The sequence below is a fragment of the Bubalus bubalis genome, chromosome 13, assembly GCF_019923935.1.
Source record: "Bubalus bubalis isolate 160015118507 breed Murrah chromosome 13, NDDB_SH_1, whole genome shotgun sequence".
NCBI classification, from domain to species: Eukaryota; Metazoa; Chordata; class Mammalia; order Artiodactyla; family Bovidae; genus Bubalus; species Bubalus bubalis.
In genome coordinates, this window is record NC_059169.1 from 58,819,634 (window position 1) to 58,963,812 (window position 144,179).

Below are 144,179 nucleotides of genomic sequence, written 5' to 3' on the forward strand. Positions count from 1 at the left end.
AAGATTCATGTGCCTGATTAAAGAGCTTGAACTTTAAAACACAGTCAGTGGGGATTCCTGGGAAGAATTTTGAGCAAAAAAGTGAGGTTATTAACTCTTTCGTAAGAAAATAATGAGAAGCCGCGTGGGGATGGGCGAGGGAGCACCCGAGAGGTGCAGGTTGTTAGAAGGCCTGGGGGTGGGCAGAGGCTGGTGGGGGTGAGAGCTGAAGTGCAAGGGCATGGCCACGTTGGTATTCACAGGTACCTCCCAACCGAGCATGCCCACTTCTGGTGTTTACTTTCTCAGTGAAGGGCAACCACAGTTGCCTATCTATCTAGTCGTGCAAGCCAGAACCCTAGGGGCCATCAGCAGCTCCCGAGATAGAGAGTGTCATGCGCCCTCACTTTCCTGGGGCGGGGTCTGATTCCCTGTCACACTGTCTTTGCCCTCTGCCACTTGGCGTCCCTGGGCTGAGAGTGTATGAGCAGACTCTTTTCAGGCCTCGTCTCACCAGAGTCTTGAAATGTGCTTGTGTGTTTTGGCTTGGCCTCTTGTCCTTCTGTTGTCCACCATGGAAGAGCTTGCCCCAGGTAACTGCAGCTTCTAGAATGAGAAACACATGCATCGGGACTTCCCTGGCGGTCCAGTGGCTAAAACTACGCACTCTCAGTGAGAAGGCCTGGGTTCGATCCCTGGTCAGGGAACTAGGTCTCACATGCTGCAACTAAGGATCCTGCATATGATACTAAGACCCAATCAGTTAAGTTCAGTCTCCCAGTCATGTTCAACTCTTTGCAACATTATGGACTGCAGCACGCCAGGCTTCCCTGTCCATCACCAACTCCCGGAGTTTGCTCAAACTCATGTGCGTTGAGTCGGTGATGCCATCCAACCATCTCATCCTCTGCCATCCCCTTCTCCTCCCACCTTCTATCTTTTAATACAGCCAAATAAATAAATTTAAAAATTCTATTTAAAAACAAAGGAAATACATGGATCCCAACCAACCTGAGACGTATAACAAGAAAAAGAAATGATTACTGTAACCACGGAGAATTTGGGTTACCCAATATTACAGTGGAAACCACTGATAACTGTTTGTTATTTCACTACAGTGCAAACCTAATCAGTATAATTATCTTGTACTTCCCTATCTATTCCTCCATTTAGTGCCGTCAGTTTACCTCAGTAATATCTCTGGAACCTAATCATATCTGTCTGTCTGCAAGACCACCATTATCTTAGCTCAAGCTCTGGCCCCTTTTTCGCCTGGACCTTGGCAAAGCCTCCTGCGGGGTCACACCCCTCTGGCTCTGGCCCCTTGGCATAGAGCTCTCCACCCTGCAGCTAATATGACCTTTGAAAAAGACCAGCCTCATTTTAAAGAGTCTCGCCAATATCTTGGCCCAGCTGACGCTTTGATTCTCACTCTGCTATGACAAAGGACACCTTATCCATGGTGCCCCTGTCCCCATTGGGGCACACCCAGGTTACCATTTCACCATGACCTCTTGGGGGGCAGAACTGACACATATCAGGAGGCTTTGAACCAAGAGGGACAGTCTGTTTGGGCTGAACAAGGGTGAAGTCCCTTTTGCTGGGCTTAGGATGTGGGGAGAGCACGCAGAGAGAAAGATAGTCCCTCAGCCCAGGAAGCCCCCAGCCGTGAGCTCTCCCAGGGTATAGACAGGCTGCCACGTGGGCCAGGGTCCCACCTGGCACTTCTGGGGCAGAGGGTGGACGGTCCCTCCACACCCTCCTCTCTGTACAGTTCCCGCAGGCCAGCAAGTCCCTCTGGCTTCGTGCTCAGGCTCCCCCTGTCCGCCCCCTCCCCCCGCCCCACATACAGTCCGGGTTAAGCTCTGTTCACTGCGGATGAACTTCAGCCCCTGACGTTCAGCCCCTGGGACGTTGCCTTTTGATTTCCTGGATGCTCTGCGCTTACAAATCAGAGCTCCCGCTCTCACAGCTTTTATCTCTGGAGCAGAAGCCAGTGGCCAAACCTTGACCCCGTCTTTTGTCTTTGTCGTTCAGGAGAGCAGAGCCTGCATCCTCCCCTAGGAAGAGCCGTGCTGGTTTAGGAGCTCAAAGAAGAAAGGCACAGTAAGACATGAACAGATGTGAAACACATCCTAGCCTGATAACATCACTGTCCGTCTCCACTTAGACTACTCAATGGCTTCCTGCTGATCTTAAGATAAGAATGAAATCTTCATCATGGCCCCAGAGAGCCTGAATGGTCTGGCTTCCGGCTTCCCCTCCAACTAATCGTCCCCTCCAGCCTCTCCAGCCCGCTTTCCAGGCCTCGAAGGAGCCACACTCCCTCCTCTGTAGAGTTCTCCTTCGTCTGGAAAGCCCCTCTAGCCATCCTTCCCCCACCCTTCCATCCCCCAACCCCCTACCCCTCCAACCCCTCCCCTCCCCTGCCTACCAGGCAAGAGCCTCTGATAAACTCCCATAGCCTCTCTCCCTTTGAGGAATTCCTTTCACTTGTTGGGTTATTTGTCCACCATCTCTCTCTCCCCTGAGACTGTAAGCTGTGAGAGAATTAGTATGTTGTTGTCTTTTTCATCATGAGTTTTTCTTTAGTGAATGAACGAGTGAATGGGATAGATGGATAAATGGATGGATGCAGGGGTGGTAGTTACTGGTTAAAGGCAATCTCATATCTCTGGGTCCTAATCCAATTTGGTTCATCAGAGAACAGACCCAGCCTGATGAATGGTTGGAACATTCGCTGCCTGTTTGGGTTTGAAATAGAAAATTCAAGTCCTCCTAAATCACTTGGTCCCACCCACAGGACATTTTCTTGCTTATGGTTTTTCTTTTGTGCTGGTCCTTAAGATCTTTTACTAAAATTCCGATCAGTCCTCTAGGGCTATATTTCAGGCAGCCGAATTCATAGCTGAGCCCTGGAGATGAGAGGAGAAGGAGGATGGGGAAGCCAGAGAAATGAGAGGTGGGGAAAGGGGACAGACGACCAGGGAGACTCTAAGAGTCAGCTTCTCAGATTTGCCAAAATCCCATCCTCTTACTTTAAAGCTTCACGACCCCGCGAAAAGTCATATTGCTGTTTTGAATTTTGCCCCAAGTGACAAGGGTACAAAAACAAACAGGGGAAATTCCTTTCAAGGTAACTGGAAGCACATTTATCTATTTTTCACTATTAGAGAAATGTTGTCAGTCACGTGCCTGGCCCTGGGCAGGGCACTAGAAATAGAGAATGAACAGAACAGACCATGTTTTTACCACATAGGATAGTGGGGACTTCCCACAAGGTCTTTTAGAGAAAAAGATATGTGTTCATCGGGCCCACCCAGACTCCCCTGGCTTGAAACTGCCTGGAAGCAGTGGGGCGGGGGTGGGGATCAGGGGACAGTTGGGGACCATATTGTTGAGAATCACAGAAAGCATCGAAAGGGAAAGGAAAGAATATTCTCCTTTCCCATCTTCTAAAATTTTTGGTGCCAGGACGTGGGAAGATGAGGGGAGAGGGGGAGGCTGGAAGTTCCAACTGGGAAGTCCGGTTGGAAGCCGGACTCCAGGAAGTGCCATCGTTGTGGCTGGAGTCACTCTGATGGCCTGAAGCCAGCCTGTAGTTTGAAGCTTTGCTACAAATAGAGAAAACATGTCTAGTCTGCAGAGGAGAGTTTAACTGACTGGAGGTGGGACAGTCAGTTAAATCTGCTGCATCTTATTTCATTTCTCTTGTTTCCCTTTGTTCCTGGTTTTCCATTTCTACCCTTCTCCAGTTATGTAAGAGCTGCCTCTTGTAGCATCCTACCCTTAATGAAATCCCTTCTATTCCTTTTCTTATATTACACATTCTTCCACCACCCACCCCCACCAGGCCATTACAGACGGCACGTACAAAATACAGCGATTCTGCAATTTCAATAAAAGCCATGTAATCGCTTCCTAAAGCACCGCTATGCTTTGAAAAATCAATATTCCTCTATTGGCAATTTCCCATAATGTGGTTAGTTTAACAAAATAAAATTTGAAAAATCAAAACGTTGTGAGAACAACTGCATTCTTCCAAGTTCTCTTTAATCTCCTACCCTCCAGTGTTTCTTTCATGTCCTCCTACCTCACTGCTGTCGAAAGGAGAAAGTCAAGGAGAGCTGACCTTGGACCGTTTCAGAAGAAAAAGTATATTAGTCAGGGTCGCTTGGCTGTAAGTGATAGAAACTCACCGGGAGTTTAGCCCAAATGGGAAAGGTGTGGAGGGAGGGGGTGGGCTTGTTAGCAGAGGGAGGGGAGAGGGGCCTGGCAACAAAGTGAGCAGACGTCTCCCCATTGAGACCCAAAGCAAGTAGTCCCTTCGCACACCCACCCTCAGCTGGGCATTTATGAGGGTGGTGGGATGAAGCTGGAGGAAGATGCTCTCCTGTTTGGAGAAGGTTTGGGCTCAGGGGTTGAAGGTGGTTAATTGGGGGAAATCACCATCTTTTTGCCCCAGGGTTCTTCGGGGTCCCATTCTGGACTCCCCCACTTGGCAAACAGGAAGAGGTTGCAGCAGACCTGTCTACAAGAACTGCATCCACTTTCTCACCAGCAGAGCTCCCAGCCGCCGGTCTCTACCCTGGAGCTGTGCATGCCTTGATCACCCCACCTCCATATGCCAACACCAGGGCACTCTACTGGACACTCCTGACCTTTCTTCTTCTTCCTTTTAATTTGGCTGCATCAGGTCTTAATTGCGGCATGTGTGATCTAGTTCCCTGACCACAGATCTAACCCAGGCCCCCTGCATTGGGACCCCCGAGTCTTAGCCACTGGACCACCAGGGAAGTCCCGCCTGTCTTCCTTCTTGAGACACTAGTCCCTGGGCATCTCCAGTTGGCCCGTCCCTGTTTTCTCCTCCTGCACTGGCCTCTCCTTTATGCTCTTCTGCTGGCTCTGCCTTCCCCGTTGGTCCCCCAGATGTCAGATCTGCTCAAGGCTGGGTCCTGGGCCCTCTTCTAGTCTCTGTGTCCTCTCGTGAAGCAGTTCCATTGGTGAACATTCCCACTTAGATGTGCCCTGGGTGTGTCAAACTCAACACGCAGAACAGAGCCCTAGAAGCACCTCCTTCAGTTGAGTCTGATCCTCTCCTACTACTCGTAAGAGGCACCATTCCCCACCCGCACCCTGTCACCTCTGGTTACTGGATTCCGTTCATGACTCCTTGCGTTTCCACTCTCCACTGTGGAACCGAATCTGTTGTTGTTTAGTTGCTAAGTCGTGTCCAACTCTTTTGTGACCCCATGGACCGTAGCCTGCCAGGCTCCTCTGTCCTTGGGATTCTCCACGCGAGAACACTGGAGTGGGTTGCAATTTTCTCCTCCAGGGGATCTTCCTGACCCAGGGATCAAACCCAAGTCTCCTGCATTGACAGGTGGATTCTTTACCTTCTGAATAGGGAAGCCCCTTAGCTTGTAATTACCTCCTTGCAACTCCTTTAAGAAAAACAAAGATGAGGGAGAGCTTTTTCCGTAGCTGCAAAATTTTCAATAAAAATAAGCTTACTCTTAAACCATGGTACCATTGAACCCCCCCCTTTTTTTTGAAGTTGAGCTCTGATAAAAAGGTCAAATAAACTTGCTTTATTTTTCATTACTTACCATGAAATAGTCTTCATTCTACATAGCTTTTGCTTACTTTTCAAGCACTTCACTTTTAATAAGGTTGTCTAAAAGTTTTATGTTTGCATGATAAAATACAACCATTATAAAAGTTTTCCTTAGTATTTGCATTAAGTTTATAATTTCTCTGATGAGCAAATATTTGTTTTCACTCTTTTTTTTTAACTTGGTAAATTTTATACTCATAAAAATATCTGTGAAAGAGAACGGCAGTACTTCAAGATAAATCTAAAGAGATGCTGATGTGACCACGTTGTTATTCTGAACCAGGACACGTGCATTGCGTCTCAGTCACTATAATAACCGCATGGCTGAGTAGCTCTGCTTACTATTGATATTTTTCAGTTGAGGACACTAGGGCTTAAGGAAGTTACAGAAATCCCCTAAGATCCCACAGCTAGAGAGTGTAAAGTAGGAACCAAGAACTGAGCCTATGTGGGTCTGACACCAAAGCCCATTCCACTCAGCCTCCCAACCCCATGGCAGAAACCACCAGAAACTGTGCTTTGGCAATAACTCAGCTCCCGGCTTTCTAAGAGAAAGAGGTGAAGGCACTAAGTGGGGTTGTGAAGTGCTAGAACTGGGATGGAATTTCAGAACCACGCCCAGGGCTGCAGAGGGCAAAAACTGGTCCCGGCAAGTGAGCTGGCTGCCCTGCGGTGGCACCCCACCTTCTGCATGTGCTCCTAGCCGAACGCACCCTGGAGAAGGGTTTTTATTCTCTTTCTAGTTCTTGCCTCCAAGAAGGGTTAACCCATTAGGAGAGAGGGGACCCGCATCTATGAAAACACTTACACAGGCTTTTCTCAAGTTTCAATTCCTGTAAATACCAAAAATCCTGTAAGAGTTTAATTGCCAGTGTTTCATGTATTAACTTGGATGAGAAATACTCCTGCTATTGCTGTTAATGCTACCACTGATATTACTCTACTGGTTAGGTGTTCTGATAGATCTAACTCCATTGTCTTCTACTGCAGCTTCCCAGTGGACCTGTCATCTCCCAGGGTGTGATGGAGCTTTGGAGAGAGGTTTGTGAGTGTTGATGACAATTTACAATAAGGAAGTTTTATTAAATTAAAAAAATTTTAAAAAAAAAGGAAGTTTTACTGCTTTTTATGGCTTCCCAAGTGGCTCACTGGTAAAGAATCCGTCTGCAAATGCAGGAGATGTAAGTTCAATCCCTGGGTTGGGAAGATGCCCTGGAGGAGGAAATGCAATCTACTCCAGTATTCTTGCCTGGAGAATCCCATGGACAGAGGAGCCTGGCTGGCTACAGTTCATGGGGTCTCAAATAGTTGGCACAACTGAACACACACACACACACTTGCTTTTTATGTTCAGAATTACAAAGTTCACATTTGTAACTGGTACTGTAATATTTGAACACATTATCTTTAAATTATCACTGTTATTTAGTTAAAGTTGGATATTCTAACTATAAACCAATAGGTACTTTACGTTAACTTACATCAGGACTTTCTGTACACTGTTTGCCTCAAACTGATTTTTAAATAAAATTCATAGATTTCTTTTCAAAGGACAGAGCACACATGTGTGCATGACCCAATTGCTGCTGGGTAGCTCCAGAGATATTTTTTAACCAGCACACATCTGTTCAGATTATTGTGTTTGCTTTCATTTTGGATTTCAAATACAAGCTATTTGCTGCTAAATTGAATGGGTAAAATGTACAAATAATAATTGACAAAGCATTCATAGCTATAGTCGAAGTGAAAATCCTTTGGAAACGAAATAAAACAATTGGATGCACCAAAACTATTGTGAAACAGTTAAATCTCTCAAAGGTATTGGAGGGGCTGTCACATCTGGTATGTTGCTCTGTGTCTGAAATAAATTTCATCAGCTTTTCTTTGCCCAAGGGTTGATTTTAGCTCAAAACATTTTGGATCCATACAAGTTGCAATAAAATGCAAATGGTCATCGAGCCTCATACAGTCCCAGGGCTGCAGCTAAAGGCTAAAGCGGAGTCCATCCCACCAGGCCTTAACAGGCAACATTCAATTGACATTTTAAGGAATTTAATTGCTATGAAATCGGAAATCTTTTCTGGTTTGGGTGTAAGTTCTATGTACTGAAATAGGTACATTGTCCTATTGGAGTTTCTTTTTTCCATTGAAACCATCACAATAAGGAATATGCCAAATTGCTTCAGTCGTTTCCGACTCTGTGCGACCCCATAGACAGCAGCCCACCAGGCTCCCCCGTCCCTGGGATTCTCCAGGCAAGAACACTGGAGTGGATTGCCATTTCCTTCTCCAGTGCCTGAAAGTGAAAAGTGAAAGGGAAGTCACTTAATCATGTCCGACTCTTGGCAACCCCATGGACTGTAGCCTACCAGGCTCCTCCGTCCATGGGATTTTCCAGGCAGGAGTACTGGAGTGGGTTGCCATTGCCTTCTCCGAATAAGGAATATGGCTCTGCTGAATTCTTAAGAAAGTTCGAACTCTAGTTATTTTTGCATTTTTCTTTTTTTTTTTTTTGGCCCACAGAGCAGCATGCAAAACTTCCCTGACCAAGGATGGAACTTGTGCCCCTGTGTTGGAAGCAAAGTTTTAACCACTGGATCACCAAGGAAGTCCTTCAAAGGCATGACAGTTTATTCACTCATGACCGTTCCTATTCTCTGCACAAGTTTAAAGACACTGGACTATTGAAACTACCAATTGGACTGGAAGTACTATTTTTTTTTTTAATAAAAACTTTACTAACAAACTATTTAAAAGTATATCAATAAGGAATATGGTAAAATACAGAAAGATCTCAGAACCATACAATTAAGTAAAAAAAAAAAAAGCTGCAAAGTAATATGTAAAATACCATAATGTTTATAAAAAGACTCCTTTAGCTCATACACTCATGTACATACACCCATCAGATTGTAATACAGGCTACATGGGGCAAGGAGACGCGGATAGGATAGAAAAGGGAGGTGTGAGTATTATTTTCTTGTTTATTTTGGGCATGCTACGTGGCTTGTGAGATCTTAGTGCCCCCACCAGGGATCGAACCCATGACCCCTGCAGTCGAACCTCAGGGTCTTAACCACTGGACCTCCAGGGAAGTCCCTGTGTGTGCTATTTTGAAAACATTAAGAAGCAAAACCAACTGAACACCAACAAGTGAACAAGCAAACCCCGAGGATTGTAAATGACTAACTGTGTGTTGGAGAAGGAAATGGCAACCCATTCCAGTGTTCTTGCCTGGAGAATCCCAGGGACGGCAGAGCCTGGTGGGCTGCCGTCTATGGGGTCGCACAGAGTCGGACATGACTGAAGCAACTTAGCAGCAGCAGCAGCAGCAACAACTGTGTGTTAGACTTCCCTGGTGGCTCAGCTGGTGAAGAATCGGCCTGCAGTGCAGGAAACCCTGGTCTGGTCCCTGGGTTGGGGAGATCCCCTGGAGGAGGAAATGGCTACCCACCATAGTCTTCTGGCCTGAAGAATCCCATGGACAGAGGAGCCTGGCGGGCAGCAGTCCATGGGGTCGCAAGGAGTTGGACACGCCTGAGGGACTGAGCACAGCACAACAGTGTGTGTTAGTTTGCTAGGACCATCACAACAGCATACCAGAGACTGGGGGGCTTAAACAACAGAGATGTATTTTGTTTTCCCACAGTTCTGGAGGCAGGAAGTCCAAGTTGAGGTGTTGGTAGGGTTGGTTCCCTGAGGCTCCCCTTCCCTGGCTTGCAAACCACACCTTCTCCTTTTGTCTTCAAACGGCTTTTTTCTCTGTGTGGGGTTGGATCCCAGGCATCTCTCCCCATCTGCCCCATCCCCTCTTCTTATAAGGACACCTGCCATCTTGGATTCGGGTCCCACCCTGAAGACTTCATTCTAGCTTTAATTACGTTTGTTGGTTGACTCTCTCTCTCTGTACAGTCACTGGGGATTAGGGCTTCAGCATAGGAATCTGGGGGCAGACACAAGTCAGCCACAATTCAGTATTTTTATTTTATTATTTTGCTTTATCTTACGTTATGGGAATTACTAAACACAGCACAATTTTAATAAACCACGTTTGGAGAACACGTTTTCGTGAACATCTGAACACCAATAACAGACTTAATTGGGTGAATTTTCTAAACCATTTAAACTAAAATTATGGTCTGACCATGGATCCTTCAAAATTTGAAGTATTTTTATTTTAAATTCTAGACCAGATGGCTTATGTGCCACAATATGTTCATTTTAACAACCATATGCTTTTACACTATAGAAAGGCTAAGGATACACTAAAGATGACTTTATAAGTGGATTCAGGGGCATCCCTGGTGGCTCAGTGGTTAAAAAAAAAAAAAATCAGCCTGCTGATGTAGGAGACATGGGTTTGATCCCTGATCTGGGAAGATCCCACGTGCCAAGGAGCAGCTAAGCCCTTGTGCCACAACTCCTGAAGCCCGCATGTGCCGAGAGCCCGTGCCCCACAACCAGAGAAGCCACTGCAAGGAGAAGGCCACACACCACAACCAGAGAGGAGCCCCCGCTCACCACAACCAGAGAGGACCCGCACACACCGCAACCAGAGAGGAGCCCCCGCTCACCACAACCAGAGAGGACCCGCACACACCACAACCAGAGAGGAGCCCCCGCTCACCACAACCAGAGAGGAGCCCGCACACACCGCAACCAGAGAGGAGCCCCCGCTCACCACAACCAGAGAGGACCCGCACACACCGCAACCAGAGAGGAGCCCCCGCTCACCACAACCAGAGAGGAGCCCGCACACACCGCAACCAGAGAGGAGCCCCCGCTCACCACAACCAGAGAGGAGCCCCTGCTCACCACAACCAGAGAGGAGCCCGCACACACCGCAACCAGAGAGGAGCCACCGCTCACCACAACTGGAGAAAGCCCGCATGCAGCAACGAAGACCCAGCATGGCCAGAAACAAGTAGAGTTATTAAAAAAAAAAAAGTGTATTCTGTTGAAATCTCCTTCATCAGACTGGGATGCATTTTAAAGGTAGTGCTCAGTAGTCAAAGGTCATTTCTCTGAGGCGCCCTCCTTTACGCTCCCTCGGAAGGTGACTGATCCTTCCGAGGTCCTGCTGATGGGCTGCAGCCCACTTGCAGGAGGCTCTACTAGACGTATTCCAGCCTGGATCATGGCAAAGACTGCGTATTCACCTGTCTTTCCATCTCCCAGCATTTAGCAAAGGTGTCCCCCCAACAGGTGTCCCCACAGATTCATGAGTGGAAGCTCTAACTGCTGGTACCTCAGCACACGACCTTACTTGAAACAGGTCATCATGGATGTAACTGGTTCAGGTGAGGTCCCACTGGAATGGGGGGTGGAGCAAGTCCTTGATCCACTATGACGGGTGTCCTACACAGATATGCAGACACCTTACAAAGATGGACAGATGCTGAGACTCTGTTACAAGCCACAGGACATCAGAGATAGTGCGTAACCTTGGGGAAGCCAGGACGGAAGTGTGGAACAGTTATCCCCTCCAGCCAAGCCCAATGACAACTTGGTCTCAGACTTTTGGCCTCCATGATACCGTCTCAGTGTTTAGGGCATCCAGCTTGTGGTACTTTGTTAGGGAACTTCTAGGAAGCTGATACTGTGAGGATCAATGAACAGAGTGAAAAGGAGCCCTAATAGAGTGTAGCCAGGGCCTTCCCTGGTGGCCCAGGGGTAAAGACTCTGTGCTCTTTTCGGGGCAGGAATAGAGATGCAGATGTAGAGAATGGGCTTGTGGACCAGGGGGAGGAGGAGTGGGGACAAATTGAGCGAGTAGCATTGACACTGGGCTTCCCAGGTGGCTCAGTGGTTAAGAATCTGCCTGCAATGCAGGAGACACAGGGGGGTTGGGTTTAATCCCTGGGTTGGGAAGATCCCCTGGAGAAGAAAGGGAATGGTTGCCCAGTCCAGTATTCTTACTTGGAGAATCCCATGGACGGAGGAGCCTGGTGGGCTACGGTCCATGGGGTCACAAAGAGTTGGACGTGGCTAAGGTGACTGAGCACAGCATAGCATTGGCATCTACACACTGCCATATATAGAATGGATAGCTAGCGGGAAGCTGCTGCAAGTTCAGCTCGTGCTCTGTGATGACCCAGAAGGGTGGGATGGGGGTGGGGAGGTGGAAGGCTCCAGAGGGAGGAGATATATGTGCACCTGTGGCTGATTCACTTTGTTACACAGCAAAAACTAATGGACATTGTAAAGCAACTATGTTCCAATAATAATATAAAATAAATGTCCTCTATGGAACAACAAACAGAAACCCTCTGTGCTCCCAATACAGGGTGCCTGGTCAGGGAACTAGCTCCTGCCTGCTGCAGCCAAGGCTCAGCACAGCCAAATTAAACAACAACAAAAAGAAGTGTACCCAGTACAGCAGAAACTAACACAAGATTGTAAATCAACTAATACTTCAATAAAATTAAAAAGAAAAAACATTGCATCCAGACAACAGGCATCACTGGGCCACGTGGTTCTCCGTCCTATAAATTACTTCTTGGACTTCAGTCTGTTCAGTTTCTTGTCCCCTCTCCGCTGTGTCTCCTCCTGACAAGACTGCACAAGGCTCTTAAGCGACCGGAAGGAGACCTGTTTTCCCGTGCTGCACACACAGTCCCCCATCTGTCTCAGATGCAGCAAATATTTCTTGAGAACTGCCAAAGTCGTCATTTGCCCGGAGGAAATCACACCCAAAACAAGGGCTCAGATGAGAAGGAATGAGCTTTCTAACCCAAATTCACCAGCACAAACTTATTTGCAGACTCATATTTTTAACCAGCCCAGCCTCTGTTCCCGGGCCAGGCACAAACTGTTGCCATGTTGGTTTCTGGCTCCCACACTTGTTTACGATCTTGGAGACCGTCCTCAACTGTTTACAGAGATGGCTGCCTTTCTTCCTTGGGAACTCGTCTTGGAGATCCCCACAGCCGTTTTGGGGAACTGAGACAGAGAACCAATTTGCATTCGTGGCTCATGCATTTACCCCCTCCTGTCCCACGCCAGGTCCTGACTGTCCTCCTGTTTGCAATTCAGGTGTCCTGGCCTCTGGGGGCCAGGCTCCACAGAGCCCCTATCTTCTTGTTTATTTCTTTGTTCAGTACGGATACCCAGCCTACCTCCCAATGTGTTCAGAAGCAAGAAACGGCTGGGATGGGTCCATTAAAAAAAAAAAAGAAGAAGAAGCAAGAGAGTTCACATCTTTTGAACTTTTACATGTGTGGGTTTTTGCATGGATATTAGCTCAGCAATCATCCAACCACTGGGACTGGGTATTCTATCCCTGTTCACACGGAGAAATGATGTGTAGAGGAGTGAAACTGTGCCCACACTCGTCAGACTGATTTATGGTGGGCCTGAATCCAAAAGCACATCTGTTGACTGATGGTGGGCCTTGTGTTTTTCCATATCACCTACAGGGCTTATGTAGAGACTGGGCAGCTGTGTAGACAGTAAATGGAAAAGGAGGCTAAGGGTATAAACAGCTGCCAGTGGGTGTAAAACAGAGCTAAGAGTTTTCGAGCACCAAGGAACGGATTGCTGGCTCTCGTCTGATAACTAGGTCAACACAATTCATGAAGAAGACACTTTTTTGAGAAATTTGCTGCAAAGAACTTCTGTCATTATGGGGTCAACCCAGTGATGTCTAAGGTCTTCCACCAGTCAGGAACTGTTGAATCCCCTCCCTTGGAAACTGAGGCTGTGCTGGTGTAGGTTTGGTTGTGGGACGTGTCCAGGTGTGTGGGCAGCATGGGGAGGTGAGTGGCATCTAGAAGCAGGGCCTGGACACCTGGACTCCAAGGAGCTGCTGGGCCAGAGTCAGAAAGAATGGGCCGGTGCTGGGCTTCCAGGACACATGAGGCTGGGCCCAGGGGTGTGTGTGTGTGTGTGTGTGTATGGAACCAGTGCGCAAAGAGGTCAAGCAGGTGGAAACTGGGTAAGTCTGCAGTCATTCCAACATAAAGGCAATCCACTTCTGCGCTTCCTTTTTTTTTTTTCTCCTGGATATTCCTCTTCTTTTAATTGGAGGATCATTGCTTTGCAGTGTTGTGTCAGTTTCTGCTGTACAACCACATGCATCAGCTATGCATATACATACGTCCCCTTACCCTTGGACCTCCCTCCCTCCCCGGTCCCATCCCCTAGGTCATCACAGGGCCCCGCGCTGAGCTCCCTGTGCTCCTCTCCCACCTCTCATCCCCTAGGTCGTCACAGGGCCCTGAGCTGAGCTCCCTGTGCTCCTCTCCCGCATCCCATCGCCTAGGTTATCCCAGGGCACCGTGCTGAGCTCCCTGTGCCCCTCTCCCCCCTCCCATCCCCTAGGTCATCACAGGGCCCCTCGCTGAGCTCCCTGTGCTCCTCTCCTGCATCCCATCCCCTAGGTCGTCACAGGGCACCTTGCTGAGCTCCCTGTGCTCCTCTCCCACATCCCATCCCCTAGGTCATCACAGGGCACCCTGCTGAGTTCCCTGTGCTGTGCAGAAGCTTCCTACCAGCTGTTTCACACACAGTCATGTATACATGTCAGTGCTACTCTCTCGATTAGACCCACTCTCTCCTTCTCTCGTTTTGTCCATGTATCCATTCTCTATTTGTGCCCTCTAGATAGGTTCACCTGTACCAATTTTTTTAAGATTCCACATGTATGTGCTAATATACCGTATTTTTTTTTCTCTTTCTGACCTACTTCATTCTGTAATATCCAGATCACCTTCTTGTGTGTGATGGACTTCCGGTAAAACCAAAGTGAAAAACACTTTTCATCTCTTCACCTTTAGGATTCTTTGAATTCTTTATAAAAAAGTATTTTTTAAAAGTACAAAAGCAGTTTGGTAATTCATAATTTATTACAGTAGAAAGGCTAGAGGGCCCAAGTGTCTTCTATGGGGTGTGGATGTGGGTGATCTCACTGCTCCAACCCCCTGCAGGAAAAGTCCAGATTTCAGAATTGGGGGGGTTGCTGCTGAGTTTCCCCACATTGCGCTCCTGGCTGGTTTTTCAAGGCTCAACTTTCTCATTTCCTCCCCCTCAAAGTCAGGGACTCGGTGTTCTAGACATACTGTGTGCATGCTCAGTTGCTTAGTCGTGTCCAAGTCTTTGCCACCCCCTGGACTGTAGCCCAACTAGGCTCCTTGGTCCATGGGATTCTCCAGGCAAGAATAATGGAGTGGGTTGCCATGCCCTCCTCCAGGGGATCTTCCCGACTCAGGTTTCAAACCCGCATCTCTTGCATTGGCAGGCGGACTCTACCACTAAGCCACCTCGGGGCTACTCACAGTTTCCTGGCCAGCTCACCCCACTCTTGTGTCTGGGCCTTTGCATTTCCATTTGACCGCATCACTGCCCCCCCCCAGTCCCGACCTTTCTCTCTGACCCTCCACCATGCTCCTTTTCCTGGGTAAGGCCTACTCACATTTCCAGGGGAAAAAATTATTTTTTTTTATTATGATAAAATATATGTAAGACAGAATTTACCATATTAAGTATTTTTAAGTGTGCAGTCGGGGCATTACATACATTCATCATATTGTGCAAACATCACTGCCATTCATCTCCAGAACACTTTTGTCTTCCCAAACTGAAACTGAGTCTCTATCTCCCCAGCCCTGCCTTCCCCGACTCCTGGTCACCTCTATTCTACTTTCTGTCTCTGTGAATTTGCCTATTCAAGGTACTTTGACTAAGTGGAATCATTATTTGTCATTTTGTGATTTCTTATTTCACTTACAATAGTATCTTCAAGGCTCCTCCATGTTGTAGCACGTGTCAGAATTGCCATGCTTTTAAAGGTTCTGTTGTCTGACAATACCACATTTTGCTTCTCTAGTCACCTGCTTCGGAGAAGGCAATGGCAACCCACTCCAGTGTTCTTGCCTGGAGAACCCCAGGGACGGGGGAGCCTGGTAGGCTGCCATCTATGGGGTCGCACAGAGTCGGACACGACTGAAGCGACTTAGCAGCGGCAGCAGTCACCTGACTGAGTGGTTGCCATCTTTTGGATACTGTGAATAATCTTGCTATGAACACTGACCTGCAAATCCTTCTCGTTTTTATGATTCCCCTTGGACACTGTCTACTCCCCAAACCAGTTTTGATTCCCTACCATTCAGGTAACCTTCCCCCTTTGCCCACCAAATTTCTAATTTTGTTTTTTTTCTCATTCCTATTGTCCTGGGGTGAAAACAGTCAGTAAAGCATGTAGGTTTTGCCTCAGTCTCTACTCTCTAGGGACCTCAGCTCAGAAATATATACAGTTAAGTCCCCTACATATGAACCTTTAACTTTCAAACTTTTAAAGCCTGGAAATCCCCAGAACAGAGGAACCTGTTGGCCGAGTCCAGCGGGTTGCAAAGACACAACTTAGTGACTGAACAACAACACTGTATGGAGTACAGTAGTTCAGTATCTTTATTCCAAGCCTTGGCAGGATGTCTGGAAGTAGTGATGGAGCTGGCACTGCTAAGAAGTGCCAACTGGAATCCTGCACTGCTCTACTTCTCAAGGTACTGTACAGTCTAAAATGTTTGTTTTTTATGTATTATTTGTGTGAAAAGTACTATGAACATATTACAGTACAATACTACACAGCCGGTTGTGTTAGTTGGGTGCCCAAGATAACTTTTTGGACTTACGGACAAATTGGATTTACAAACACGTTCTCGGAATGGAGGGCTTTCCTTGTGGTTCAGCTGGTATAGAATCCACCTGCAATGCAGGAGACCTGGGTTCGATCCCTAGGTTAGGAAGATCCCTTGGAGAAGGGAAAGGCTACCCATTCCAGTATTCTGGCCTGGAGAATTCCATGGACTGTATAGTCCATGGGATCGAAAAGAGTCGGACACAACTGAGCAACTTTCACTTTCTTGGAATGGAACTCGTTTGTATGTAAGGGACTTACTGTACTAAGGGATGGTCACATTTCAGCTAAAATGTGATGGTAGTTCTTTGGAGACATTGAGGATTAAGGAAGTCTTAGTAATTATCTAGGGGTCCCAAGACCATCCTCACTGGTAAGAAAGGCCACACTGGAGGGGAGGAGGAAGGGGTGGGTGCCTAGAAATGAATGAGGGGTGTGGTGGGGGGTGGTAAGAGAATAACCCTGATGCAGAGGACAGAAAGGAACAGAGAAATTCAGGAGTGAGTCAGATTTAGCTCCTGTTCACTAATCCATTCTTGCACCCAACGCGTGACTCTCCTCTGCATCCTCCCTGCACGAAAGGGCCTTTGTTCCTTCCTACAGCCTCTGCTTGAACACTTCCTATAACAGCAGTCTCACTACTCGAAAAGAGCTGCTTTCATTTCTGCACTTCAGAACCAAACGGAATCAAAATCTGCCTACTTGCAATTTCTGCCCCTGAGTTCTGTTCTGACCACTGCAGCGGCTCACGAGGTACCATGCCTTTCCTGCATTACAGACCTTCAAACATGTGAAAGGTTATCTGCTTCTGTTTTTTCTTTGGGGGGTTTAATAGCTCACTGGTGACATCATTTCCAGCTCCTTCGGTACCCTGGTCACCTTTGGACACCCTCAGGTGTGTCACTGAAACTTCAAACGTGGGGCCCAGCACAGAACCCAGATACAACGCCCCAGGAGGGGGTCTGGGGCAATGGTGGGAGGTGGGCAGGGGGGCGGTACTGCTCAGCCAGCGTGCACAACGGCTCCTACAATCCTGCCCAGTATGTCCATTCAGCTTTGGTGACTTGAACCCAAGGCGGCCAAGTTCCTCATTTCCATCTCCAGCCTCTCACCCCTTTTCCATTTCCACTCCATTTGTTGTAGTCTTTCCACTGTTTTCCTGTGTTATTGGTATTTAAGTGGTTCAGTTTCTGGCCATCTGCAAGGTGACCATTCGGAGCCACAAGTGTTCAGGTTTCATTCAGCTGATGTGAGAAGCCTGGGCATTAATATGATAATGTAAAAAATTAAAAAACTCCCCAGGTGGTCCCAGCATGCAACCAGGGTTGACACCCAGCAGCGTATTGCTGCCCTGTCCTTTTTGAACACAGTAAACGTGTACTTCTTATTTCCTCTCCATCCAGCTCATTCCAAGCGAACATCATTCTCCGAGGTGTTAAGACATTTACTATACGCACCCTTGATTTACGTGGCCAAGCTCCCGGTCTGCTCGTGCTAAGTTATGAGGCTGGAGAGCTGACTTGTTGCCTCGACGACCTTCTCAATGTCTTTTTTCCTTCCTCATCACAGTAACTTGTGACTATATGGTCATATTTACTTGTGAGATCTGCATGCTGAACTTTCATTTTTTCTCTCCTTTTCCTAATCTACTTCTACGGGACATCTAGAACCACGCGGGTGCCTGGCCTCTACTTCCAACAGAAGGCCCTTTGACAGGGTTGCAGGTTGGTCAGGTAAGTTCTTTGCCCAATCAGTGCTCTATTTATCTTAAAATAATCCTTACAACCCTACAAAATAGGTATTATTCTTAATCTACACATGAAACAACCAAAACCCAAAGGTTAAGGAACTGGACCCTGAAGCCCTGCGGTTTTCCTGCATAGTATCCTGTGTTCTGAGGGCTGAGGGGCAGGGGTAGTCAGGACGGAGATGTGTTAAAAATCAAATTTTTAAAAATGCCTGAGAAGCAGTGGTAGAAAGCAGCACGCTGATTAGTGGAGCTCTGTTAAGAAACCCCACCTCCCACCCGCGAGAGAAAAGCATGGTGCGTGATCAAGAAGCAGGGACTATGAGAGGAGCCAGGCTCCAGAATGCCAGAAAATCCACCTTATTGAGCAGATAGCTGAGAATGAAATAAATCCCTCTCTTTTATCATCACGTGGAACATGTGGCCAGACCAAAGAGCAGCATGGATTAAACCTGGAGGTTACAGCCCTGTAACCTCTACATCCTGCTCCCTCTACTGTTCCCCTCTACATCCTGCTCCCTCGTTACTTAAAATGAGGTTTCTTCTACTACAATGTAGACTCCCTGTCCATCAAAATAAGATGTCTGTAGAAAATACAAATCAGATACTGAATGTCTGAATGTACAGTAACTACACTCTAGAATTAAGTCTCTACCTGAGACACTCGGTTTTCAAAACAAATTACTTCTAGATCTACATTAAGAAATATGTATTGTTCTTTTTGGCCGCACCAGGTGGCGTGAGAGATCTCCCAACCAGGGATGGGACCCCGGACCGCTGCAGTGGAAGCACAGTGTCCTAGCCACTGGACTTCCAGGGAAGCCCTCACTTCCTGCTTTTAATTGGTGGAATCAAAGGAGAGACTGGCACTCCCCTTTTCACAGCATTAATTTACAATGCCTACTGTGTATTCCTTTAAAGTTGTCATCTTGAAAAAGAGGCAGAATTATAAAAAATATCACAAGACATTTGATGTCACTGTCAAGAGTCACAAAATAACTTAATAAATGAAATGTTCTCATGTCCTAGTACTGGATTAAACTTTACCAAGACTTAGATGTTGACTTGATTTTGTCCATGAGCTCTTTCAGAAGTCAGCTCTCCAGTCACCCAGTCCGTGAAAGGGCTTCATGTATCAAGAGTCTTCTGAAGAAAAGCGCGCCAGGAGGCCGGCTGCGACAGACTGAGGGAGCCACTGCCAATACCCACTGCCACGGCCAAGAGGCCCGCTCTGCCAGGACAGGGAAACTGCCGAGGAGACGGCCAGCAGCCTGTGCTTTGGTTTCAACCACAAGTATAGGCTATGCGTGCTCCTTCAAGCCCTCCTCCCACCCCCAATCACCTGGTTTGGCTCACCAGTGACTATATCACAAAATAATAATGGGAAAAAAAAACTAAAGAAATGCCTGTGACAGTTAGCAATAAGGACAGTGTGAAGGCGTACTCCATCTTACTTGATCACTTTCTCTTTGGTTTAGGTAACACAGAAGAATAAAAGGGCTGACACAATACTGCTTTTACTGAAGAATGTAATGAAATAAACTGAAGGAAAAAAAGAGGAAAATAGTGGAGACACAAAATTTTTACACCAAAATTATGAACATTAGTCATTTAAAAGAAGAGAAATATTCTACAACAGATGAAGAAAGTTTTAATTTCTTTTCACATTAAACATCATATACCACAATCAGCTAACAGAAATTACTGTAACATTGGTCAAGATGACATAAAACTAAGGATAAATGCCTGTTATGAGGAAACCTCATTTAATGTCAGTGATGATGTCAGATACTATACTTTTCCATGATAAGATATAATTTATCTTGAATAGAAAGTAAATAAGTCAGATCAAGGAGACATGCTGAGGTTTTAATAAAGAAGAAAAGCTTTGCCTTTCCCAGAACGCTTAAAATCCAGGACAATTTAGGTAAAAGACAGGAATTAAATACCAAGTGCTAGGAGGGCCTCAGGCCCGTAACTCAGGCTGTGTTCACAGGACTGGACCTCTGCAGCCCTCGCCTTTCCGTGCGCGAACTACTGTTTCTGGCAGAGGGATCTTCACTGGGATGTGGCATCAATTTTAACCGTCAAACAGTCCAAAGAACTATTTTAAAAAGGGACAGTTGAGTATTTTCATGTATACACTATTAAGGCATCTAAATTTTTGGTGTTTTCAGTATATAATTTTACTGCTATATTTTTTTTTTTTCATTTTGCACAACAATGATATTAGGTATTAAGTGACACATTTCTTTCTCTACTAATGATCCAGTTTATCCATTTTGCAAACTCCAAGTCTTGTGAAGGGAAATTTATAACGTGGTAACACATAGAAAAATACATAGAAAACCAACAGGGAATGTGGTTAGCCATCATAAAATTTCAATCATAATTTACTGATAGTCTTTAACTTTGGAAAAACAGAATAATTAGAATTAAAATAGTATTAAAAATAATTACCAGTAGTTTATATTAGGAAAGAATAGAGCCATAAATGGCTTAATTGCCCAATTAAGTAACTAGATTCTTTAGTCAACACTAACAGAATTCACATTTGAGCCAGTCAACAAAGCATATAAATATTTAACATCTCTTGAATAGAGCATCTTAGTGATAACAGAGACTACCTACTGCTACCCATTGTCATGACTGTGCACAAATTAACCAGGTTAAATATCAGATACACTGGGAATCCTCCCAAAACTAACAATAGAATATTCAACAAATTTTCTTAAAGATTCAGAAATAAAAATTGAACAATTATAACATGGATGAGACAGTACTTAAACAACTATCAACCTAATCAAAGACCTTTAAAATTACCACCAAAATGCACTATGATATTTTTTTATTTAGTGTGCAGAAAGAATCTATAAGTACAGGTTGCAGAAAGAAAATGTTTAGTACTATTTACATTCATTTTAAAACTCTGCTCTATACAAATTTAATTCTGATCAGTATGAACAATATTTTTGTAGATCTACTGCATATAAAGCCTTTTCATCAAAGCATTAACAATGAATAAAATAACCTGATTACCTTTCAACGAAGCTGACTGAAGCCATTTACACTCACTGCTTAGAAGGGCCGTGGACACTCGTCTCAGTACAGAACATTATGTCAGCCTGCAACTTCATTTTTATAAAGGCTAGAGTTATTTATATGGAATATTGTTCTATATACTACACGCCAATCTATATTTAAGTTCTACAGTTAGGTATTTTATGAGGTTTTTATTAAATATATTCTACACATATTCGCAATTTCACCCAGGAAGAATTTCTTCCCAGTGAAAAAATATAAAATCTTTTATATTTTTTTACAGGTTTAGATGAAACTAGCTCATGCTTTAGTGCTGTGCAAATTGTTTTTAGCATATCAATTTTTAAATTATCGGTACAAAACAAAAGAATGGCATCCTTAATCAAGTATGCCTTGAAAATCAGCTTTCGATTTTAATACAATTGCAAGCACTAATACCCAAGGCAAACTACATAAAGAAACAAAATTAGTCCTATGGAGAATTTTTAATTTTAAGAATTCATCTGAGCTCTCATTAATGAGTAAGTATGACACGGGACACAGAGATGAGCAATAATTACGGAAAATTGAATTTGCTGATATTCAAATACATAAAAGTGGTGAATCCATGAGGTTTTCTAATATTTCTGTGCAATCATGGAAATCTACGAGTGACTGGAACCCCCCCGCGTTAAGGCTAAGACGCGCGCCCGCCCTCTTGTGCTGTGTGAACAAGCCCCCGTCAGTCTGCCTGGAGTGCGCGTGTGAAGGAAAGACACCTAGCGTCACGAGCCTCTGCTGAGCGCCTCCAGCAACAGGCACACTGTGTCTTTTCATCTGTCGCAGTGAGAACAGCGCGCTTGGGGCAGGATTCTGTGCCAGTGCAGCCGCCACGGCTGCCTTCGGTAGAATTCACCCAACATTTTAGGTTCTTTTCCATTTTTTCCTCTCAAGTTGGCCCAGCAATTAACTTCATTAATTGCTGAGTGTCTTCCAGTGTGGATTTACACATATGAGTATTTCTAGGTACCATAAACCATGTTATAAATTCTGCTGATGAAGAAAATAATTGACAATCATTTTTAGTGCAAAATTGTATTTGGAACACTTGATTTGTTAGTTCTGGTGATGAAAACTTTTGTGGCAGCAAAATGGTTTCTGCTATGAAAAATCACTTGTTAACTTTTCCCCTGGAGATTGACTTGCATTCAAAAATCAATTTATATTTTAAAACTGCTTAACATAAACAAAACTACTAGAAATAAAAAGTCATAGTGAAAAATGTCCTTGGTTCTTTTTACTTTCATGAGAGAAGATGACAGTTTTCACGTGGTGGTTGAGGTCCATGGGTCTACAGGCAGACTCTTCCTGAAGGTTCTGAAGCGATGCCGAGTCGCCCCTGGCCCGGCAGCACGCAAGACAAAGACCACGCCACACCGCGCCTGGCAGACAGCTTACAGGATGACACAACAGTTACTCTCTCCAGTCTTTTCACGATTCCTCTGACCTAGGGAAAGTGAAGAGAAGCCTTGTTTATAAAGATGCTTGGGGGAAGCAGAGGGATTCCAGCATAATAAGAAACAGATTTTTTTTTTTTTTTGCTTAATGTTGGCATTTTTTAAAATTAAAAGGCTATAATAAATACCCTTTTAGTTTTAGCCTGTCTCCAAAATGCCTGGTTATCCGCTTAGCGAGCTCTGACTATAAACTATGAAAACATCCTTTCCCCAGAATATCCAAGAGAACTGGAACCATTTGTGAATGCCTGCATCTGTGGTGCAAGGCAGAAAGCTCCCAGCACACAGCTCACCTTGGGAGTTTGGCTCTGGCAAGGTCTCTCTGGCCACCAAATGCATCACTGTTGTTTTGCCAAAAGGAAGCTTTAATGCTGTGTGAAAAGAAGACAGTTTGTTACATATACATCAACGTGTTGGAATCACTCACCAGAATTGAGACCACTTTAAAAATTGACTGCTTTCTGTATGACTTCCTCAACAGATAGCACTTCTTACCGGATACAGCATTTCTTACATAATGAAGTTAGGTTAATATTATCAGAAGCAATTTTTATAATTCAGAAATTATTTAGCTATGACTATTAGTTTGACATATAAAAACATACTGTGTAAGGAAGGGGAAAGAGAAAATACATAATTGCTTAACCTAATTTTATTTAGTCACCTAATAAAATTCCTGCATCAAAGAGGTCACCACAATGTAGAAATAGAAGAAATGACATATTAATGATTTTAAACATAATAATAATACATAATTTTATTATTTTCAACCTTATATTCTTCAATTAGAAAACAATTTTCTTTAAAAGGTTACTTTAAACGAATCACTGTTTGGCATTATTAGTAATCACTGTTTTCTAATCAAGCCTTTAAAAGGTTTTTCTCATTTATAAGTAACAATTTTTATTATGAAATATTTCAGAAAGAGTAATATAACGCACCCATGTATCTATGAACCAGTTACACAAAGTAAATCCCTTTGTCTTTCTGTGTATAAAATGAGAAGGAGACAGTGGAGCTACGGCCTGGAGTTGTTTCTGCAGCTGCAACGTTCTAGTTCTGAGTTTCAATCTATCCCCTCACTTGGAATTGAAGGCAGGCTCAGATCAGTACCCAACAAGCTCAGCCCTCCTGCCACCCGCTGTTTAAATCTTCTCTATAGGATGATGGTTAAGAAGAGCCCTAATAATCTTCAATATTCCTAATATTTCATATGATCAAGGTGACTTTCCATCTTATTTAATGCTAGCCAGCAGCCATGAAATTAAAAGACGCTTACTCCTTGGAAGGAAAGTTATGACTAACCTAGATACCATATTGAAAAACAGAGACATTACTTTGCCAACAAAGGTTCATCTAGTCAAGGCTATGGTTTTTCCTGTGGTCATGTATGGATGTGAGAGTTGGACTGTGAAGAAGGCTGAGCGCCAAAGAATTGATGCTTTTGAACTGTGGTGTTGGAGAAGACTCTTGAGAGTCCCTTGGACTGCAAGGAGATCCAACCAGTCCGTCCTAAAGGAGATCAGTCTTGGGTGTTCTTTGGAAGGACTGATGCTAAAGCTGAAACTCCAATACTTTGGCTATTTCATGCCAAGAGCTGACTCATTGGAAAAGACTCTGATGCTGGGAGGGATTGGGGGCAAGAGGAGAAGGGGACGACAGAGGATGAGATGGCTGGATGGCATCACTGACTCGATGGACATGAGTTTGAGTGAACTCCAGCAGTTGGTGATGGACAGGGAGGCCTGGCGTGCTGCGATTCATGGGGTTGCAAAGAGTTGGACACGACTGAGTGACTGAACTGAACTGAACTGAACTGAGCCACTATTTGGTCTATTCTAAGTTGAAGTGAAGCCTAACGGCCCCAAATACACAGTAGGCTGAAACAAGAGTGCCCTTACTAGATAACCTCCTGGGCCTGCTTTAACACTGAAATGCAAACAAAATTTTATATTACCAAACATTTCACTAAATGTATTGGGAAAGCCTGAATGAATTTGCAACGTCCACACACCAAGCTGTGGACCACTCTCACACCACTTCCTGACCACAGGCAGCCAGCCCTGCATTAAGAGCACATCCTGCCACTCACTCACTGTGAGATGGGTTCTGAGTGCCATCTGCCTCCTCCTGATGCCTCAGTTTCCCCCACCCAAACTGGGAGACAAATTCGAGCGCCCGCCCCTTACCACTGTATTGATTAAAAGAAACAATCCAGGGAAGTGCCTACCACAGGGCTCGGCCCAAAGAAGCACCCCATAAATTTTACTGCAATCACCATTATCATCTTTCTGAGCAGCAAGAAAAATGGGTCTCAGAGAACAGGTGTGCAAACTGAGATGCAAATGTGGAGAAACACTGTGGTCAGGCCTAGGAAGCTGCTGAGGGGCTTACCCATTTAGGCTACACATCTGACTAATGGGAACAGTTACTGTTCTTCTGCATCTGAATTTTAACTTGAAAGAGCAGACACCGACACTAATGGCATCAGAGGAGAAAAAGGAAGGGGGATACGAGACCTGAGACGCCCTCTCTCCTTCACTGTGGGGGCTCTGCCTTCTGCTGCGGCAGTGCACAGCAGCCAGGACACAGGTCCCCACGCTTCACACAGGAGCCACCGGGGGCGACACAGCCCTAGCAGGCAGGGAGACGGGGAGGGGGACTGGGTGCGCAGAAATCTGCATTTAAAGGAAGATACCGACACCCACAGGGTGGCAGGGTTACAGTACAGAGCAACCCTCGAGCCGTGTAGAGCACGCCCAGGCCTGCTCCACGCTGGCCATTCAACGGTATGACGCTGTGCACCGTCTCCTCAGTACTCACATTCAAGAATATAGGAGACAAAGAAAAACAGTAACCAAAGCCCCTCAAGGGGTGAATGTCATTACCCAGATTTACTGATCAACTTAGAGGATCCAGGTTATATTCTCATATTGTCTAAATCACAAGACCAGAGAGATGGTTGGTTTTAAAAAGATTGACAGCAACATAGAAATAATGTAAGTCAATCTATTAATCGTTCAAAAACAAATTCCAAAAAACAATCAATGATTTGATTTTAACACAAATTCTATGATCTTTAACATGAAGTTGGAGCTTTAGGGCCACAACAGAGAGGTAATTAAATTAAGTAGGTGAGAAAATGCTCACACAGGTCAACACTTAAAGGGAAGTGGAGTCTCAAGACGCACTCGTGGAGTCAATAGGTTAATTCAGGCCATGTCTCCCAGTGACATTCCAAGAGTTACTTGAGGCACAGATAATCAAAAGAAAGGCTAAAATACGGTCCCATTTTCAATGAATGTGAAATACAGCCAAGGACAACACTTGTAATTACATACTGAAACGTTCTATCTATCTGTCATAATAATCATTTGCATTCATCTACTCCAGCCCTCGTCACACAGCATTTTAACAGTGAATTTTATCTGCTTCTACTATCTAATACCAGAGTACCTTGAAGGAAGAGATTCTATCTTTTTCAGTCCTGTACCTTTAAGTGTTTAGCACTATTGTCACGTAAGAAATAAATAGATGCTGAATGAATGAGTGAATGAATGAAAATAGCCTATCTTTAAGGAGAATCAGATTAAACATTTCAATTGTTAGGTTTAGAGAAAAAAACTCATGACTATATGTATACAAAGATACATTAAAGTAGATCACTTCCTCTGCCTACAAATTTCTATTGTTAATTATCACAATATATTTGAAATACCTGTACTTAAAAACAAATTCTGCTCATGGTAGAAAATGCATCCCCGTGCGGGGGCACTACTGAGCCACGTCTCTTCATTCACACGTGAAGAGCAGCGAAAACTGACACAGTGTGTAATGCGTGCAAGCGCTGCTCTGAGGCCCTATGGCCATTCTACCTTACTGACGAGGGAACCACACTAGGACAGAGAGCAGCAAGTGGCCGGAGCACGGTCACGGAGCCAGTGCGCAGCGCAGCTAAGCTCCGACATGGACAACCTGGCTCTAAGGTCTGCTCTTCCAGTCGCTATATGTCACCGTTTCTCTAACATGACTCACTCACCGGTACTTCTGCATGATTAGCAATTCCATCAATTATAGTCAAAATGAAAACATCCCTTCAATATTATATCTGAAAATCCACCATCATAAACTTTGCCAAGTTTGTGTGTCTGGATTTAACTTAAAAATATGACATCTAAATTATATTGCTATGCTATGCTAAGTCACTTCAGTCGTGTCCGACTCTGTGTGACCCCATAGACGGCAGCCCACCAGGCTCCCCCGTCCCTGGGATTCTCCAGGCAAGAACACTGGAGTGGGTTGCCATTTCCTTCTCCAATGCATGAAGGTGAAAAGTGAACGTGAAGTCGCTCAGTCGTGTCCGACTCTTAGCGACCCCATGGATTGCAGCCTAACAGGCTCCTCCGTCCATGGGATTTTCCAGGCAAGCGTACTGGAGTGGGGTGCCATTATATTACCCAGAAGTAAAATTACACTACATTTATAAAATAATAAGTGTGGATTCCCATCTCTAATGGCTTAAGAGTTTATTTTACAAGGTGGTAAACACTTAAGCATAGAGCTGAAATTAGAATGCAAAATGTAAAAATGTAGACATACCAAAAACTAGGCAAAATTCATAGAGTTTGAAATTGTATGTTTTTAGCAAAACCAGACATAAGCATCTAAACAAACAAATGATGCTGCTGCAACACAGGCACTAAGTCCCATTACAAAGGTGGCCATTACCTCCTAATGTGACATTTCCGTGCAGAAATCTTCCTTGATAAATAAGGCGTAGAATATTTGGACTGCTGACCTGCTCTTCTTCCCAGTCTGAAAAGAACCAGGGAATTGTTAGGTGCATTTCAACATAAAATTAAGGTATTACCGCATTGTTCTAAAATTCTGATCCCATTCAGATGAAGAGTATCAGAGAGGACACCTGGAGCTTCCTGCTAACTGGAATAATCACGACTCTCGCAAGCACTGTTCTCACTGCTTCTCACTATACAGCAGGAACTGCTTAAGGTTAGTCTTTGCTTCTTAAAAAACACCAAAATGTGCCAGAACACAGTCCTGAAGTTTAAAAACTAAAACAAATGAGTTGGGGAAAGTCTAATCCTAGTTAAAAAGAAGTCAGTTGAAAATTAATTTTGATTATCAAAATAACAAAACATCGCAATATTCCGGTATCTGTACCTGTTAAAACATGTATTTGAGGCTGGAAACAGTAGGTTTAACAAAGATTTTTAAAAGCGTTAGTATATTGGTAAAGAGCATAACAACAACAAAAAATTATACCTCAGTAACTAGAAAATAAAAATTTTAAAAAGCAGAACAGTGTCTACTTTTTCATAATGTGGATAACTTTATTGCTTTTTTAAAGCCAATTGATAAACACTACAGAAGATACAATTTTAGTTCAGTTTACCCAAAATTCTCAGAATGAACTTGAAAAGCAACAGATATCACAAGGTACCATATATACAAGTATGAAATCTAGGATAATGTGCAAAGACAATGGAAAGACAACTGGTGTGTAGGATGGATAACAGAATACTTCAGTTTAGAGAATACCTTACCTTATTATGGTAAAATACGGAATACGATTCTGTCAAAACAGTAGTTTGAGGACACTGTATCATGACAAAGTATGGGGTTAGTAATTTTCACTACCTTGTAGATATAGAATTTGAAGTTGTGACTTTGATAGAGATTTGAAAATTCCATCATCACCTTTCTTAAGAATTCTAGCATCATGTGTGTGTTTCCTACAGAAGTTCCTGCTTTCATGAGATAACTGTCAACACAAAAACTAGTTTAAAAGACTCTCAAGAGCAAGTGACAGAAGATAAAGGAGGTGAGTGGAGGGTCTCCCTTTTGCCTTGTTTTGACTGTTCAAGATGATGAAGTGCGTTTGATACCACCAGTGCCTGTGGGTGACTCAGCATGGCCGGAAAGAAGAGACGAGCCCCTGCCCCGCCCCCAGCCTTTCCCGCATCCGTCCCCCTTCAGTGCCCTCTGACTCCCATGGTCCCAGGCCCCTCTCCTCCAGAAGGAAGATCGAGTTGTTAACACTTTGGTATGGATTACTTTGAATTCATCACACCCAAGATTATTGTGAATAGAATATTTCCTTTAGCATTGTTCATTTGGTCAATAAATTTGGAAAACTCAGCAGTGGCCACAGGACTGGAAAAGGTCAATTTTCACTCGAATCCCCAAAAAGGGCAATACCAAAGAATGTTCAAACTATCGCACAATTGCACTCATTTCACATGCTAGCAAGGTAATGCTCAAAATCCTTCAAGTTAGGTTTCAACAATAGGTGAACTGAGAACTCCCAGATGTACAAGCTGGATTTAGAAATGGCAGAGGAGCAGGAGATCAAACTGCCAACATCCACTGGATCAGAGAAGAAGCAAGAGATTCCAGAAAAACATCTATTTCTGCTTCACTGACTATGCTAAAGCCTTTAACTCTGTCAATCACAACAAACTATGGAAAATTCTTAAAGGGATGGGAATACCAGACCACCTTACCTGCCTCCTGAGAAACCTGTATGCAGGTCAAGAAGCAACAGTTAGAACCTGGACATGGAACAACAGATTGGTTCCAAATTGGGAAAGGATTTTACGTCAAGGCTATATACTGCCACCCTGCTTATTTAATTTATATGCAGAGTACATCATGTAAAATGCTGGGCTCGATGAAGCACAAGCTGGAATCAAGAATGCCAGGAGAAATGTAACTAAGATCATGGCATCCACTCCCATAACTTCATGGCAAATAGATGGGGAAACAATAGAAACAATGACAGACTTTATTTTCTCGGGCTCCAAAATCACTGCAGACGGTGACTGCAGCCATGAAATAAAAAGACACTTGCTCCTCGGAAGAAAAGCTATGACAATCCTAGACAGCATATTAAAAAGGAGAGGCATCACTTTGCTGACAAAGGTCCATATAGTTAAAAACCTATGGTTTTTCCAGTAGTCATATACGGATGTGAGAGTTGGACTATGAAGATGCTGAGCATCAAAGAATTGATGCTTTTGAACTTTGGATTTGGAGAAGACTCTTGAAAGTCCCTCGGACTGAAAGGAGATCCAACCAGTCCATTCTAAAGGAAATCAGTCCTGACTATTCATTGGAAGGACTGATGCTGAAGCTGAAGCTTCAATACTTTGGCACCTGATGCAAAAAGCCAATTCACTGGAAAAGACCCTAATGCTGGGAAAGATTGAGGGCAGGAGAAGGAGGAGGCAACAGAGGATGAGATGGTCAGATAGCATCAATGAATCAATGGACATGAGTTTGAGCAAACTGGGAGATAGTGAAGGACAGGGAAGCTCGGCACGCTGCAGTCCATGGGGTCTCAGAGTTGGACACAACTTAGCCACTAAACAAACAACATCACTCTCAGACATTTGAAAATGCTTTTCACAGTCTTACTTATCTATCTGCCTGGCTGTGAAGACAATCCAGTATTCTAAGTTTAGTTACTTCAGCTCTTCTGAAATTCCTTCTTACCTATGACCTTTAGCTCCAGTCTCTTTCTGATTCAGGAGCTAGTATTGACTTGTTCCTTGGTTATCAGCAAGAAGAAAGACCCAGTCATTTCAAAGTATTTGTCTAAAGCAGTATTTCTTAAACTCAGGTCTATGAATCCTTAAGACAGGTTCTTTGGGTCTGAAAGTCCCAAAGAATCATCAAGAGTTTTTAGACTGTCTTTTCATTTTAATGATAACCTGGATGAGATTATCTAGATAATTCAAAGTATTACCTTACAACCAAGTACAGCCTTGGGACTTTAGTGCTCATGTATGCGTTTAAGCTTATGACTGTACTGGTACCAAGCAGTACTTCTTTAATTGTCAAGAGGTTAACAAGAAAAGAACAAAGGTCGACTTAATACATAAATGACATGTTCCTGTCAGTGAAGGCTGAATGACAATTTGGTACACTGTGTGCATGAAGGGTCTGTGGTAAATCCACACATAACTGGGTTATCTACAGCCAGCGGGAGAGGAGGCACGCCATTCTCCACAGTACCATATTCATGGGGCAAGCAGTGAGTGAGTGTTAGCAAAAATATGCCACGTGGCACATTAAAGTTGTTAATTTGAACATTACTGGTTTTAGAGCTATATTTGCATTTTCTTTGTAGATCTGTTTTAGTTTTATGGTTGTATAGAAGTTAATAAGGATTAAAGAGTTTCTTCTAAAAGAGCTTCATATAACATTATTTTAGGTTGAGCACTACTGATCTAATTGATTCATTTTGTATACACTGTGTTCTTTGTTAATACAAGTCTTGTGCTTTAAGAAGTACAAACTGTTTTGGTTAGCTCCTCTGTCCATGGGATTCTCCAGGCCAGAATACTGGAGTGGGTAGCCTTTCCCTTCTCCAGGGGATCTTCCCAACCCAGGGATCGAATCCAGGTCTCCCACATTGCAGGTGGATTCTTTACTGTCCGAGCCACCAGGGAAGTCCAGTAAAATTAGTGAAATCAGCACAAACAGTCGTATCACTAGGTACACGCAATTAAGAGGATTAAACTGATTTGGGTTAGCTTCATAGGAAGAATATAAGCGGAAGACTCGTTTGAGGATGGTATGAGTCTTATTACATGGAAAAAAAACAGAGAAAGGATCTCTCTCTCTTTCTCACACACACACACATAAATGCACACACTCCAAAATTCTGTCATGGATATTGGCTTGAAAATGCAAAGCATAAATGGATTTTATACCTTCTTGACCTTGTAGTAGTTCAGAAAACACAGGAAGTGACATGAATGAAATATTCACTTTCTGTCAAATGCCACCTAAGCAGGTTGTGTACAGAATAGACCAAAAATTTAAAAAATGTGTTATAATTTGTTAAAGATAGTTTTTCTTTGTTTTTACTTTGTGCTTTGGTGTAAAGAGAGTTACTGATATGAAAGTGTGTGTGTGTGTGTGTGTGTGTGTGTGTGTGTGTGTTAGCTACCTTGTGTTTTCCTTTAAAAAAAAATTTTCTTTTACATTAAAACAGCTTTAAGGCCACACAGCGACCTGATGCCCAGGCTCCTTTACCATTCTGCAGTGAGGGAGCTGAAATGCCAAACCCAGCAGGGATGCAGCAGCCCCTTCAACTTTAAGCCTTGTACCATCAATCATTTGCTTGTTTTCTTACATTTTACTTACAACTTTTTCAAAATGTCTGTGAAACAAGGCAGGGCACAAAGAATCAACATTATTCATTCTCAAGAGAAAACCACTACTCACCCATAGGCCAGTTGTCATACACGTGCTTTGCGATGTCAGAAGCAGAATCATTAGGAGAAAATAGGAACTCTTTCGTTTTCCCGCTCACCAAGATGAGGCGCAAGTTTATCTGAAAGAAGACAATGATTCTTTTAAAGTCTTAACATTTTTAAAGTAAAATAACAACTTTTCATTTCAGTCACATTCTCAATTAGTAATAATGCCATTTTCTGTTTTTTATTTACTTAAATTCTGATAAGATTCTTTTTAAAGGTCTAGAATTTGAGACATGATTTTCATTATTTAATACGTGTGTATGTGTGTGTGTGAGAGGATATATTTACCATATAAATGAACAAAGGGAAAGCAAAATTCATTATGCTTTTATAATGTTCATTGTAATTGTTCGGCAGTTTTCCACTGAACAGCTAATACAAGTTGTTACCCTGCAGATCACATCACTAAATACGAAAAAAAATTCAGTTGCTAATATGCTTCTTAGAAAAAAGGAAGAGAAAAAATAAACTATATGCAACTTTTTATCCTATAAAAATCATTCAAACCTAAACAAATTAACCAGAAACTATAATTTTGAAGAACTTCATTAGAGTTAATTGGAAGAGTCAATAACAGTAGTTCCTTTAATCCCAATGACATGATCATCCACTTTGGTGGAGCTCTGTGTAACAAAGAACACAGGTGCACCCTCAGTGGAACACCTAAGATGGACAGTAGAATTAACATTTTTGAGAGCCACTGGATTTACATTTCCAAGTCAATACAGATTTGCTTATACCATTCTTAATATAGTTTCCAAAATGTTCACTTAAAATTTTTCTTTGTCCATAATTCACACTTTTTTTCAACCACAATATTCATTCATCTCCCTTAAATATAGGTGAGGTTTTCTATACCTATAAGGCCTGTTATATGAGAGGAAATAACACCTTCCTAAAAAAGAAGGGTACAGCCAGAGCCCAGTTTCTCTACACACAGAGCACAGAGACTGCCAGTGCACCAGGTCACCCAAGCTCTCCTCCTCAGTTACTAACATCTTTTTATTATTATTTAAAAAAAAAAAAAAACAGTAAATGTGTAAGATGACAAAGTCTACAACGAATAAACTGGAATCTACTGCAGCACCACCAAGATACCAGGTCACTCATTTACTATCTGCCACCACCATGGCCACTGCTATTCCCAGTACCTCAAAATCACCACCTTGAAAATGTACTGATAATTATAAAATATCTCCTCAAGCAAAATGTTATACACACCCAACTCTGCATTCAACAGGATGTAACTGGATTTCACAGCAGATAGAGTAGAATCAGGTTCCATATTAGAAACCGTATTCTAACTGCTATGTACCCTATTATCTCAATTTTTAAAGTATTTCAAAAGATAAAAGAAACAGAAGTCTATATTTCAGGTGAAAAGCCCTTTTGATATGACCTGTGAGAATTTTTTGCTGTCTTTCCTAAATAAAATTAAATTATACCAAAGAACTTAATACAGGAAGAGGTCTGATGAAACAACACTGTTGGAAAGAAGTAATTTGATCCAGGAACCTTAAGTTCCATTAGAATAAAATTCAAGGAAGAATTTACAATAATGATTCAGTTGTAAGAAAGCACCACCTTCTTTCTTTCCCACAACAAATAAGTAATGAGTGACTGCTAAAGCAAGGAGCCTACCGTCTACATAATAGAGTGTGAGTTTTAGTTCTCACTCATACATAACTATTCAACACTGTCTCTTTATGTGTGAATATGGGTAAATATCTATTTGCTCTGAACTTACAAGGAATCTTTTAATAGCTTCAAACTACTGCAGAAGGGCCCTTCAGCCATTAATGCCCAAGAAATTATGCCCTTCAAAATGGGTCAGCCACATGTCTGCTTCACTCAGAAAGAAATATAATTAAATCCAGGCTTCCTAAGAGTTATGCAAATGATAGGAACCTACTATTTCCTGGGATCAACTTTTAAGTTAAAAATTAATTTCTACTGAGCTTTTATTCAAGTTATAATATTTTAAAATAACGAAGAAAATAGAAGAGTACTTGACCATTACTTTCCACAAAGGTTACACTGGCACATACTTTGAATTTTCCCTAATATCCATCAGCAAGAAAATGGACAAATAAATGATAGTGCATCCTCATCATGGAAGGTTCCTACAATCGTTAAATGACATGAGATACAGACCTATATGACTTGATGTGGAAAGACATCCACAATGTATTAAACAAAAAATAATACACACACCTCCACCTCATGAATACATAATGCTAACTGCATTCATGCTGCGAAGTTCTTGGCTTTTCCTATTTTAAACCTGATACAATCACTGTCACTAAAAAGCTCTTTCACATTTCAAAATCAACAGTCTAACAAATTTATGTCTATCAAGATGATCAGAATGTTGAAAACTTTTGGCCTGTAGATGTGTCTGACACAGTTAATTTTTGTTTTAAACGTTTACAGGTGGACATTAACTTTTCAGTTTGACACATATACTCTCAATTTACTCACACTGGTCTGCTTTATACACTTATACCTGGATGGCCACAGAAATTAAGTTTATAATTCTTGGTACAGTTTGAAAGTGGCTTTGAGCTACAAATTGAGAAACAAAAGAGTAAATCTTGAAGCAATCATCCAAACATCTAGCTATATAGGTTGGTCAGTAGCTAATTGTTCTTATAGTACAGTTAGGATTTCCTCAGCGGGTAAAGAGGGCAATGCAGGAGACAAAGGAGATGTAGGTTTGATCCCTGGGTTATAACGGAAGATCCTCTGCAGAAGAAAATGACAACCCACTCCAGTGTTCTTGCCTGAAAACTCCCATGGACAGAGGAACCTGGTGGGCTACAGTCCATGGAGTCGCAAAGAGTCGAATACCACTGAGCAACTAAGCAAGCACAGTATAGGTAGAATCTATCATGCTCATTCAGATTAAATGTCAATTACAGCTCCTCTCAGTAAACGTATAGCAGTCCCTACAAATGTGAGCTAGTTTCTTTAGAAAGATTAAGTATTAATTATTTAAATACTTTTTAATGAAAGACCTTTTTTCTTCTTTGAAGCCAAGGTAAGTCAATCTATAATTTACCTTAAAAGAATCTCTGCTTGTGGGGTACTGGTATTCTCAACACATCAACAGTGGGTTACAAACAACACTCTTATTTACAGCTTAAAATGTGATATACTCATATACACACTCATCTAAAAACAAAACTGTTCATCAGGACTCTGAATGACTTGGTAGGAGATGGAGTTCTTATTACGGAATAATATACCCAAGGGATGGCACTTAGACCATCCAAATGAATGATACATATTTTATAATTACTTTGGAGGCAAAACAAATCAAAACAAGACTATCAGTGAAGCAGAACTACCATGATCATTTCCTGTAAAGCCAATGGAAACAAAAGAAGCTCTTTCATGCATGTAATTTCAAGTTAGTTTGTTTGTTTTAAGATTTTCGGTCAAATTGATTGTGATTCCTATTTGTTGGATTATATCAATTATATAATTATATCAATTATATCAATTCCAGTGGGAAAGAGGTTAGACTTTCTTTGCAAATCACTTTTTAAAAGTTCTCAATTTATCTCAAGGGGATTATATCGAGTTAAAAAAAAAAAAGTAAATTCAAAAGATGACATGGTATATATGATTCCATTTATACAATATTTTTGAAATTACTAAGTAAGAGATGGAGAGAAGTGGTGGCTGGGTTCTAGGAAGAGGGGAAGAGAGAGAGCGGCTGTGTCTATAAAGGGACGTACAGGGATCCTCGGGGTGGAACTGAAACGTGTGCCGCTGGGTAAGCGGCCTGTGACTCTGCACAGAACTACATCCACACAGACACTAACGAGGGCATGCGAAATGGAGAGCTTCGAATAAAGCCTGCGGATTTCATCAGCGTCCACTCCCTGAGGCTACCGAACCACTTATAAGATGCTAGCTATCATTAGGGAAAACTAGGTGAAGGGTGTATGGGATTTCCTTGTATTATTTCTTACCATCCCATGTAAATCCATAATTATCTCAAAAAGATTATTTTAAAAAATTAAGAGCTTGACTTCCTAAAAATGTATATGGTGGTTTATGTTTGTCTTTACTTATCTTTCTTATTTTTATCTGAAGGTGAACAGTGCTTTTTAAAAAATAATCCTGTATCAAAATAGCTACTTCATCTAGAGTAAAAATACAAACTACCAGTGACTTAAGGTATGAGGCTGAAAAGAGATAAGCGTATTTTTTTTTCTAGACCTATGGACTTAAATGGCATGTTTTGAATTTCTGTTAACTGTATGTTAAAGAAAAATGGAACGAAGGAGGAATATGTTCATGTTTCTACACAGGACTGATTAAAAACAAATTATTCAAATAACTGCGGTGCTTAGATATGATAATTACATAAACTTTCTTTTAGTTGTTCATTTATTCAGACATTTTCTGAAACAGATACAGTGCTTGGTGCCTGATTACAAAATATTTAACATGAAACTTGTGGAGATTTCATACCCTGGAAGCTAGGAGACATACAAACAACTGATTGTGGAGGAGGGGGTGGCTACAAAGTGCTCAACAAGAATTTGCTAAATGAATATAAAAGAGAAAAGAAAGCAGAACCTGTGAGTTGGAGATTCCAGAGTAGGGTGTGTAATGTACAGTGGCCAGAAGTAAAACTGCGACTACCCACGCACCTAGTTGGTACTCAGTCTAGTGGACTCTGATGCTACCACCCACCTCTCAGAGTCCTGGGAATGACAGGAGGGATGTTAGCAAGCGGGAGGCTGAGAGCTGAACCCAGGGCACCACCACCAATACCCGCTGGGTGCCGCCCTGCTCAAGTGGCCGGTGGCCCAGGCAAACTCCTCAGCAAGGTCTCCATGATTATCCTCTGTCACCCCAACCCCTCCTGCCCCACCATGCCCCAGTCGCATGGACCTTCTTTCAGGGCCTCAAGCTGCCAAGCTCTCTGCCTCAAGGCCTGTATCCAGGTTGTTCCTCCTGGCTGAAATGCGCGCTGCCCCACTCCAATCCACACACACTCTGGGCTCACATGCTTGAGAGGGGATGGCATAAAAAAATTCTCCTGCACCTAGTCACCCTGGATGAAGTGATAAAACTACATTTTCAAACAAAGAGCAGGAGAAGAATTTCAAAATATAACTGAAGAAGCCAAGAAAGCATTCCTACTTTTTTATTGGAATGAAGGAGTACTCCTAATTGTGAAGAAGTTGTAAGGCATTCATGAAAACAGATTTTACCTTCTAAGAAAATACACCTGGATTCTTATCTCTGAATTTACTTGTATTATGTACTCATAAACTAACGTACACTGAGATTTACTAAATGGATTAAACCTATGGGATCTTTACCTTCTTTTTAACACTTAAAATGATGAAAATGATGTAGATTCCAATGTACATGAACTATTAAATCTGTAGCAGTAAAAACTCAATAAGAAAGTAAGTGAAAGAAAGAAAGTAAAGTCGCTCAGTCATGCCCAACTCTTTGCGACCCCATGGACAGTAGCCTGCACCAAGCTCCTCCGTCCATGGGATTTTCAAGGCAAGAGTACTGGAGTGGGTTGCCATTTCCTTCTCCAGGGAATGTTCCCAACCCAGGGATCGAACCCAGGTCTCTCACATTGTAGACAGATGCTTTACTGTCTGAGCCACCAACATCTACTCTGAAAAATAGGTAAAGGAGAGGTCAAAGAGTCCTCTAGCTTAAGTTCCCAAGTAAAATTATCAGGGAACACAAGCCCTGCCACAGACCACAGTGATAAAAGAAAAACAGTTGCCCTGAACAGGGGAAAAAATAACAAGGCATTTTAAAAATCATCCTATTCTTTACAATATGTTTGTCAGTCAATTGATTATTCAAAAGTGATAGCCAGCTCTCCTGTCCAAGAAGAACTCATTCTGGGCAGCCATGAAGACAACGATTGTCCCCGGCCGCCTGGATCCGCAAGCTTATTCAGCTCGCAGACGGCTCGCGTCGACCTGTGACTAGGGATCCCGTCACTCAGTGGTGCCCCAGAGAGCCATGACCTCATGTGCTCCTGACAGTGAGGTTCTCATTTATAACTAGACATCTCTGGAACACTCATGAATTCTTACTTGAATATAACTGCTTTATTACTTATTATTTATTAAATTTTAAAGTCACAATAAATGATTTTACTTAGGATTCGTGTGGCAAATTACTTTGCTGCGAAACTCCACAAAAGGAGCAGAAAATGGAAAAGGCAAACATGATAAATGCGTCTACATCAGTACATAATGTTCAGTACAACTGCCAGTAAAACAGCACAGAGGTCTGCATCTATGCAGGACATGCCACCTGAGCTAAGAATGTCTATTGCTTTTTAACATAATCACGGAGTGCTCCTCATTAGGGGTGAATGCATCAAGGCTATTCATTTAGAAAAACACAAGACCTGTGTGTTACTGAAGTTGTTACTGAATATAAATCCAGCATCATCAAAACATTTAGCATTACAATACAGAAAGCAAATGCAATAGCAGCAGATGGCTTCAATTAGATTGTAAACGCAACAGCAGAAATCACAAAGCCTTGGATTGCAGGAGACCCTGGTTCAATTCCTGGGTCAGAAGATCCTCTGGAGAAGGGACAGGCTACCCACTCCAGTGTTCTTGGGCTTCCCTTGTGGCTCAGCTGGTAAAGAATCCGCCTGCAATGCAGGAGACCTGGGTTCGATTCCTGGGTTGGGAAGACCTCTGGAGAAGGGAAAGGCTACCCACTCCAATATTCTGGCCTGGAGAATTCCATGGATCGTACAGTCCATGAGATTGCAAAGAGCTGGATACAACTGAGCGACTTTCACTTTTCTTTCTTTGGATTCCTTCTATGTCTTTACTTCCTTCTACTTCCTCCCACCATCAGCCAGTTTGTTTGTTTTTTGTTGTGTGTTTTTTTTTACAGATTAGGTATCTGTGGCAGCATTACGTATTACACATCCTAATGAAGGCATGCTACAAGTACTGAACCAACTAATCATGCTCCCTAAAGTGCGTCAATAAAATCATCAGGGGGCCATTAGAGAGGAAGAGAGAGAGACCATGATCAGGACTTTGTCTCTAAGAAGCCACAGCAACACTGAAGAGGTAACCTGACAGTCCAAGTGCTTACTAACAATCCTTATTCCAAAGTTTCAAAGCCCTCTGAATTGTCTACAATCGCTCTACACACTTTTCAGTCTTTAAACTGCTATTATTTTGGTAATTTAAATCTGAATAAGGTAACCCGAGCATATACAATTAGAAAATATGTGGAAAAAAAAAACTTCTAAGCAGTCTTGCTATGCTGCAGCACAGCTACTGTACAACACACCTGTATATATGAATTACTTCTCAAATGAGAATTTAGCAAAGAATTCACAACTCTGTAAGACTCAAACTACTCATCAAACTACCATTCTGGTCATTTTTGTCGTGCTTGATGTTATTGATGGTGGTGACAACAAAAAGACTTACTGACTACTTAGCATGTGTCAGACACTGTGCTAACCACTATTGCATAAGGCAGATAGCATCTTTACTTTCCAGATGAGCCAACTGAGGCTTAACTGAGGATAAGCATCCTGCCAGAGTTAAGAGGGAGATTTCTCCACTTCATTGCACAGCTGGAGGCTGCTTATCAGCCTGACCGCTCACCGCTCATCCCGGACACCGTGCCAGCACTTCACTGTTCTGGGAGCTAGGTTTGTTAGTTGTAACACAACTACTACCGACATGTTTCATACTGCAGAGTTCACAAAATTTATATAAAGTCTCTGGATACTCACACCACCCTCATTTTCTCACCTACCCAGGGTCACGTGCCTGGTGGCTAGACAAGGGCTTACATCCAGAGAATACCCTTACTACTCAGAATCTACTTTAAAGCTCAAATGAGACAGTATGTGAAAGTATTCTGTAAACTCTAAAACTTTCTGCAAAAACATAAAATAGCATATTATTATCCATGTTCCCTGATTAGGGAGGAAGTGATTGTATTCAATGATATCTCGAGTTCCATTTAGATGTAAAACTGCAAGTTAGAGGAGTTTTTAAGTTTTCCTTTGCCATTAGAAGCTAATTTTAAAAAACAGATTCCCACCAGAGGACTATTAACATTTTTTACACAGTATGATGACGCTCTACAAAATTTTTCTTTTTCTCAAAATAATGTTAAGAATCTCTCCATGATATTAACCACGCATTCAGCCGGAAAAAAAAAAAGTACCTGCTATGCACAAACTGCGTATGAAAAGAAGCAAACGGGCAAAAGATCACCTGTGAGAAAGGGCCATGAAACAACCAAGACTCTGGAACAGGGAGCTTTGGGGGCTTCACTGAAGGCCTCGCTGAGGACCTAAAACAGGAGCTGGAGATGCCAAGAGTGGGCAGCATGACACTCTGGGCAGTGGACCAGCACGTATGAGGACTTCAAGGAACAAAAGGAAGAACCTGACAAGTGCAGGGACAGACTAGCAACTGAGGAAGGGTGGCACAGATGAGGCTGAAGAGCTCGCAAGGGCTGGATCCGTTCACACAACCTGGGAGGCGTCTGAGTGTTCACCGCGAACTGTGAGACCGTTTAAAAGTTTTAAACAGCGAGGCTCATGATTCAAATTCCACTGAAGATCGCCTTGACTGCTGTACGGATAAAGCGGCTGATGAGATAAGATGAGAGCCCAGACTGAGCCCCGAAGAAAAGTTAACACTTTCAAAGCAAATCAAGAGCTGGCAAAGGAAACTGAGAGGAGGGAGCTAAGAACACAACACAAAATAGCTGTGCATGAGGGGCCGCGCAAGCCAGGAGAAGAAAGTGTCAAGGGAAGACCAGGTGCGCTCCTATTTTAAGTTCTGCTGAGAGGCCAAGTACAATGAAGACAGAAAAGCATTTTCTGGATTTATATCCTAGAGATCACTAATGACCTAGAACAGTTCCGGGGCATGCAGCCCATTCTGTGCACAACCTTTGTAAATATTTAATGACTACTTAATTTCCCACTAAGTGAAAATACAGCCATTTTTTCCTATAAAAATGAGTTTCCTACATAGGAATTAGCTATTTTTTAATTCAATTAAAGAACATGAATTACCTTATTTGAACTAACATTGCTTATAATACAAACTAGGAGGGAGAACTCTCAACACAGGAAAGGAGCTGCAGAAAGGACACACAGGGACACAGAGCCCCTCTGTCTCAAAGGCTGGCTCCTGCGCTGGCGCTGCATGTGCCCTCACCACTAAGACTGATGAGTTGCCAGCCTCCACAATCAGGGCCTGTCGGGCCACTCAAAACGCCAGCACCATGCATGCCTGGGCCCTTGACAACTCCAGTCAATGGGACAGAGGTTACAGTACCTGGGGAGGAAGGCCCTTCTCAAATAAATCACTGCTCAGGAAAAGCCTTTTGCCTTTCCATCTTTTCACCACCTGGAACATAAGGTGATATCCGGAGTTACCTTTAGACCACCAGATGGAAATCCACAGGTGAAAGAGAGAAGAGCAGAGAGACAGGAGGAGCCTGGTCCCTTGAGAGCCGCCTCAGGCCACTGCACTAACCCTAAATGGTCACCATCCAGATTTCTTGCTGCAGGAAGCATGTAAACCCCTCACTTTTTTTTATGCCACTAAGTACAATTCTGCAGTGACGTAACAGTTAAACACAATGCTAACAGATTCGTGCAATGTTCATTTCTTTCCTTCCTCATAAAGAGTGTAAGAAGCAACCTTTAACACAAGAGGACATCAGAACTATAGCAAACTTCATTGCACTAGGAGTGGCCACGTATCTAGCACACAGAAGACTGTCCCAGGCGGCCCAGTGGTAAAGAATGCACCCACCAATGCAGCCAATTCAGGTTTAAGCCCTAGGTTGGGAAGATTCCCTGGAGATGTAAATGGCAACCCACTCTAGTACTCTTGCCTGGGAAACCCCATGGACAGAGGAGCCTGGTGGGCTACAGCCCACGGAGTTGCAAAGAGTCAGACATGACTGAGTGACTAATTCTTTCTTGCTTTAGAAAAATTATGAATTAAAACACCCAAAACCTGGGAAATGTTTTGCCTAATTCTTTATACAAAATTGACCCTGCTTTTTGAAAACTGACCCTTACGAAACTGTATTTGTTTCAATATGGAAATGGTATAAAAATTAGTCTATCCTTCCATTAATTAATGTTGAGCAAATAAATATTTTTAAAATACTACTATTAGTTCCCAAGCTACATGAACTGACCCAACCCAGGGCAAAACAAAACAGCAACTGAAATGTCAATCCAGGGTAACCCAGCACTACAGCAGAAACCCTGTGCCATCCATCACACAGAGCCAACAAGCACCAACACAGACTTACAGGCCCGAGCACAGCAGCCTAGAAGGAGGCTCTATCCTACACTGAGAGGTCAGGGGAGTTCATCTGGTGGAGTGTGGATAGGGGAAGCACCTCTTAAATACACCTGCTTCAAACTTCGGAGATCCTCTCATTTGGACACTACAGAGCCATAAATGCACATACTTTGAGAAATCATCATGAATTGCCAATCTGCCATGGATCAAAGGAATCAAGGATATTAACGTTAGAATTACTTTACCAAGTTAGAAATTTCCTGAATAAATTTGGGAGGCCCAGAAACCAAGGAATATATTTAACCCACTGCAATAAAAACATCTTCATTTTATTCTCAGTTTTCTGAATACTATTTAATCCCCAAATATGTACTACCTTCTCAACTCAGAACCCCAAAACAAAAATTCAGATGACATTACTGGCATTTTGTGGAAAGTCTCAGGAAGTTGTGCTTCCTGAATTGCACAGAGATCTAAGTTACTAGGTGAGTTCCATACCAGGGCAAACAACTGGCTTTATCATTCACAAGCTGATTAAATGATTCCAATCCACAGAGAGAAGCACTCAGCGGAAGGTGTGTGAAAAACTCGCTTAAGGCAATAGGGGAAATCCATATAGTCCTTTCTTAACTTTGTTTTCTGGGACCAACTCGTGAACAGTTGCATGATCCATATATGTCTAAGGGAGATAAGCTTATCGTCTTCCAATATACATCAAGTAACCAGTCTCTGCAGGGCGCCATTATAAATATCCTTTATCAAACAACGATGCCTTTAGGATCTATTAGGTAGATGCTCAGGGACGTTTCCCCCCAAACTTTCAGGATGCTTGCTAGGAATTCTGCCACTTTTTAGGATTTTTTTTAAGCCAGCAGACTCTCTGAATTAGAAGAAATAATCTAGAGTTCCCTGGTGGCCTAGTGGTTAGAATTCTAGGCTTTCACTGTCATGGCTGTGGGTTCAATCGCTGGTTGGGGAACTGAGATCCCACAAGCCACGTGACGCAGCCAAAAAAATTTAAAAAATAAAGAAAAAAATCTATTAAGTAAAACACTAGGAATGAAAGCATTTTGTTAACTTTATGAAAAGCACTCCATAAGTATACTGCAATTTTATCAGTATTATTTAATTATGTCAATGTTAGTTATTATGTTACTATGTATAGAGTTCCTTCTTTCCCTCAGTTAAAGCACTGAAGGTATTGAAGAAACTAATTATGAAATATAATCACGGAATTTAGGGAATTTACTTTTAGAACCAACTAACAGTATAGAGATTTTATCACAGAAGTTGCTTGTGGTGGCTATCCAGAGAGTCTCTCTCTTGCTACAGGCTGAGATAATCAGTTTTAAACTGTGTCTAAAATAAGAGCAACTATGCCATCAAAGCTGACCTCTGGAAATCTTATAACCAAACTCAATTTGGTTATAAAATTTGCTGTTTGGAGGCCTTCATTGTTATTTTCTTGGTCTTAGCTAAACTCTACACAGCAGAGATAGAGACAGCGGTCTATTGCTGTATAGACCGCTATACAGACAGGTAAATTAGGAGTTATCTATCCCATGCTGTGTTATATCCTGACTCAAGATACGGAACACAAACTATATTAGGGGCACGTAATAAACCTCAAGAGCAAGGCAATACCATGGCAATGCTGCCATGTTATGTCCTCTTTATCCCTGGACATTTTGTTCTGCTGCTGCTGCTAAGTCGCTTCAGTCGTGTCCGACTCTGTGTGACCCGAGACGGCAGCCCACCAGGCTCCCCTGTCCCTGGGATTCTCCAGGCAAGAACACTGGAGTGGGTTGCCATTTCCTTCTCCATTGCATGAAAGTGAAAAGTGAAAGTGAAGTCGCTCAGTCGCGACTGACTCGAGGCAACCCCATGGACTATAGCCCACCAGGCTCCTCCATCCATGGGATTTTCTAGGCAAGAGTACTGGAGTGGCTTGCCATTGCCTTCTCCACATTTTGTTCTGAGGACTGTTCAATTCCTAGCTACAGTGCAAAATGCTAAACCACTTCAATTTTTAAAATCAGACGTAGAAGGTGGATATACAAATTTAATTTGTCTGTTTTATTCTTTCTAGAATAAAAGAACAAAAGCATTTTCTAGTTTAGGGTTTGAATGTCAATGTGGGGAAAGGCTACTACTAAACAGCTCAGTATGCTATAATGTTAAGAATAAAACTAAAAATTACAATAAATTTCAGTTCCTCTTTTATTCTATCTCCTGTTTGACAGATTTGTAGAGGCAGCAGAAACTCTGAATTTTTAAAAATCTGATTTAAGTAATTCAGGCTTGCTCTTGGGATTTACGTTTCAGTCCCCTCCCCACCCTTGGGGGTGGGGGTATGTGTTGAGAAGGACAGTTTCAGTAATGGTAATAAGAGACTGGGTCTCTCAGGGGAGGAACAGGGAAAGGGCCATAAACAAAATTGTTTAAATGTATTAGAAAGGACAGGGTTTCCAGAGGCTTTTGATATTTTAATGTAAACCTGTGATCCAACTCTATAAGCAGAAAGTAATCATAGGAGAAAAAACATCTCCAAACCAACAGAAGATCATCAAGTTTGTTAAAAGGGATATTCAAGTGCAAATCCACAGGTACGGATAAACTTGCACATGGGGCCAATCCCTACTCAGACCTACTCAGACCTAGAACTAGGTCAGGGTTTTGAGACAAGAGCAGGTAGCTGGGTGAATGGCAACCAAATGCCTTCTCTGTAAGCCAGGGATGCCAGTGAAACTTGGATTCGGAGTTTTTAAACTTCTGCTTTTATTCAGTTCAAGGATTATAGAAAAATAACTTCTAGCGTGAACTGTTTGCAAATGTTTATTTTTAGCTCTCCATTCACCCTTAACTGCATAAAGGATCGAAAAACAAAAGGCGGCAACAGCAGCAAAACAAAACTAAAAAATAAAAAAACAGCCATACTTTACCTCCAGCTCAGATACCCTCCAAACTTTCTAATTCATGATGAAATCTAAATTTAGACAAAGGAAAAAAGATTCTATCCTATACATCCTCTTCAGTCAGGAAGAGAAAGTTAATAGTATCTGAGAACCACAGGAATTCAGAGACACTTAACATCAATTATTTAAATAACTACTAACCTATCACAGAGCAAAGGAAAAAAGAGAACAAACTTTAGTTCTTAGTTCACTGACCAGAGGTACAAGCACAATTTTCTTCCTTTTCCTTGCAATAAAAAAGGAAGATAGCAACCTAATGATTTCCCACATTAACACCAATCAATCAACTGAAATATATTTCTCTGTCCAGGAACTATTTTTACATCTTTAGGCAATTTTCTTAGATTTCAAAGATTGTTATTTATTGAAAATGTTCTTAAGTCACATAATCTGTGTAAGTGCAATTATGCTCAAAATCTGTGGTCAATGTTTAAGTTTGTATATTCTGACAGCAAAGTCAGAACATTTTCTACTTCTTTTGAGAGGTAAGAGAAAAGCTGAGAATGCTAAGAATATTGCTACAGCAGGATTAGAAAAGAAAGTTACGACACTATGACTTCTTCAGGTCTCAATGTTCATAAGACAAAAAAAAACCACTTTAATGTTAAACAGCCTTTGAAACGTTAAATTTTTCAGCACCTTCAGTTCAAAACTAAAAGTGGCATAAATACTTGTCTTTATATGCTCTGTATCTGTAAGGCTGATAATGTTAGGTAATTATCGCTACTTTTGAAGCTGTAATGATTATTGTGGTTTAAAAAATCATTCTCATGTATATTTCATTCACACATACCAAATGTCATATGTAATATGATCTGTTTCAAAATCATTCAGGAAGAGCAAGTAAACACGACTGACCAGGAGCTAATAATTGTTGAAACTGCAATGTGGATACATGGGGATTTATTATACTTATCTCTCCACTTCTGTCTGCAATTTTTCATAAAACTTAAAATAAGTATTTACAAAATCCCACCTAAGGGACTCTTAATGTTGTAATTTAAAGAAGCTGAGTCAAAATGTAAAGCTGGTCATTTAACTTTGGGACAGAAAATGAGAAACTATCATAGCATAAGACGGAAGAGAAAGGCCAAGTAAGGTGTTTTGTTGCATCTATATCAGAAATCTTGGAATAACAGTTATAGACTTAACAAGAAATGCAGCCACCAGGGAATAAAATATTCCACCAAATCCAAGAACTAAGAAGGATGTTATAACAGTACTTTTACGAATCTGGAAGAAGTTAACCTACCTATTCAGATAGTTAGAATACTTAATAAAGCAGCTATATACTTTGTCCAATCCATCCCAGATAATCAATTTATAATAATGAATTAATTAAACAACTAGAGCATCGCAAATTATATCAATTTCTTTCTTCTGAGCAGTTTTTCAAAGTAAAAACTTTTCCATCAGAAAGATAACTGTAGTGTTTTAAAGTGAAAGTCTTTTAGTCATGTCCAACTCTTTGGGACCCCATGGACTGTAGCCTGCCAGGCTCCTCTGTCCATGGATTTCTCCAGGTCAGAAGACTGGAGTGGGTAGCTGTTCCCTTCTCCAGGGGATCTTCCCAACCCAGGGATCAAACCCAGATCTCCCACGTTGCAGGCGGATTCTTTACTGTCTGAGCCACCAGGCAAGCCCAAGAACACTGGAATGAGTAGCCTATCTCTTCTGCAGTGGATCTTCCCGATCCAGAAATTGAACTGGGGTCTCCTGCATTGCAGGTGGATTCTTTACCAGCTGAGCTATCAGGGAAGCCCTTTCACTAGAAAAGACACCATTAAAAAAAAAGAGAGAAAGAGGCAAGTTGGAAAACAATCTGATTAGCAATTTGGAGAGAAACAATCTAGAAAGAATCCAAGGACCACCCTCTCACAAAGAATTAATGAACAACACTCACTAATGTTAAAGGTTGACTAAAAGAACGGAGATCTCCATCACAGGGAATAAATTAAGGGTAATAATCCCTTTTCCCCTCCCGTTTTTCTACAGACAACTGCAAGGATAAAATTTCAACCACTTAGAAATGTGGAAGATTCTACAAAGCTTAACAGAATGATTTATGTTGTTTGCATACGTCGAACAATGCCTCCTAACTTATGGTACCCCCAACACTCAGCATTTTCTTTTCTGGAAAGAAGCTTCTCTAATGAAGATAGTAAGTGGTATGTTAGTGACCCTGCAGAAAAGATGTACTGGAGATAGGCAGAATCTCACTGAGAGGTCCTCAGACTTTTTATAGTGAGAGAGAATGATTTCTAGGTTTAGACTACTCCCAGATTCCTTGCAGTCTTACAGTTTATTTTACATTCATGGTTCCTATATCTGAAATGGTATTAGAAATTTAAGAAGATTAAATTCAAGTTGTTTTTTCCTTGAGTTATCTTCCACTCTTCGTTCTTTCAATCAATCTAAAGAATCGGATACAGACACTGTCCAAATCAACATGCTAAGTTACAACCATGATATAAACAATAAACTCAACTGCATAATAAAGACATTAAAGATTACCCCTTTACCTGGCTTGCTAATATTTGTTAAATAAATGCTACCTTTTTTGTGTGTACACAAAATGAACTGGCTCATTTCTAATACACACAGTAGTACTGAAGAATACAGTCTACCTTCCCAGAATTCCCTGATAGCTCAGTAAAGAATCTGCCTGCAATGCAGGAGACCCTGGTTCAATTTCTGGGTCAGGAAGATCCGCTGGAGAAGGGATAGGCTACCCACTCCAGTATTCTTAGGCTTCCCTTGTGGTTCAGCTGGTAAAGAATTTGCCTGCAATGTGGGAAACCTGGGTTTGATCCCTGAGTTGGGAAGATCCCCTGGAGAAGGGAAAGGCTACCCACTCCAGTATTCCGACCTGGAGAATTCCATGGACTGTATAGTCCATGGGGTTGCAGAGTTGGACACGACTGAGTGACTTTCACTTTTCCCAGAATTCCAGAGATGTTACACTCATAGCATAGGCTCTCAAAACAGAATACCTAGATCTGAATCCTGGTTCCATCAGTCACCAAGATATTGCTTAATTTCTCATGTTTCAGTCTCCTTATTTGTAAAATGGGGATAGTAATGACTCCTAGCTCACAGCATTGTAGGGGAATTCTACTGAATGAATGTGTGTGGAGCACGTGGGATAGGGCCCGTTTGGACACTGAATACTAGGATAAACAGTATTTACATAGAAAATAACAGAAACGACCCAAGAAGGCTAATCAACCTAGGCTCCAAAAGGACTGTGTTAATGAGACTGAAATCTAAGCAAAGTTCCAATACATCTGATGTTACTTTTGATTTTTTAAAAAACCTATTATTTGTAGTATCTGATTTATTACACTCAGTTCATCAGAGAAAAAGAAAATACCTCTGAGGTATAAAACTGCAACACAAATCAGGACTGAACTTGTGTTTATTATTTATAACTATACTATGCCATTTCACAGCAGTCATGGTTCTTGGGTAAACTAAACAAATTGCTTAGGAAGCTATTCTGCCAAAGTGTCTTGGTAGGGCTAATTTTGCTGTTTAGTCGCTCCGTCATGTCTGACTCTTCGCAACCCCATTGACTATAGCCTGCCAGGTCCCTCTGTCCATGGGATTTCCCAGGAGAGAATACTGGAGTGGGCTGCCAATTCCTTCTCCAAGGTCTAACTTTAAAACTCTTAAAACAAAGTAAGAGATGGTGTTATTATTGTTTTGCAGATATTAAATTTTACTTTGAACTGGGAGATTCAATCCTTTCCAAAAAGATCATGCTTATTTCTTTGGATGGATTTTCTACCATTTTCTATTGTGTATCTTTTATTCATTGAACATGTATTCCACAGATAGCAAAGTTTAGTATGCCGGTAAAAAACTTTTAGTTGCTCTGTATTTCTCTACTACAAGGCCATAATAAAAACTATGACTTTCTTCAAACTTACTTTCAGTTTATATTAGTATTGTGTACTGATTTTGTAAAGAAATACATGTTATGAATTTACTGTACATAAATCCCCAAAAGAGAGCTGCTCTTGAGAGAGCGGCTCTCAAGGAATTTAAATGAAATTCAGAATGTTTTATAAATAGTTGCCAGGTGACTGCAACTGGTCCTCTACAGTCTTATTAAATTACTTAAATTAGAAGATCTAGAAATCTAATCTCATTTAGGACTGCTGAGAAATAGTGTTGATGTTCTTAATTTTGATATAATTAATATCATCACTGGAATACATTACCTTGGTGGAATACATGTGGCAAACAAAATAGCTTATAAACTAGCAGAGCCCGAACTCAGTAAGTCAATAATCTTACACAAATGTGAATTCTGAAGAGCAAACAAAAAAAGTATATATTTTGTAATGTACAGTTATTTGTACTTGAAAATTTGTAAAGTACAGTTAGAGACTCATTTTTATTTATTTTTGACAGATGACTGGAGAATAAATAAAATTTAAAGTATAAGGTTCTTTAAAAAAATCATAAACATATATACATATATATATGTTATTATCTTTATGTATATATTTCCAAACCTAGAAACAGGATAAAGCAAAGTACTAGTTGGAGAAGGGAAAAGCTTAAAACAACAGTTGAGAGCTTTTTTAAGAGCAGAAAGACATTAAGCATTCCTACAAATCTCAAATATTATTCAATAAACTCAAATGCTTCCTTCTTTGATTCTACTGAAATAAAATATTCTGATTTAAGTGAATTTTTGTTTTGCTTTCACTTTAGGGGAATTACTGAATTAAAATTAGCAAAGTGTTTCTAGTCATTGGTGCTCCATATTAGGCTCCACAGAATCCCCAAAGATGATGACTGCATTTTAAAAAGCAAAAAATACACCTAGTGTTCCCAGCAGCACTATTCACAATAGCCAAGACACGGAAATGACCTGCAAGTCTATCACCAGAGGAATGGATAAAGACGATGTGGTGTATGTATATGTGTGCAGGGAATTCACAGTAGACTGCGATGGCCACTTGAGCTATTCCAGGAAGACTTCAGTATACAGCTAGCGGTTCTACTTGAGATTTCAGATATGACTTGCGAAAATAAAAATATAATAATAAGCTTACATCTGCACTCTGCAGTATAAACAACCTAAGAATGAGCCCATCTCCACTTCAGAATAAAGATATTTAGGGAGAATGTTTCCCAGTTTTCTGTTTTCATTGGCAGTCTGTCCTAAATCCCACAGGAGTGAGGCAGGCAGGGCTCTGGGAAGTCTGAGAGCGCTCTGCCTGCTTCCTTGGCCAGCTGGGAGTCTGGCAGAACCACGGAGAGGCTAGATGTCTCAGTCTCTTCATAAACCTATCTTTCTCTGGGTGTAAAGAGTTAAACGCGAAACACCTCTTAGTTAACCCTGCATCAGAGCACGAACTCAGTGGCTGCTACTGAACCAACAGGTAACAGAGAGACTGACCTGGGCAGGATTAAAAAGGATCAACTTCAGAGCAGAAAGCAAGTATTATTAACGCTTGTCCAGATTATATATAATAGCAAAGCAAAATATTTTGACACAGAAGGTTGAGAAAAGGTAGATATGGACACAGAAACTGAAAAACTGCAGTGACTTCAAAAAAGTGGACATGCTGAATTCTTCTATGTCTAGCACAATATGGAAGAAAACTCTATGAATTATAATGAAAACAATGTTTTGACTATAGTAAAATATCTGACAATGAGTTAAGATCCATGCAACCTTTACCAAATTACATAAGGACTTTAATTGGTCCTTATCCAATCACCCCTGCAATCTCTGCTGTTGCCCACAGCTATTCTTGCTTGGGTTTCTCCTTGGATGGCTTTCCTGAGAGTCAAACTTTAAAAAACATTTTTTCACCATAACTCCGTTCCTTTTCTCATTTAAAAAATTATCCTACCTGTAACTAGAGGCACTATACTTTTGGGCTGCTCTCTCATCTCTTCATGAATTCATGTCATGTCATATAGGTATTTTTTCTTCAATTTAATGCCCACACTAATTTATATTTTTAGCCTTCTCTCTTCTTTTCTGAGGGCTATTCCACATTCTTACTTCTTATTCCACGTTAGAAAAGGTCAAAGATGACTTCCAGGCCCCTCTACCATTTGCTCTTTCTAAAAGAATTCCATTAGCTTGATTACATGTCTTTCTATGTCATGTAGACCAAAATCCAAAAAGTTAAAAGAAAGTTGATGACAGTGTACACAATGACAGCAGCAAGAAGTGCCGACAGTGAGAGAACAAAAATTACAAAACGTAAAAGCGAAAGCTGAGCAGTTTGGGACCATCTGAAATACAAGCCAAAAAAAATTTACAGAGCTCTTTGGTCCAGTGAGAGAAATAATTATGTAAAGTATATAACCGCACTGTCCAATACCACCTGTAACTATTCATATTTAAATTCATTAAATAAAATTTAAAATTCCATTCTTTAGTCACACACCACTTTCCAAGTGCTCAACAGCCACGTGCAGCCAGTGGCTACTCGACTGGACAGCACAGATACAGAATATCACGATCACTGCAGAACGTTCTACTGGCCAAAGCTGCAGTGCTGGCTCAACATTCACCTGGTGTTCTCTATACAACCGGCGCAGTGCTATGATAGGAACAGGGGCACAGAGGGAGGAGGAAGGTAAGGCTTCTCTCTGCCCTCAGAGAGTACACAGTCTGTCTAGTGGACAAAACAAAAATATTTACACGTGCTAGAGTAGAGGTAATACCGTGGATGAGAGGAGGACTGATTGGGAGGCCCAGCCCTCAGAATTCCAGACTAATCAGCTGGGACTGCAATCCTTTCATCTTAAGTTTCCTGTGGACCGGACCTAGTCCCCCGGCTGTTATGATGGTACAACAGGTAACGCTGAGACTCATCACTACCTAGCAATTCTGGGCTCACTGGAACCAGAGACGCTGAAACCTGAACAGGATGTGTGTTGGCTCTGTCCCTCTGAGGACACTTGCTGGTGCTTCACCTTGCTGGCAACCCAGAAGGAAAAGGCCGTGCTGCCATTCATTTTCCCCTTGGTCCTTCCTAGGGAAACAGCTGTGCCTCCACTGTCCCTTTGGTTTGGAACTCCTACCATGTGCTATACTTAGAATGACCAAGCGCCTGACCAAGTAGTTAAGGCATTACCAAGGAATCAACACTGCCACGAAGCACAAGTCTTCAGTGGGGGGAGGTGCCCCAAAGCAGAAAGGGCAGGCTAAGCAAGGATGAGAGAAGCAGGAACGGTGACTGAGGGTCTGTGGGCCAGCAGAGGGTTCACTATAGCCCCACACAGGGCACACACAGCGGGCAACTGCAGCAGATGAAGCTAGATGGGAGCCAGGCTGCCAAGAGCCCTAATGCTACCACCTAAGGAGCGGGGCGTGGACTGGCCAACCGTAATTAAGTAGAAGAGCTAAACAACGAGATCTCTGTAATGAGATCTGTGTTTTCAAAAGACAAACCTGGGGAAAGGGTGAAAGGCAGATAAACAGAAGCAGATAAAGGGGGATGATATCTGGATGAAAACATGGCTGGAGGCAGTGGAGATAAAGAACAGGAAATTCATTCAAAAGACACTGTGTGTGTGTGCTGACATCAGAGAAAACTAACCGGCTCTGACTACTGACAGGGTCTATCTGGCACACCGGCAGGCGATAAATGCTTGCTGCACAAACTAGTGAGGAAGATACTGATCACGCAGATGACACAGAAGGGCAGGGAACAAAAACTATGAGAAACACAAAAATTTAAGGGAAAGACTGACAATGAGAGAAACTGAAAAGGAACAAAGAAATCAAACAAGGACATATTCCTTCTGCCTGGCATGTGATCCCCCAAGACACTAGATGGCCCGCAATTTCCTCAGATCCCTTCCCAATGGTCTCCCCGATCACCCTCTGTAAACTGGGCAACACAGCAACTGTCCCTCAGCACTCTCCAAACCCTCTCCCTTATTCTTCCCTGGAGAAAAAAATGCCGCTACCTCACACACTATGTATTTTACTTTTCATTGTGTTTAATGTCTATCTCCCTACTACTTAAATGTAAGCTTCACTCACTGCTGCACACCAGAGCCTAAAAACGTGCCTGGCATAAGCACATGCTCAACAAATACTTGCTGATTAACTGAATAACAGAAAGAAATAAACAGAGCAGGACTATTATCCATAGACAAGTAGGTATGGAAGTAAACTGACAGCTAACATGAAGTTATATCGATTATATTGAGTGCTAAAGGTAAAAATCTATGTAATAGTCCTTTAAGTACAAAAGGCTCAAACACCATTTTCTTCAAATATATGTTTTTATATATATCAAATATATGCATTTAATAGTAACACAGGCTTTCTATTTAGTCACAAAATAATGAGAGAGATTTTACGGCTTGAAAAATCACTCATAATACTTGGAAGCCACACTGCAAATCTACCACTTCAAGTATTTAAATCTTATTAATACTTCTTCAACTTCCATTACAAATTTCTAATTTCCTTTCTGAAATTTTGGTTATTTTAAAATGTTAAGCAAATGCAAGAAGCTAAAGTTGAAATACCAGAATATAAGTATAATCACAGTCATTGGCTTTAAGATATAATGAAGATGATATTAAAATGGTGAAAAGTTAGAAATGCAAATATATCCAAGAACACAAAATGGGCCCACCTAGCTGGCTGGCTTCAGGAAAGTGACAAAATATCATTAATTCTCATCTTCCTCATCAATAAAATGCAGCTAACACAAGCACCTACCTACCTGGTAAACTTGTTCTGAGAGTTTTTTTTTTTTTTGAGGATTAAGTCTGTTTCAAGTCATTAGCTTAACACAGTGCCTACAATATAATTATTTCTTAAGCCCACAAATACTTATGAAAAACCTACTATATAAAAGGCATCATACTTACTGGCCACAGTGGCCAATGAAAGAGATATACCTACCTAACAGAATTGTCGACAATTAAAACAAATCTAAAGACAAACCAATGAATTACCAAGTGTGACAAGTGCTACAGAGGGAGCCCGTGGGGTTCTGAGTCAGAAATCGAGGGATGAGGGAACTCAATTTTAGATGTGAGCAGGAAGAGTGCCTCTGAGGACAGGAAGCAAGACGGCATTGCCCACAGCTGTAGGGCACAGAGGACACTGAGGAGGATTTCCGGCTCAGCCCAGGTGTGGGAAAGAACCTGTGACCCGTCTGAGAGGACCCAGGATAACTGAAGCACAGGAAGTCAAAGGAGATAAGATTACAGAGACAGGCAAGAGCCAGATGATGCAGGACTCCAAAGGGCCACTTTAAGGATCTGTGATTTTATTCTATGGGAATTTATTCTTCAATGGAAAGCTGCTGAAGTTTTCTGTTTGTTTTTTTTCAGAAGGAAAGATGATCCAATTTATGTCTCACAAAAATCACTTAAGCTATTTTTGGAAAGTGTATCACAGGGGAACATAAACAGAAGCAGAACAATTAGTTCCAAGACTAATGCCATGTCCGGGAGAGAGCAATGGTACTTGGCAATGCGGTGGTGGCATGGAGAAGAGAAGGAGTTGATGAATTCCAGGCGCAGTTTGAGATGGATTGAATTTGGGGGATGAGGGAAAGAAGAGATCAGAGATGACTCCTAGATGTCTGACTTAAGCAACTGCCTGGCCGATGGTGCCATGGTAAGTAACACAGTTAAGTACTGAATTAATTTTAGCTACTCATAGCTACTATCAGGATAGAAAAGAGAGAGGGAAAAAAAACTTGGTAATCCTAGAGCCAAAAGGGAGGGAGGGGAACTAAAGCACACACAGAAAGGGCAATTAGGTCAAGCCATGAGGAAGAGAGATATCAGACCAAATTCCCCACTGAAAGCAACTACAAAAGTGACCTCAGATACCAAACAAACAAACTGAGCTACCTGAAGGTACAGCCCGTTTTCCCCTTGAGGCATCTGCCAGTTACCAGTACAGGGCATCCAGGCCAGGCAGAACAGGAGCCGGGAGCTTGTGGCAGTCCCGCAGGGCTGCGAAGGCAGAAATAGGACTTCAGTGCTACACCAGAGGAGCCAGGATTGAGGATTCCAGATAAAAAGGAACTGCAAAGAAGGAGCCCAACATCCTGCTCAGTGTTTGCCCTCCAGGAATGTGCTGAATCATAAACAACAGGGACTGAAATGCAGAAAAGCTCCTCAAAAAGATGTTGGGAAGAGGCTAAAAAAGCTAAGCAGAGCTTTTATCAGTCATCATATTTAAAATTCAGGGCCTGCCAAGGAAGAAGCATCTTGGTAAACACTTCAAACTTTTAAATAAGACCTCAAAAGAGCTATGTGTTAGAAGCCTATTTGAATTTCCTGATTACCCCGAATTCAGGCTTATTTCTTATTAATCACTAATGAATCAAAGTGATCAATGTTTACCTAACTACCTCCCAGAGAATATTAATATTTTTTATGTTAAGAAAGATAATATCATTCAGACCCACTATAATGTTTCATGACAATGTTATTAAAACATTACCAGGCATATTGGGAAAAAGGATCAAATGATCAAAAGCCAGACAACAGAAATGGGCTCATGGGTGATAGGGATTAGTATCACAGTTATCAGACAGAAACATTGCAACAATGTTTATATACTCAAGAAAAATAAGTAAAACATTGTGAGAATTTGAATCTGTATAAGTTTTAGAACTGAAAATACAAAAACTGAAATTAAGAACTTAATAATTGGGTATAACTGTATACTGGATAGAGAAGATAAGGGAACTTGAAGACAGTTCAGCAAAAATATCCAAATAGATACACAGAGTGGGAAAAAGAATGAAAACTGAAATGACCTAACACACATGCATTTGTAGTCCCAGAAAGAAAGAACTGAATACAAACAGTACTTGAAGAACTCCAGCTTACGGAGAAGGTGCGGAGAATAAGGAACCCTCCTACACTGTTGGTGGGAGTGTAAGTTGGTGTAGCCACTGTGGAAAACATTATTGAAGTTTCTCAAAACAGAATTACCATACAATCCAGCAATCCCACTTCTGGGCCTATAACTGAACAAAACTCTGATTCAAAAAGATCTATGTACCCCTATGTTCACAGCTTTACTGACTATGCCAAAGCCTTTGACTGTGTGGATCACAACAAACTGTGGAAAATTCTTCAAGAGATGGGAATACCAGACCACCTTACCTGCCTCCTGAGAAATCTGTATTCAGGTCAGGAAGCAACAGTTAGAACTGGACATGGAACAACAGACTGGTTCCAAATAGGAAAAGGAGTACATCAAGGCTGTATATTGTCACCCTGCTTATTTAACTTATATGCAGAGTACATCATGAGAAACGCTGGACTGGAAGAAGCACAAGCTGGAGTCAAGATTGTCAGGAGAAATATCAATAGCCTCAGATATGCAGATGACACCACCCTTATGGCAGAAAGTGAAGCGGAACTCAAAAGCCTCTTGATGGAACTGAAAGAGGAGAGTGAAAAAGTTGGCTTAAAACTCAACGTTCAGAAAACTAAGATCATGGCATCTGGTCCCATCACTTCATAGCAAACAGATGGGGAAACACTGGAAACAGTGACAGACCTGGGTTCCAAAATCACTGCAGATGGTGAGTGCAGCTTGCTCCTTAGAAGAAAAGTTATGACCAACCTAGACAGCTTATTAAAAAGCAGAGACATTATTTTGACAACAAAAGTCCGTCTAGTCAAAGCTATGGTTTTTCCAGTAGTCATGTATGGATGTGAGAGTTGGATTATAAAGAAAGCTGAGCGCTGAAGAATTGATGCTTTTTAACTGTGGTGTTGGAGAAGACTCTTGAGAGTCTTCTCAAGGAGGTGCAATCAGTCCATACTAAAGGAAATTAGTCCTGAATATTCATTGGAAGGACTGATGCTGAAGCTGAGACTCCAATACTTTGGCCACCTGATGTGAAGAACTGACTCATTTGAAACGACCCTGATGCTGGGAAAGATTGAAGGCGGGAGGAGAAGGGGACAACAGAGGATGAGAAGGTTGGATGGCATCACGGACTCAACGGACATGAGTTTGAGTAAGCTCCGGGAGCTGGTGATGGACAGGGAGGCCTGGTGTGCTGCAGTCCATGGGGTCGCAAAGAGTCGGACACGACTGAGCAACGGAACTGAAGTGAACTAAACGTTCAGAGCAGCACTTTTCACAATAGCCAAGACATGGAAACAACCGAAATGTCCATCAACAGATGAATGGATAAAGAAGATATGGTACATATATACAATTGAATACAATTGGGCCATAAAAAAGAACAAAATAATGCCATTTGCAGCAACATGGATGCAACTAGAGATTTTCACACTAAGTGAAGGAAGTCAGAAAAAGAACGACAAATACCGTATTGATACCATTAGTATACGGAATCTAAGACATGCCACAAATGAACCCATCTATGGAACAGAAACAGAATCAAGCACAGAGACTAGACTAGCAGTTGTCAAGGGGAAAGGGGTGGGAGAGGCTTGGATGGAGAGTTAGAGATCAGCAGATGCAAACAGGTATATATAGAAAGGACAAACAACAAGTTCCTACTGTATAGTACAGGGAATTACATTCAATATTCTGTGAAAAAGCATAATGGAAAATATGAAAAAGAATGTATACACAAGTATCAATGTAACTGAGTCACTCTGCTATAAAGCAGTAATTAACACATTTTAATTCAATTATATTTCAATAAAAAATAAAAAAAAAAAGAATTCCAGCTTAGAAAATTCACAAAATGACAAAAATAGCAAGCCATAGACTTAAAATGCTCTACAAATTCCATGCATAAAGAATACAATAAAAGCTATGCATAAGCGCACGATAGTAAAACTGCTAAAAGCCAAAGACAAAGATAAAATCTTGAAAATAGCCCAAACACATTAAGTTCAACAGAAGCTAAACAGAAAAACACATTAACTTCAAAGGAAAAATAGTAAGACCACAAGTTGACTTAATAAAAACAGTGGGAGCCAGAAATTATAAAATAACCTAAAGGTGCTAAAGGAAGAGACTCTTTAAAGATGAAGGTAAATAAATACACTTCCAGGCAAACAAAACTAGTTATTACTAGAAGACCTGCACGACATGAAATCTGACTCTGTGAAAGTCAATAGAGAGCAAGCAGCAGCACAAATTACCGACAATCAGATTTTAAAAGCACATTTCATTACAGATACTACAAACATCAAAAAGATAATAGAGATATTATAAAAAAAGAAAAAAAATCTGAAGCCACATTGAAAAATTTAGATAAAATAGATAAATGCCTTGAAAAGCAAAATTTGTCAAAACTGACAAAAAAGTAATAGAAAACATGTATAGTCCCACATGAATTGAAGAAACAGAATCAATAATCCTCAACCTTCCCCCCACGAAAACTCCAAATTCCATCACCAGTGAACTCCTCCCAACATTAATGGATGCAATAAAATCAATTTTCACAAACTCAGAGAATAAAAAACATTTCTCAGGTCATTTTATGAAGTCAGAATAACCTTGACAGCTAAATGTGTCAAAGACTTTACAAGAAATTAAAAATCACTAGTCAATCTTCTTCATGAACAAAACTGAAACAATGTAAATGAAATATATTGTAGCATATTAAGAAGATAATTCAAAATGAAAAAGTTAGGTTTATCCAGAAAATCAAGGATGCTTTAAAATTAGTAAAACGTGTATCCCTACCTCACCACAGTTGTTAACACATATCTAAACACACAGCCGCTACATTCTTAAGAATTTTATCCTAAGAAAATAATCAGACAAGGCACAGAGACATACTCTAAGACAGGCATTACAATATTGTTTTTAATAGCTTTTAAATGCTTTATGAATATGGAATAGCTAAACAATTTTTGTACGTCATTCAGAATCAGTTCAAAATTATAACATGGCTCTATGCTTATTTGTATGGATAGTTGTTAATGGTATATGACTAAATGAAAAAATCAGGAGCATTTCTATGGCAAAAACACTAATTTTATAAGAGAGTAAACAAAATCAAACATCTGTCTTGAGAGAGCATTTTGTCTAGACATAATGAATTGCCATGTTAATTTATGTTCATAAACACGATATAATGCCTAACTTAAGATAATTTTCCTCAACAGAAAGAACATTTTCTTTTGAAAACCTAGTTATAGAAGACTGCCCATATATATATTTTATTTAGACCATAAAAAAATGCTGCTAGACTTTAATCAATTAACAAAGAATCTGCATCATACATAAGCAGATACTAGTAGGAAGACAAACACAAAATACCCTGAAAGCACTAAATCAACCTATGTGTCTGTCACATATATAATGCAACCACTTCAGGGTTGTTGCCTAGAGAATCCCAGGGACGGGCGAGCCTGGTGGGCTGCCGTCTATGGGTTGCACAGAGTCAGACACAATTGAAGCGACTTAGCAGCAGCAGCAGTCTTTGAATTCAAAGTGGTAAGTTTATAGGAAAAAAATTCTATTGTATAATATATATACAAGAGGACTCAAAGCTCCAACAAGTTTAAAGAAAATTCCCTTGAATTTAAGCAGTGAGTAAGAAAAGTGTGTTACTTGCTGCTGAGTAGTGTCCTACTCTTTTTGATCCCACAGACTTTAGCCTACCAGGCTCCTCTGTCCATGGAATTCTCCAGGCAAGAACACTGGAGTGGGTTGCCATTTCCTTCTCCCAGATGATCTTTCCAACCCAGGGATTGAACCTGGGTCTCCTGCATTGCAGGTGGATTCTTTACCATCTGAGTCACCAGGGAAAAACCCACCTGCATTAAAATCACTCCAACCCATAGGTTACACAGCATTTTGCAAAGATACCTGGAGCAAGGTGTTGGGAGGGGATCCAGGTATTCTGCTGAACAGAGGGCCTGAGGGGTGAGCACTGTCTGCTCAGGTACACAGGGGAAAGGCTTAGGGTGTTTATCATATTGCCATGAAACCCAAATTCCTACCCTCGCTCTGTATTTTCCTAGCTATGTGATTCCAAAGAAGACCCTTACCCTCTCTGAACCTAGGCTGAGAGAAAGTAAAAACAGCTCTGCCGATAATCACTCTGTGACAGAGACAGACAAGGCCCGCAGAAGACCAACAGGTAATGAACTCTCCCAGGGCTGCACTAGGGCTCCACAATGACTGACAGCTCCTCCAGCCCGCTTCCTTTTTCCTGCCTCCTAAACAAAGACCACTGGAAGATCCAATTACTAACCCACTTCCACTCTGTGTCTGCAGCATTCTACTGAGCTAGTCTCCTCTTCCCCGGCTCCCTCATCAGCATCATGAGGCAAACCCCAGTGAGAACCTCTGCGATACCCTCTTCTGTGACTGCGTGGCTACAGCAAGTCAGTAAATTTGACTTGTTCCACTACAGATGTATTCTTGGTGCCCTTCACCAGGGGGGTAACAGCCGCTTCTTTTTCTACTTACCAACCTATTTCTCCAGGGTCACTGAAAGGATGAAACTAAATGTTATCCTGTCAAATGCCAAGCATCTGCCTGGAAAACAGCTAGGACACAACAAATATTAGCATCTCTCCCCTCGGAGCTCAAAATAAAGCTCCTCGTGTAATTTTATTTTTTAAATTATCTAGTTCATCCCTGCAAAAATCTACATCTCTCCAAAACTCAGCCAGGAAATAAGCCCCTCAAGTAAACAGAACTCTGAACAACCAAAATAGACATGACCAAATGAAATAAAAGACGATGTACTTTCCCATAAGAATGCCTGAAAATCCCACTTGGACGTCATTTACTCATTTTTAACACACTTGGTCCTAATAAACTTTGGAAATCTGATTTCTATACCCACAGCAAATTAGAATCAGCAACTATGAAGTTAGAGAGGGACAGTTAGGCATACTGACCACAGAAAAATACTCAACAAGGCGGGAGACGGGAACACTGTATCAAACAGAACTGAAAATACTTAGAAATCTGAAGTCATCTTACAGCTTCTAAAGTTTGACTGAACATCCCAACCATAAAATACTTCAGCATACAATGCCAATATATATAATATATTCATTTATAAACCATACATTTTCTGCAAATCATAAAACACACTAAAAATTAAAATTTATTGTTTTAATTTTAATTAACTATCTTAAACATTGTTTTGATCACGCAACCACTAAAAATACTATTACTCTTAACATTAAGAGCACTGTTACTGAATATGACTATTTTTTGATCAGCATCTAAGATATACATCTTTAGTAAAATAAAAATGTGTTGTTCAGTTTTGAGTTCTACAACTCTTTGAGGTACTTTAACAGTGAACCTCTGCTCCCCATTTCCATTCAAAGTATCAAAGATTCTCTTAAAAAGTACCTAGGGCTTCCCTGGTGGTTCAGTGGTAAAGAATCTGCTTGCCAACGCAGCAGACGCTGGTTTCATCCCTGGTCCAGGAAGAACCCACAAGTCACAGGGCGGCTAAGCCCATGCGCCACAACTATTGAGCCTGTGCTCTAGAGCCCGGAAGCTGCAATTGCTGAAGCCCGTGAACCCTAGAGCCCACGCTCTGCAACAAGAGAAGCCAACAAGCAGCCTGTGCACCACAACCAGAGAGCAGCCCCTGCTCACTGCAACTGGAGAAAAGCCTGAGCAGCAAGGAGGGCCCAGCACAGCCAAAAATAAATAAATAAATTTTAAAGTACCTATATAAAAGACTGTCATAAAAAACTGCAAGAACCTTGAGAAACTCGATAGTCCTGCTGTCTCTACATGACAAAATTCTCATCCTGTCCCTCAGGAAAATGTTCATTAGAATGTGGACCTAGAGAAGCCTGGAGGTTTTCTCAGACCCAATCCATGTATTAATAAAAAAAAAGTTCAATTTCTCCTTCTTTTTTGGAGCACAAAATAAGCTAGAAGTTCTAATATTTTTATTCTCAAATTGACTTGCCTCATCTCACTTTGTCAATTACTAGTAGTCAATGGGCACAAAGCTTCAAAAGCTGTATTAGATGCTGAGCTAAGACAGCTGTAGTTTACAGAATAATGATAGTACGTTACAAAGAAACAGTCAATGAACTTCACTGAACTGAATCAATATTATTCAAATGATGGCTAAGTCACCAAAAGTAAGTTAAATTATGTGTCTCACATTACATGTAAGCAAACAGGACAGTAATCCAAAATAGACTGGGATATTCCCCAAAATAACCATCATGTATTCAAAAAATTTACTGATTCAGAATAATGTATTACCCAGGGTCTCCAGTTACCATGAATTCTAGTCACTTTCAATTTTCCCCTCCAGAAAGAGAGGAATTCTTAAAGAGCACATTGAAGTTCAGTCTCCTAAAATGTACTTACTATTTCATGCTACGAAAACTAGTAGAGCCATCAGTGCTTTATCCACTAATTTAAAGTAACTTCAAAACTTACACTAAAAATACATTTTTCATATTCAAAGTAGTATCAGATATCACAGACGTCATGCTTAACACCATTATTATTAGTCGTAGTAGTACGGGACAATATTTATGTTTCCCATAAATAACAGAAAGAGTAATGCCTTACGAGTCAAGAAAATAATTGAACAGTTTTTAAATGTTTTAGAAATTACGGTAGATATAATAAACACAAGACATATATATTCATGTAAATTTGACATCATGTTGGGTGAACTCCGGGAGTTGGTGATGGACAAAGAGGCCTGGCGTGCTGCGATTCATGGGGTCACAAAAAGTCGGACACGACTGAGTGACTGAACTGAACTGAAGAATGTGAAATAGAAAATGGTTCACAGGAAGGAAAGATCAGTGTGGACCAGAATGGACTAAAAACCAGTTTCACAAGAGAGGGACATGAGCTGGAGTAGGATTCAGAGCTGGAAAGGAAAAGTCATTCAAAATGGAGGGAAATAATGTGTTATTTGTTTTCTCAATAAAACTGTCTAACTCAAGATACCAAATTTTAAGACACATTCAAAGTAAAACAATTTAGAGAAATATACCATAAGAGACATGTTATTTAATACGTTGTTCATCAAGTCACCTACATATGCGTGTGTGTGTGTATATATATTAGCATACAGATATTAATATATAAATGGTACTTATCCACCCTTAACCTTCATAAAACCTCCAACTCATATTAGGAACAAGAGCTCCAGCAAGAGAAAGAAAAATTTAAAAGAGCTGTAAGTAAAGAGAAAAATTTAAGGCATTGGATCTTAATATAACTTTTTCTCCAAAGTTAAAACTTTTCTATTCTCTAAACCTCTTTCAAGCATGACATTTTCCCCCTGGTATACTCTGTATCTGTTATTAAACTTAGAAAAGTGATAAAACTTCACTTTGAAAAGAAATTCATTTGAATAATTTCCTGTCCACTAGAGGGCTCCAATATTTCTTTCACAAATGGAAAAGATATGACATTACAATAAAAATAATCATTAAGCACTGAAAAAAATCAAATTATCATTAGCTCACTTTATCCCAGACTAAACATAGTTACATCTGCTACAATTTCACATTCATAGCTTAAAAAGGTACAGGATTCTTTATTACCTAAAATGCTTCAAATAACCAAAACTGCTTTGCCATTATTCTTACATTGTCAATGTCTCTCTTACAAAGGGTTTTCAATTTTATAGATATCATAAAGTATAATTTCAGTCCAAAGCTCCAAACAGTAGTTCCAATTTTTATATAATAAATTTTATAAATATATTAATTTACATCTTGAAAACTTTCCAAATCCAGAAAATGAAATTACCAGCTTATCTAACCAGCCTTAGGCTTTATTACTGAAAGACTAAACATTTTCTTTCAGAAAGCCTAAATCATTAACATAATTCATGCTACAAGTATAAACAATGAATACAGCCACATCATGAGCTATGATTTGGGCCGAGGGGGAAAATCAATCACTTAAAAACAATGTATTATAATGACACTGGGTTCAGGACAGGATATTTTCAGATTTTTCTCACAAATTAGTTATTACACTGAAATGTCAGTAAATCTCAATTCAAACTCAATCACCTTTAGCAAAGAAAAAGCCAACATTTTAAGTAAATACAGTTATACCATTTATAGGACATCTTTACAGAATGTTAATTGAAAAAGTATACTGCAAATTATTTTTTGTAAAGAATATAGCAAATCCATTCACTAGGGGTACCATTCGTACCCTGCCCTAAAAGACTGACTTGCTACATTTGGATTCTAAGGAAAAGAGACCCCTTATGGTACACAAAAAAATATACTGAATGTTTAAAAATAAATTTTCAATGTCAGTAACAAAATAAGTCATGCTAAAAAAAATTGATTTAAAAAAGTGAGTCACAATAATTTCTATAAGGAGACTTTACCAAAAACATCAACTGCTTTAGCAATTATTAGAACTCAAGAGTGAACTATCTCTGTTGAAACCATGACAGGGTTTATTATAATTTCACTGCCCCACCTCTTCTCCAAAATAGGATTTTCCTATACAGGTGACAAGCATCATTAACAGGTGAAAAAGCGTAACATTTGTTTCTAAATAGCACACACTGTCACCAATGAGAAACTTAAAATGCTTACTGCATCTAGCAAATGTATGTATTCATACTTGCAAGAATATGCATCCCAATCAATTTAGAATTATGCTGCAAGGGAAATATCAGATTGTGGAGAGGTGGGGCTGAGAAGGCCGATGCTTTTCAAGAGTAGTGACATTTTCCACACTTTAAGTCAGAATGTAAGTGCAGACTGTCAATTATTGATAATGAAAACTTTAACAAACATGAAGTATTGAGTCCACAACTTCTAACCAGTATTTATCATGTTATATTTCAAAAAGCTGTAATTCTAGGTACATATCAAAGGAAGACACTTCTTAAACAAAAATGCAATGTGAGTAATAGCAAATGACGGTTTAAAAGGTTTTAATGCTGGAAAAAAACCCTCAAGGCCTCCAGTGAGTTTAATGGCTAAAAAATGAAACATAAAAATTATTCAGAATCATCTAATCTGAGCTGTACCCTAGACACATTCTGAAACAGCATCACCAAGGAATTATATGTTTATTACATAATACTGCTTTGCCCTTGCCTATCACCTTTAATCAAGGGATCTCAAAGCACCACAGAATCATCACGGCCTTAAAATACAGTCTAAAACAGAAATAGTTGTATTTGATAACTAGAGCTATTAATACAACCTTGCCATCCCTTCCCGGCACCCTGATCCAAACACTAGCTTCCAAACCTCCTCTGACTTGGAAACGGTATTCTCCAAATCACCTCAATTTGTGAGTGAAGCTACGCACATTCAGCTCCTTCTCGTCACTGGGCCTAAATAAAGAAAGTTGTTGCACTGTTTTAATCTCACAGATCTATTGCACGACAACTTCTGTGACAGATATATAGTACATAAGGTGATCATACTGCACACTGTGCATGATGATATAAGATGGAGGTTTTAGCCAGACAGCAAGTCTTTGCTGGAGGGTACGAGCCCATAGAGGATCCATCGGGGAAAGTGCGTTTTCCTGCTCCATCCAGAGACCTATCCAGGCAACTTCATCAACAGGGTGAAGGAAATCCAGTCTGGTTAAGCTTAAGCCGGCAGGAGACTATGCTCCAGTGTGCAGCCCAGGAGGGAAAGGAAAACTAAAAGGACAATAATGCTCGAGTTTTAAGATTCAGGAAGGAGAGTGTTGGGTTGCTCTGTGGCCACCCAAGAGACAGAACATAGTGGTTCCTTTGCATTTAAACAGCGCACTGAAAGGGAAATCAAACACAAGCAAAATGTCTTTAAACCAAGGTCAAAATATGCCATTTAGAGCCATTTAATTTAATTTTACGGCCCGTAAATGGGGTTCACTCTAACTGAAACATCTGACATTTTAAAATTTAATCCTCAGCAAAGTTCAATTTTGTTTTTTCACTGAAACATACAAACGCTCAAATGTTAACTTCGAATATATGAGCATAACTATGTTAACTTCAATTCTTTCATAAAGGAGATTATTCCCCTTCCTGTTAATTGCATTACGTTTGTCCCCAGGACAGACAGCAAAGAGTAATTTCACCTCACACAAACCCACCTTCCCAGCGCGGTAAGCCTACACAGTTCCTGTTAATCAACAGTCTCATAAGCTTAACCTACTTTATGAACAAAAAGAAAAGCGTCAATAAACAAGAGTACTTTGGTTTCCAGTTCTTATCATTCCAGGATCAAGGTTCAATCAATAATGTGTTTTATTAGCCTTTAAAAGTCCAGTGATGTCATACTACTAAATATTTGGTACTAAAAGTCCTGGAATATTCATTAAAAGTACCAAAATACAGTCAGCCTGGATTTGTGAACATTCCAAAACGTCTATTTCTGTGCCGTGCTTATTCTCCCAAACGTTTCGAAAAGCTCACAGCAAATCCTGGCCGAGATAAGACGTCCCCACTTCTTGGAAATACCGGCTTGCACCTACTGCATTCATGACCAGTGTCACAGGGCAAGATTCCCGATTTCCTGCCCACCTCTGTATCTAGCAGGGACACCCGGCCTCAGCTCTGCCGTTTTCAGAAGCTTTCATACACAAGTGTTCAGAGGCTTCTAGCAAAGCGGAAGAGATTTTTCTCCACTTCAAGGCACCTTGCTACATGTTCCCAACTTCTCCATTGTCTTTAACCATTTAGAAAACGCAACCAAGTGAGAAGATCCGTATTCAACGCAGCGCTTTCAACGAGAGCGACAACAGACCCTCCAACTTCTTCCACAATCTCCCGGGACCGTGGCTTCCCCACCCCCACCCCGCAAACCTTCACCCTACGCCTGCATCCTTTCTGATTAAACGAGATTGGAAACCACAATTAAATCAAAGGCTGTCGTTAACTCTTAATCCTTCACTTACCATATCCGCCGGGACATTACTGGACATCTTGCCGTTTGACATATACCCAGATGTTTACGCAAAGAAAAAAAAAAAATTTTTTAAGACAACAACAAATTAAAAAGAGTCTTCTGTTAGTCTTCAAGCTAACAGAAATCAATCTTCAAGATCTTGATTGGTTCGAGATGTGCTCTCCAAAAATAATTTTTAAAAATAAAATAATAAGTTCTTTCCGATCCGAAGTGCCGGCCTGGCCGGGCGCAGAGGAACAATCGCCGGCAGAGCTGTAGCCGGAGCGGAGCAACTCCCGGGTCGCCGAAGTCAGCAGCAGCGGCAGCAGCAGCCCCAGGACCGGCTGCGCCAGGTGGACCGAGCCGAGTGACACACGGACATGGAGCGGGGTGGGAGGGGGTTAAATCGCCTTCCTCCTTTCCCAGCCCCGCCGTGATTCACACTCGCTCCCGAGTCGAGTCCTCATGAAGCGGGAGGATGACCAGGCGCCGCGGCACACAGAGAACTTATGTGGCTACACATGGACTCGTCCCCGGCGGCCGGAGCGGGGAAACGGCTCTCAACTCGCGCGGCCGGGGCCGCGGAAACCCGCGCTCAAGGGCATTTAACTCGTTGGCAGCCGAAGTGCTAGCCCGGGCCGGCGAGCCCGGGCGGGGAGCGGTGGCGGGGGGGGGGCGGAGCGCGGGGCGCTCGGCCGGCCAGGAGCGAGACCCCCACGGCCCGTTGGGACTCAGGCCGCGGGCGCCTCCGGGCAGCCGCGGGGCTCGGGGCGCATCGTCTCCGGCTTCCCAGCGCTCCTCTCCTGCCTCCTCCGCCTGTGCCTCCCCCCCACCGTCTCCGCCTTCCGCTCCCCTCCCCGGCCTCGCGAGCTCCCCGCGACGCCGACTTCGGCCGGACCCCGGAAGAGGCCGGGTCCTTCCTCTCCTCAGCCCGGGAACCGTTTCCTCTCAGAGCTCCCTCTGCCTCCTCCTCCTCCACTTTTCAGTCCCCGACGCCGCAGCCGCCTCCTGTCATCACCCCTCAAGCCAACATGGCGGCGGCGGCGGCAGCTGCCGGAGCGCGAGCCGGGGACCCGCGGAAAGCACGGCCCCCCCTCCCCACCCGCCTTCCTCGCAACCACCGCCTCCGCCTTCCTCGCAACCACCGCCTCCGCCTTCCTCACCCCCCTCCCACCTTTCCGCGAACACCGAGTGCGTCACTACGGAGACCACCCTGGAGCATCACGGGAAATGTAGTCTATGCGGTGGGGGTGGGGGTGGGGAGCGGGACACCAAACGCGTTCTAGTCGGACTCCTAGGCCACGCCCCTCTTAGCAACAGTTGCTAGGAGAGGAAAGCTTGCTTTAGCCGGGCGACTGCCCAGGAGTTTAGGGAAACACCCGCTGCCAGGAGGGCTGTGATCCTGCGAATTATTGGGGGTGGGGGGTGGAAAATGATTCTGCACAGAGAAATTCCCTCATGCACAAAATACTCTCAGATTTAAAACATGGTTTACCTCCAAGCAGAATCATTCATTTTAATGACAGCGCGCTCTCCACATCCTGCAATCTCAAAGCATTTCGTATAGTGATTTCATCTAGGTCTCTCCTCAACAATACATTTGGAGGATCAGAAGCGATCATTGATTTCCAATACTGTCATAGAAGTTCAGCAAGAGTAAGGATATTATTAAGCAGGGAGAATGTTTGAACATGTGTTTCTTGACGACCCAGGGCCATAAAACTACAATCCAGTTAATTGAAATTACCCAAAACTACATTCAAGACAATAGTGTATGAACCAAAAACTGTGTTAGACACAATAGTGTATGATGCAAAATATCTGTCAGGAAACAGCTACATACTCCAAACCACATGGGGTGACACAAGTTTACCAGGCTAGCCCTGAAATCCCACTTAACTCAAAATGTGATTGAAAACTTATACACCAGCAGTGATTACAAAAAACAGAAAATAATACCATCGGTGAGAGACTTAGATGAAGAATATGTCTTCCCCAGATTTAGGAACAAAATGCAGAGACCGCAAATGTCTGTCTGACTCATATCTCTCTCAGTGCTCCGAGTGTTTTAGGAAAGGCCATCTCAATATACCTATATAAAAATGTCAACAGACTTAAGAGTCTGAAAGCCACCTCTCCAACCTCCAGTTCTGTGACCTCATCTGTGAAACAGTCTTGCCTACCTTCCAGGGGTCAAGTAGGGGCAGTTGTGAGGATGAGTCCATGCATGGGAAATAAATCACTTTGTAAATAATATGCATCGTTTGATGTGAAATGTTACTACTTATTCATTCAGCAAACCCTCCAGGCCCTTGGCGAGGTACCGGAAGCTTAAAAGATGACTAATCCAGGCAGTGTCCTCCATTGGCTAGGAGCCTGTGTCATTCCCCCAGCAATCTCTCCAGTCAGGTGTGTCTATCATGATGGAAACTCTCAGGAAGTTTAGAGTACCTACCTGTCCAATAGATTGGCTGGAGAAATTCCAAACACTCCTGGGGGTGTACATCATCCTGGGGTGAGTTAGGGTGGTAACCAGGGAGAAGGAGGGTAGGTCAAATTCCCAGAAAGACCAAAGGACAGAAGACAAAAGAGACCCAAACCTTGCCTGAAGTAGGTTTCAGGACTTGATCTAGATATGTCTAAGTCAGTAGCTGCGTGAGTCTCCCTGGCCTCATTCCCCATGTATAGCAACCTCAGCACCCTCTCCACCAGCCCTCCAGGAAATAAGGACTGCCGAAAATGCTTCAAGGAGCTCACCAAGTTCGTCCTCCACCCCACTCCAAATCCCAACTTTTGTCCAGCTGCTGCCCTGCCCAAGGCTCTGCTCAGTCTGAAAGTAATTGAAAGACAAGAAAGACAAGAGAGCAGGATGTATAGAAGCCTCAACCCACTTCCTCTGCTCTTTCCCAATAATCATACAATGACAAGAGAGGTAATGACCTCCGCCGCCAGCCCAAAACCTTGGCATCTCTGACACATGGTGCTCTGTTTGCTGCCACAGCAAAACGCAACATCTTTCAAAAGTAAAGTCCCCGCACCTGGCTGTGTTTCTAATCATTCTTCTAAGAGGCTGCGACATTATTCTCTATAAAATTCATTATAGCTCTTCCCTAATAGTGTTAAGGCATAAGGAAGCATGACCGGACACCACTACAGATTTTTGCACTCTCCTGTCTTTACTCTGTACTTCCCGATTCAGGTGGATAAGATGAGAGGCTGGAGAAAGAGTCCCTGGATCCACAGTGAAAAAGGGTAGCATCTTTTTGATACCTTCAATCCACTGTCAGCAACAATCTAAAGGAAGTGAATGACACAGCATTTTTGTATTGAGAAAAGCAACTCCGTGGGAAATCAGAAGCCTTGCCTCTGCCCAATAATTTGCTATGTGACCTTTGCTAAAATGCTTTGCTTCTCTGAGCCTCAATTTCTTCATCTGCAGAGATTGGACTAAAAGTCTTTAAGCTGCTTCTAAGAGTCTGTGAAGTCAAGTTCCAGAAGAATAACACATGACACCCATGATCTGTTAAAAATATCTCTCCCAAGTGACTGCTCACATGTATACGGGTTTTTTTGTTTTTGTTTTTTTTGGAGGTGGGGTGGGGTGGGGTGGAGCCGGTGTGATGGAAATATTCTAAGATTAGATTATGGCAATGGCTGCATAACTCTAGAGTAAATACACTATAAATACACTATAAACCATTGGATTTCATACTTTATGTGGATGAGTTTATTTTTTATTTTTAAAATTATAGTTAAGTATACATAATATAAAATTTACCATCTTAACCTTTTTGGGGCACACAATTCAGTATTAACATTCACTTTATTGTACTACCGTCATTATCATCCATCCACAGAACTCTTTCATCTTGTGAGACTGAACTCCAAATCAATTAACAACCTCCCATTCCCCTTCCCTCCAGCCATTGGCAACCATCAGCCCCTTTGCCACCTCCATCCAATGTTACCCAAGGCTGACCTGGTCTTCTTTGGTTCCAGTATAAGAGTCAGTTCAAGGTTTTACTTAGTAGAAGTATACTACATTTCTTTCTTACCAGAAAACCTATATGAAGCCCCCCAACACCAATGAGAAAACTATCATAGAAGTGTCCTCAATAAATGTTAATTTCCTACTGTAATAAAAGATCAAGGACTTTTTCTCTGAAACAGGAGATAATTTGATAGTTACCGGTCTAGTAACTATATATATATATATATATATGTATATATATAATTGGCTATGCCAGGTCTTAGTGGCAGCACGAAGGATCTGGTTCCCTGACCAGGGATCAAACCCAGGTCCTCTGCACTGGGAGCACGGAGTCTTAGCCACTGGACCAAAAGGGAAGTCCCCCGACTTTTAGTCTTTACTCTTTCCAGAACAGAATGAATGTACTATGTGTGTGTGTTGATTTAAGAATTGTGCTGTGAATGCCTTTTGGGGGATGTGAAAAAAAGAATTAAATTGTCTAAGGCAAGGTAACAGGCAGACACGTGCCGGGCCTGTTTTCGCTCCTGAGGAGCCCCTTACACATGAGTCGCAATTATGTCTAGCCCTTTAACCTTACACTCCCCCAACCAGACATTCTCAACCCTGTTCCTATAAAAATCACTAGGAGCCATTTAAAAAGATGGATGCCCCACCCCTACCCCAGCAAAAGTAAGTCAGACTCTCCTGAACCAGACATGACACCACTATCTTTCAAAGCTCACTCAAGTAATTCACTTGTGCAGCCACAATTGAGAAACACTGTGTAAGTCAAATTCCTTCAATTTCAGCTTCTTTCCTATGTGATCCAGCAATACCATTCCTGGGCACATAACCCTGAGAAAACCATAATTCCAAAAGATACATGCACCCCAATTTTCATAGCAACGCTATTCACAACAGCCACAACATCAAAGCAACCTAGGTGTCCGTCAACAGAGGAATGGATAAAGAAGATGTGGCGCATATATACAGTGGGACAATTAAAAGGAATGAAATTGTGGCATTTGCAGAGACATGGATGGACCTAGAAACTGTCATATGGGTGAAGTAAATCAGAAAGAGAAAAACAAATATTGTATATCAACACACATATGTGGAATCTAGAAAATGGTACAGATGAACCTCTTTGCAAAGCAGAAATATAGACACAGGCATAGAGAACAAATGGATGGACATAAAGGGGGAAAAAGAAGAGTGGGATAGATTGAGAGGTTGAGATTGACATATTAATATAGACACTGCTATGTATAAAATAGATAACTAATGAGAACCTAACTGCATAGCATAGGCAACTCGACTCAGTGCTCTATGGTGACCTAAATGAGAAGGAAATTCAAAAAAGAGGAGATATATGTATAGCTGATTCACTTTGCTGTACAGCAGAAACAAACACAACACTGTAAAACAGCTATACTCCAATGAGATCTTCCCAGCCCAGGGATCAAACCTGGGTCTCCCACATTGCATGTGGATTCTTAACCATCTAAGCCACCAGAGAAGCCTTACGCCAATGAAAATTCATTCAAAGGTACAATCAGCTTCCTTCCTCTTTGTCAGTCTTGCCTTAATAATGAGTGGTAACCTGCAGGTACTGTGATTTGCAAAGGTGGCCACAGTCATAAAGATTAAAGGAGTAATCACCATTGCCCTGCTCTCCCCTCCCCCACCCCACTGTGCTCATTCAGCCACCCAGATGTTGACCTCTCCTCTGATACAGCCTGAGTCTCTTTATCTCAAGACATTTCCCTCTTTGCTCAGAGTCCAGTAAGAGATAGAGGTGGGGAAGGTGAAATTTTAAATACCATGTGGTGAGTTGATAAATACCACCATGGGAACCGGCACCGGACACCCGGAAAGCACACAGGAAATGAGGCAAATTTAGCTTTGAGGTGTCTGGAATTGACCTGAGTGAAGGCTGGTTGAGCAGGTGGGGTGATCAGGAAGAGCACACACACATACATACACACACACACGCACATACACATACTCCAACCAGATAGGAAACGCCTCACATTTAGAAACTTTGAATCTGTCCCAGACTGTGTATGCTAATTTACTGTTCAGTCGCTCAGCCGTGTCCAACTCTTTGTAACCCCATGAACTGCAGCACGCCTTCCCTGTCCTTCACTGTCTCCTGGAGTTTGCTCAGACTCATGTCCATTGAGTTGATGATACCATCTAACCATTTCATCCTCTGTCGTCCCCTTCTCCTCCTGCCCTCAGTCTTTCCCAGCATCAGGGTCTTTACCAATGAGTTGGCTCTTCGAAACAGATGGCCCAAGGATTGAGGCTTCATCTTCAGCATCCCTGTGTGCATTCTCAGTGTGTGTTCAGTCATTGCAGTCATGTCCAACTCTTTGAGACTATGGACCATAGCCCTCTAGGCTCTTCTGTCCATAGAATTCTTCAGACAAGAATACTGGAGTGGGGGTTGCCATGCTCTCCTTCAGGGGATCTTCCCAATTCAGGGATTGAACCCGAGTCTCCTGCAGCTCCTGCACCGCAAATAGATTCTTCACCACTGAATCACTGGGGAAGCCCTTCAACATCAGTCCTTTCAGTAAATATTCAGGGTTGACTTCCTTTAGGATTGACTGGTGGGATCTCCTTGCTGTCCTTTGGTTGAAAAAAATCCTGTTCCTTGTGGTTTTTCATTTTGCATTGAGATGATTTCTATCTGGTCGAACCTTTCCCTGTGTGTAAGAAGTAAACATTTTTGAAGGCTTGACACTGAGCAAGCAGAAACAGGGCAGCAAGCACAGTAAGGTCCAGGACCACGGTGGAGGAAGCCCCAGAATCTTGCCTGATGCACAGCTGGGAGGGGTCCCCCACAGCTGGAGGATGCATGTTCCCCTAGCTGGGCATGGGCCACACGACCCTGGAGTTCCAAGGGTCTTTTATTTTGCTGCACTGCCCAGCATGTGGGATCTTAGTTCCCCAACCAGGGATCAAACCTGCACCCCCTGCACTGGAAGCGCAGAGTCTTAACCACTAGACCCCCAGGGAGTCCCTTAAGGGTCATTGTAGTACAGGTATCAATCAGGTAACAGTCAGAAATTATTTCTTTCAGTTCAGTTCAGTTCAGTTCAGTCACTCAGTTGTGTCCAACTCTTTGTGACCCCATGGTCTGCAGCATGCCAGGCCTCCCTGTCCATAACCAACTTCCAGAGTTTACTCAAACTCATGTCCATTGAGTCAGTGATGCCATCCAACCATCTCATCCTCTGTCATCCCCTTCTCCTCCCACCTTCAATGTTTCCCAGCATCACGGTCTTTTCAAATTAGTCAGTTCTTCGCATCAGGTGGCCAAAGGATTGGAGTTTCAGCTTCAGCATCCAATGAAAATTCTGTCCTTCCAATTAAAATTCGGGACTGATTTCCTTTAGGATGGACTGGTTGGATCTCCTTGCTGTCCAAGGGACTTTCAAGAGTCTTCTCCAACACCACAGTTCAAAAGCATCAATCCTTTGGCTCTCAGCTTTCTTTATAGTCCAACTCTCACATCCGTATATGACTACTGGAAAAACCATAGCTTTGACTAGATGGACCTTTTTGGCAAAGTAATGTCTCTGCTTTTTAATATGCTGTCTAGGTTGGTCATTACTTTTCTTCCAAGGAGTAAGCATCTTTTAATTTCATGGCTGCAATCACCATCTGCAGTAATTTTGGAGCCCCCCTCAAAAAAATTATTTCCTTATTTACAAATAATTTACATACCTAATACAGTCCCTGGGCTACCACATCACAAGCGAAGGAGGTGATACCCAGTTTTGCTACAGATAGGCAGCTTTGTTATTCCTCTTTTGGACTGTAGCCACCTTTCCTTCCAACTATCCGTACCCTCCTTCAGGGTCTGAGCTGGGCTTTCTTCATCTCTGTAGTCCCAGTGCTTAACATATTGTAGGAATAGCACCCAATACCTTGTCAGCAATCTCAAGGAAGAGACGAACCTCTACATTCTCTTCCCAATCCTATGATTTTGCAAAGTCAGGGATTATCTTTTGATGTTCTATTCAAACCTAGGAGTGTGCCTCATTAAGGCAGAAATGATATTCAGGCTTCGCTCATTTGCTTTCCCATGACTACGAGAATATGCCAATGGAAAAAACAATTTTTGTGTGCAGGCTGGAATTCACTTTGAAAAAGTGAGTTCTGTTTTTTAATGGTAACATGTTTTTAACAAGTTTTTTTTTGCAAACATACAGCCATGGGAGTTGGGCAGACTATATTCGTGGGCCACCAGAAAAGTAGTACCCAAATGACCTCCTGCTGATGTCCTGCGGTGCCTTTCTTCCCGACCCAACCCCACTTTTGCCCACACCATTGCAGGGTTTTGCCCGCACTGTTGAATATCTAAAGTCGAATCTAGAAGGAACCTTGGCAATGGCATCATCTCCAATTCTTTCAACAAATGAGGAAATAGAAACTCTTAAAAGGTACCCATGTCTTCTCTGTAATTTTCCTATGAACATAAGAATGAGTTTCCTCTAAGATGTTCCAAGAAACCAAAAGGCAGAACGGTTCCTAGCGGCATTATGTAATTGTTGAATTATTACATGATTCTGTGTTAAGTCATGACAAATATACCAAACCAATATAAAATGCATCATCAAATTGATTTCCTAAAACAGTCATTATGCTTGGTTTTCACTGCCATGCAAATCAGTCCACCATCACATGATTATTCAATGAAAAGGCATTTTTTAACGCCAAAAGTAATAAAACTCTATTCAATAAAAAAAAAAAGAAAAAAAAATCCTGTATAAGATTATACTTCCATCAATGTAGGCAAGAGACTTCTCTTGAATACTAATCTTGTGGCATGAACTGGAAATTCTATTTCTTTTATACCCTAATAACCTCTACAATAGTCACTGGACTTTTGTTTGTTTTCATCTTTTTCAATTGAAGGATAGTTGATTTACACTGTTATTTTAGTTTCAGATAGTCACTGTTTTTGAGACTAGTTTTTTGATTGATTGACCCATAAGTCCATGTCGTTCAAACAGTGTTTTTTTCTTTACCAAATGAGACAGTGATATTGTCCGTCAATAAATGTATTGCACATTATATTAATATCTAAGACAGCAGAATGATGAATCCAAGAAAGATTTCTCCAAAGCCTTGTGTATGCTTGTGAAGGCTTCCAGTGTATCACAGCGACAGGGAGATCACTAGTCGGAAGGGCTGGGGCCACAGAGTGGCCTCTGTCATCATCACTGATTCAGCTCTTGAGTCAGGCCTTGTTGGGCAACCACCCATGTGGCTGCGTTTCATGACCGTGTTACATGGAATAATCAGCATGCACCTCCTCCAGCATGCCAATCAGAGACTTCACGCAGGAGCCAGGACCTAACCATCTCTCAAGGGCAGCAGTGATAAAGGAATTACCCTGTTTAAATGGGCATCTCCTTCAGCAAGTCAGGAGGCTTCATGCCACATCACCTTCTCATCTTTCTGGGGAATTCAGATGTCATAAATTTATCACAGTGGCAACCTTTGATGTAAGGCCACAGACAAAAGTGTTAGTTGTTCATTGCCTCTGACTCTTTGCGACCCCATGGACTGTAGCCCACCAGTCTCTTTTGTCCTTGGGATTCTCCATGCAGGAATACTGGAGCGAGTAGCCAATTCTCTTCTCCAGGACATCTTCCCAACCCAGGGATCATCCTGCATGGCAGGCAGATTCTTTACTGTCTTATCTACCAGATAAAAGAGAAGACCTAAAGTGAACTTAAATCAACAGATTCCAGTGAAAGAGAGAGGGGAAAGTAACATATTGGTTATGAATGTGGGCCCTGTATTTAAATCCTGGCTCTGCCACTTACTATATGTGTAAATGTGGGTGAGTTACTCAATTTTCTCATCTAAAAAAAAATGTGGAAGTAGAAAAATACATACAAAATACAAAAATTTTAAAGAGAACTCTTTCTAGCATGTAATAAGCTCTCAATAATAAGCAATGATGACAATTACCATAATAAAATGAGATACACTGGGAGAGACTTCAAGTGTCCCACTCTCTTTTTCGGCTGTGCTAGGATTTTCATATGTGATAGCAACTTGACTAAACCAGCTTCTTTTAAGGCCCAAGTTTTCAACTATTTGTTCTTGTTCAGTTGGGATCCAGCCACACTGTCTGCCTCTTGTTATAGAGACCAGGAGAACCACACTGATGAAAAGCCTGGTCGCGTGGAGACATGGGTTCGATCCCTGGGTCAGGAAGATCCTCTGGAGAAGGAAATGGCAATCCACTCCAGTATTCTTGCCTCTTGAAATCTCACGGACAGAGAAACCCGAGGGGCTACAGTCCATGGGGTCGCAAAGAGTCAGACACGACTAAGTGGCTAAACAACAACTATATGTGTGTGTGTGTTTATGTGTGTGTGTATAACTGAATCATTTTGCATATACCTAAGCTAACACAACATTGCAAATTAACTATACTTCAATTTTAAAAATGATTTAAGGGACTTCTCTGGTGGTCCAGTAGTTGGGGCTCTTCACTTCTACAGCAAGAGGACTGGTTTGATCCCTGGTCAGGGAACTGATCCTGAATGCTGCATGGTATGGCCAAAAATAGATAAATAAAAAAGGTTTAAAGAGAGAGAGGGAAAAGACAAGAGGAGACTAGAAAGAAAAAGGGGGGGCAGCAGAAGGCAAGCTCTCCCAGGTAAGCTCGGGCACCATCTGGGTTTTCACATACTTTATTTTGTGTAATCTTTACAACAGCCTTGAGAGATCAAGTCGTTTTGCCCATTTTACAGATGAAGGAGAGACTCAGGGAGTAAGACAACTTTCTCAGGGATTCTGACTCAGATCTGTTTTGATTCTGAGGATTCAGCAGAAGGGCAGGGAACAATTAGAAAAAGCACCCTGCGGCAGTTTGCATTAACTCTTGAAGGCAGAGTTGAGTTAAAATCTTAGAAAAGCAGAAGCCTCACTCTCCTTTGCAGATGCAGACATGCTTCCCTTCCACAAACCGCAAAAACAGGCAAGTAGCTTTAGGAACCCAGAAATAAGTTACTGGCTTCATAAAATACTGGCCTTTGAGTTCAGTTTCTTCTAAGGATATAATGGCAGAGGATCCTGGCGGGCTAAGGTCCATGGGGTGGCAAATAGTTGGACACGACTGAGCAACAAGGATATAATTTACCCATTAAACCCACTCTTGGGATTCTCATATTCCTGGGAGGGTGTTCCTTCTTTCTGTACAAATATGATTCCAGGTAGCTCTGCATCATGACATAGTCAAAGAAATTGAAATGAAACTTTGCCAGTTATTTAATAACAAATCACACGACTAACATTTATTAGCACAAAGAAATGGCAAGCTTCAGTGAATCTCCTGACACCATAAAATACTTGCAGGCCTGAACGGATCTTCTGCCTTTTTACTCTTTTCTTGCAAGCACCATCCCTTTAGGACAGAAGCAAGTGGCCCAAAGCTCATTTTTTAAAGTGTTCTAAAGAAGCGTTTGTCAAATTTCAAATTCAAATTCCTTCCAGGCTGTACATTGAACGAAGTGAAGGATGAGTCTGTTGAAGCTTGAGAGTGCTTTCCGCTACACCCAGTGGTTCTTTGGGGCTGAATGTCTGGTCATTAAATTAAAAGGCCAGCTTACTCCGAATAAGATTATTCCTTTGAAATATGCTAAATAATAGTTACAAAATACTTTGGGGAGAGTTTTGTTGGCATTGGAGGTGCCTTTCCCTCACCCCCAAATTTAAATTCCAGTTATATCGTGACTTAGTAAAGAATCTGCCTGCAATGTAGGAGACCCAGTTTCGATCCTTGAGTTGGGAAGATCCTCTGGTGAAGGAAATGGCAACCCACTCCAATATTCTTGCCTGGGAAATCCCATGGACAGAGGGGCCTGGTGGACTACAGTCCATGATGTCACAAAGAGTCAGACACAACTGAGCGACTAACACTTTCACTTTCATTTTATAGGTGGCTCAGACGATAAAGAATCCACCTGCAATGCAGGAGACCTGGGGTTCCGTCCCTGGGTGGGGAAGATCCCCTGGAGGAGGAAATGGCAACCCACTCCAGTATTCTTGCCTGGGGAATCCCATGGAGAGAGGAGCCTGGTGGGCTATAGTCCACAGTGTCACAAAGAGTCAGACACGACTGACTGACTAACACACATGTTCTTTACATGGGTATGTGCTATTTGATTGTAGTTTCTATGTTAAGTCAAATGTGTGACGTCTCAAATTCTCAAATAAATTGTAGTGACAATAATTCTTATGAGGCTCAGTATGAAATTAGAAGTCTTGATTATAAACCATTGGTACCTGCATTGTCAGCGGTGTGCTCTGGTTCTCAGCACAGCTGCCTGCTGGTCCCATGTTTTACTGGGTTGTGATGCCTTTGAGTTGGCGCTCTATTCACCCTTTATTTACTGCGATTGGGTGTGTTTATTTTCATTCTTGTAAAAATTTCTGCTGACTGCAAGATATGCAAAGCTTTCACATCAAGGATAGGGACCTACCATTTTCGGAATCAATCATTTTTTATAGGATGGTTCATTATGGATTCTTTAACTCAAGTGGATGGTCTTTTTCAGCCTTTGTTTTTCTCTCAAATAACCTAACTGGCTGTGGGTCTGGAATTCACTTTATCACATGGATAAGTAAAGGGATATATAGTCCTGGGCGGAGGATTGGCACTTGTAGGTGTTGATCAGCTGATGTATTCTAGTTCTAGTCTGATTGTAGAATCAGAGGAAAACGTAGAGAGGCACAACCTGTAAGGGTTAATCCATGAGGTTTCCAGCTTGAGTTCCTTCATGTCAGGGATCTGAAAAGATGGTGATGGGGAAGGGAGGAGGGAGGAATCCTTGAAATACTTTCAACTCTTTAAAATAGTTAATAGAAATTCTATATTTAAAACTGATAAGGCTGCTCTGGAGAATCAAATGTCACATTTCTTGGATTTTTGGCTGGAACGTGATAGCATGATCCTCTCATGGAAAAAATCTATTAATAAAAACTTAATAAATGCATTTTAGGAGATAAAAATCTTTCAGAAAAATGAGGCACATTGGGGAAAGATAACAAAAAATTATGCAAAACCACTGACTGTTGATTGCTTTAGTATAAACCATTAGCATCTCCTATGAAATGATGTGATAGTGGACACAGGTCTAAAGAGTGAACAAAAGACAAACCTCTGCTCTTGTGATGATAAAAAGTTAGTGTGGAGAGACAGAAAATAAAATAGGTTATCCAGACAGCATACAAGTAACTGATATGGGCTGAATTGTGTCACTTTCAAACTTCCTATGTTGAAACCCTAACCCCCAGCACCTCTGCATATGACTCAGTCAGTTCAGTTCAGTTGCTCAGTCATGTCCGACTCTTTGTGACCCCATGAGCTGCAGCACGCCAGGCCTCCCTGTCCATCACCAACTCCCAGAGTCCACCTAAACCTATGTCCATCGAGTCGGTAATGCCATCCAACCATCTCATCTTCTGTCGTCCCCTTCTCCTCCTGCCCTCAATCTTTCCCAGCATCAGGGTCTTTTCCAATGAGTCAGCTCTTTGCATCAGATGGCCAAAGTATTGGAGTTTCAGCTTCAGTATCAGTCCTTCCAATGAATATTCAGGACTAATTTCCTTTAGGATGGACTGGTTGGATCTCCTTGCTGTCCAAGGGACTCTCAAGAGTCTTCTCCAACACCACAGTTCAAAAGCATCAATTCTTCAGCGCTCAGCTTTCCTTATAGTCCAACTCTCACATCCACACATGATCACTGGAAAAACCATAGCCTTGACTAGATGGACCTTTGTTGACAAAGTAATGTCTCTGCTTTTCAATATGCTGTCTAGATTGGTCATAGCTTTTCTTCCAAGGAGTAAGCATCTGTTAATTTCATGGCTGCAATCACCATCTGCAGTGATTTTGGAGCCCAGAAAAATAAAGTTAGCCACTGTTTCCCCATCTATTTGCCATGAAGTGATGGGACCAGATGCCATGATCTTAGTTTTCTGAATGTTGAGCTTTAGGCCAACTTTTTCACTCTCCTCTTTCACTTTCATCAAGAGGCTTTTTAGTTCCTCTTCACTTTCTGCCATAAGGGTGGTGTCATCTGCATATCTGAGGTTATTGATATTTCTCCCGGCAATCTTGATTCCAGCTTGTGCTTCCTCCAGCCCAGCGTTTCTCATGATGTACTCTAAATATAAGTTAAATATGACTATATTTGGCTTTAAAAAGATAATCAAATTGGAAATGAAGCCATTAGAGTGGAGCCCTATTGCACTCTGGTGATCTTCTAAGAGGAAACCAGGGCACACAGAAGATAGCAGGGGTGCATGCACAGAGGGATGACCGTGTGAACAGGCAACAAGAGAGTGGCCTTGGAAGAAACCTAACCTGCCAGCACCTTGATTTCAGACTTCCAGCCTCCAGAACTCTAGGAAAAATTAATGTCTTTTTTTTTTTTTAAATAGATTTCTGCTGCTTGTACCACTCAGGATGCGGCACCTTGTTAGGGTAACTCTAGAAAAGCACCACCACAACTACAATGGATACAGCCGGTTCGGGTTACGTGCTATAAATAAAAGGACCCAGGGAGACAGGACAGGGAGACTCCAAGAGGAGTTATCAGCAACTGGGGGATTGAGAAGGTGGCTTAGAAGGGGGCGTATTTATGCTGAGTCCTGATGGCAAGAAGAAAATCCACATCAGAGCAGAAGGAAAACCTACATCCAGAACCTGGATTTTGGTCAAGTTACCCAGGAAGCCTCACCACAGAGCACTCTTGGGGGCCAATCAGCTGTGTTCTTCCCAAGGTGAGCACCCCCCTCCACGACCCTGACCCCATTGTGTACTCTTGCAGGCTCAGACACGGTTACAAGGCATGGTGGTCCATTTGCCTGGCAAAATGTTATGATTTTACTCAGTATTTGTGTATGGCCATTGTATTTGAAAATTCATGGTTTTAAAAAATATCCGTGATAAAAACTGACTGTAGCTCAGATCATGAATTCCTTATTGTAAAATTCAGACTTAAATTGAAGAAATTAGGGAAAACTACTAGACCATTCAGGTATGACCTTAATCAAATCCCTTACGATTATACAGTGGAAGTGACAAATAGATGCATGGGATTAGATCTGATAGAGTGTCTGAAGAACTACAGACAAAGGTTCGTGACATTGTACAGGAGACAGGGATCAAGACCATCCCCAAGAAAAAGAAATAGCAAAAAAGCAAAATGGCTATCTGAGGAGGCCTTACAAATAGCTGTGAAAAGAAGAAAAGCTAAAAGCAAAGGAGAAAAGGAAAGATATACCTATTTGAATGCAGAGTTCCAAAGAATAGCAAGGAAAGATAAGAAAACCTTCCCTTTGATCAGTGCAAAGAAATAGAGGGAAACAATAGAATGGGAAAGACTAGAGATTTCTTCAAGAAAATTAGATACCAAGGGAACATTTCATGCAAAGATGGGCACAATGAAGGACAGAAATGGTATGGACCTAACAGAAGCAGAAGATATTAAGAAGAGGTGGCAAGAATACACAGAAGAAAACTATACGAAAAAGATCTTCACCACCCAGATAATCACAATGGTATGATCACTCATCTAGAACCAGACATCCTGGAATGCGAAGTCAAGTGGGCCTTAGGAAGCATCACTACGAACAAAGCTAGTGGAGGTGATGGAATTCCAGTTGAGCTATTTCAAATCCTAAAAGATGATGCTGTGAAAGTGCTGCACTTAATATGCCAGCAAATTTGGAAAACTCAGCAATGGCCATAGGACTGGAAAACGTCAGTTTTCATTCCAATCCCAAAGAAAGGCAATGCCAAAGAATGCTCAAACTACTGCACAATTGCACTAATCTCACACGCTAGTAAAGTAATGCTCACAATTCTCTAAGCTAGGCTTCAACAGTACATGAACCGTGAACTTCCAGATGTTCAAGCTGGATTTAGAAAAGGCAGAGATCAAATTGCCAACATCCGTTGGATCATTGAAAAAGCACGAGAGTTCCAGAAAAACATCTATTTCTGCTTTATTGACTATGCCAAAGCCTTTGACTGTGTGGATCACAACAAACTGGAAAATTCTGAAAGAGATAGGAATACCAGACCACCTGACCTGCCTTTTGAGAAATCTGTATGCAGGTCAAGAAGCAACAGTTAGAACTGGACATGGAATAACAGATTGGTTCCAAATAGGAAAAGGAGTATGTCAAGGTTGTATATTGTCACCCTGCTTATTTAACTTATATGCAGAGTACATCATAAGAAACGCTGGGCTGGATGAAGTACAAGCTGGAATCAAGATTTCTGGGAGAAATATCAATAACCTCAGATATGCAGATGACACCACCCTTATGGCAGAAAGTGAAGAAGAACTAAAGAGTCTCTTGATAAAAGTGAAAGAGGAGAGTGAAAAAGTTGGCTTAAAACTCAACATTCAGAAAACTAAGATCATGGCATCTGGTCCCATCACTTCATGGCAAATAGATGGGGAAACAGTGGCTGACTTAATTTTTTGGGGCTCCAAAATCACTGCAGATGGTGAGTGCAACCATGAAATTAAAAGATGCTTACTCCTTGGAAGAAAAGTTATGACAAGCCTAGACAGCATATTAAAAAGCAGAGACATTACTTTGGCAACACAAGTCCATCTAGTCAAAGCTATGGCTTTTCTAGTAGTCATGTATGGATGTGAGAGTTGGACTGTAAAGAAAGCTGAGCACCGAAGAATTGATGCTTTTGAACTGTGGTATTGGAGAAGACTCTTGAAAGTCCCTTGGACTGCAAGGAGATCCAACCAGTCCATCCTAAAGGAAACTAGTCCTGAATAGTCATTGGAAGGACTGATAATGATGCTGAAACTCCAATCTTTTGGCCACCTGATGCAAAGAACTGACTTATTTGAAAAATCCTGATGCTGGGAAAGATTGAAGGTGGGAGGAGAAGGGGACGACAGAGGATGAAACGGTTGGATGGCATTACTGACTCAATGGACATGAGTTTGAGTAAACTCCGGGAGTTGGTGATGGACAGGGAGGCCTGGTGTGCTTCAGTCCATGGGTTGCAAAGAGTCGGACACGGCTGAGCGACTGAATTGAACTGTGATTATTAAAAAAAAAAAAGCTTAACAAAAAGTGCCAAGTTGCTTCAGTCACATCTGACTCTTTTCAACCTTCTAAACTGGAGCCCACCAGGTTCCTCTGTCGATGAGGATTCTCCAGTCCAGAATACTGGATCAGGTTGCCATGATCCAGTAAGGGGATCTTCCTTACCCAGGGATTGAACGCACATCTCCTGCATTGGCAGGTGGATTCTTTGCCATTAGTGCCACCTGGGAAGCTCCTCTCCCCACCCCCCACCCCAGAAAAAGAGAAAATAAGAGTTTTCCAAGCAAAGGGACCAAGACTGAGAGGTGGACAAGAAACGGAGAAGTTGGTGTAGCCTGAACTTGATCTATGTGGGAGTGAGGGCTGGGGATGAAGTTAGAGTTGGATAGAAGTGGTTGGTACAGGTTCAGGGTGCCCAGCAAAGAACATGGCTTGATGTCAGTCAGGATGGTGTTCACATTTGACTCAGGCTTTATATAAATCGCTTGGGCTAGCACATGGAGGATGGATTACAGAGGCGCATGAAGAGAAGCAGGGCAACCCATTTGGAGAGCTTTACTATAATCTAGGTCAGAAAAGATGATGGCTTGAACTATCTGGATGGGAGGGAGCAGAGGAGGCACGAGGCTTTGATTCTGGGTGTGTTTTAAAGTACAGTCGACACCCAAACTGACCCCTTCAGTGTCATTGGCAATCGGTCACATAAGGGAAAAGGTTACAAAAGAGATAGTGATAATTCTGCAGAGACAAATTTATATGTAGAAACATGAATGTTTCTAAAGAATGATAGCAGCTGCACTAAGGAATGCCGAGTTAATCAGTTCTGCTTCTGTGGCTGCCTGTGGATCTCTGTGCCCCTGTGTTTACTCCCTGAAGAGCCTGAAATTCTTCTCTTTGCCCTTGGCCCAAAGTCCATCATCCTCCCTGTACTTTTCTCCAGAGAGGTCACGATCATACTCACAACACAAAGGCCGACCAGTCATTGTGAGTGGAGTGGTGGAAACCACCTTCCTCCAGATGGTAATTGACAAGGGTGCAGTCTGTTTTCGAACAGGTGGGTAGAGATAATAAAACAGAGCCTCACTTGGTTCAGGTGGCTCAGATCCCATGTGTGGAGAACTCTGTGCAGCCCCACAAGTCAGGTCGGTGTTCATCTAGCCATCCTGATATCTGCCCAACTCCGGCAAAGTCCCACTTGGCTTTGCCTACCCAGCACTAGGGCACAATGTTCTTCCTGAATACCACAGCCATGTTTCTGCCAGGGCCCTGGATTCCAGTCCCAGTTCTGGCCGAGCTCCCAGTTAAACTTCTCTAATTCAAAAAAGAAGTCTTTTCTGATGCTCAGCTTCTATTGAAAGGAATACCCACTCTCTCTTCTGTAACTATCCTCTGGTTTCTGCCTTTTCCCCCTTTAAACGGTGGTTCACTAGACTCTAAGCCATCTGGTATTTCCTGGAGGAATAAAAGGAGTCCCTTTCACATTACAAGATAACCCTAATCAAGAGAACTGTCCAGCAAATATTCACTGTGCCATGTACTGCTTCTACATGGACCCTGCCTGGTTAGCCTTCTGGTCCACACATGAAACTAGATCATCACTACAATGGTCCTTCGGGATATCTATTTCTATCAATACCTAAAATCAATGCCTAATCAACATCAATACCTAACAGGCTTCTTTGCAAAAATAACAGAAGGATTAATTAAGAGTGACTGAGTTCAGAAAAGGCAAATTTAGAAATAAATTTGCCTTTTCAAAAACTGTCAAGAATCACAAATGAAATGCAACACATCTTCATTAGAAAAATGTGAAAGGACATAAAACCAGAAAAATAAACTCTTCTCATAACCCTGACCCCAAATCTTCTCCTACCACACCCTATTTGTCTTGTTTTCTACATTTCTTATAAGTATTTGGACTCAATGTAAATATAAAATTTCAAATCTTGCTCTTTTTTTCACTACCATAAACACATCACTACTCTTTGTAAATATCATAGTGAATGACTGCTGATCACCCCATCATAAGATCATATAACAACGTATATATACTTACATTTATTATTTTTACCTCAGGTGGAACAGGTCCTTGATTACGACTTTTATATCATCTGCCTTGCTAACCCCAGCATCTTGGGAAGTTCTTAAGAAACAATTGTCTAAGATCTAGTTATAATTAAGAATGAAAATTAAAAGTACTCAAACTGTATCATTAGCTTCTTTTCAAAAGATTTTTTTTTTATGTGGACCATTTTTAAAGTTTTTATTGAGTTTGTTACAGTATTGTTTCTGTTTTTGGCTTTATGGCTGCTAGTCATATGGTATATTAGCTCTCCAACCAGGGATTGAGCCTACACTTCCTGAATTGAAGGCAAAGTCTTAACCCCTGGGAAGTCCCCATCATCAAGTCTTACACACTCAGAGTTCAATGCATTTTAAATGTGCATTTACTTTCTTCCTTTTTGATATTTATAGCCTAATAAATCTATCATCCTTTGGACCCAGGTGTTTGGGCTCTTGGCAATTGTTAAAGATTTATATTTTGATTGGCCTTCCCTGGTGGTTCAGTGGTAAAAAATCTGCCTGCAATTCAGGAGACACAGGTTCGACCCCTGGTTTGGGAAGATCCTCTGGAGAAGAAATGGCAACCCACTTCAGTATTCTTGCCTGGAGAATCTCATGGACAGAGGAGCCTGGCGGGCTACAGTCCATGGAGTCGCAGAGTCAAACACAAGTTAGCATGAGAATATATATATTTTGATCATGTACATAGTGGAACAAATATACTCATATAGTTGGTGATCCATGTTTCTGCCTCCAAAAATCCTAATGCCAGCTATCTATCCTTTCAAAGTTGAACTTGTATTAAACTTCATTTCAGTTCAGTTCAGTCACTCAGTCGTGTCCGACTCTTTGCGACCCCATGGACTGCAGCATGCCAGGCTTCCCTGCCCATCACCAACTCTCAGAGTTGACTCAAACTCATGTCCATTGAGTCAGTGGTGTCATCCAACCATCTCATCCCCTGTCGTCCCCTTCTCCTCCTGCCTTCAATCTTTCCCAGCATCAGGCTCTTTTCAAATGGGTCAGTTCTTTGTATCAGGTGGCCAAAGGATTGGAGTTTCAGCATCATTATCAGTCCTTCCAATGAATATTCAGCACTGATTTCCCTTAGGATGGACTGGTTGAATCTCCTTGCTGTCCAAGGGACTCTCAAGAGTCTTCTCCAACACCACAGTTCAAAAGCATCAACTTTTTGGCGCTCAGCTTTCTTTATAGTCCAACTCTCAGATCCATACATGACTATTGGAAAAACTATAGCTTTGACTAGACGGACCTTTGTTGGCAAAGTAATGTCTTTGCTTTTTAATATGCTGTCTAGGTTGGTCATAGCTTTTCTTCCAAGGAGCAAGCATCTTTTAATTTCATGGCTGCACAATTAGTTTTTTATTTTTTAAAAGAGATTTCACAATATCCTTGAAGTAATTGGAGTTGCCCTCGAATATTACACAACTAGGGTCTTGGAACTAGGATGAAAGTTACGTTACTATCACGTCTTACTTGACAGGAACAACATTCTTTTGGTGTTTTGATGGAGCAATAGTTTTGAGGAGCCAACAGGAAAAAAAAATGTCATTGTTTGCCTGGCTGATTTTAAAGTCTCATTTTAATGGAATGAAATTCATTTAAATGTCATTCTAAGGCAGTTTTTAGTTATTACATTCTAGTGATGGAGGAGTTTGTAATGTATTCATAGAAATAATTAAATGCTCATAATAGAGCTCTTGTTCTCCATTTCTGAACAAGGCATTCTTCTAAACTATAAAAGCTCAGAACCCTCCTATTATCTCTGATTGATCTCCCAAAATGCCCTCTCATTCAATCTGAAGTAGTAAAACATGCTGAGGATTTTGAGAACCCGAAAAGGAAGTTCATAGAGGTTGATGGAGCTGAGCAGCCAGAATTAGAAGTTTTCTTTTGAAAATGCATTACCTTGAACAACATTCAGCTAAAACTCTTGAGGAACACGTAGATAGCTGGAGAGACGGAACCTTTAGGTGGGTTAGATTTCCCCCCGCTCTGTGTTGTTGGGATAAAGTTCCAGAAAGAAATCATCAAAGCATGAAGGGTCTAGGCCACCAGCACAGCAATCTTCATCCCAGGGAACATGACTAAATTTCTCCTATCTTAGTGACAGGAAAGAAAATTCTTCTTCTGCAAACCTGCTCCCACTCCTACCATCAGATTTCCTCAGATTTGTAGAAACTGTATCAGCATTTTGTGAAGGTGAAAGAGCTCTGATACAAAGGGCTACGTTTGCTCTGAAGGCCTGGCAGGGACAAAGCAAGATTCTTTTTCTCCCTGGAGGACTGGATGGTGCAATAAAAGACGAGCATGTGAGTAAGGGGTACAAAGGACAACTATGAAGGACATGGTCCAGTCCTTTTTGATAGGAAGGAGGTCTTATTTTTAGTTTCCTATTCTCCTGGTTAGAAAAACATACTTCATCAACTAATTTTGACCTTTTCCATCTCTGTGGTTTTGTTTTACACCATCAGTTTACAGATTTCCGTGCTCTGCCCTCGTGTCTCTTTGTGCTAGATTAACCCACTTTTGTATAACTAACACTCTGTGAATAGAATCAGTTGTAAATGCATTCCTACTTTTTCAGCTCTGTGGAATATCAGGGTTTTCTTTGTTTTTGTTTTTTTGGTACGATGTACTCTTCCAAACGGCCTGGTAAATTTTAAAAGAAAATCAGAGATATTCAAACTTCAGCTGTGCAAGGATCTTCTTTTTTTTTTTAATTGAAGGATAATTGCTTCACAATGTTGTGTTAGTTTCTGCTGTACAATGAAGTGATCAGCTATATGTATACATGTATCCCCTCCCTTTTGAACCTCCTTCCCACTCCCCACTCCCATCCCAGCCCTCTAGGTCATCACAGAGCGCTGAGCTGAGTGCCCTGTGCTATACAGCAGCGTCCCATTAAGCTATCTGTTTTACACAGTGTAGTGTTTATATGTCAATGCCACTCTCCCAATTCATCCCACCCTCACCTTCCCCTCTGTGTCTACAAGTCCATTCTTTCTGGCTGCATCTCTATTGCTGCCCTCTGTACAAGGATCTTGACCACCCTGCTGTGTGGCACAGTGACTTCAGACCACTTCTGTACCTTACTTTTCCATTCCATTTACACCAAATTACCCCTTACATACTGATCATCAACACTGCCAGAACTAGTGTGACTGGAGAAATTGATCCTTGTATTCTTTAAATTAAAATTAAAACAGAGACCAATGCTCAGAGAAACAGATAAAGAAGGGTCGGCCTGTTTTAAGAAAGTCTGAAGGATTACCTTCCAGATCTCCAAAACCCATGCATTAGGAGGCGGTTATTGGCTTTGTAAAAGAATTCTTGACTTTGCAAAGGAACCACTAGAGGATTGTTTGAAAGCTCTGTTGCATTGAAAATCATTTGGTTTACCTACCTTGATTGCAGCCATGAAATTATAAGATGCTTACTCCTTGGAAGGAAAGTTATGACCAACCTAGATAGCATATTCAAAAGCAGAGACATTACTTTGCCAACAAAGGTCCGTCTAGTCAAGGCTACGGTTTTTCCAGTAGTCATGTATGGATGTGAGAGTTGGACTGTGAAGAAAGCTGAGCACCGAAGAACTGACGCTTTTGAACTGTGGTGTTGGAGAAGACTCTTGAGAGTCCCTTGGACTGCAAGGAGATCCAACCAGTCCATTCTAAAGGAGATCAGTCCTGGGTGTTCTTTGGAAGGAATGATGCTAAAGCTGAAACTCCAGTACTTTTGCCACCTCATGCAGAGTTGACTCATTGGAAAAGACTCTGATGCTGGGAGGGATTGGAGGCAGGAGGAGAAGGGGACGACAGAGGATGAGATGGCTGGATGGCATCACCGACTCGATGGACATGAGTTTGAGAGAACTCCAGGAGTTGGTGATGGACAGGGAGGCCTGGCGTGCTGCGATTCATGGGGTCGCAAAGAGTCGGACACGACTGAGCAACTGAACTGAACTGAACTGAATTCACACCAAGAGCTCTTCTCTTGGGTAAAGCCAATGATACCCTGCAAATGGCCAAGGATGCCAACCACTTACCAGAGAAAGTCTGACAGGTAACAGCTCTTAAAACCACTGATTAGGTCGGCAGGAATTTCTTTAAGAATGAATGATGGACAGACATCCATATGTTTTGCTAAAATGTCCCCACTTCGGGGAAGCAGCTTGGTTTTGTCTGTCAATGTAGATATGTTTGACTTGGTGAGATAATTATAAGCTTCTGATCTCAGATCCTGGCTGAGATAATACGGCTGCAAAAATACACAAGAAGAATTAGTTCTAGTACAGAACCTTGAGGTGAAAAATGTAGGGAAGGTCCAGAATCATTTTAAAAACTGTGAACATTTTCAAAGAGTTCCTGTTGTGCATTTTAAGCTCATCTAAATGGAAAGGCACAGGTGAGTTAATGAAGAATGTGGAACACTCAGATCATAGCTTAATTACAGTTTTGTGAAAAATAATAAGTTAACATTTACCGAGCACAACACACCATGGCCAGCCAGTGTGCTGGGTGTTTTCTATCTCATTGAACACAAAGTCATAAATTGATGAACTCGACAATTTAAACCATGTTTAAAGACAACCTTTCTTTAAGTTAGAAGTCTCCCTTACTTTAGGCTGGGATTTTCTTCCTAATAGCAAGGATTTTACATTTGCAAAGGGACCTATAATGTTGAACTCATGGGTAATTAAACATTGACTTCAGTGCATCTAAATTATAGCTCCTTTTATAAAAAAGCTTAGAGTTAGGCATTATACATGTGTGATATGGCTTAAAAGTAAGATTAAAGCCTCATTTCACTTGCATTTATTTCCTCAAATAGCTTCCTAGGGTTTCTCTTTCCTTCTTCTTGCATCCCCAAGGATTTTGCTGCAGAAGAAAACCCCAAGCTCTCTCGTAGACGGAGACAGAAGAGTCACCAGAGTCATTCTTGCCCAGTGATGGACGTGGCTTTCCCACTGTAGAGAAAGGGCACCATCGGAGTCCTTTTCCTCCTCATGTTGCGTGTATGCTAAGTCACCTCAGTCGTGTCTGACGCTTTGCAACCCCAATTGTAGCCCACCAGGCTCCTCCATCCAAGGAATTCTCCAGGCAAGAATACTGGAGTGGGTTGTCATGCCCTCCTCCAGGGAATCTTTCCAACCCAGGGATCGAACCTGCGTCTCTTTACCTCTCCTGCATTGCAGGTGGGTTCTTTACCACTAGGGCCTCTTGGGAAGCCCTTTGCCTCTCCACTGGTGCTGAATGTCTCAAAACTGAAATTTCACGAAAGACCTTAACGGGATTAAGCCCTGGCCAAAACAATCGCCCTTGGCAGTTCTGCAAACTCTCTCTGAAGTTGGCGTGACTCACAGTGCCCTTGCTGGGCCTTTCCGGTTCTTAGACCTCTCTACCCACCTACTTCCTTACTCACCTGAGCTCTATTTTTAGGTGTCAGTGTTATTTCAAGGACTGATTTATAGCATGACAGCCTTGTTAGTTACCTTTGGTTGACATTGTTTTCTCATTGCTGTATGCATCCTGTCTTGTCTCCTCTGACAAGACCTACCTGTTCATCGTGACAGGTGTGTCACCAGGTGACTCACACTCCCCCGCAGTGCCTGGGAGAGCCCGAGTCAGACAGCATGTGTGCTTTTGGCTCTCAGCTCTGTCGGAGGCTTGGATCTCCGACCTGTTGAGCTTGGGAGGTAAGGGCCTGAAACAATAGCAGTTATTGATATATAGGAAGGGACATTATTTTTTTGAACTTTTTATTTTATATTGGGGTATTGCCAATTAACAATGTCGTGATAGTTTTAGGTGAACAGAGAAAGGGGTCCGCCACACATATACATGTACCCATTCCCCCTTGAACTACACTCCTATCCAGGCTGCCACGTTACACTGAACAGAGTTCCATGTGCTGCACAGTGGTTCCTTGTGGTTATCCGTTTTAAATATAGCAGTGTGCACATGGGACATTATTTTTGATATTCACATTTATTCAATATTTTGAAAGTGAAAGTCGCTTAGTCATGTCTGACTCTGCAACGCCATGGACTGTAGCCTGCCAGGCTGCTCTGTCCATGGACTTCTCCAGGCCAGAATACTGCAGTGAGTCACCATTCCCTTCTCCAGGGGATCTTTCCAACCCAGGGATCGAACCCAGGTCTCCCACCTTGCAAGGAGATTCTTTACCATCTGAGTCACCAGGGAAGCCTTATATATACATAAGTCCCTCAGTTGTGTCTGACTCTTTGTGACCCCATGGACTATACAGTCCATGAAATTCTCCAGGCCAGAGTACTGGAGTGGGTAGCCTTTCCCTTCTCCAGGGGATCTTCCCAACCCAGGGATCAAACCCAGGTTTCCCGAATTGCAGGCAGATTCTTTACCAGCTGAGCCACAAGGAAAGCCCTATTCAATATTAGATCTTGCCTAAAGGTTTCTTCCTTGACAGGTGAAAATTACATTGACTTCTCCTATTTCACCTTCTCAATATACTTGAAAAGGTCACAATTCTACAAATATGTCATAATTCTACAAATGTCATACACTTCAGAGCCCAGACATACAGCATACCCGTAGTTTCTTTAAATCAATAGTACAGTGTTATGTTGTGCTGATGTTTCAAACAGCCCTTAATCTCTTCCCTGCATAATACACCAGGCTCTCTTTCTCCCAGTGCTTCATCTGATTGTTTACATGTTTGAATTTCGCTTTTTCCTGGTTACCTTCCTCTTAGGGCCCTCTGTCCCACTCCAACCTGAGTTACTGCCTCCTCAGCTTGCTTTATCATTGTTATTCAGGCTTTCTTTCAGCCCTATCTTCACCGGATCCACTCCTCCTATAGCCTTTCTAGTTTTAGTCCCTAGTTTTGCCTGAGTTACCATTCTCCATTATCTAGGAATGTTACTTGCATGAAATAATGGCTTTATTTTATGCAACTTGAAATTGCTAGTTTTGTAATCCAGGGGATGTTTCTTCAGGAGAAAATGAGAGAATGGGGGAGGTAAGAAAGTGGTTTTTTATTTTTTTAATTTTTATCGTGGGTAACTTAAGATGTCTTCATAACTTTTTTTAAAAACTTTTTTCCTGCCAGGGGTCTACTGTTGTAAATGACGGTGGGATGAAAGAGAGGAAGAGAAGGAAGAGGCCTGCAAGATAAGGATGCTAAAAGAAAAGATAAGAGACCACCGAGTGACTTCCCTGGTGTTTAGAACTCTGCTTCCACTCTACCTGTACAGGTTCCATCTCTAGTTAGGAAACTTAAGATACCGGCCAAAAGAAAAAAGGTCACCGTAAGGTCACTTCCTCCCTGTTTTCCAAGGCCAACCTTGCATTTCAAGGTACTGCTATCTTCAAGGAAGCTGGTTTACAGTTACACACCCGTCATAAGCTGTTGCTTCAGAGTCCAAGACAGAGGCTCAAATGACTGTATTTCTACTGGAAGTGATGCCAGTGGAGGCTCAGGCAAGTGGTGTTTATGCAGGTGGTATTTGGTGATTCAGGTGAGCTCCCGTGTCTGCTCATTGTCTAGTTCCCAGGCTATTAAACAGTAAAGTTGGCTGTGATAGTTTCAAGAAGTAGAATCATAATGTTGGGTCTATCAGGGGTAGCCCCTGACTTCCAAAGTGGAGGATGTTGGGGATCACAGTTTTGCTGGAAGGACTGAAGCCAAGAGGCTTTTCTAGAAGCAATGTTTCTATATGGCACTCACTGTTTTTATTTAGATGGTCTGCTTCTTTGGGGTAGCAGAGCTGAACGATGGAGATTATGGAGATAGCCTAAGACTTTTCAACACACATTGCAGTGCTGGATGTAGGCGCCTCCTTCAAATACCCTTTCCAATTTCCGTGGTAGGAAAATCAAAAGAATACCATGTCTGTAAGCGTTCAAAGTTTCCAGACTGCAAACTCCCACATTCCCTCTTACCCAGACCTCATGTACCTTATTTTAAACACCATCAGCATAGGTTTACACAGGTAAGCAATCCAAGGAGAAAGCTGAGATGAGTATCTGGGAATCCTAATTGAATCTGACGTACTATGTATGTAAACTTGGAGCTGGCTGACAGTTTGCCGAATTATATTTCTCATATCAGATGTCAAAAAGCTTGCCTGCCTGAAATGACTTACCAAAATTACTTACTAGGGTAGCCATGTTAGTCATTCCTTAGGTCCAGTTACCCAAGACCCTATTAGGATGCTATATCAGAATAAAAATACTCATTATGTCCCATGAATAATTTAGTATAAATTTAATGGTCACATTACCTAGTCAGTCACCTGCCAGATCCCAAGGGGATGGGATGTAACACTGGTGAAAGTGTTAGTTGCTCAGTCATGTCTGACTCCATGTGACCCTATGAACTGTAGGTTCCTCTGTCCCGGGGATTCTCTAGGCAAGAATACTGGAGTGGGTTGCCATGCCCTCTTCCAGGGGATCTTCCCAACTCAGGGATTGAACCCCAGTCTCCTGCACTGCAGGCAGATTATTCACCTTCTGAGCCACCAGGGAAGTGTTGGCAAATCTGGATAAATGAAGAGTGATTAGAAAAATTGCAGAGCATGGGCTCTTCAGTGGAGAGTATTAGTGCAGAGACATACAGAAAGTATCAGAAGACAGTGGACTCTGGAGGAAGATTCATTAAAGAGGGTCCAGAAGATGGTGCTAAAGAACCCACCTGCCAATGCAGGAGATTTAAAAGATGTGGCTCAATCCCTGGGTCAGGAAAATCCCCTGGAGGAGGGCATGGCCACCCGCTCTAGTATTCTTGCCTGGAGAATTTGACAGAGGAGCCTGGAGGGCTGTAGTCCATGGAGTCACAAAAAGTCAGACATGACTGAAACGACTCAGCACACATAGTCACTATTTTAACTATGGATAGCTCTGTATTTCTAGCATATAGTTATGATTAAATTTGGTTGCAAGTAACATATAACAGTGATTCTTAAGCAAGATTGTTTTTCTCTTACATTCTGTAATCTCAGAGACAATTACTTCTGAGATAGATTGTACTTCATAGTTTCAGGAGAACCCAAATTATTTTTGTTTGTTTGGTTGGTTGTTTTTGCATGTATAGTTTCCATTCTCAGATTATCTCATGGCTCAAGATTGCTGCTGGAGCTCCAACCATTGCATCTGTATTCTCACCAACAAATAGGTGGAAGGGAAAAAGAAGGATATGACCCCTCTCCTCCATTTTTACTTATATCTCCTGGGCCAGAACTTAGACATAAGTTCTTACATTTAGCTGCAGGAGGAGTTAAAAAAAAAAACATGGTCCTTATTTTGTACTGTGAAAATGAAGGATTCTATTACTATAGAGAAATGGGAGAAAATTCTGAGTCTCTGCCACAGGATTACAGCTCCTATCTATCCATCCCATCCCATCCCAATCACTGTTGGGGTTTAAGCACACATCAGCATTTATACTGATTTTGTAGGCAGTGCTGACTAGAAATCTGATGTTTGTCAGTGAGGTGGGAGACTGAGGAGCCTGTGAGTGACCAGAAGTGCTGGCAGGGTGCTGGGGAACCACACACCCAAGTACGTGGCTGCCAGTCACTGGGCCTGCAGATGTGGCACTCTGTCAGGGAGGAGAGGGCTGGGGCACCAAGGGAGGTGGAAAATAAACAGAAATAGCACCACATTTGCTCCCTGGATATTCAACTGGGCTTTTCCACAAGCACATGGAACACATGTGAAACTCTCAGAAACATTTGTAGACAGAGAGGTCCTTGCTTTGGACCAGGATCCAACATCAACTATCAGGGCAAAAGAAAATGAAACACTGCCGAGTTATATCACAGTTTAAAAAGAAGTTCTATCTGTGAGATTAGGTTATGGTTTGGGCAGAACTTATAGAAGCACGTTTCTTTACACGAGAAAATGTGTGTCTTTTCTGCTTGGGAAACCTAATGGTGATTTAATTATCCCCAAATGAATATCAGCAGCAGGTGAGGTCTGATCTGGTCCTTTTTTAAACTCTGTAAGATACTAACATCAAAGCCTCCATGGACTTTGTCATTGTGAGTATTACACTTGCCAGCGTTTTCCACTCTGTGCTGTTTCTTCCTTTTATGCATAAGAACTAAAGACAGAGTTATTTCAAAGGTATGGTCTCAAAAATTAGGTTTTTCATGGGAATGTTAATTTATTTCCCCATTTACCATGTCCTGGTCTGAGATTTTGCAATTAGCAGGATAATTGGAAGTTTAAAATACCATGGTCAATATGCCCCGTTTAATGTTTTGTTTTTGTTTTTTATAAAAACTTAGATGGTCTAATGTTATAGCTTTCTGTGTTTTATGGCTTTGTTATTGCCTCTGCAAAGGTTTTGTCTTAATATATATGAAAGTTTTTAATTGTTGCATCTGCTGACATCTATTTTACTTCTACAGTAACAAGCAAGCATGCAAAGATGAGATTAGAACCTTGCAATATGCACAATTGAAAGAACATTGGTGCTGTGAATAACTTCATTCAAGCTTAGTGCCCTTGTTTCCCTCAGCAGAGGGCATAGATTATTATATTTGCTTCTATATTTTATTAGAATAGCTCACTGATATAGAGTGTGGCAGGTGACAGACATTGTTAGGGGTCTACCCTTCCATCCATTCCAGACTTTCTATTTCAGATTAGAAGCCTGCTGGGTGAAAGATGAAACTTCCCATCCTCTTTTGTATGGAGGTGCAGCTGCGGGACTAAGTTTTGCCCAATGCGGTTAAGAGGAAGCTTCCTACAAGGGTGAAAGATGCTCTTCTTTGATTTCCCTTCTTTCTGTCACCTGGAAGGTAGAGTTTACATCTTGAAGTGATGGACTAAGGTTGGTGAAACAAGAGAACAGAAGGAGCCTGGATTCCAGAAGAGCCATCATCTTAGTCCTGGAGGCAAACTCTGGTTTTTCACCTTAAGGAGTAAGTTTGATCTGGTCTAAGCACTCCTATTTCGGGTTTCTTCAATTAGGCACCCAAGACATATTCTAGTGGATGGGCTGGGGTTCTGAAACATGGGATGGAGGACAGAGGTCAGAGATAGAAAAGGCAAGAATCTTCTTTTCTACTTGTTGTGGGTCCTAGTTGGGACTCACAGTCACCTAGCTTCTAGACCAAGGAGTATTCTTCAACTTTTCTATCCTCTGCAAAGACTGGACAGTGCTTGAGCAGGAGCACAAAATAGCTGTTGAATGAATCAATAAACAAATGAGTGAAGGAGAAGTCTTGTTGGGGGTGGGGAAAGGTGGAAGGGATGATTTTTGCTCATTTGATCAAAAATACATGAGAAAACTTGCTTTAGGCACTTAAAATTAAATTCATGATGGATGAACATGCTTCAGAGTGATGCAGATGCTAAAGTGTTCTTAAAGCCATTCTTAAACTTAAATATCTATAATTAGCCCATCAGGTATGTGTTGAACACCTATGTAGGGTATATAACAGTTGGTACCTACAAATAATTTCTCATTTGTGATATGTGATATATGATGAGGTGCCCTGGAGCCTCATTCTTGCTCTCTCTCCTCTACAGGGTTATTTTGAAGTGGTGGTAAGTCAAGCAAGAGCATGAACAGATATTGTAATTACTCTACATGCATGAGTGCTAAGTAACTTTGGTTGTGTCTGAATCTTTGCAGTCCTATGGACCTGCCAGGCTCCTCTGTCCATGAGATTCTCCAGGCAAGAATACTGGAGTGGGTTGCCATTTCCTTCTCCCAGGGATCTTCCCTACCTAGCAATCAAACCTGTGTCTCCACCACCGCAGGCAGATTCTTTACTGTCTGAGCTACCAGGGAAATAGGGATGTCTGTAAATCAACACCATTCAAGAGAACTTTCTGCAGTAAAAGGAATGTGGCTATTGAACCCTTGAAATGTGACTAGTATGCCTGAGGAAATGGTTTATATATATATATTTTTAGTTTTAAATGATTTAAATAAATGCATGTGGCTAGTGGCTACCATACTGGAGAGCATAGCTCTAGAGTTTTGTATTCCTAGTTATCATCAATGTGTCTAGAGAGCAGGGATTTAAAACCTCATCCAAAGGAGAATACTGAGGTCAGCCAAGAAAAACGCTGCCAAAATGGGTGGTCAGGCTCGAGAGGCAATGGCAAGGAGTCAAAGCTGAGTGCAGAGGACCAACTGGGGCCAGAGAGCGACAAGGCCAGATGGAGGGAATGAGGGCAGACTGTCCAGTGAGACACACAGGCAACTTCCCCTAGGCCCACAGCTCGGGACTTTTTTGTCTACAGCTGTATTTTTGTTTGTTTTAAAACTTTTTTATTTAAAAATAAAATTTAGTTTAAATAAAAAATAAAATTTTTATTGAAAAATAAAATATATTTAATTTACAATGTTGTGTTAGTTTCAGGTGTGCAGCAAAGTGAATCAGTCATACATCTATCCACTCTTTTAGATTCTTTCCCCATATATGTCATTACAGAATATTGAGTAGAGTTCTCTGTGCTATACAGCAGATTCTTACTAGTTGTCTATTTTACGTATAGTAGTGTATATATGTCAGTCTCAATCTGCCAATTCATCCCTTTTTTTTTTGGTAATATGTTGCTTCGGGGTTTTCCATGGGTCCATTTTTCCTCTTGGTATGAGAAATTGTATTTTGCCACAAATCAACCAAATACTAAAAAAGAAAATTTGGGATTAAAGCAAAGATATATTTTTCGATTCAAAGTGTTCATATTTTATCTAGATACTGATCAGTTAACTTTCCCATTTTAAATAAAGTATGTGAAACCCTATTTTAAAAATTCATAGAAAGCCCACCTGACTGTGCCTGGCATTTTCAGTTGCCCTGGAAACAGGCTGGAGACTTGGCTCCATTGTTTCAACTTAATAGGTCAATACAATAGTCCACTGTCTTTCCGATCTGCTGTTTCACGTGTCTTTAAATTTATCACTATAGATACTGGGTACAATAAACAAGACTTTGGAAGGAGGGCTCCTGAGAGCACTGACATCACTAAATTGTGCCTTTCTAGTTTTTCTCAATGTGAGAATTTATTTCTTCGGGAAGTGTAGAAAAAAGTCCGGGGAAAACGTAACCACACAGGGAATTGGTCTTTGAAAATCCTTAAAGTAAAAGGACTCTTCTTGAAGAGTTCTTATTCTCAGCCAAGGTTTATAACAGCTAAATGACTGGGCTCAGGACTTTGAGGGAGAGAAAACAACACTGATGCTCCTTCAGTCTTAGACACGCGAGATCAGAAATGATCAGGCATTATGCCTGTTGGCCAAGCTGATAAATTAGCAGAACCGAGTCTGTGGCTGGGAAGTTGTGTCACTGGGGGTGGTAGAAGCAGGAGAGCCAATCCCGTGCATGGGCACTGTGATTGGCAGAGAAGTCGACCTATCCGGGTATGGAGGGGAAGAAGACCCTTTTAGGATAAGTGTAATGGCAACCCACTCCAGTACTCTTGCCTGGAAAATCCCATGGATGGAGGAGCCTGGTAGGCTGCAGTCCATGGGGTCACTAAGAGTCGGACACGGCTGGGCGACTTCACTTTCACTTTTCACTTTCATGCATTGGAGGAGGAAATGGCAACCCACTCCAGTGTTCTTGCCTGGAGAATCCCAGGGACGGTGGGGCCTGGTGGGCTGCTGTCTATGGGGTCCTGTCTATGGGGTCGCACAGAGTCGGACACAACTGAAGCGACTTAGCAGCAGCAGCAGCAGCACACCACTGAGGAGAAATTGAATTTTGCTACCCCATTTCGTGGGTCTAGTTGTATAAATTACTTGTGTCTTGATTAGAGAAAAGATAAGTTGATTTACACTGGAAAGAAAACAGCAGAGACCAACTCTGTGCTGACCCTGGCCCCCTCTCCTGATAATACGGAATAAGAAGGTCTGCCATTGAGGTGAGAGTTTTGTGTTGAAAGGGCCACCCAAGTGATTATTATCTTCGTTCTTGGCGAAGGACCGTTGTCCGAATTGATACCACCAGAGAATAGAAAGGTACACTTAGGAGTAGACTTCGCAGTGGTATGTATGGGAAGAGGCCATGGATTTGGGTCTTAGAGATAAATAAATGGATTTGGCAGTGGGCTGCCTGACCAGCAGTAGTTGTACAGAACACCCTGGCAGGTCATCAGCACCAATGTCATCTGAGAGCTTGTTAAAAAAAATGCAGAACCTTGGACCATACCCTAGACCTGAGGGATCAGAGCCTGCATTTCAAGGAGATACCCCGTTTCCTGAAAAAACTGGTCAAGGACCTCCATTCAAAGTCTGCATCTACCATCTTCCCATAGTGGCAGGGGCAGAACACCCTGGGCTGAAGAGCCAGGGTTTGGGGACTTCCCTTCCATGGTAGTCCAGTGTTTAAGACTCCACAGTCCCTATCCAGGGGCCCTGGGTTCAATCCCTGGTCATGGAACTAAAGCCCACATGTCACAGCTAAGACCCAAATAAAATAAATAAAAATAAGTGTTTTTTTTGGGTTTTTTTTTTGTGTTTTAAGAAAGAAAGCCAGGATTTGGGAGCCACCCTATCTAGTTCACGTGATCTTGACATCCCTTGCATGCTGAGCCCATGGGCAAGATGCCTGAATACTCTCTGTGCCTCAGTTTCCCCATCTGTAAACTGGGGGCAGTAATATCACCACACTGGCTGTTATAAGGATGAAATCATCAATCCACATAAAGCACTTACCTAAAAGGTTGTAGGTGCTCAATATATGCTAGATAGACCCTAGTCTTTTTTTCTTAGTTGGTAATATATGGGACCAATTTCTTCAGTTTTCACATTGAGAACCTGAGGGCAATGATAACTAGTCACTGGGCTGCCTGGAGGGTTTTCAGAGACATATATGTTCTGTGGTCTGTAAACACCTCTCTAGGCGCGAAGATGCTATTATTGACAGCCCACCAGAGGAAGAGGGCAGGTAGGAAGGTAAAGCTTTCAACCAGCCTGGGCAAGAAGGCAAGACCTCCTGAGGGGTAAGGGACCACCTCGGTTTTTCTGAAACCAGTGGGAACCAGACCACCCTCAAGTAAAGATGAGGTAAAAGTTCATCAGGCCCAAATCATCCTGTCCTCTTATTCTCTCCAGCTCCACCAGATCAGACCACCCACAAAGAGACGTTTGCACAGTGGCTGGTGGGTAAATGACATCGTTGTGCAACACTGCCTGGAGCGTGGCAAGGACCAGCGTGGGTGGACCACCCCCAGCTCTGTCCTAGAGTCCCCCAAACTCCTCTCTTTCTTGTCCTAGACAATCCTCGGGCAAGCTGACAGCTCAAACTTCGACACCTTCGGTTCCCTTTTTAATTTTGACGTCCCTCTGAGCAGGTAGCAGAGGAGATCTGGGATACATTCTGTGATTTGCAGGACCCAGAGACAGATAAAATCTTTTATGCTCACTTTCTGTAGCTGACTTAGTGCCTACAGGGCATAAAGCTGACCCTGGATTTATTGCTGCTGCTGGGAGACGTGGGAGGTGTCTTGTAACAGCATCACATTTTTTTTTTTCCATTATGGCTCAGCTGGATGGAAGCGCTGTGGTTAAGGCTCAGTCCCAAGGGCTTCGGAACACCGTCAGGGCCAAGGTGCAGCCAGTATAGGGGCCCCTAGAGGCCTTCCAAAGGGTCTGTCTGAGAACATGGCCCAGGTGGGAAGGATAATCTATGCCGAGTCATCATGCACTAACTGCTTGTGCGTGGGTGTGTGCTCAGTTGCTTCCGCTGCTGCTGCTAAGTCGCTTCAGTCGTGTCTGACTCTGTGCGACCCCATAGACAGCAGCCTATCAGGCTCCCCCGTCCCTGGGATTCTCCAGGCAAGATCACTGGAGTGGGTTGCCATTTCCTTCTCCAGTGCATGAAAGTGAAAAGTGAAAGTGAAGTCTCTCAGTCCTGTCTGACTCTTAGTGACCCCATAGACTGCAGCCTACTAGGCTCCTCCGTCCATGGGATTTTCCAGGCAAGAGTACTGGAGTGAGGTGCCATTGCCTTCTCCGATCAGTCCTGTCCAATTATTCTGTGACCCCATGACTGTAGCCCACCAGGCTCCTGTCCAGGGATTTTCCGTCCATGGGATTTTCCAGGCAAGAGTACTGGAGCGGGTTGCCATTTCCTCCTCCAGGGGACCTTCCCAACCCAGGAATCGAACCCAAGCCTCTTATGTCTCCTGCATTGGGAGGCAGATTCTTTCCCACTGTGCCACCTTGGAAGCCCTAACTGATCTCTTGATCCCTGTGAGACTTCGCCTCAGGACTTGCGTTCTGCCTAGAGGACCAAGTCCACAGCACCTCCTTCGGTGTCTTCCTCCTCCTCCTAGACAGTTTCTCCATTTACAGTTGCAAAATCTAAAGCCCAAGTGAACCCATGAGGAATGTAAGCTCTGCTGCGCAAGTGTTTGCTTTTCCCTTCGATCATCCATTACCCCATGTCAAACCGTCTGTCAAGCCTTTGACAACAGAATGCCCCCCTCCACCCCAAGACAACATGAAATTTGAGTTTAACCAGAATGAAAATGCTGGTCCTGACCCTCTTCAGTCTTCTGAACTCCTGAAGGAAACCCCCAGCCCTACCCAGACCAAGTGGTCCTACTGTGTCTTTCTAGTTGGGTGAAGGACTCTTCTGTCTCAGGAACAATTCAGTTACTGTTCAGAAGAAGGCGTACTTGTGATGGTCCAAGGTATTAAATAAGAATGCCCCTCTTCTCCCGACATCTCTGGGAAGACAGAGTTCTGAAGACTGACTCAACTATTTACTACTTAACATGGGAAGGACTGGATGGTTTGCATCAGAGAAGCAGCATCTGCTGGTCTCAATGCTGGGCAACCACAGACCCTCTTACTTGTCAGAAAACAGATGGCATGGTGGGAGGGTTGGTTGTGTAGCAGGGCATCCGTGTGTGTGTGTGAAGGTTTTCTCCCCAGCATCCTGTATGAGAATCCCATGTCAGGAGGTGAGTGCTCAGATGGAAGGCAAGCACCTGGGACGTGGTACCCATTTGCTGGCCCAGAGTGGCTGATTGGACCCCACTTTCTAGGGCGGCACAGCTTCTGGATCCTTCTGGGGTGCTGTGGGCACTGACCCTGGCCAGCGTGGGGGCTCCACAGTCCTGCTCAGAGCAGAACAGGTGGCGAGGCTCTTCCCCGGAGATCATCAGGCTGCTCTGAGGCAGTTTTGTCCTTCAAAACAAAAGGGTCTGTTGATGTAAAAGAAAATGCCAGTCCTAACTTCTTAGTTTACTCCTGGTGGGTAACAAGCCTCCCATTCACTCTCCAGAGGGTCCCTTTCTCTGGAGCCTCAGAGAAGGCACATTGTTAGGAGATGGGAAGGTGGGGCCCCGTGCTGCAAGCTCGGAGGGCACTGAAATCCCAGGAAGTGGGCCCCTCCCTCTGCTTCCGGGGAGAGGCTTATTCCGGTGGGAGATTCTGAAACTTGCTCTTTTGTGATGTAGACTCTTTTGATCTATCAGCCAGGTCGTTTGTTTTTTTTTCTCAGACCAGGTGAAAGAATGACTGTGATAAAAACAAGGCTGGGCTTTCCTTATTTATGACAAACCCATCAGCTGGACAAAAACAATTAAGTCTTCAAACCCCCAAGACATCGTTCTCTAAAGAATAGAGGGGAGTCATTTATAGACAGGTGATAAGTTTCTCAAAACAGAAAGGAGTGTATTCTTTGGATAAAAGCAAAATTTCAAATCGTCCCTTTTTTGCTGGAGGGAAAAGGTTCTGGTTTAAGGTCTCCTTAAATCTCTTTGGCAGAAACCCAGGAGCATTGACACAAAGAAAAGAAGCCAGTTTTCAAATGGAATGAAAACAATAATGTTGAACTACATCCTCCCCGTCCTGTTCCTTCAGCTCTCCTCTCTCTGTGGGTGACTCTAATACCTGTGTCTGGATGCCTCTGTCTAAACTCCAGATCTGCTTTTCCAACACTTGCTGGATTGGCCCACCAATGGTTAGCTTCAGTTCAGTTCAGTCGCTCATTCGTGTCCGACTCTTCACGACCTCATGGACTGCAGCACACCAGGTTTCTCTGTCCGTCACCAACTCCCGGAACTTGCTCAAACTCATGTCCATCGAGTCGGTGATGCCATCCAACCATCTCATCCTCTGTCTCCTCCCGCCTTCAATCTTTCCCAGCATCATGGTCTTTTCCAATGATGGGTAATTTACTGTCCCCGAACTGAATGTGTCCGCTCCCCTTTGGAAGGGCATCTCCTCCTGACTTCCTTGTTTCCCCTGATGGCATCAACTATCGTAACCAAGCAGGATGCTATGGGGCCTTGCTGGGAGAGACATGCCCATGTCCTCTCCCTGCCTCTTGTCTGTAGAAAACCTCTAGTCTCCCTGGCCTTTCCCAGATTCCAAAAGCAAATTTAATCAGAGAAATTAGAAAATACAGTAAGAAAGGAAAACAATCAAACAAGACAAAATAATAATCCTTTAACCATTAAGCAAAGTGAAGGACCTTTAGTTTCTCTTCAAGAGCTGCAGATAATATTCTGAGCCATGTCCTTTGAGCTGTTTGTAAATACTGAAACCCCCACCACGTGGAAGAAGTTGACTGTATGTTACCCACAAGCATGTAGACCCCAGACCAGTTGGATCCAGAAGATTGATGGTGTTGGCTCCCAGATACCTGACCACCAGCCAACCAGAAGAATGTCCATGAGCTGATCACACACCTCACAACCTGCCCCCCTCATCCTGCCTTTAATAACCTGTCCCTGAAAGCTGTTGGGGAGGTCAGGCCTTTGAAGTGCTAGCTGCCTGGACTCCTCTTGACACCTGCAATAAACATTGTACTTTCCTTCACTACAACCTGGTGTCAGCAGATGGGCTTTATTGTAATTAGGCATGTGGACCCAAGTTTGGTTCAGTGACACTATCATTGTGAGTGTTGTTAGTTCTGTCTAGTGATTTCAGAACCTTCCCACTCCCTTGTGGTCCCACCACTAACCAACATGGTAGTGAAAGACCTTGTTGCTACTTCCTTTGACAAATGCAGCAGGCTCCTCCCTCGTCCATCCTTTTTCCATGCCAATCCTTGTCCACAAATAATGATGAACTAATTTTCCTACAAGGGCTTCCCGGAGAAGGAAATGGCAACCCACTCCAGTGTTCTTGCCTGGAGAATCCCAGGGATGGTGGAGCCTTGTGGGCTGCTGTCTATGGGGTTGCACAGAGTCGGACACGACTGAAGCAACTTAGCAGCAGCAGCAGCAGCAGCAGCACAAGGGCTTCCCAGGTGGATCATTGGTAAAGAATCCGCCTGCCAACACAGGAGAGGAAGGAGAGGTGGGTTCAGCCCCTGGGTTTGGAAGATCCCCTGGAGCGGGAAATGGCAACCCATTCCAGTATTATTGTCAGGAAAATCCCATAGACAGAGGAGCCTAGAGGAATCACAAAGAGTCATGTCTGACTGTGCATGCATGCAATTTTCCTAGTTATAGCCATCTCCTTGCTGTAGTAGATTTCGTCTGTAGAAGCTGCCCAACGTCATTGAATACCCTTCCATATTTGGGGCCAATGTCTTCCTAACATTGACATTAGGAAACCTCATACCACAGACTCTCTTGCAGCTAAGACTCAGGCATATCATTTCAGGGATCCATTCTTCTGTTAAATGCAGCTGGGAGATTCAGTCTTCAGGAGTGTTAGTGGGATGTGTTTTCATGATGTAGCTCCCATTTTCTGGCTTCAGAGCCAAGTTGTAGAGCTCACCTGAGGTTTCTATAAGCTATTTAATATTGTGTGATAAATTCTCTTTCAGCTTGGAGTAGGCAGAATAAATTCTGTTGTTGGTAACCAATAAATACAAAATTAAAAATAAATATTGGTGACCCTTCAGGGACTAATGAAATAAATACCCACTCCCCCATCTGGCATCCACATTTCTATACAATTAAGTCTCAAAACAGCAGACCTTTCAAGGCCACCCAGTGTGTGTCTCTATTCTCCTTCTTGTATTGCCTTTGCGAGGTGCATGTCCTCCCTTAATCATAGGTTTCCTGCAGCTTCTACTTTGGTTTACCACTTATTTTCTGAAATAACTAGGAGCAAACTTTTTAATGACAAGGACATTCCAAAATTTAGTGCTTGACTCTCCTCTTTCATTTTTAGACGTTGAGATCAACAGCTTCCAAAGGTCCTCAATTGGGCTAATACATGTCCTATACTACAGAAATATAAAACCTATTTAGTTTTGCTTGGAAGAAAACTCTAAAACATTAAAGGGGAACTTTATTATCATCAAAAAGCATTTTTGATGAAATCTTTCCACATACCTTTCATTTTCTTCTCGTATTCTCCTATCTGTGACTTTGTCTATACAACATCAAACACAGGAATGAAAGTAAAAAAATTTAATCAAAGAAGTTTTTTATGTTATGCTGATAAAACATCTGGAAGACTTAATTTCTTCTTTTCCACCATACAGATGGTCTTGTAGAGAATTAGTCTGTGTCATTTACTGAGATAAGTACTTCCTTGTCTCAGTCCATCCTTCACCTTCACGTGAATTTTTAAAAATCTTTAATTTTTGAGAAGCTCTTTTCCAGTTTTGAAAGACGAAGACTTCACCAGACCTTTGAGGATGCCCTTAGAAAGAGATCCAATGTTCATTGCTAAACTGCCTCTTGCTTTGATAATGTTGGAAGTTAGGCATTAAAGAAAAGGATGTTTGGATGAGAACAGGAAGGTCTTGACCTTGCTAAGCCCTATGAATATGAAAGCAATTTTCAACATGAGTCCTGGACCCTCTGCTGGACATGGTTTATGTGAAGCCCACATGGGCATCATTGTTCATTGACTGCATGCAGAAAGGGCCAAATACTGCCTGTCACCATGGCGTTGGAGCTGATAGCATGTTGCTGACATTGACTCAGAGCCATACTGTTCTCTTTGGTAGCATCCAACTGATTGGAGCTGCACTGCCCTCCTTCAGCGTTGACTGTCGACACTCTGTATGAGATCTAGTCACAGTTTAATAGCTTCCCTTTTCTTGGCAAAGAAAACACTTTTCTAAAATCTACAGTTATCATTGGTGCCAAGTTCATTTAGACTCATTATTCCTTCTTCTTCTTTTCCTATTCTTACTCCCCATGCATGCCACAGACGTCCCTAGGAACTGGCAACATCAACCACACCACTGGAAGCCCAAGTGTATCAAAGAAGGATGATGAAAACCCACATAACCTTTACACTAACAGGTAACAGCCTTTTGGATTATGTTTTTAAAAGGTTTTAACTACATCAGTCTAATTTTAAGAACGGTAGGACTTTCCTGGTGGCCCAGTGGATAGGAATCTGCCTATCAATGCAGAGAACACGGGTTTGATCCCTGGTCTGGGAGAATTCCACAGAGCTTCCACTGAGCCCACACCCCCCAACTACTGAAGCCCACGTGCCTAGATCCCATGCTCTGCAACAAGAGAAGCCATTGCAATGAGAAGCCCGCACACTGCAAAGAAGACCCAGCACAGCCAAAAATAAAGAAAGAAAGAAGTAAAAACTTTAAAAAAAAGAATGGCAAACATTGCAAAATTCTACTGCCAATATTTTGCATAAGTCTTCACTGATCAAATTTTAAAGAGAAAAAACTTTTCTTTTTTAACCTAAATTAATTCAAGTTTTCTTTGTTCTGCATAGTTTAACTACCATTACCATAAATAGATCACTGGTTTTTTCTTCATGAAACTGTTGGAAGTTCCCAAGATAACGCACTGTGCATATTAAGAAGCTGTTATTTTATATAATTATATAATAATTATAACAAAGATCTACATAACATACTATGTATGTAAAAAAGCATTTATATGTTTAAATATTTATACATACATATTATAAATAAAATATACATTAAATTGAATTAATTTGATTTTGAATTAAATATATTAAAATCTATTTTTAAAGTATATATTTAAAGCTTCTCCTCTAGTGTAGTGAATGAAATGTTTATCACCAAGTCTTACGGAACAACTGTTCAGTGGCTAAGAGTAATGTTTGCATTTACTCCCAGCTTTGTTAATCATCTGTCTCATAACCACCAGTTTGTTGGATGTGATAATTTAGGGCCTGTTGGAGTCAGTGAGATTTTACAATAGAGGTATTCACTATCTTTCCACACATTTCAGGATGATCAGGCTTGACCACGCTACCTGGACAACCATGTTGCCACAGCAGACTTAATTTGTTTCCTGGTTAATAATCTACCACATACCTCAAACAAAACTGGAATATCTGGTCATCTGGTTGCCAAATGCACTAAAGAAAATTGAGATGAAAACACTGGAGTTTGGTTAATACTTGAATAATTTGAGTTTCATTATTTTACAAAGCTTTTTCAGATAGGGATCAAGCATATATGTGTTTTCTGACTCTCTTTCCAAAAATTTATTACAGTTCAACTTGTTTCAGTTTAAAGCACCAGAATACCACTCAAGATGCCATCTCTTGGGACCCCAAGACACACAGCAGGAGTGAAGTGATCATAAACATAACCTTTTAATATTACAAATTCTATCTGTAATATTAATATTACAGGGCTAATCTCAAAAGACTGAGGAGTAACCTGAGTGAACTTTGATTCAATGGTTTTATATCTAACCATTTGTACTCTTGTCAAGGACCTGAAATACATCAGAGATTTCCTGTTTGAACTGAGGGCCATAGTCAGGATGGACACACGTTGGTTATACTCTGGGCGTGATTATAAGCTGTCTTCATGCTTGAACTCTTAGTGAGGCGAATGCATTTTCTCCTTCCTTTATGAGGCTCTCATGAGCTTTGTAGTGCCTGGTAATTAAGGACCATGATGATATAGTGGAGGCCCCTCAACTGCATGCCCCATGTGAAGCTGAACAGCATGCTGTAATGAGCTGGGGAGGTATGGCTGGAGATTGTGGGCTTGAATGGCAACCCTGCCACTTATGAGTGGTTTGATATTGAACAGGTCTCTCCACCTCTTTTCTTTCTGATTTGCAAAAAGGGATAATAACATGTTCTTTCCAGACTACTGGAAGAACGAAACAAGATAGTATATGTCAGTACATCTGGCACCTGGTAGATTTTAATAAGCATTAGTCGAACCTGAATCTGGACTCAAATTCACCAAAAACTGGACCAATGTGTTTGTTGCCGGCACTGGGCCAAAGGAGTATGCATGCATCCTGAAAGAGGTAGGGCCTCTGTTGGGTCCTTGTTTACTTTGGAAATTCCAGTGAACAATGAAGGTTAGAGGCATCAAGTTTTAGGGAGAAACAATTTGGTTTGGAAGTCTCTGGGAATCTTTGGAAAAGGAATGGTCTCTGCCTTCCTGGGTACCCTTCAGGATGGATCGGGAATTCTCAGACTACCACCCCCTGCTCAGAGACCCTTATGCATTGAACAGGACTCTCGGACCTCTTGATAGGGAACTAGAATCCCCGGGATGTTTGAAAGCTAGAATGGGCTTCCAGGGGCAGAGAAATCTTCTTGGTCTAAAACTGTAACATGCTTTTGGTCACCCTGAGCAACACAAGGTCCTCCCTTGTTATGCAAACATCACGGAGCTTGTTCTTACTCTTCAGTGAGTCACCACTTGCCTAGTCCAAAGGCCTCCCTGTTATCTGAAGAGGCAGGACTGGAAGAAGGTCCAGGGTGGAGAGTCCCAGTGCTTTGGCAGGAGGGTCACTCACTAAACAGAGCAGAAGGTGCATGGACTTCACAACTGCACAGCATTAGTTTGAGTCTTAGCTGTGCAACTAGGCCAAAGTCTTCAGCATGAATAAGCCTCAACTTTCTCATCTGTATAATGGGTAGACTGCTACCTATCCACAGGGTGATCGTGAGGATTAAATGAGATCAGAAGGGTTGAAGAATCTGCACTTAGAAGGCATTTGATAAGTCTCAGTTCTCCTCCCTCACCCCCTCACTAATTCTTTCATTATTTTCATGTGGTCTCAGACCTTGGACATCTGCCCCAACCCCTCTTCCATTCATAACTCACCCTGTTTTCCTGGGGCGGGGGCTCCATACTTACAAGTTCTCCCCTTTCCCACCTAGATTCCACATCCTGGCTTCTTTTCCCTTTGGTCCTTGAGGTGTTCCCCTGCTAGTCACTATGTCCTCCTTGGCACTTTCCATCCCAGGTTTTCTCAGTGAACTGCTTTGTGACCCTCCTTCTCTGGCTTCCTCCAGGTAGCTGTGTGCCTCTTGGAGTTCTGGGGTATCCCATCTTGTTGGTCCTCAGTAAGCAAGTGCCAGGCAGAACATCAGCTATTAGGCCAGTGCAGAGCAGATCCCCTGCCCTTCTGGTCAGGTGGAGAGGACAGTGCTTCCAGCCACTGGGCTGGGTCTGGGGTGTGTGGGCAAGGGCACTCGCTGTCTGCATGTGAGAGGCCTTCTCCCGGCAACAGGGAAGAAGAGAAGGGGAAGCACAGTGCCGGCTCGTGACTACAGAGCCCCTTTCTTACTGTGGCATTCACCTGCCTGATTCTCCCTGTGTTGTCCGGGGACCAGGCAGACAGATAAAGGCGGGGAACACAGAACAGAGGGACCAGCTACAGTGAAGAGGAAAAAGCGTGGGGTGATGCACAAACTGACTTGATTCCACATACATTTATATCAGCTCTTCTGGGAGAAAGATATCAGAATGTGGGAACAACAAGAGCCAGGGAGAAAATGGAAAGAAATCCAGGCCAGAGTAAGAAAGCACCCTTCAATACTCCTGCCCTTCCTTTCCATGAAGGACTCACGTGCTAGAGAAGGCGGCCAGGTACGTCTGTGTCAGCACTGTTCTTCAGACTGCAGGTCCCAACCCAGCAGAGAATCCTAAGATCAACTAGGGACTGAGAACCAGCATCCTTTAAAACTTTTTAATTGAAGCATAATGTGTACAACAAAGTACATAAATCTTAAATGTACTATATAGCTCAGAAATGTATATATGTTTATATATATGTGTGCAGTATCTATTTATCTATATCTATATCTGCATAACGGGGCATCCCTGGTGGCTCAGCAGTAAAGAATCCCCCTGCAATGCAGGAGCCGTGGGAGACGTGGGTTTGATCCCTGGGTTGGGAAGATCCCCTGGAGGAGGGCACAGCAACCCACTCCAGTATTCTTGCCTGGAGAATCCCATGGACAGAGGAGCCTGGTGGGCTACGGTCCATAGGGTTGCAGAGTCAGACATGACTGAAGCGACCTAGCATATGTTTATACATAAAACCAACCAAAGCCCAAATCAAGGTATAGAACATCTGCAGCAACCCAGGAAGTGCTGGCCTGTGACATCCTGGTAAATACCTGAGTTCAGTTCAGTCACTCAGTCGTGTCCGACTCTTTGCAACCCCATGAATCGCAGCATGCCAGGCCTCCATGTCCATCACCAACTCCCAGAGTTTACCAAAACTCATGTCCATCAAGTTAGTGATGCCATCCAGCCATCTCATCCTCTGTCGTCCCCTTCTCCTCCTGCCCCCAATCCCTCCCAGCATCACAGTCTTTCCCAATGAGTCAGCTCTTCTCATGAGGTGGCCAAAGTACTGGAGTTTCAGCTTCAGCATCAGTCCTTCCAATGAACACCCAGGACTGATCTCCTTTAGGATGGACTGGTTGGATCTCCTTGCAGTCCAAGGGACTCTCAAGAGTCTTCTCCAACAACACAGTTCAAAAGCATCGATTCTTCGGTGCTCAGCTTTCTTTACAGTCCAACTCTCACATCCATACATGACCACTGGAAAAACCATAGCCTTGACTAAACAGACCTTTGTTGGCAAAGTAATGTCTCTGCTTTTGAATATGCTATCTAGGTTGGTCATAACTTTCCTTCCAAGGACTAAACGTCTTTTAATTTCAGGGCTGCAATCACCATCTGCAATGATTTTGGAGCCCCCCAAAATAAAGTCTGACACTGTTTCCACTGTTTCCCCATCTATTTCCCATGAAGTGATGGGACCAGACAGACAAACACTGTTTTGTGGTTCAGTTCAGTTCAGTTCAGTTCAGTCGCTCAGTCGTGTCCGACTCTTTGCGACCCCATGAATCGCAGCACGCCAGGCCTCCCTGTCCATCACCAATTCCCAGAGTTCACTGAGACTCATGTCCATAGAGTCAGTGATGCCATCCAGCCATCTCATCCTCTGTCGTCCCCTTCTCCTCCTGCCCCCAATCCCTCCCAGCATCACAGTCTTTTCCAATGAGTCAACTCTTTGCATGAGGTGGCCAAAGTACTGCAGTTTCGGCTTTAGCATCATTCCTTCCAAAGAAATCCCAGGGCTGATCTCTCTTCAGAATGGACTGGTTGGATCTCCTTGCAGTCCAAGGGACTCTCAAGAGTCTTCTCCAACACCACAGTTCAAAAGCATCAATTCTTCGGTGCTCAGCCTTCTTCAGAGTCCAACTCTCACATCCATACATGACCACAGGAAAAACCATAGCCTTGACTAGACCCAGCATAGGTGCCATCAAATTCTAGTCTGGTCTCCAAGAGCCTGTCTCAGGCGATGGCTCCATGTGGGTCTAGGAGGTGCTGGTCGTCTCTGAAAAGCCTTCCACCCTCAGTCTCCTTTGGTTCCAAGGTCCCTGGGGTGATGATTTGATTCCAGAGGCAGGTTGCTCCAAGTGTGTCAAAGCTTCCTGAAGATGCCAGATTCCAATGAAGACACAGCATCATGCCATCGGGACAATTGTGAAATCACCTCACGGAACAGACTATAAGAACTGGGTATAAAGATCTTTCCTCCTCCACTGATGTTTTTCTTCTTAAGAATATCAGGAAACTTCCCTGGTGGTCCAGTGGTTAAGACTTTTCCTTCCAATGCAGGGGGTATGGGTTTGATCCCTGGATGGGGAACTAAGAATCCATGTGCCTAGGGGGCCAAAATACCAAGACATAAAACAGAAGCAATATTGTAACAAATTCAGTAAAGACTTAAAAAATGTGTTGTTGTTCAGTGTACACCTCTTTGTGACCCCATGGATTGTAGCGCACTAGGCTTTCCTGTCCTTCACTGGTTCCTGGAGTTTGCTCAAATTCATGTCTGTTAAGTCAGTGACACTATCAAACCATTTTGTCCTCTGCTGTCTCTTTCTCCCTTTGCCTTCAATCTTACCCAGCATCAGGGACTTTTCCAATGAGTCAGCTCATCCCATCAGGTGGCCAAATTATTGGAGCTTTAGCCTCACCATCAGTCCTTCCAATGAGTATTCAGGGGTTATTTCCTTTAGGATTGACTGGTGTGATCTCCTTGAATAAATAAATAAAAACAAAAAAAGATTCTCAATAGCTAAGCCTTTCTTTGATAAACCTGTTCTTGAAAAATCATGTCAGTTAAATTTTGATACATTGAATCCTCGCTTCTCTGGTCGAATATTCCAGCATCAGTTTTATAAATCCTCCTACCTGACTGTTTTTCTATAATGACTCCCAATAGTTACGCTTCTTGCCCTACTCCCTCTTTTGTCACAAAGATTATAAATAATCCTTTGCAAGTTTTGGATACATATGGGGTGGCAGTGGGATGCTGCTTTTTGAAAGCATCTTGCTATTTTATGAGTTTGGGTTTTCAAAGTCAAGTCTCCTAAAAACGAGGCATGCCTGTACCATTCATTCCAATCTGGTCTATGGTGTGAACTGTAGTTCCCACATCACACAGAACTGGTGAACAGCACTGAGTTTATTAAGTCCATCAAATTAATACCTAATTTTCTATGGCAATTGTTGACTTAGCATATGATCTAAATTCAAGGACTGAGCCTACATTTTAAGACTCCTGCAAAGGTCCCACATGTCTCACTGTGCGGCAAAAAATAAAAAAGACTCTGGCTGCCAGGATACATCACTTATAGGAAGGATATTGCAGCAAATTCTTTCTCGAGGCCGGGTATTCTCCATGTATCACAGCCTTCCTCGCTCGGGGCTCCATGAGGCTTCAGAATCTTTCTCAACACAGCAGTTCAGGCACCCATTAATCAGTATTCAGAATTAGTGAGATGAAATGTATTTGCCTGCTCCGGAATCTATCATTTATGGATGAATTCTCCTTCAATGACTCTTAGACTGATAAGAAATCTCATTAGCTTAGACTGCTTTGTCTGAGCCCTGGCCAGGGCCCTTTTATAGAAGAGAGAATCGTGTATTCTTTAGTCAAATGGTGGTCACAGCCCTATCCCTTTGCTCTTGGCATATGAGAGAGGCACCAGAGCATGAGAAAATCAGATGGACCTGAATTCAAATCCTAGTCCTGCAGCTTTCTTGCTGTATCACCCTGAACAAATGACTTAACTTCTCTGAGCTTCAGTTTCTACAGCTGCAAAATGGGATAATAAAATCTGTGCAGAGAGTTGTTTCGAGGTTCTATCAGGAAATATTAGTATAAATCTTAGCACTTTGTAAGTACTCGATACATGGTGATAATTACATTATTTTCAACTGCTGTGACTAGTTGTAGGTCTTAGGTTCTTCTGTGATGGAATTTAAATAAAGATGTGCATTAGTCATTGGAAACGTAAGCCCAGTCCTCCAGTTCAGACCTAGGAGGAGGATGTCCACTGTAGAGACAACGAATGCAACCTCAGCTGGGTGATTCTCTCCAAAGCATGACTATTTGGGTGGGATCCAAAATTAAGTCATTAATGAAATTAAATGATGCTTGCTACTTGGAAGAATAACTATGACACACCAAGACAGCGTATAAAAAAACAAAGACATCACTTTGTGGACAAAGATCATATAGTCAAAGCTATGGTTTCTCCAGTAGTCATGTATGGATATGAGAGTTGGATCATAAAGAAGGCTGAGCACCAAAGAATTGATGCTTTTGAACTGTGGTGTTGGAGAAGACTCTTGAGAGTCCCTTGGACTGCAAGGAGATCAAACCAGTCAATCCTAAAGGAAATCAGCCCTGAATACTCATTGGAAGGACTGATGCTGAAGCTGAAACTCCAATAATTTGGCCACCTCATGGGAAGAGCTGATGGTGGGAAAGATTGAGGGCAGGAGGAGAAGGGGGTGACAGAGGATGAGATGGTTGGATGGCATCATTGACTCAATGGACATGAGATGAACAAACTCTGGGAAGTAGTAAAGGACAGGGAAGCCTGGTGTGCTGCAATCCACGGGGTCGCAAAGAGTCGGACACAACTGAGTGACTGAACAACAGCAGGAGGCAAGGGAGTAAGCAGACAGCTGTCGCTGCAAAGCTGCATTAACCCCTCAGCCACATCCCTGGGACATGAATCAGAGAAGCAGATAACATATGAGACACTGCATATTTGGCAGCAGAAGAAGCCCTTTGACCAGGGAAATCCTGGATATGGCTCATGCCATGGGCAGAGCCTCTGCCTGCACAACTGTGCCCAGGCCTCCTAAATCTGATAGGATGGCTTATTTGTATAATTACTTTATCAGCTAAGGATGATGCTGTGAGGAATAAAGAAGGGAACTTGCTAAAAGAAACAAGTTGATATCCTTGTACATAGGAAGCCTTGGTTCTAAGTTTATTTAGAGTTTCCAGAATGCCTTTTGGCAAGCTTAGGTGGGCCATGAGATCTGGACTATAGCTGTGTCCTAAGAGCACGAAGACATTCTGATCAAAGATCATCAGCAAGAGCGGGTAGAGATATGTTTAATTTGAGTCCTTTCTATTGAATTCATTCTAGAAGCCAATGGAAACAACTTTAAATCACCACCATGTTGGACTGAGAGCATCCAATATTGTTGGATATCGTAAGAGAGTAATATGGCTGAATCTCACAGAAATAGACACTGAGGCTGCCACAAAATTGGGCATTTGGTGCAAGTAAAAGCTTCTGGAAAATCCTGCCCATGGAGTAAGGGGCTGCCTCACTCGCTGGACTTCCCTAGAACATTGAATGCCTTCCACATACTGTTCTTGGTTCTTTCACTTGAAAGTGAAAGGCATTGCGGGCAGATTCTTTCCCAGCTGAGCTGCAAGGGAAGCGCTGCCAGTAATTCCTCCCCACTCCCCTATAACACAGTCATACATGAGTCCAGTGGTCTTCAAACACTAGGAGCCACAGGAACCAGATAGAGGGCTTGTTAAAGCACAGACTGGGACTTCCCTAGCAGTCCAGTGATCAAGACTTCGCACTTTGAACGCAGGGGGCACATGTTCAATCCCTGGTTAGGGAACTAAGATCCAATATGCTGAGTGGCATTGCCAAAAAAAAAAGATTAAAATTACAGAAAGAAAGAAAATTTCCCTATAGACTTCTGGCTCCCATCTCTGGAGACTACAATTCGGTACTTTGGTGGATGATTTGAGAACTTGCATTTCTAACAAATTCTCGGGTAATGCTGCTATTTCTGGGCCCACACCCTCAGAAGAACTGTTTTAAGGATGTGTGCACAGAGCTGGTGTTAGTGGCTGGTTGTGTGAATGAATGAGTGATGAATGAATGAATGAAAATCCTCCTTAGCCACCGCTTTAATATCCTCACAGTTAATATTTTTTTTCCTATAGGAATATCCTCTGCAAAGCTTACTTCCCAGAGTAGAGGAAGGCTTTTTTTCCCTCCTATTTAAGACAGTCTTTTTCATCCTACCAGGCCAAATATCCCATGATAAGTAGTTTAGTCTCTCTTGCTAATTCCAGGGCACACAGAGTCCTCAACTGTGAAGGTGCCAGAAGTTCTCTGGATTCAAAGTGTTTCTATCCAGATGGACAGATTGGGGAGCCAGGCTCTTCGTTGCTTTCTCTGCTCTAAAAATTCTCAGTGCTTCATTTGAACACATCAAAGCAGCCTGGGATGAAAGATTAAAGGAGTTTGACACTACAAAAATGGTGCCCGTTTGGGCGCCATGACACTTGAGCATGGCGAAGGCTGGTCTCGGGCCATTGGCCGGGAGGGGGAGGCTTCACCTGGCGAGCCTGCTGCTGCTGGTCTGCCTTTTGGTTTTGGTGTGAGCATTTTTCACCCAAATTGGGCCACTCTTCACCCTTGGTAACAAGGTAACAGCAGGTTCTGTCAACCGTGATTGTTTCCCAGCTGTCTGTAGACATGTTCCATGGCACCAGGCTTCCTCTTTGATCATTTCAACAATTAATTTTATTACTTTTTCCCATTGTAATAGAATGATGTATTTCTATTGAAGAGTAGAAAAAAAGGATCAATCACTTCACTTCCTAACGCCATTAAAAACAAGCCTGTTGACATTGACATTTTGTATATTTCTTTTCAGTTCACTTTCTGTACTCAGGATCATTCATTTTTAATATATATGTGATGAGTCTGTATCTGTATCTTCTGCCAAACACACTTTCTACAGAAAAGGAAGGCCTTTGTTTTTAAAGACTGTTTTTTTATTCTGCCTTGTCAACTGACCTATAACAGGTGGGTTAGTCTCTCATTAATTCAGGATGCATAAAGTTCTCAACTGCAAAGCTGCCAGAAGTTCTCTCTTGCTAGCTTAAAAAATGATTTTATAAATGAGATTTGCAATCTTCCCACTTCAAAAAGCTGATTCTTAAAATGTGATTACTTAGAATCCTAAGCTGATTTTGTGTTCTACTTTTTCCACTTAAAGGAACATGATATATATTTCCCAGTGATCATATAAACTCTTGTAAAATTGCTTTAAAAGTCTCCTTTGGATTCTCCTTACTCAGATCAGTTACAGCCAGAAAACACAAAACCAAAACATTGGTGAGATAGAAAGTGTGAAAGGCAGGACTGAATTCTATTCAGTGTACAATGCTGAGGCTGTTCCAATGAGCCGGTGAAAAACAGCCTGGTGACCATGAAAAGCAGACTAATTGGTTAAAAATTAATCCTGAAGCCTGAACATTAAGCCTAAAATAAAATCAACTTTGAGGCCCAAGTTATCACGTTCAGTGAGTCTTTATGAAAGGCATCAAATGCCTACTTCCTTTTGGGTAGCAGAAACCAAGATGGCAAGATGAATTCTCTGGTTCAGGATGTGTGATCTCCAATAGGTCTGAATTTAAGTCTCAATTCTCACCTGTAGGGGATGATTCCTCTTCCTCAAATTGCCTTCCGGTAGCATGGTGCCTCATTGGCACTGAAAGTGAAAGTGTTAACTCACTCAGTTGTATTCGACTCTTTGTGACCTCACGGTCTGTAGCCCATCAGGCTCCTCTGTCCTTGGGGTTTTTCCAGGCAAGAACACTGGAGTGGGTAGCCATTTCCTTCTCCAGGTGATCTTCCCAACCCAGGGATCAAACCTGGGCCTCACACAGTGGAGGCAGATTCTTTACCATCTGAGCCACCAGGGAAGCTGCCAGAGGACAATTTTCTTCTCCATCAAGGGCTGGAAATCACACATTTACGATAGCACAGGGTACCTGCTGGGGATTGGGTGGCACTCAAGAGGAGACAGTAACATTGCCCCAGAGCTGTTAAAATGATAAAAATGTAAACAAGGGTCACCTTTGTGTGGAAATTTTTGAAATATTTAATTCAATTCTGAAAATAAAACAAAACAATTTTTTAAAAATGAAATACAACTTAGTGGATGGATATAGATATGCACGCACGTGTGCGATTAATCTTTTTAGAACATGGAATGAATATACATCCCCAAGACAATTTTGAAGATGGCAGTCCTATCAAAATAAAGTTGCCATTACTGAGACCAAAAAAATGTTCCCTTGGCCATAAAGGACCTAATAAAGTTTGTTCCGGTTATGCTGGCCTGGTGTGAGCTGACCGCTGTGTTAGCTTGCTAGGGCTCCAGAACAGACGGCAGTGTACTTAACAGAAATGTATTCTCTCACAGTCTTGGAGGCCAGAAGTCTGAAAGTCTGGTTGCTGCCCCCAAACACATTTCACTCACGTTCCAACTTCCTTGGGCAGTGGCACCACCTAAATCAAATTATGTGATGAATATAAGAGGAAATTTCTGCAGCGGTCCAAGTGGGATGGATTTTCATTCTTCCTACATTCATTCTTCCTTTGCTTTGGACCAATAGCCGAAGGGCTTGAGAGGCTTGTATTCAATGAATCTACCTTACCTCTGGATTTCTGAATATGTTATGATACTTCACTGATTTATTCTTGGTTTGTAGAATGAGTGTGTCCCAAATGACTCATCTCTCTGTTGAGATATATGTTGTCTGTCTGACATGAGTGTGCCTTAGAGGTGATGCTGGATGCTAGTTCTTAGCTTCTGACCAAGATTTATCTGGAGAATAGTAGTTATTATCCTTTAAAAATGCTCCCTGAGAAAGGAAGGCTTTCTGTAGGCTGAGACTGAATCACCTGTGTTCCGTACTAACCCTCCAAGGTACCTTCTTCCATGCTCATGTCAACTTAAAAATTGTACACCATGAGAGTTCCGAGTTAAGTTTTATTTGGGGGCAAAGTGAGGACTATGGCCAAGGAGGCAGCACTTCAGATTGCTATGAGAAACTGCTCCAAAGAGGCGAGGGGGTGGGGAGGTCAGAAGTACATGCAGTCAAGCACTTAATTTTTTTGCAAAAAGTTCCTGCCAGTCACAAGAAGCAGGTGTCACCACGAAGGATTTTAGTGTTTTTCTTGATATGAGGAGATATGAGAATTGGGCTCATAAAGTCGACCTCTGAAAATATCTAACTATCTGAAGACCTGTTCTGCCAAGTTCCCCCCTATACCGCCCGCCACCAGCACAGAGTGCCTCATTCCTGATTGCCACCCAGAACTCCTTTCACGGGGTGTTGAATATCAGCAACACATGATTTAATCCTTGTAGAGGTAGGTGGCAAGTGCCAATTTATAGTTGATGTCCAGGTACAATGGGCAAGGACAGCCCTTCAAGTTTCCATCTCTTGCTTCCAGAGGTGTGGTCAGAGGCTATGGGAAGATCACCTCCAGTATTGTGACCAACTGGCTGAGGACGGAAGTGTAAGAAGTGGAGGGAAATATCCTAGAGCCAAGGTAATAGTAATAAACACACTGAACCATCAGAGTAAAAGCAAACCAACCAAACAAAAATGGCTTTGGGGGAAAAAGAAAAATCCTCAAAATCTGCATATGTCTAAAGGCTGCAAGCTCAATACACATCATCAGAAGAAAATTTCCCCAGGGAAATAATATCCTATTGGTACCACCTCTGAGCCAGTCAGAGCTGTTCAATGTGAAAAAACCTGCCACCTTATCCAAATGCTTCCTTGCTCCTGGGATGCGTGTGATTGAATTATGCAGAGAGCCTCTCAATCACGTGTTTATTCAGCGTCTAAGGACCAAGTCTGAGTTTGGGGTAAATGAACGCGACATCATGACCACCAGGGTTTTGTGATGGAGACGATTGAGTGAGCCAGTCCTGAGGGGGCTTTTCTGAGTCTCTGCATGAGATGGAGTCTCCTGTTTTACATTCAGATTAACAAGTGCCCCCACAGAGCCATGCTGGGAACATACGGACATTTAAATGGCTGGCCTGGTATGTGGAAGTGAAGTGGCTGGAAGCACAAAGCCCAGACTTAGCAGCAGGGGGTAGAGTGAAAGTGTTCACTTGGCCGGGCGTTGAGATGTGTACCCAGAGGAGGAGAGGTGAGTGGACAGATGGGAGCCATGCAGCGATTTTTGACAAGAAGCCATACGGAGCAGGGCCCAGTCGGACTCCTAGGCACAACGTCTTTCTCTGTCCCCATTTCCTTGATTACAGTAAACAACCTTGATTCGGCCTCTATGACCTTCCCTGAGTTCCACGGGGCAGATTCAAGCAGTGGAAGCATGGAGTCTCAACCAGGTAGTCCTGAGAGCATGTTTATTCTTAATGCCCTGGGTTTTTTTGGTCCTCCTCCTCTGTCTTTGTGAGCCCCAGTAGGTACAGTGATCGCCCTTGGGTACCCCTGGTTCTCTCCACGCAGCAGCACAAGCCCTGTAGTATTCCACCTTCCAGACTCCTCCTGATTTCCAGGCCTTATTACAACACGCTGCCTCTGCTGTCCGGCAGGGCTGATCTGCGCCACCCCCACCCCATAACAAGGGTGAGCTTTGGAAGGTCTCCTTCTCTGGATGTGGGCAGGGGAAGCAAAAGGAATTACGCCTTCTATGTGCCTTGTGACTCCTCATTGAGTACTTTTGACCATCCTGGGAGGATGGGGATATCAGCCCCATATTCCAGAAGAAGCTCAGAGAGGTCAAGAGAATTGCTGAAAGTCTCACAGCCAGTTCAATAGGAACCAGCATTCTAGCTCAGTTGGTTCAAAAGAATGCCGTACTTTTTTCCCACTGCACACTGGTGCTGGTGGGGTCATGGCTGGCAGCCCCCTGCGTCACACCACAGATGCCTGCTGATCTGGTGCAATGGTTCCAGGCCCCTGGAGAGGCAGCACAGCCTTCAGACCCGTTCCTTCCCGTGTCCTGCAGCTCCAGTTATTGTTTCCTCTCCATCTGGAGAGTCTTCAAATATCACGATTGCGGGATTTGTGAGGCTGGCTCATGCCTGTAGGATCAATAGAGTCATTCTAATGGGTATTAATGCATTGCCGTGAAATGCACCTACAAGCGGCGTGGTTCTGGGAAGACTGAGTCCAGTGGCCTCATCACCGGAAAGACCAGGTTCCATCCTGCCACCGTGGTGCGCGTGTGAGCTGCGCCTCTGACCTGCATAGCTGGGGCCAAGAGTCTGCATGAGTTCAGGGGGCAATTAGCTTCCTCATTCCTGCAGCCCAACCAAAGCTGAGAGTTAGAAGAGAAAGTGAAAGCACATCTGTTAGCTAGATGATGCAAGGGACACAGTTTTAAAAATGTCACTTCAAATCTGCAAAGCCTGAAAATTATTCTTATTCTTCTGACCCAGGATAGGGATTAAAAAAAATTTTTTTTTACTTCTACAGGAAAACAAATTAGTGATTTTTAAAGCCAATTCTCAATGATCGCAAGAGTAAGACCTAGATTTAGCACCCATGCCATATTCTCCAAATGTCACTTCAACCATAAGGTCCTACCCTCGCGCCCATTAATTAATTTAACCAGTTACCAGAAGCATAAGTGATGGATTATTTTCTTTCCGTCTCTATCCAAGAGAAAGATCTAGAGGCAGCAAGCATTCTAAACTGAGGGCTGAGAAGGAGGTGGCGAGTGTCTATCATCTAGACTATTGATGGTGATTTATTGATCCCAGTTATTGAACAGATTTTTATTTGGCATCTACCACGTGGTCCTGACTCTATCTCGGTTTCTCTTTTCCTCAGGGCTGTGCTACAAGATGGCCCGAGGACCTGGTGATGCCCTTGGTCCTCCAGGAGCCCCCCAGGGAGGGGCTCATGAAAGATGGAAGAAAGCCTGGAAAGAAGGAGAGGTGGGAACCTCCTACGGAGGCCACTCACAGTTAGCAGCTTGGGATGTGGGACAAGGACTTCCCTGGGCTTTTCTGGGAAATGTGAACAGAAAACCACAGTGGAAAAGAGTCCACTCAAATGGCTGTTTCCCGTGTTAGAGCAATCGAAGGATCCCCTGAATGTGTGTGCCTGGGGTGGGCTCAGGGGAGGAATGGGAATCCGGACCATGTTGTTGTTTGGTCACTCAGTCGTGTCCAACTCTTTACGACCATGGACTGTAGCCTCTAGGCTCCTTTGTGAACTGGGTTCTCCCAGTAAGTAAACTGTACTAGGTTGCCATTTCTTTCTCCAGGGGATCTTCCTGATCCAGGGATTGAATCCGTGTCTCTTGTACTAGCAGGTGGATTCTTTATTATTGAGCCACCAGGGAAGCCCAGGGAGTGTGTAAGAGAGGACAAAGTTTAGGTGGTTTTTGAGGACTCCACTCTCCCCCAACATCCTGCCCACCCCCGTCCCCCAGCCAGGCTCACTGCCCCCGGAGGAGTATGGTTTGGAGCCCTCCGGGTTGCTCCTTGGCTGGCCGACCTGGAGTCCCAGATGTGTCGCACCAGGAAGTGTCCCAGGGAGGGACCAGACCACCTCGTCTAGAGCGTCTGCTGACGGGTGTGGCCCCCTCCCCCCAAGCTCCGTGCTGGCTCAGGGGTGACCGGTGCTGACCAGGCCTCACCATCAGTCATCTGGAAGGAAGGGCTAGACAAACTTTACCTCTTGAGGTTTCTGGTCATGACTGTCTTGCTACAGCTGCTTCTGCTCCTTCTTGGAGCCTCCCGTGTATCCCCAAGCCAAGGACATCACACTGGGATTATTTCTAATAGAAACAGGATGCAGCATCCTGCTTTCATTCCATCATTCCACCCACAGGCTCAGGGCACCACCATGGACCTCACACCATGCTTAGCTCTGGGAAAGATGGCTAAGACCAGTCCCAAATGTACAACAAGTCACAGGTTTATAAATGAAAGGATAACCACAACAGACTGTGATGCACACTGGATGATCTCATTTATGTGACATTCTTGAAAAGGCCAAACTAAAGAGATGGGAAACAGAAAAGTGGCTGTCAGGGGCTGGTGGAGGGTGGGCGCGTGGGGAGGGGCTGGGACTCTGTCAGTGTCGGTTATATTTAAATACAAACTGTATTTATTAAACATGCAGAAAAGTTCACTAAAAAGGATGAATTTTACTTCTCAGGTGGCTCAGTGGTAAAGAATCCGCCTGCCAATGCAGGAGAGGCGGGTTCGTTCCCTGGGTTGGGAAGATCCCTTGAAGAAGGAAATGACAACCCACTCCAGTATTCTTGCCTGGGAAATCCCATAGACGGAGGAGCCTGGCGGGCTACAGTCCACAGGGTCACAAAGGCGTTGGAGACGACTTATCGACTAAACAACAACTGTAATAATATTTTTAATAAGGAAACAAATCAAAGTAGAAGGTGGTAAGTGCTGCAGTAAATAGGATGATGTGTCAGAAAATGCAAAGGAGGAAGAAACCAGGTCTTTCTGGGAGGGCAGGGGAGGTGGGCAGAGAAGCCTGGACTGAGAATGGGGCAATGGACTTGAGGTTTCTAAAGACACAAGTTTCCAGAGGGACGGGGGTGGGGGCAGAAGGGCGGCAGCGGGCGGTCCAGGTTGGGGAACAGCATATGCGAAGGTACAGAGGCTGGACAGCAAGCACCCCGTGTCCTGTGAACTGCTGGTCACGTGGTGTCCCTGATGCATGGGCAGAAGTCCAAGCCTGCTGTTCTAAATGTAATGCTGAGGCTTCAGGACAAGGACTTTGTCTTTTGCCTTTCAACATTTTAAAAATTATGATGAAACGTATTACCGTGGAATTGCCACTTTCATCATTTTTGAGTACAGTTTACTGACACTTACCTCCCCAACGCTACGCTGTTACTCTCAGCCCCATCCATTTTCCAAACCTTTCATCACATGACCCCAAACAGCATCTCTGCTCCCATTAAACAAGAAGTCCTTTCTCCTTCCTCCCCACCTCAGGCCCCGGGAAACTCTGATCTGCTTTGCATCTCTAGCAATCTGCCTATTCTAGATGTTTCATTTCAGTGGAATCATATCATATTTGCCCTTTTGTGTCTGGCTTATTTCACTCTGTATATTTTTGTTTTGTTGTTCGTGAAGACTTTGGATTTAAAAAGTGGTGGTAGTTAAAAAGTGAACCCCAACAAAATGCTCCTGAGATAGCGGAGAGGGGAGAAGGAAGCCCCCTCTTCCCACCTCTGAAAGGGAGGGACTCAGGACTGGGCTGGGGTTCCCTTCCACCGGGGGTCCTGCATGTTCTATAGCTCCCTTGTCAATTCAAGGTCAGACACGGTCAGGGACACCCTTGCACACCTTCAACTCCTCGGAACCTCCACTCAGCCACAGTGTCTGTCGAGAGCCCCCTCCCCACTGATCTGTGGCCCCCAGCCTTCTCACCCTGTACCATACCGCAAAAGGAATTTTTAAAAAGACTTAGGAAAATAAGTGGCCAAGAATTGCAAATGAGGCAACCCAAGAAAGCAGAGTTTGGAGTTAATTAGCTCTTGAACTGTCAAACTCAATGGCTTCCAGTGAGTTCTGGCATTTCTAAGAATAATTAAGGGCTTGCTTGGCTGTCACATTTCACAAAGGCCCAACCACGTCGCAAGCAAGTTCTACCTGCTGTCCAAGCATGATGTTGGATGTCCAGAGACACACTGAGGAGAATTAAACCCGGCTCGCATTGCAGGTTCTTGGGCGAAACTGTCATGTTTTCAGAGAACTTTTCATATTTTTGCAGTGAAATTTAATGATCGCCATTTAAGGGCTAGATGTGAGTGGCAGAAGCAGTGGTACTTTAAAAACATCTGAAATCACCAGTGATAATAATAGCTAACATTTACCAAGTGCTACATTCCAGGTGCCACCAGAGCCTGGGAGTTGGCAACAGATATATTATCTTCAATTCACAGGTGAGGAAGCTGACGCCCAGAGAGGTTATGCAAGTTTTTCAGAGTCACAGGGTCAAGATCAAACCCAGGCAGTCTAGAACCAGAACTGGCTCTCTCAACAATGGGACTCCCTTCTCCTGTCTCCAAGACATCCTGAGTTTCGCTACCAGGTGACCCACCAGCCTTCCTGGCATGCCTCATTAGTCTTGTCAGCATACATTGATTATAAATTGGCACATGATTCTGTTTCCTTGCCCTCTAAGCACTATTTTTCAGTAAGACATATTTCATCAATAATCTATTTAACTCATCTCACACTCAGACGATGACTGCTTTATCGTCATCTCTCATGGTGTCCATTTACTCATTAGCTATTTTTTTGAGCACCTACTATGTATCAGGTCATGTGAGAGAGACAGAGTTATAGCGTCTGTCCAGGAGAGGCTTACATTCTAGGTGAGGATAAAACACATATAATACCTATAGTAAAGGGTAGTATAGTACACAATAAAATATAATAAAAGGTAATATATGGTGCAAGGTATAAAATGATCAGGTCCACAAGAAAAAGCATGTGTTATTATGGTTGTTTGAAGGAAAGAAATGATCTCTTGGATGTGTGTGCATGTGTTGTGCAAGGTGGGAAAAAGTTGATGGAGAAAAGGTGGAAGGAGGAAGAGGGGATGAGACTGGGACTCAGACAAAATTTTAGGAAGAGAGTAATGAGCTAGGCCTTTGATATGGGCTGAATTGTATTTCCCCAAATCCGTGTGTTCAAGCCCTAAGCTCCAGTTCCTTAGGGTCGGGATGTGTTTGGAGATGGGGGCTTTAAAGAGGGAATTAAGTTAAAATGAGGCTGGGGGGGTTGTGTCCTAAGTTAATACAACTGGTGAACTTATACATTGAGCAAATATGGACACAGACAAACACAGAGAGAAGACTGCTGTCTACAAGCCAAGGAGGGAACCCGGCAGAAACCAGCCCTGCTGACACCGTGACACCTGACTTTCAGCCTCAGAACTGGGAGAAAGCACATTTCTGTTGTTAAAGACACCCATCCTTTGGCGCTTTGAAATGGCAGCTGGGACAAATGAATGCAAGCTTGAAAAAGAGGATTTAGACAGGGAACTGATGGAAAGGAATGGAGTGGGGTGGGGGGACCGTGTTGGAAACAAGTGGAGTTAATTCAGTGGATATGAAAAGCCAGGGCAGGTTTCTGAGCAGACTGGAAATCAAATGGAATCATTCAGCAAACACTGACCAAGGACCTGCCCCATGTCAGGTGTGGCCAAGAGCAATCTGAAAGCTGCAGCTGTGATAAGATGCTTTGGCTCTTCATAGGCTGGCATGGCTGGGTGGGGCCAGGTAGAAAATGGGTTAGACTGGGGACAACATGGGGTGAGAAGACTACTTAGAAGTGTTTTTTTTGTTTTCTTGGTAATGGATTTTTAAAATTAACTTTTATTGGAGTATTGTTGCTTTACAAGATTGTGTTAATTTCTGCTGTAGAGCAAAGTGAATCAGCTATACGTATACACGTATCTCCTCTCTTTTTAGATTTCCTTCCCATTTAGGTCACCACAGAGCACTGCGTAGAGTTTCCTGTGCTAGACAGTTGGTTCTCATTAGTTATCTATTTTATATGTAGTATCAATAGTGCACCTATGTCAGTCTTAATCTCCCAATTCATCCCATCCTGCCCTTATTCCCCTTGATGTCCATAAATTTGTTCTCTACATCTGTGTCTTTATTTCTGCTTTGCAGATAAGTTCATCTGTACCTTTTTTCTAGATTCCACATATATGTGTTAACATACGGTATTTGTTTTTCTCATTCTGACTTATTTCATTCTGTATAACAGTCTCTAGATCCATCCACATCTCTGCAAACAGCACTATTTTGTTCTTTTTTATGGCTGAGTAATATTAGAAGTCTTTTACCATGGCCTGATTCAGTGCCATTCAGTCTTATTTCAAAAGAGTCTAATAGACCCTCCCAGGGAGGTGTTTCCTCCACCCACCCCAGCCTATTCCCAAATGTAGGTAACAGTAACAGCATGTCTGCACAGCTCCCCTGGCCAAGAAATGAGGCTGACCTCTACCTTCTGCATCATGGGAATGTGACTTTTTACAATTTCTTTCAAATATAAATAAAAAATTAGAAGTCTTTCAAAACTCTATGGGAGATACCACCTTCCCCATGGCTCCACTTGTATCTCTGCACCCACACCACAGAGAATGCTCTTCTGAGGTCAAACATCTTCTCCAATGGATGTTGATTGGAAACCCAAGAATTCAGACGCAATCTCAAAATAAATCTGTGGTTTGTCTCTGGGGGCAAGCCTTTCCCTCAATGTGGCAGGCAGAAGGATCGCCTCCCCCAGGAGGTCTGGTCCCAACACCTAGAACCTGTGAATGTATATACTCTATATTGCAGATGTGATCAAGTTCACAGCCTTGAGATGGTGAGGTTAGCCTGGATTATTCAGGTGAACTTCATCTAATCATGTGGGTTTTTAAAGAGAAAGACCCCTTTCCCAGCTATGGAGGGCAAACCATGGAAGTATGGCCAGAGATGCAAGGTTGCTGACTTTAAAAAGAAAAAAGTTATTTATTCATTTGGCTGCCCAGGGTCCTAGTTGCAGCACGTGGGATCGTTTAGTGATGACATGTGGGATCTCTGAACATGTGAGGAGGTGGGAGTAAGCCAAGGAAGGTAGGCAGCTTCTGGAAGCTGTAAAGGGCAAGGAAATGGAGTCTGTCCTAGATCCTCCAAAAAAGAAACACAGCAGGGTCGACACCCTGATTTTTGCCTGCTGCTGCTGCTGCTAAGTCACTTCAGTCGTGTCCGACTCTGTGCGACCCCATGGACTGCAGCCTACCAGGCTTCTCCGTCCATGGGATTCTCCAGGCAAGAACACTGGAGTGGGTTGCCATTTCCTTCTGATGTCATTGCCTACTGAGACCCATATTGGAATTCTAACCTATAGAGCTGTAAGAAAGTAAACGTGTCTTATTCTATGCCACTGATGTTGCAGTAATTTGTTATAACAGCAGTAGGAAATGAATGCCCTCCCTTTGCTAGCACTCAAGGCAGACCTGCTTATTTAAACACTGTGTCTACTGAGGGTTGACCTTGTAGTGCCTTCCAATTCACCGATGCCCTTACCTAGCTGGTTTCATTTTCCCCACCAGATTCAGAACTCCCTAAGGGCAAGGACAGAGTTAATCATCCCAGCCTCTCAAGGGCCAGCATAGTAGATGCCACATAGGAGATTTCAATAACTATGAATTCAGTGATTGTATGAAAGCCCAAGGCAGCCTAGGGCTCCATAATGCCCCCATGGGACCTCCAAAGTGAGGCATGAGTACTTCTTTTCAGACATAAAGGGGTCAAAGCTGATGTCACCGTTGATGTATATGTATGTCATGATGGTGAAATGAATTCCTGTTGGCTGTAACCAAGACAACAAGAAATCCCATTCACATGAAGAGACTGGTGAGTCATTCAGACAAGCGTCAGTGGAGGCCTGGCTTCCCAGGACAATCTCTGTACAATGTCACTCCAGGCCCCTTTTCATGAAGAGCATTTATCAACAGGGCCCTATGTGATTCATTTCCCTGGTCCCTCCAGCAAAGGCCTGGGATTCAGAAACAAAGCTCTGTTGGTTTGGACACACCCCTCATGAAATCATGTTTATTTTTGGAAAGAAATGACCATTCACAACTTTTCGATGTTGGGTAGAAAGCTCTGTAGTCACTTTCTAGAAAAGTCGACTGTGGGCTATTATAGTAGAAATAATGCAACTTTCTCCCCAGCATGTTTCTGGTAATTATTTTCAACTGTCATGATCAGAAACTGGGAATCAGTGGAGAAGGGGGTCCAGAAAAAGCCCTGCTGGCCAGGCCCTGATCTGCTGCGGCTCTGTCCACTGCGGCAGCCCCACCATCCTTGTAGAGATCTGTAAACTCCTTGTAGTTGTCCAAGCTGGCATCTTAGGCTGGTGCAGAGATGCTGCAGCTTGGGTAGCCTCCACCTTTCCCACTGGGACCAAAAGGCTTGGTGAGGGTCCTGCTGCTGCTGCTGCTGCTAAGTTGCTTCAGTCGTGTCCAACTCTGTGCAGCATCAGACCTCAACTCACCCAAGATTGGGAACTTTGAGTTGACCTGGAGATTTCATCACCGACTCAATGGACATGAGTTTGAGTAACTCTAGGAGTTGGTGATGGACAGGGGGGCCTGGCATGCTGCAGTCCATGGGGTCACAAAGAGTCGGACACGACTGAGTGACTGAACTGAACTGAACTGAAACTCATTGGCAACCAGAGTTTTCCTCCTGTTTTAAGCTTCTCTCCTCAACCATTCAACACCCATCCCTGACGTTGGGTCCAACTATGGCTTCAATGGCTCCTGAAGTGGTCCCCTGAAAGTGTTACAGTTTATTCCAGCAGATGACAACCCTCTTCAGTGATACTCCCTTTGCTGTCAAGTTTAGGGTCGAGAGAGCACTCAAGTTTACGTTTGCAACCTGGGTGTGCCTTCTCCTTCTCCCAGCCTCTTGCCAACCCCTCGGGAAAGGACGTAACTCTGGCAAGTGATGGTCCTAAATTTGTTCCCAGGTTCTGAGCAGAACGACTCTCCTGGCCACATCAACCCAGTTCTCCAGCAGGGTTTTGGTGACTCTCAAGTGCCCGAGGCACAAGTTCAGACAGGTTCTTCAAGTGGCAAGCTGTAAACAGGAAGTAGATGGTAGGATATTAAGCCTTGGGCACTTGACACATAATTTATTCTGCTTGGCTCATGTTTGCAGTTCTCTAACTACAGTTCTGTGATAGAAGCATATCAGAATCAAGAAGTATTTAAAGACTGACTAATGCATTTTATCTGCTGTAATGCAGCTTGGCCGGGAAAGCAAGAAGATGGGCTGACATTTGAACAAGGGTATTTAGAAGGAACCCTTACCTAAAATCATTCCAAATCCTAAACTTTTACTAACCATGGTGGTCCCACACTCTCTGGTCACTGGGAGGGCTGTGTGGGGATCAAGCAAGTGCCCCACAGCAGGCTATGGGGCTGGAAGAGCCTGGAGGCGGGAGGCCTCATGATCACTCAGGTAAAGAGAGCTCCGCCAAACACAACCTTGCCATGGAGAGATGAGCCAGCTGCCAGGACTGAGGAGCACAAAGCCCTCATTCAGCCCAAGTGAGCAAAAGGGTCAGGACTTTAGGGAGACACCTGACATGAATACTCCACCAAAGAAGCAGCGTCTCAGGAGAAAACCAGGACGTGACCGATGGCATGAGAAGACAGAATCTCTTTACTCCTTCCTTGTTGCTCAGTCGCCAAGTTGTGTCTGATTCTTTGTGACCCCATGGACTGCAGCATACCAGGCTCCCCTGTTCTTCACCGCCTCACGGAGCTTGTTCAAACTCATGTCCATTGAGTCGATGATGCCATCCAACTTTCATCTTCTGTCATCCCCTTCTCCTCCTGCCCTCAATCTTTCCCAGCATCAGGGTCTTTTCCAGTGAGTCAGTTCTTCGCATTAGGTGGCCAAAGTATTGGGGCTTCAGCTTCAGCATCAGTCCTTCCAATGAATATTCAGGACTGATTTCCTTTAGGATGGACTGGTTGGATCTCCTTGCAGTCTAAGGGACTCTCGAGAGTCTTCTCCAGCACCACAGTTTGAAAGCATCAATTCTGTGGCACTCAACCTTCGTTATGGTCCAACTCACATCCATACATGACTAATGCAAAACCATAGCTTTGACTATATGGACCCTTACTGGCAAAGTGAACGAGCCATAGAACCCCAAAGAGGAGGAAAACAATAGAAATGCTCACCTGAAAAGTGTATGTTAGAGGTCAGAATCTGAAGATTCGAGAGGAAGCCAGGACCTTGGGAAGGAGAGAAGCAATTTGGAGTCTTGTGGAGCAAGAGAGTAACTGTGTTTGAGGTTTTTCACAAAGATAATCAATCAAGGATAACTTCCTGCTGTCCACCTGGACCAGTCACTTGACCAAGGTCCCCTCTCCTCCCCCACACCCCTCTTCCCTCCTCAGGTCCCGCCTAGAGGGTTTCACACTATGGAGAAGTTGGCAATTAGACTTTATTTAATAATAGAGATCTATCTCTATGGAGTTGGTTGTAAACAAAAGGATCTTGAATTGAAGAGCATCTTCCTATAGGTCATATATTAAAATTTGCCAATTTTAATTTCAACTGTTAAACTGTTTATAACTGTTAAAACACCAAAAAAAGAAAAAAAAGAGGTATAAGCTGTTTTCTTTGATCATAGTGAAATAGATAGCTTAAATGTGTCCTTTCAAGTGACTCGGGTCCAAATCAATAATCAGATCCTAGACAGAATAATCACAATGGGGTCTTGTCAAAGGGGGTGCATGATGGTAAACCGGTGGTTTGCAAAGTCATGGGACAAACCTGGGACATCATAGCAGGAAGGGCTGGATATATTATGGGAATGCAAAAGTTGCAGAAAATTTTAAGATAAAAGACAATATTGCAATTAAATCCAGGCTTTTCGTTGGCCACACCTCAGAACCCTGAGTTCCAGTAGAAGCTCTCCAGTGGAAAGTTTTGAAAGCTCTGCTCTCTGGAAACATAAGGAGGTCACACCCAGCCCAGCCTTCTGGGTCCTCATTTTCCTTACTTCTCTCTCAGTGGGAAAGTCTGATACTCTATGTCTTCACAGACGTTGAGAAAACACTATTTCCAAGTAAATACATGAGCCACAATGCAAAGTATGCAGGTAAGATACCAGACTCCCTTTCTTTCCCATGAAACATCTAGAACAACAACCACAGCTAACAAAGAGTAATTGATACATTGGTACCCTGGTTTGGTGCGCTCTGACCCAGCCAGGGGTGCGGCTACTGACAGTAGGTAGGTTTTGTGGAAGAGAACAGAGCAGCTCAATGCCAGCGAGATAAAATGTTAGGGCTGTCTCCTAAACATCTTCCCAGCTGTCTTTGGCATTTTTTTCTTTCTTCTTGGATCCATGGATTGCCCAGTGTCCCAGACCCACTTTCTTCCCTATGGAGAACCTTGCCAAGGCTCCCATAACACTCTGCCATCACACACTCTATACAGACACCTGCGGGGGTGCCCTGTTGCCTCTTAAGTCTTACGTAAGAGCCCACAGTTTTGGGCAACTTACCTTTTTATCTTTCTGGGGCTTCCCAGGTGGTACTAGTGGTAAAGAATCTGCCTGCCAATGCAAGTGACATAAGAGATGCAGGTTCAAACTCTGGGAAGGGAAGATCCCCTGGAAGAGGAAATGGCAACCCCCTCTAGCATTCTTGCCTGGAGCATCCCATGGACAGAGAAGCCTGGTAGGCTATGTGTTGCACAGAGTTGGACATGGCTAAAGCGACTTAGCACGCACACGTCTTCCAGTGCTTCTTTTTTTAACCTTAATCAGACCAGGATCTGTGCCAGCTCTTCACTGCTTTCTCAGATTTCTGTGCACTGTGCTTTCTCCCTGGGATCTCCCCTTGCTTCTACAAACCCCAGCCAGCATGTCCTTCAGCATCTGGGGCTCATTCTTCAAAGCTCAGTGTGTCTCCTCACGGAAGCCTATAGGAATCCTCCCTTTGCTCCGTCACGCTCTGTAGCTCTAAGACAGCTGTCACCATTTATGTACATGTCTTTGCTTCTCTACTGGATGGTATCAACTTGAGGGTAAGGACTGTGTCTTACCCATCTTTGCATTTTCTATGCTACTTAAGTACCCATAGGGGCTTCCCAGGTGGCACAGTGGTAAAGAACCCACCTGCCAATGCAGGAGATCCAAATGATGCAAGTTCGATCCATGGATCAGGAAGATCCCCTGGAGAAAGAAATAGCAACCCACTCTAGCATTCTTGCCTGGAAAGTTCCATGGACAGAGGAGCCTGGCGGGCTATAGTCCATGGAGTCGCAAAGAGTCAGACATGACTGAGCACATATGCACATAGGTACCCATGCCCTCCACATATTAGAGCTCGGTGTGTTGGCCTTTGCCTTGGGTAAGTTACTATGTCTCTCTGAGCCTTGGTGCCCTTATCTGTAAAGTGGGGCTAACAGTAATGTGTCCTTCACAGGGATGAGTGTCAGGATGATGTGAACTCATGCAAGTAAAGTGCTTATGCCAAGCTTTGCACATAGTATGCGTTCCTTGCTACTACTATCAATATTATGTCAATTGTACCTTATTCATTTCATACTAAAATGGTCTCTTTTCAGTGTCTGGGATATCTCCCATCTTCCTTATTTAATAAAGAAAACAGTGCTTACTAGGTTTTGGGGTTACCCCTGCCTGTGTATCAGCATCACCCGGGGAGCCTTTAGAAAGTACTAATGCCTGGCTTCTACCTTCCAGAAACTCTCCTTCAGTGGGTGTGTCCAACATCAGTCATTTTTTATTCCCTGAGTGTTTCTCAAGTAGGGCCAAGATAGTGAACCCCTGAAAATCATTAGAGAGTTTACTATTTCTGTAACAGGTCCTTTCGGTCCTGTGTCTAGAGCAAAGAGCTGGAGTCTGGGGGCACCAATCTCCAGACGACTGCATGGTTAACACCAAAGGATGTATGTTTCTCTTCATTCTAGAAATCTTCCACTGTTTCATTCTCTAAAAGCTCCCATGATGACTCAGCATTTTAATACTTCTTGGTGCTCCTGTTCCATTCCCATATGAGTCAAGTGCTGGCTCAGGATAACTTAGTGCATAAAATGCTAGATGATAATAACACAAGGTAGTTAAGACATATGGGCTTCCCTGAAGGGGCTCAGTGGGTAAAGAATCCACCTGCAATGCAGGAGATACAGAAGACCTGGGTTTGACCCCTGGGTCAGGAAGCTCTCCTGGAGGAGGAAATGGCAACCCACTCCAGTATTCTTGGCCTGGACAGAGCAGTAGTCTCCCATGGACAGAGGAGGCTGGCGGGCTATAGTCCATGGGGTCCCAAAGAGTCAGACATGACTGAGCATGCGCGCGCACACACACACACACACACACACACCCCCCCCACACAGTGATACATGAGAGAGGAGGAGGGAAAGACGAAAACCTTCCAACCCTCCAGCTCGCATTTTCCCTCTTGAGCTTGTTATGAGCGATGGGCTCTGTCCCAGCAGCCAGGAGTGGGCAGGGCCTCAGAGAGGGCACAGGAGGCCACGGTCTGCCCGCTTGTGCCCCGTGAGCAGACGCTGCTGGACAATTGGGCTATTATAGCAATAAGCAGAGAGTAATTACTGATAGAGAGATGCAGATTCCTGTTTCTCGCCCTCTAGCCTTTTAAAAACCCCTTGTTCAGTAATTAAATGTATAAACCTTGTAGTTCTCACTGAGCATTGGATTTCAATAGGAATTTGGCCAAAATCAGGACTGGAGAATCGGCCCGCCGTGACCAACCTTGGAATGCTTAGTCAGCCTGGTCCTGCTGACTCAATCCTCTCTTTGAACTGCAGGACTTACGTAACTTTAGTCTGAGAGTCCAGCCCAGGAGTTCTATTGCCAAGACTGAGGAGAGGGAAAAAAAAAGTTGATTAAATTCAAGACATGGCAGACAATGCCAAAAGACAGAGGAAATGTGATCTCCGAGGAGAGAGAGAAATGTGTGTGTTTTGGAGATAGGAGTGTCGGGGAAATGGACGCTGAAGGTCAGATGACTTCTGCAAAGCAACTGCTCTGAGGAATTTATACTGGTCCCCTGGTACCACTAGGGGTAGACCTGGATGGTGCCTGGTGGTTGCTGATGTTTTGCCAATGGACCCAGAATGTGACTTGAAAACCTGCGTGAAAGACCCATGAAATGTTCAGGTGCTTCTGAAGACAGGCCCCATTCTGGGGCTTAGGTAGAGGACACAGCACCCCACCTCCACCCCCAAGAAGACCCACACACCAGATCACGCATGGAGCTGATACCACAAGCCCCAAATGCCCTGGGCCTTAGTCCAGAGATCTTCTAGTTGGATGGGACCTGGGACATAATTTTTTACAGGTCGGGAAAGTAACACCTGCAGAGGTGAAATAAATTACCCAGATCACATATCTACTTGTGGCAGAGACGGGACCACAGCCTGAAATTGCCAGCAACCCTGAACCTGCTCACTCTGGTGCCGAGCTGGGTGATAGGCACAGGGGGCTAGAGAAAGAAACAGTTCCTGGGCCAGGCACCCCCTCCCTGGATCTTGTATTCTGAGAGGACACTTTTGAAAATTCTGTCTGGGCGCTAACTGCACAAACAAAACAGAAGAGCAAGTGGAGGAGACGCAGGGAACCAGCCAGGAAGGATATGCTTAAAGCATGAAGTCACCAGCTCCGAAGGCAAACTACCCATGGAAAGAAGGTTCTTGTGCTGAGCGCCTCCAGCAAGGCTCTCCGAGTCTTCGAGGGGCAGCAGAGAAAAATGCGAAGAATCTACAAAATGTTCTGCAGCTCTGCTCAGCTCTTGAAACTCAAATATTTGTTTTCTATCAGGAAGTGGCTCAGAGCACGGGCACAGTCTCACGAAGTGCGAGATCCGGGCAGCAGCCAAGCGCCCCAGCAGGATTCAGGATGTCTTAGCCACGCCTCCAGTCAACACCTTTCAACAGCAACAGCACCTGAGTCAGAGCTAAAGCCCTTCCTGGGCTTAGCCCGACCCTCCTGTTCACTCCCTTTGCCTCCAGAGCCCAGAGTGGTCCAGCGTCCCCTGCTGGTGACCTGTCTTGCTGCTGGGTTTAGGAGCTAGACTCCCTTTCCCAGCAGTGAGTCCAAGACTTTCTGTTCCCTATTTTATAAGACGCTTCTCTCTGCTTAAAATGCCCAGTGCCTGGTGATGCCGTGTCTTTTGTGCTTAAAGGGAGAAAGAAATTAATTTGGGAGTAGTTGGGGGTGGATGCCCACTTCCTTCCCTCGCATCCTTGACGTCACTGGGAAGGATGAATTCCTGGCTGGAGGCAAGTGAGCTCCACGCCATCACCTCTGAGCACATTAGAGCCTTGAGCCAGTATGTTCCCCATGCAGCTGAGACTTGGGCAGGTTTGCCAGCTGTCTCATCAGATGGAATGCAGACAAACAGAGAAGGGTGAGCCTGGCTTGCTCCTGACGCTCCTTCTTGGCTGTTCCAGGGGAGAACTCAGGGCCAGTGAGGGCTGCCCTCCACCCAGCAGGGCTCCCGATGGTGCCTGTCTTCAGGGAAGAAGAACCTCGAGGCCCCTGAACTCCCCCCAGGCCACTCCTTTAAGCCTATAATTCCTGCTGTGCTGCGCATGCGTCCATCCTCAGTCGTGTCCAACTCTTTGTGACCCCATGGGCTGTAGCCCGCCAGGCTCCTCTGCCCATGGGATTTCCCAGACAAGAATACCGGGGTGTGTTGCCATTTCCTCCTCCAGGGGATCTTCCTGACCCAGGGACTGATCCCGAATCTCCGGCGTCTCCTGCTTGGCAGGCAGATTCTTTACCACTGAGCCACCTGGGAAGCTGGAATTCCTGCTGCAGGAGGAAAAAAAGAAAAAAAAAAAAAAAAAAAGGCTTTAACTTCACATTTGGAAAAAAAGACTTAAAGATCCATACCCCTTTGATGAAAAAACTCTCAAGCCCATCCAAATTGGAAGTCACTGATTTAAAATCTTTTTTTTTACTCAGATTGATAAGAAAAAAAGAAGTATATAAGAGCTGGACATAAACTCTGGCTATTTCATAACTTTGCCCAGGGCTTACCCTTTTTGCCTTAAAAAAAAATCTGTTCACCACATGGACGGGGGCAGAGGGGTGGGTGTAGATTTTCCCCTCTTCTCTCTGGATTGTCTGTCATCTTCCTCAGCTATGCCACGTGACTTTCTCAAAACTACCGCTGAGTTGTCTATGAGCTCAGCTTTGCAGTGGGCACTTCTTATACTGAGCAAATACTGATGAGCTTTAAGGCAGCCCCTCATCTGTGAGCCAGTGGAGATCTAGCAGTCAAGTCCAATGTTCTTTTACAGACAAAGAAGTCAGCGCTGCTGGGGTGAGAGGCTGGCAGTACTCAGACCACAGTCGGTTTTGCTTGGGGATCTCATCCGGGTTTCACAACTCCTTTTCTGATTCTCCAGGAGCCAGTGACAAGACAGCACCTCCAAACTCTGCTTTGTCTCAGGATTCTTAGACAGGACTAGTCAACAGGCTTCCTTTCAAGCTTTCTGTGCAATGGAAACCCTGCTTGACTAATTCAGAACCACTTCTCTGGAAATCTTGAATCTTTGGCACTAATTCAACATAGAGAATTATGTTGAATAATTATTATTATTTCCCCTCCATAAAGCAGGAGAACTGAAGTGATATAGGTGAGTCACACACTGATACTCGATGAAGGCAACCTTCTATCACGACCGGAGAATGAAGAGCCGGAACGGCAGGTTTATACTGATAACTAATTCCTGTCCTTGGGTTCTGCCTGCAGAGAGTGGCCTTGGCACAAGGCGTTGTTTATGCTCTAGCTTCGTGTACGGGGTAGGATGGGAAGGAGGGACATGGGCTCTGTTTTAGAAAGTGTGTGTTAGGTTGGTGGATGATCTGGAGGAGGGGACTAGAGGGAAAAAGTGTGTACACACGCACACACATGCACGCACGCCTGTGGTTGCCACGGGCCTGATGTTTGTTCCCACTGGCTGGCTCAGCAGAAAATTTGGCTGAGTTGCAAGACTTAAGTTTTGAAGGCAGGCATCATAAAGAGTAAATACATTTTTCAGGTTCGGGAACACGCCAGCCTGGAAGAGCCAAGGGAAGAGGGAGAAAAGATTTCTTTTTTTTTTTTTTTTCTCCAATAATAACTTTTAAAGTCAGAGCTGAAATTCACCTGGGAACCCTGGTGATGCTGACTTACCCTGATGGTTCTCAACACCCAGTGGCCAAGATAGAGGTGGCTCCAGCCCTGGAGACACACCCTCAGCTGGTAGCTGTGTTGTTGCTTTTTGTTTTCAACACATGCTCCGAATACCCTAGGACTGACCAAGCAGGATTGGATTGAGAGCAAAAATCTCTACTCTGACAGTCACCGTAATATCAGGAATACTTAGAAAAGCCACAGCTCAGGACTGGTTCATGACTTGATGGAATAACTGTGCTTGCTTCAGATGATAAGTAATCGGTAGGTGGCAGCTGTGGGTGAGGGGAATAATTCAGGAGCTAACCAGGGATCCTCAGATCTGGAAGAAGGAAGAAGCAAAGTCAAGGTTTTCTTCAATGTTTTCACAGTTTCTTTAGATTTTAATGCAGCTTAAATCCCCAGAGTGTAACCAAGGACGCTGCCATGGGAAATAAATTAATTCGATATTGGCCAATTTAAACAGAATGATGGAATGGATTCACAAGCTGAAGAACCACAGATGGAATCAGATTTGATTATTTCTGACTAAAGAAAAGAAATTTTGAGAGACTAATAACATGGTCTGATTGTGAAATTAGAGCTGTATCAATCAGATAGGTATTGAAAGACTTAGAGAAAGGTGGTGGTTTTTAGAAACAGACTTATAGGACCCCCAGACCATATTGTAAAGCCCCCAGGCTTGGTTCAGTGTTGTCAATGGGTTTAAAGAACTTCTTTTTTAAAATTCTTGAAACAACATTAAATCTTTTGACCTGTTTTTGGTAAGACACCATGGTGACTTGGTAGGAAAAAGAGAAGGGGTGATCGCAACATCAGACCAAATTGTCACTCTTGAGTTGAATTTTGAACTTCCAGCTCAGAACAGGTCTGAATTTGCTTTGCTACTTCCCCAGGCTCCAAACAGGGGGGACTCCTCCTTGGGGGTGGGTTCACAGAGATTAGAGATATTTGTTACCTCAAGTTCCTTCAGGTTGGGCTACTCTTTAGAAAAGGTCTCATTTAGTGTAATCCCTATAAAATAACCACCATTTGGTTATTAAACTCATTTTCTTTTGGCCAGATGCCCCCCCAGTGCTTCAACATCACAAGTAGATTGAAAAATCAGAATGTGGAGAAGGAATCAGCGCCTAATATTTCTACACTTTTATGGATTTTTCTTCTTCAACAATCGGACTTCCTTGGGAGTCCGGTGGTTAAGACCCACACTTCCATTGCAGGAGACGTAAGTTCAGTTCCTGGTCAGGGAACTAAAATCCTCAGTGGTGGTCAAAAGAAACCCAAAAAGATTCTGATTCATACCAATAGGTCATTCTCTGGGATTACATCTAAAATAATAAACAATGTTTATTTTTAAAAAAGAATTAAGAATATTGTCTACCTGCCTGGGAAATGGGGTTGTGTTGAGAATCAGCTCATAGTGAAAAGTGGTGAACATTGCCATCAACCCTGTGTCACGGGTGCAGAAGCCCAGACCTGACCATAGGAACTCAAATAAAGAGCCTAGCAAACAATGGACCCTGAATGCATGAGGTGGGCAGGGAAATAAGAATCAGATGTTTAGGAAAACTGTCTAGATTTTACCCTTATTTTTTTTAGGTATTCAATCCAGTCTATCAAAAAGGAGCTATGCAAATAAATTTTTTTTCCATAAAGAATTTGATTAGAGATGTGTGTTAGTAGCTCAGTCGTGTCGACTCTTTGCAACACCATGGACTGTAGCCCGCCAGGCCCTGGGATTCTCCAGGCAAGAATATTGGAGTGGGTTGCCATTTCCTTCTTCAGGGAATCTTCCTGACCCAGGGGTTGAACCTAGGTCTCCTGATTGGCAGGTGGATTCTTTACCACTGAGCCACCTGGAAAGCCCTGATTGAGATAATCATTTTTTAATTTCCAAAGCTATTTTTCTAACCTGATATAACTAGAAGCCTTTTAAAATTGAAGATGTTGAGTTTGTTGGGGATAACAAGGCTGGAAAGCATTAGGTAAAGCACCCCTTCGCACCTGACTCATTTCTGTTCTGTAATAATACTTTTCACATTCCTAGGATGGATGCACTCAGTCCAGCTGGCTGAGATGAAGTGGGGAAGAGAAGGGTAAAGTCCGGATGGAGAGGAGAGACCTGTAGGTACGCTGGCTCTGTCTTAGCCTGACTTCCCTAGAAAGCAGAGCCTGGTGTAAAAGCACATACTCAACTACTCCACTGGGAAGCACCGTCCCAAGGAGAGAAGAGTCAGTTCTCAGTTATGGGGGGAGTGTGTATATTGGCATCTCCAGAAACACAAAGCTTCCATCTTCAGCTACGGAACCATGCAACAACCACACGGGACACTCCATACCCCAAACCCATTCTGGTTAGCATTGCTTTCTGCCATTTCTGCCTTCACTAAACTGCAAGAACTCTTGCCACATCCTCCACATCTTTTGCAAAGGAGGTTGATTATCAGTGATAACAGAGTGCAAAGAAAACCACTGGTCTTGAGCTTCCAACGTACGATGCGGTTTGTTCTTTCTAAGAAGATGGATCCTACTTGGCCCTGGAGGTCCCCTGCCTCCACAGCTTTGTCTCCCTCACCTCAGGGCTGGTTCTGTCCAGCTGCCTCCCTGAACCCGAGCATCTGATTGGCCACTGCGTGTTATAAAAAGAGATGCAGTTCTGTCACACTCTCAGCCTGAGGCAGCCATGGTTTGGGTTTGGGTGGAAGTGTCTCTCCCAGCACCAAGGGACCATAATGACTCAAAGGTGGCCACAGTGCAGATTGGACGTCTGGGTTTCTCTGGAGCTGAATGTGAGTTTTAAAGCCAAGTTTCTAGTGTGTCCCAGCACAGGAACGACTGTGTGAGCAGAGGAATGTTCCTGAACCGGGGGGAGAGGGTGGGTCTGGGAACTGTAGGTTCTGATGGTTCAGGAAGGGGCGAGTCTGATGAGAACCTCAGGGGAGCGGCATGGTCCTTTTCAGCCCCTTGACTCCCTGGGAACCCTTGGCCTTGCCCACTGGGAGGCTGCAGTCTCTCCAGCCTGGATCCTGAGGTGGTAACACTTGGCAGGCTCCTTCCACCCCCAGGGTGCTGTGTCGGGAATGTTTGCAGAGTACACAGGGGTTCCTCTGATGAAAGGTGCACCCCAAGTACAAAGTGTTATTGTTCTGTCTTACACAACACGGCTGAAAATAAGAGCATGCCATTGTGCTGCAGGGCGGGATGTCTCTGCAGCGTTTGCCTGGGAGGAACGTGTGCCCCGTGGCCTGAGAGGACGCAGCGGCCGGCGTGCAGCAGGGTGGCCTGAGAACAGGTGAGGAGAGAGAGGCATAGGGGGGCTCCAGGTGGGGCTCCCCCAGGTGACGGGGTGAGACATGAGGCTTAAGCCACAGCCAGGGAGCCCTGCTGTGAAGCTCACGTGCCCCCAGGTGCCACCAGCCTGGCCAGGGATGGGGCAGGGATCAAATACTGCAGACTACAGGGCACCTGCTGAGCTCACTGCAAAGCATGGGGAGGCAGAGCCAGAATCTGAGGGTGCCCCAGTTTGGAGGTGCCACTCAACGTCAGCAGGCAGGAGTCTCCTCTGGGGTTTATTTCCCAAAGCCCCAGGACGGGTGGTGGTGCTCTACCCAAACAGCTGTGCCCTGGCTATTCTTCACCAAGTGGGAGATCGAGCACTGAGAGCAGAGCATGCCCACTGGGGTCCCGTGGTCCCCAAACCACCTGCCCTGAGCCTCCGCGTGTGGCCCCGCCCTGCCGCTCTCCGGGCTCCCTCTTTGGACCCACGGCTGATGGTCTAGGTGTTCGGCAGTGTCACCTCTGATGTGTTAAAAATAAAACCAAGAAGCACCAGGGTTTCTAATTATTGTGCTGACAAACGAGTCTCGCAGCAGTTTCCCAACGATCAGCTAATGAGCTCTCATTGGAGCGTTTGGGCCAGACCTCGGTGCGGCAGAGACACACAGCAGGTGCCTCCTCCGAGCAGCCTGTTTAGGGATCTGATCACATTCTCACTCCGGTGCAGCGTCCCTGCCTAGGGAAGCCTTGGCACAGTGGGCTGGGGGCACCTCCAGGCCAAGAGCTATGCCGTTGGGTGGGCGGTAGGCACTGGGAGGCTGGCAGGGGCCAGCCTGAAAGCACCAGCTGCGTCAAGATCAAGGTTGGAGGTGGAGCCTTGGGACTTTCCTACATTGGCTTCTGGCCCCTGTGAGACGTTCTCATCAGGATGCAGGAAGCTCTGAAGGGTGTTAGGCTCAAGGTGCCTTGCACACTGGCTCTGCCTTCTCTAACACTGTGCTGGTGACATCAGGGGTTGTTCAGGGCTGTGAAGCAAACCTGCCAGGTTTGGCCAGTTTTTTATGGCCAGATTAAGTGCTGGCTTCCATGAACCTTTAAAAAGGAAGGGAGGGGAACAGCTCAGTTTCTCAGTAGAATAAGATGACATCGGTGGCTGATAACCGCACTTACCCCTAACTGCCTGGTCCACTCGTGGCCTCCCGGATAAAACGATCAAGGAGTGACCAGAAGTAGTATCAGGGTCTGAGTTGGGGAACTGGAATCCTCTAAACCCAGCCAAGAAGCTCAAAGGAGCATTCGTGAAGTCCTGCTCCTCCCTCCTCACCAGCCCCCTCTCAGAAATCCCAGTGCCATGAGGGCAAAGATGCTGGATCCAGGGCCTAGGATGAAGCCCAAGCACAGAAGAGCTCCGCCGATATTAGCTGGAAGAATGACTAAGTCAGGCATTCTTCTCTTAGTTTCTTTCACTTTCATGGGCCCTCGAGGCCTCCCAGTCTACTCCAGCTCCTCCCCTGCTCACCGTGGTTCTCTCTTTTTAGCATTCTTGCTCCTTTTCTGTCCAGATTTTAATTAATTATTGGTCTCCAGCCAACAGGATTAGCCCTTTCCTACCATGCTCAAGGCAAACCCACTAACAAGGTCAAACTTTGCTCAAATGAAGTAGAAGTGTAGCTTTTCTTCTCTTTTCTCTGCCCTCCCCACCATTTAAAAACTATTTTCTGGGAAATTTTCAAACAAACAGGAAACTAGAAAGACTAATGACACCCGCCTCCCCAACCTCCACCATCCTTAACTCAACATTCGTCGACATTTTGCCAATCTTGTTTCGCCTCTCCTCTGCCCTTTTGGTTTGGGGAAATATTTAATCCTCTTTTTTTTTTAATGTCTTCTTCCTGGAAACTTTTATTTTATTTTTATCTGCATTTCTTTTTTTTTTTTTTTTGGCCACACCACGAAGCTTGTGGGATCTTAGTTCCTGGACCAAGGGTCGAATGTGTTGCCCCCTGCAATGGAAGTGCAGAATCTTAACCTCTGGACCACCAGGAAAGTCTCATGCCTCTAACTCTCTGAGAGCATTTGGAGAGGTTCCCTTACCTTCATGCCCACTCTTAACAAGTCAGCTCCGTCACGATGGGGCACATACTTGCTCCATTATGTTCGTGTCACATATCACTCAGTCCTATTTCTGTGTTGAGAGCTATTTGAATTATGCAGCATTTACAGCATTAAGTGCTGTTATTTAGAATCCAATTTGGCTCACTTTAGATGAGCAATAGGGTCTATATTTTTTCTCCTTTCCAGTTTTCCTTCTTAAGCTGAAAATTAGATTTGCCCAACACCACCCCCTACCCCCATCCCATAGGGCGTTGCTTTTTCTTCCATTCTTTTTGTCTAACTGTATCCTGAAGCATTTTACCAGCACGCTTATTATTTAACCACACGTCACCTGCCCAGGAGACATTCTGAATATTGACAGTGGTAATGAAAAAGCCCAGGTCCCGACCAGCCCTTTTCTGTGGGATGTTCATGTGCTGAGACAGACCTACTAGGCTCTGCCAGCACCGTTCTCTGTCTCCTTCATGGCCGGAGGGGCAGAGGCAGATGGAAAGGCAGCTGGGGATAAAGGACACCCTGGCAACATCTAGGTCTGACTACACTGGGACTTGACAGTTATTCCTGTTACACACACACATACACACACACACACACACACATACACATACATACACACACATACACACACACATATATACACACACGTATATACATAGA

At 43.2% G+C, this 144,179-nt stretch overlaps 1 protein-coding gene across 2 annotated transcripts; it reads right to left on the reverse strand.

Moving 5' to 3' along the window:
- Positions 1-19,491: 19,491 nt before the first annotated feature.
- Positions 19,492-68,154, reverse strand: UBL3 (ubiquitin like 3). Of its 2 annotated transcripts, none has more exons than XM_044927315.1 (5): positions 68,092-68,154; positions 31,773-31,881; positions 27,246-27,332; positions 22,811-22,888; positions 19,492-22,507 (listed from the first exon to the last, which is right to left on the reverse strand). In XM_044927315.1, exons 1-5 carry the CDS (start codon positions 68,137-68,139, stop codon positions 22,455-22,457), a joined length of 375 nt encoding a protein of 124 aa, XP_044783250.1. In that variant the 5' UTR covers positions 68,140-68,154; the 3' UTR covers positions 19,492-22,454. The 2 variants fall into 2 exon arrangements, with proteins under 2 accessions (XP_044783250.1, XP_006078644.1); XM_006078582.4 differs by lacking the exon at positions 68,092-68,154 and adding an exon at positions 66,928-68,038.
- Positions 68,155-144,179: the final 76,025 nt, after the last annotated feature.

Bases quoted from the DNA above. Each gene is read 5' to 3' on its own strand.
- UBL3 (XM_044927315.1), bottom strand. From the start codon at position 68,139: ATGCTCCAGGGTGGTCTCCGTAGTGACGCACTCGGTGTTCGCGGAAAG. The intron at 31,882-68,091 runs GTGGGAGGGGGG...GTCTTCTTTCAG, and splicing joins CACTCGGTGTTCGCGGAAAG to ATAAACTTGCGCCTCATCTT. The intron at 22,889-27,245 runs GTAATGGCCACC...CTTTTCACACAG, and splicing joins CGGAAATGTCACATTAGGAG to CATTAAAGCTTCCTTTTGGC.